Source organism: Macaca mulatta, chromosome X (genome assembly GCF_049350105.2).
Source record: "Macaca mulatta isolate MMU2019108-1 chromosome X, T2T-MMU8v2.0, whole genome shotgun sequence".
Lineage (NCBI taxonomy): Eukaryota > Metazoa > Chordata > Mammalia > Primates > Cercopithecidae > Macaca > Macaca mulatta.
The window spans coordinates 142,019,141-142,125,064 of record NC_133426.1 but is presented as its reverse complement, the minus strand read 5'-3'; the positions used below and the strand labels follow the sequence as shown (position 1 = coordinate 142,125,064).

General features: G+C 40.5%; 1 protein-coding gene, 1 long non-coding RNA gene and 2 pseudogenes across 13 annotated transcripts; 2 read left to right on the top strand and 2 right to left on the bottom strand.

Annotated features, from left to right (window-relative positions):
- The first annotated feature begins 13,066 nt into the window (after positions 1-13,066).
- LOC712121 (uncharacterized) lies at positions 13,067-21,045 on the top strand (annotated as a pseudogene).
- An 11,847-nt stretch (positions 21,046-32,892) lies between these two features.
- LOC100423897 (protein C-ets-2 pseudogene) lies at positions 32,893-34,963 on the top strand (annotated as a pseudogene).
- A 1,138-nt stretch (positions 34,964-36,101) lies between these two features.
- On the bottom strand, positions 36,102-98,908 carry INTS6L (integrator complex subunit 6 like). 12 transcript variants are annotated; one of them, XR_013412575.1, is made up of 20 exons: positions 98,513-98,763; positions 98,298-98,375; positions 73,402-73,551; positions 72,503-72,592; positions 72,089-72,272; positions 71,701-71,829; positions 69,185-69,348; positions 66,628-66,780; positions 62,506-62,638; positions 49,154-49,248; positions 49,002-49,035; positions 48,033-48,143; positions 45,582-45,800; positions 44,557-44,680; positions 43,400-43,542; positions 41,179-41,413; positions 38,446-38,820; positions 37,463-37,556; positions 37,042-37,078; positions 36,102-36,370 (listed from the first exon to the last, which is right to left on the bottom strand). XR_013412575.1 is itself a non-coding variant. In XM_077987881.1 (19 exons), exons 1-19 carry the CDS (start codon positions 98,621-98,623, stop codon positions 36,311-36,313), a joined length of 2,685 nt encoding a protein of 894 aa, XP_077844007.1. In that variant the 5' UTR covers positions 98,624-98,763; the 3' UTR covers positions 36,102-36,310.
- LOC144338730 (uncharacterized) lies at positions 76,284-78,208 on the bottom strand. The gene is made up of 2 exons (XR_013413058.1): positions 78,158-78,208; positions 76,284-76,562 (listed from the first exon to the last, which is right to left on the bottom strand). It is a non-coding gene; the product is annotated as an uncharacterized LOC144338730 (long non-coding RNA).
- Positions 98,909-105,924: the final 7,016 nt, after the last annotated feature.

Genomic DNA, 105,924 nt, shown 5'->3' with positions numbered 1-105,924 from the left:
CCTATGAGCTAACCTAGACCATGAAGTGGTACAGGGCACTCACTTGAATCCCCATGAGACCGGGGCCCTAGGAGGTCACTGGTGTTTGCCATGCACCATCCTAGATCTCACCAGTACTGGACGTCTCCAGGCTCAACCGAGGTGCCCCCGCTGCCAGCTGGGGGCCCAGATGTCTCACTGACAAGACTTTCCCTACCTCACCTAGAATACCTGGATGTATTCCCTGCGCCCGGACATCTACGTGACTACACATCTTTTTTTCTTCTGGATAGAAAGTTTGCTGAAGGGCAATCTGAAGGATTATGAAAATGAATAAAGCCTGGAGCAATAGGGACTCTTAATGTGCCCTAAACAGAAAGTTTTGTCAACAGAAATCCAGATTAGAAAATAAATCACAATAGCCACTAAGCGGCAGTCAAGTATTGCCAGAGGGACAACAAACACTGAGAGTCTGAAATGTGGCCAGAAGGATGCAACACTAAGCAGCAAAATAGCCTGAATATTGAATATTGAGACCCACTCACAGGGTTAGTATAATTATGAATAGTGAATACTTCAGAAGTCGCAGCCGAAAGGAGAGCAGCACATATATTCACATAAAGAATATAAGTGACTTAAAATTTTTTTCCCCAGAATTTCACTGAAACAGCACATTACCATGCCAATTGAGCTACCCATCCTAACCAGCGTGTTTTCTGAACCCCCAAATCATAGTGATGTGTAGGTACAGAAGTACCCCATTATCAAATTGAAGGGATACATAAAGATCACACTCAGGTCCTGAAACGATAAGTACTTTGCAAGAGAAAGTGGCCCAAAACTCATGGCTTCAACTCTTGCTATGTTTAGCTTTTCCCTCTTTCTTCGGAAGAATTCCGAGATGGTCCCCATGACCTTTACCCTCTGGTGTTACTCTCATGATTACATTACAGGAAAAAATAATTTTGTATATATAATTAAGCTCACTATTCACTTGATCTTCCTATAAGGAGATTCTCCAAGTGGGACTGACTTACACACAGGAGCCCTTTAAAAGCAGAGCATTCAATATCATTGATCATTAGAGAAACACAAATTGCAAATGGAAACCACAATGAGATACCATTTCACACCAGTCAATGTGGCTATTACTAAAAAGTCAAGAAATAACAGAGGGCTGGTGACGTTGTGGAGAATAGCGAACACGTAATACACTGTTGGTGGGAGCGTAAATTATTAGGTTGGTGCAAAAGTAATTGCAGTTTTGACATTACAATTAATGGCAAAATCAGGAATTACTTTTGCACCAACCTAATAGTTCAACCATTGTGCAAAGCAGTATGGTGATTCCTCAAAGAGTTGAAAGCAGAACTAACATTTGACCCAGCAATGCCATTACTGGGCATATGCCCTGAGGAATAGAACTCATTCTACCATAAAGACATATGCACGCAAATGTTCACTGCAACACTATTCACAATAGCAAAGACATGGAATCAACCTAAGTGATCATCAATGGCAGACTGAATAAAGAAAATGTGGTACATATACACCATGGAATACAATGGAGCCATAAAAAAGAATAAGATCATGTCCTTTGCAGAAACATGGATGAAGCTGAAGTCCATTATCCTAACACAGGAACAGAAAACCAAATACTGCATGTTCTTACTCATAAGTGGGAGCTAAATGATGAGAACACACGGACACAAATATGGGAGCAACAGACAATGGAACCTACCTGGGGATGGAGGATGAGAGGAGGGAAAGTATCAGGAAAAATAATGGGAACTAGGTTTAACACCTGGGTGATGAAATAATCTGTACAACAAACTCCCGTGACACAAGTTTACCTGTGTAACCAACCTGTACTTGTACCCTTGAACTTAAAATAAAAGTTTTTTAGAAAGTCTGGCACTCATCCAATCAAATTCCCCCACTTTTCTGATGAGGAAGTATGAATTGCCAAGGTCCTTTGAGGGGTCAGGGGCAGGACCAGAGCTAAATGTGAGCTCACGTGAAGCTCAGCATTTTTTACCACATACCACCTTCTACATATTCATGTATCCTGTAATTTTAATGCAAATAGCAATGTGTTTGGATTAAAATATCAAATATCAAAAAAGAAAGAAAGATGAAGAAGTTATATTGATATCAGATAAAGGAGACCAATAAATTCATTATTTGAGCATAAATAGTCCCTATGTAATGGTCAAAATTCATTTCTCCAGAAACATTTAACAATTGTACAGTTGTATGCAGGTAATAAAATAGTCTCGAAAATGTGTAAAGCAATAATAAGTAGAACTATTGAGAGAAATTGAAAACCCCACCATTATTGTGGAAGATTTTAAATGCAATTACCTCAATTACTGTTAAGTTGAACAGAAAAAAACAAGAAACACATAAATGTGAACAATACAATAAACAAAGTTAACTTGTGGCCATTTATAGAAACCTGTACCCAGCAATCGAAATATAAACTATTCTCAAGCATACATGCAAAAACGGGCCACGGTCTCAACAATGTTCAAATACCTGGTTTCAAACATACTCTTTAAACAAAACAAAATTGAACTAGAAGTCAATAGCAACAACAACAAAATGTATTCAGAAATTTTAAAACTCTTCTAATAAGTACTTAGATATGAATGATAAGGAATATATTGCATACGAAAACCTTTAGGATGCAGTGAAAGTAGACCTTAGAGGAAATAGTCTTATGTGCTTACATTAGAAAAGGAAAAAAAGCCTGAAAATTGAGTTCTAACATAAGAAACTGGATGAAGAACAGTAGAATATACTCAAAGAAAGTAGAAAGAAGGTGCTAATAAACATAAAGCAGAAATTAATGAAATAGAAAAGAAATTGCAATAGAGAAAATAAATCCAAAAGTTGGTCCTTTGAAAACTAATAGCATAGACAAACCTTTGGGAAGATTGATAAAGAAAAAAATAATCCACAAATACATAACATTAGGAATCAAAAGTGGCATAACTATGGATGCAGCAAAAATTCTGAAAAGGGAAGGGAAACTCCTATGAGCAACTTTATATTAAATTCGAAAACTTAAATGAAATACACATTTACTTCTCAAAAGAAGATATACATGCGGCCAAGAAACATATGAAAAAAAGCTCAACATCACCGATTATTAGAGAAATGCAAATTGAAACCACGATAAGATACCATCTCATGCCAGTCAGGGGCTGAGGAAGGAGAATCACTTGAACCCGGGAGATGAAGGTTGCAGTGAGCTGAGATCGCTCCACTGAACTCCAGGCCATGTGACAGGAGCAAGACTCCATCTAAAAAAAAACAACAAATGCTGCTGACGTTGCAGAGAAAAAGGACTGCTCTTACACTATTGGTGGGAGTGTAAATTACTTCAACCATTGTGGAAGACAGCATGGTGATTCCTCAAAGATCAAGAGGCAGAAATACCATTTGATCCAGCAATCCCATTACTAGGCATATACCCAAAGGAATATAAGGCATTCACTTATATATATACATGCACTCGTATGTTCATTGCAGCACTATTCACAACAGCAAAGACATGGAATCAACCTAAATGCCCATCAATAATAGACTGGATAAAGAAAATGTGGTACATACACACCATGGAATACTATGCAACCATAAAAGGAAATTAGATCATGTCCTTTGGAGGGATATAGATGGAGTTGGAAGTCGTTATCCTCAGCAAACTAACACAGGAACAGAAAACCAAACACTGCATGTTCTCACTTACAAGTGGGAGCCGAATGATGAGTACACAGAGACACATTGGCGGGTGGGGGAACAGCACACACTGGGACCTGTCAGAGGTAGTGTGGGGGAAGGGAGAGCATAGGGAGAATAGGTAATTGACCCTGGGCTTAGTATCTAGCTTATCGGATGCTCTGTGTGGCAAATCACCAAGGCACACGTTTACCTACGTAACAAGCCTGCACATCCATATCCTGCACATGTACCCCTGAACATAAAATAAAAGTTGAGGGACACAGGGGAAGGATTTATAGGAGCTTCCTGCTATCTCTGAGAAACTCTTTGGTAAATGTGAAATTTCTTCAATATATAAAGTGTTTTAAAAAATAAAACCACCACCTCACTGTGACTGATCTAGGAAAATCCTCCCTCTTTTTGAAACAACATTTAGAACACTTTCTGATCCTGCCCAGCTGGGGACATAGAATTGTGTCCGGAATTGGTGGGTTCTTGGTCTCACTGACTTCAAGAATGAAGCCGTGGACCCTCGCGGTGAGTGTTACAGTTCTTAAACATTGTGTGTCCATGGTTTGTTCCTTCAGACTTCAGATGTGTCTGGAGCTTCTTCCTTCTGGTGGGTTCGAGGTCTCGCTGTCAGGAGTGAAGCTGCAGACCTTCGCGGTGAGTGTTACAGCTCTTAAAAGCAGTGTGCAACCAGAGAGTGAGCACTAGCAAGATTTATTGTAAAGAGCAAAAGAATAAATCTCCACAGCGCTGAAGGAGACCTCACCACGTTGCCGGTGGCTGGCTAAGGCAGCCTGCTTTTATTCCCTTATCTGGCCCCACCCACATCCTGCTGATTGGTCCATCTTACAGAGAGCTGATTGCTCCATTTTACAGAGAGCCGATTGGACCGTTCTGACAGGGTGCTGATTGGTGTCTTTACAATCCCTGAGCTAGACACAGAGTGCTAGACAGAAAAGTTCTCCAAGTCCCCACTAGGTTAGCTAGATACAGAGTACTGATTGGTGTATTTACAAACCCTGAGCTAGACATAGAGTGCTGATTTGTGCATTTACAATCCTTGAGCTAGACACAGAGTGCTAGAGGGAAAAGCTCTCCAAGTCCCCACTAGGTTAGCTAGATACAGAGTACCAATCGGTGTATTTACAAACCTTGAGCTAGACACAGAGTACTAATTGGTGTATTTACAAACCCTGAGCTAGACACAGAGAGCTGATTGGTGTGTTGATGATCCCTAAGCTAGGCACAGAGTGCTGACTGGTGCGTTTAGGATCCCTTAGCTAGACATAAAAGTTCTCCAAGTACTCACTAGATTCAGGAGCTCAGCTGGCTCCACCTAGTGGATCCTGTGCCGGGGCTGCAGGCAGAGCTGCCCGCCAGTCCCAAGCCGTGCCTGTGGACTTCTATTCTTTCATCCCTCTGTGGGACGGAGCACTGAGGAGCAGAGGGAGTGCTCCTCCGGGGGTAGTGCTCCTCCGGGAGGCTCGGGCTGCGAGGGAGCCCACCGCGGGGGGCCAGCAGGCCAACACTGCTGGGGGACCTGGCGCACCCACTGCAGCTTCTGGCCTGGGTGCTAAGCCCCTCACTGCCCTGGGCTGGCGGCGCCGGCCGGCCGCTCCGAGTGTGGGGCCCGCCGAGCCCGTGCCCAGGCCTGCCGGAACTCGCACTGGCCTGTGAGCGGCCGCGCACAGTCCCGGTTCCCGCCCTCGCCCCTCCCTCCACACCTCCCCACAAGCAGAGAGTCGGCTCCGGCCTCGGCCAGCCCAGAAAGGGGCTCCCACAGTGCAGTGGCGGGCTGAAGGGCTCCTCAAGTGCCACCAGACTGGACGCCCAGGCTGAGGAGGCGCTGAGAGTGAGGGCTGCTAGCACATTATCACCTCTCAGAATGAACACATATTAATCAACCAGAAGCTGTCATAGTTCCTGTTTGATTCGTGTGTAGAATGAGGGCTCCAGCCACGGTGGCACCTGGTGCCCTGGGATGGGAAGCAAACTGTGCCTTGGGTGGTGAGTCCCACATAGCCGTGCAGGGGAGGCTGCTGTCTCCACCTTTCTGTGGATTTCCCCCTTCTCCTTTAAAGTTCGTGACTCAGGCCTCAGGTTTGGAGGTGAATTCTTCTATTCTTTCATCCCTCCCAGGGGCCCAGGTCTGTGCATGAAGGAAACCAGGCCCTCTGCACATAGTCTAAGACTGGCAGGGGCTTCTCAACAGCTGCAGCAGTTTATTTAAAACAAACAACACTAACAAAAAAAAAGAAATTTCTGTTGTTCACAGAGGAATTGATACATGCCCGTGTCTCGCTGGGTGTTTTCCTCACATTATCTCAGTTAATCTGTGCTGCTCCCAGTAGCTCTCAGTCCTGGAGCTTTCTCTCCTCTTCCTCCTTCCCCAAACCACCATCATCTCTTCCCCAGAAGGGGATAGTGGACTCTGTGCTGGCTACTGCCTCCGGTTTGTGCACTGCAACTTGCAGTTGCTTTCCGGGTGCACATGCTTTCCAAGTCTGTCCATCAGCCTCCAGCTCCCTTAGCCTGACTTACAGGACTTACTGATTCCTGACTGTTGACAGTGATGACAGACAATGATGATGATGATGATAACGGTATTAGGGTCTGGATCCAATCTGCATGGCTGCCCATCGGAGAGAGAAGAATGCACCTGTACCTGGAAACTCACAGGACACAGACCAGACCCATGCTAGTTCCATTCCAGGGAAGCCTAATTTATTTTTTAACACTGGACCTCAGAGAGCCAGGGCTTGGCAGAGGCAGAAAGGCATCATAACCGAGAGGTAAAAAGAAAGTGGTCATTTCCCCTGGCTTTCCCTTATACTTGGAAACTTGGCCAGTCAATGGCAATGACTCTAGGGCCTCCTGCAGAGAAGATGCCTGGACCTGGTTTGGGGATGGTCTTCACATTTCTGTTCCATGGAGCATTGTGACCACTCCACAGCAAATAAAAAGGGGAAAGATTTAAAAAGTTGAAAAAAATTTTTAAAAAGTAAAAAAAGAAATACACATTTACAGAAAAATAACTGCATGTCTGGTGGAAATGAGTCTTTTAAATAAGTCCACTAAGTAAACACAGGGGAAAAATGAACCTTGACATTTACCTCATTACATATACCAAAATTCATTTGAGATGTGTCAGAAATCTAGAAGAAAACTTGAGACATCATCTTCATGCCTTTGGGGTTGGCAAGGTTTTCAAGGGCATAAAAAAGAAAGATTAATTGGAATTAATTAAATTAAGAACTTCTAATCATCAAAAGATACTATTAAGAGAATGAAAAGGCAAACAAGAGATTCATAGAAGATATTCATTTTATATATACATATTATATATTATATCTGAAAAAGGAGTTGAATTTGGAGCTCCTACAAATCACTAAGAAAAAGATAACCAAATAAAATATGGGCAAAAGGGCCTGAAAAGTTACTTCATAAGGACATATACAAATGGCTGGCTACTAAATATATTAATAGTTGCTCCAACTCATTCACATCAGAGAACGGCAAATGAAAGCCATATGAGATACGGCTAAACATCCAGCAGAATAGCTAAAACTAACGGTAGTCTATACCATGTTTTGTGTAAATATGGTGCAACCGCAACTCCTATGCGGTTGGAACCAGATTGATACCCTGGCTCCAGAATGCCAGAATGATACACTGGCTCCCCAGCACTTCAGTTGGTGCTTCATCACAATCATTCATGGTGGTAGCTTCACAATTTGTGAAGTCTATGCATGCCATGGATTATACTTTCGTATCATTTCCCTTTGGCAAGAAGCAGGGCGCTGTGTTTTAGCCCAAAGGCACGACCAGATAAATTCCCTAATCTCAGCTAAAGGGTCTAGCCCAGGACTATCCACAGTACTCATTATGTTTCAGATTTCATCAAATCAAGAGAGAGAAACCACACAGTAATTCAAACAGTGAAAGTTGAATATTGAGAATTATTAACGATAACAGGGGAACAGAGTAACAAGAAATTGACTAGTAAGAAATAAAGAGAACTCTAAATACAGAAAGAGCAGATATAAGACGTGGTCAGTATCCCCAACTGAGATAGTGCACCCAAAGAAGTCCTCCCCACTCCACCCCCCACCTCCCCGACATTGCTGAGATAGAACAGTTAAGAAAAAGCCAACCCACCTCCTTGGCTGAGTGAAAGCACCTGAGGCAGAATCGCCCAAGGATTGAGTTTGATCCCATAAGGAAGATTTTCCTGCTCAAAGCTGAGAAGGCGCACCCAAGGACAAATCCTGCCTAGGCTGAGATAGAGCATCCAAGACCAAGTCCCTCCCCTTCCCATGCCCCCGCAACATGGCAGAGCTGAGCTAGAGCTCCTGGGAAGAGTCTTCCCCACAGGGCTGAGTCAGAGGCCCACCGAAGAGTCCTCTCCATAGATGAATTAGAGAACCTAAAAAAGACCTTAGCCCTCTCATAGGAGTGATAGAGCACCCAAAATACAAGTACTCTCCCTCCCCTAGAGTGGAAACAGAGCACACAAGTACGAACTTCTTGGTGGTGGAGTTAAAATACCACAAAGAATAACTCCCCAACTAAAGGATAGAGCTCGCAAGGGAAAGTTCTACTCCCCAAAGTTAAGAAAAATTCCAGCAATGGTGAGTTAGAACATTAAGGATGCATCACTGTAGGCTTGAGATAGAGCATCCAAGGAAAAACCTCAACCCCAGAGCTGATATACAGCACCCGAGGACGAGATCGAATATCAAAGGAAAGTGCCACACACACACGCACAGCTATGATGAGCATATAAGGAAGAGTCCCCTGCAGGTCTGAGATATAGCATCCAAGGGATGGTCCTCTCCTACCTGAGGTGGGAAACAGAGTATCCAAGGAAGCTGCTTCACTTCATGGCTGACATAGAGCAACCAAGGAAGGCATCCCCTAACATAATTATGATGAGAACCCAGGGAAGAGCCTTCCAACTGCAGTTATGAAACAACCAAGGAAAAGTCTCCTTCCCAAGGGCTGAGAGAGAGCCCCTAAGAGTCACCCCTCTGGACTGAGATAGAGCATTATGGAAAATCCTTTCCGGGCCTAAGATACAGCACCTCCGAAACAGCCCCATCCAAAAGGGATGAGACAGAGCCCACAAGGAAACATTCACGTAGGGTTGAGGTAGGTCACCCAGGGAAGCTAAGAGCTTTCTCCCAGAAGTAAGTTAAAGCCCAGAGGAAGATTCATCACCTCCATGCTGAGATAGAAGAACCCATGACAGTCCTCTGTAGGGCTTGAAGACAGCATATGAGGAAACACTCACACCACCACCACCACAACCAAGGGTTGAAGCCCACAAATGGGATAGACCCAGCTGTTACTCAATGTACGCCAGAGAACTTGTTGGGGTGCCACACTGGCAGAAGTCATTGGAAATCTACCTTCGGGAATTTGAGGTGTAGTATCCAGGGAAGGATCCCTTTAACCCAGAGCTTAGATAGATTACCTTCCAAAAAGTTTATCCTGAAACACTGCTGAGATACAGTGCCTTGGAAAGAGCTCTCCACTACAGATCTTAAATGGAATACTCAAATAACCTCCCCCAACCCCCCAATGTTGAAATTCCATCCCATTCATCTTATCGCCAATATTGATATTTTGACCTTGCTGGGCGTGGTTGCTCACGCCTATAATGCCAGCACTTTGGAAGGCTGAGGCAGGCGGATTGCTTAAGCCCAGGAGTTTGAGACCAGCCTGGGCAACATAGTGAGACCCCATCTTTACAAAAAAATACGTATGGTGGTGCATGCCTGTGGTCCCAGTTACTCTGGAGGCTGAGGTGGGAGGATTGCTTGAGCCCAGGAGGTGGAAGCTGCAGTGAGCCCTGTTCACCACCACTGCACTCCAGCCTGAGAGACAAAGCAAGACTCTGTCTCAAACATAAAAAATAAATAAATAATAAAAAATTTTAAAATCCTGATCTTGCCAGAGGAGTGTGGCAGCACCCCACAAAATGGCAATAAAGTTGTTATGGTGCCTCACCACTGCTGAAACTTTCTAGAAACCTGCACTCTGGGAGTTGTGGGAAATGTACTCCCCAGGGCGCCTGGGAGTGATGCACATGGGGAGGCGTCTCACCACAAGCACGGATCACATACGGTCCAAGGGCGATGGAAGGAAGGGAAGCCGCAGGCCACTGCGTACCCTACTCCAACAGAACACTGGGACCTGTGTGGGGCGCCAGAGTCCGTAGGAGAAGCCTGTCGCTCAGCGGGTGCCAGCCTAGAGAACCAGGAAGCGCAGCCCTCCCCTTCGCTGACTCTGGCGCCCTCTAAAGGCGGCCTTCGGTAACAACTGTACAGTGGACGTAGGCAGAGGAACACAGAACCTTCTCACACAGCGGGATAAAAGGGTGAATTTGGAGCTGACAGGCAAATATATCTTGTGATATATTTGTCTGGCTTTGATAGCGGAGTAATATTGGCTTCATAGAATGAAGTAGTGTTTCTTCCTCCGTTATTTTTTTGAAGATATTGCTAAGCATTGGTATTATTTCTTCATTAAATGTTTACAGAATTTGCACGCAAAGCCACCATGGCTTGGTTTGTATTTGTGGAGAGATTTTAATTTACTAATTAAATCCTTTTTCTTTCTTTAGTCCTATTTCAATTTTCTGTATCTTCTTGAGTCAGTAATTTGTCTTCTAGAAATTTTTCTGTTTTATCTAAGTTGTTTATTTTGTTGGCATAAAGTTGTTCATAATATATTCCTTTTAATTTCTATAAGGTCCGTATTAATAACCCCCCCTTTCATTCTTGATTTTGATAATCTGTGTAGTCCTTTCTTTTTTTCTTGGTCAGTCAAGCTAAAAGATTGTTAGGTTTATTTCACTTTTTCAGTAAACCAACTTTGGATTTCATTGATTTTTCTGGTTTTCTTTTATTTTATTGATTTTCTTCTACTCTAATTTCCATCATTCCTCTCCTTCTGCTTGCCTGTATTAAATACATCAATTTAAAACTTCAGGAATAACAAATTACTTGTTTCATAAAGGAGGACTTAGACATATAGAAATGCTTATGATATTGCAAGTAGCAGTCATTTAGACAAGTTAACTAGTAGGAAATTTGGTCTGCTGAAACCAGACAAGTTTTTTGTCTTGGCCTTTGTTGATTTTGAAACTATCAAGTCTAGTTTGTAGGAAGGTGTTTATTGCACGAGTAGTTTATCTTTGAATATTTTAATATTTAGAATGCCCACTTTCACTGAATCCCACAAGTTTACTTTTTTTCAAGCTTAAAGGAAAGTATATATTAACCAGCACATACACTATCCTCTTTGTGCTTTATCTCTGGTAATCCTTATAAGAGTGCCATGAGTTAGATACTGTTTTATGCCCATTTTATGGAAATAGAATCGTGGAGTGCACATTTAAGCAGCTCTCAGAGGTTTAACCAATTGGAAAAGTGACAGAACCTAGGTCTGTGAGATTTCAGAGATTGCACACACAAATACTATATGACACTGCTTACCGCTGTGAGTTCAGCAGAGAATTCCTTGTTAATATGGAAATAACAAAGCTGACAGTGTCCAGGATAATTGACATCCGTCCACAAACCCTCTGTACCCATTTTGGTGATTTTAAGTGGGGTCATCTGTCCACTAAATTAATCAGATCTTAGGCTGGTCACACTTCTGAAATTGTACACCAAGTTTGTGTGTAAGGGTACTTTTCGAACAGGGAAAAATATCTATAGATTTCAGCAAGTTATCTTTGGATTTCTAGATATAGGGTCATGTCATCTGCAAACAAAGATAATTTGACATCCTCTCTCCCTATTCGAATACTCTATTTCTCTGTCTTGCCTGATTGCCGTGGCCAGAACATCTGATACTATGTTAAATAGGAATGGTGAGGGAGGGCTCCTTGCCTTGTGGAAGTTTTATGGGGCATACTTCCAGCTTTTTCCCATTCAGCATGATATTGGCTGTGGGTTTGTCATATATGGTTCTTATTATTTTGAGGTATTTTTTTCAGTACCTGGTTTATTAAGAGCTTTTAATATAAGGGGATGTTGAATTTTATCAAAGGCCTTTACTGCATCTATTGAGATAATCATGTGGTTTTTATCATTAGTTCTGTTTATGTGATGAATTACATTCATTGATTTGCCTATTCTGAAATGACCCTGCATCCTGGGGATGAAGCCAACTTGATCATGGTGAATAAGCTTTTTGATGTGCTGCTGGATTCAGTTTTCCAGTATTTTATTGAGGATATTTGCATCGATGTTCATGAGGAATACTGGCGTGAAGTTTTCTTTTTTTTGTTGTATCTCTGCCAGATTTGGGTATCAAGATGATGCTAGCCTCGTAAAATGAGTTAGGTAGGAGTCCCTCTTTTTCAATTTTTTGGAATACTTTCAGTAGAAGTAGTACCAGCTCTTCTTGGTACCTCTGGTAGTCAGGAGCATATTCTTGGGTTATCCTTTGATGAAAACAGCTTTTAGTTAACCTACAATACCCTTGAATTTCATGTTTTATCTACCATCAACATTGCAAAGCATGCCCTACCCCTGCCTGACTCCAAGATCAACATGTTGGAAAAAAAGATTTATCATCACTCAACATACATGATGCTCTCAGAAAAGGCAAGTTGATTTTAATCTAGTCTCAGTGAAACGAAGGAAGGTAAAATACAAGGTGTTATCCAAAGTCACACATGGCACACTCATGATTAATCAGAATGCTTGGGGAATTAAGCATATAGATAAATATAGACAGTGATGCATATAGATATAATGACATCTGTATATATCTATATGATATACCTAATGATACATATAGATAGTGAAGGGTAAGATAGATTGAAAAGGTAAATGTTCCCACCATGTCTGGGAACACCATGTGTGGGGACATTTACCTTTTCAATCTATCCTACCCTTCACTATCTATACGTATCATCTAATAAAGTATTAATCAGTATTTGTTAATACGTAGCTTTAAAGCACTGAAGGATAAGAAAGACTTTTTTTTTTGTCCCCTAACAAGGGCTGAGACAAAATGATGCATACTTCATTAGAGAGATAATCATGTGTTTATTCCTTTAGTTGATGAAAACCACTCATTCCCCAAGCATTCTATTAATCATGACTGTACCATGTTTGACTTTGGATAACAACTTGTATTTTACCTTCCCTTGTTTCACTGAGACTAGATTAAAATTAGCTTGCCTCTTCTGAGAGCATCACGTGTGTTGAGTGATGATAAATCTTTGACCTGTGACTAAAACTTTATATTAACTATATAAATGGATGTCTGTGTATGCATATGAAGACTGTGACTTTGCAATGGTTGGATTTGACCTTAATGGAATATTTTCACTGATGTTTTTCAGTAAATGAGGGGTGATGAAGTAAATCAAGTTGCAACAGGGCTTCAAAGCAAAAAGAAACATTCCAGAAAATCCAAGAGACACTCTTCATCTAAGAGAAGGAAGAGTATGTCCCTGTGACTAGACAAACAGGAAGGTGTAGGGGAATGCAATCTCTGGGCCTCAACCATGTCAAAGGACATTTGTAGTCATGTCCTTGAGGGATGAACAGATATGAGCACATTTGCAAGTGGAAGGGCAAGGTTCTAATTAGGTGCAACAATTTGGAGTTGCTGCGTTAGATGAATGAAGCAGGTTCCTGGGGCAGAAGGGGATGGTGGGCTCAACAAGAGGATGTGTCTGCTCACTTTCTGCCTGTCCTCACACTCCGCTCTAACCCAGTGCAGTCTGGCTTCTTAGTGTACTCCATGAAACTACTATCATCAAGGTCACCAGTGTTTGCTGCATTTTGGCATTAATGTCTCAACAACATGTGACACAGTTGTTTACTTCCTCCCGCACGGAAAGCTTCTTGGGTCCCGAGACACCTGGATTTCTTACCGTGTTACTTGAGACTCGTTTTCCTTCTCCTTTTTGTTTTTCTCCTCTGCCTTCCCACTTCTAAATATTTCACATATTTAGCATGATCCTAGGCCTTCTTCCCTTCAATATACTATCTCCTTAGGTGATGCCATGCTGTCTTAGAATTTTAAATGATTCACACTAAAAAAACTCTCACCATTATACTTCTAGACTACAACTTGCTCCTGAAATCCAGATTCAAATGCAGCTACACACGTGGTATCTCTACTAGCTGTCTAATAGGCATCTAAAATTCAACTGGCCCTACATGTTCAAATTTCTGACCTCCCTCTCTCCAAAAATACTCTACTTTTAGTCTTCACGATTTCAGTTAAAGATACTGTCCATTAAGTGAAACATCCACAAGAGTGTAACAACCAGATGTTCACAGGTATGGGGGATTTAGAAGTCCTGGTTTTTAGAGTTTGCAGCTATCCATAGTGCATATAATCCCACCATGGCCTAGTTCAAACTCTCAACATAAGGTCACTGAAGCAGATTCAGGAAGAGTTGGCAGCACTCGGCTCTCATAGTCAGTTCCCTAACACCTCCTGAACACCCCTGATGTACTTTTACTTAGTAGTTCAAGTCAAAATACTTAAAGTCACTTATGAGTTATCTTATGATTCTTTTATTACTCTCTCATTTCCCATCTCTTAGCAAGTCCAGCAGTCAGTGCCCAGTATAAATTCTGCATCCAGCCATTTCTCTCTATCCCTCCAGTGCACACTGCCATGATCTCTCTCCAAGCTAGTAGAATACCTTCTTAGTTCTGTTTTTCTAATCTTCACTCATTTATCACATACTCTCTAACCATGTGGCTAGATAATTATGTCAGTTATCACATAACTGTGTAAATCACATCATGCCATGTCCCTCCTGAAAACCCATCCTCAACTCTCCTAAGCACTCAGAACAGATCCTGAACTGACTTTGGTCTGCAAGCCTCTCTGCACGGCCTGGCATCTATTACCCTCTCCTAACACAGGTCCCATCCATTTCCTCCTGGCTCTCTCTGCCTCTGTCCTTCAGCTCTGTAGTGCCTGGTCCATCCCCACTCCATCCCCTACCTTTGGCCTCACCGCAGCCTGGAATTCTCCCTCTGCCTCTGCACAGGAGGCTCTGCTTCTTCTCCAAGGCCTGCCCAGTGGCACCTCTTCAGAAGACACTGTCAAACCAGCAGTCTCCCCTGAGGCTCCCTCTGCTGCTGTCTCCCATAGGCCTGTGGACTGCTTCCCCAACACCAGCCCAGTGCTGCTTGCTTCATTTGCTCATTGTGCATGTACTGTCTGACTGCCCCATGAGGATGTGAGCTCCACAAGGGCAGGCAACGTTGCTCTCTGGGCTGTTTACTGCTGATCCCCAGCTCCTGGCATGCTGCCTATCACAGATGATGAATAAATGAAAGAGATGTCAGACCTGGAGTGAAAAGAAAGTCACTTTTTCTAGACAAAAGGGAAGGATCTGTAGAATCATATAAAAACACAGATGTGTGATGATTGAGTGGAGATAAGAGTGTTCAACTCCAATAGCCACCTCTATTTTCTCAGAATATTTGAGGTAGAAAGGAGGCAAGTTAAGGAGGGCTCACTTAGTCTGGCTTCCTGCTGCACACAGCATGGCATTTATAGGTGAACTGTACAAATAATATCAAATGAGAAATGTAAAGGACAGCAAGATGACACAAAATGATGAGTACAAAAACCTGTGAATGTTTATTCTGCTGTCGCACTTCTTTACCGCACGTGTTCATTATGCCAAGAGGTAAGAAGCTAGTTTTATTGTATTACCTACCTGATCTCTATTTGCAAGATCTGAGATTTCCACGTGGTAAATCCTTCTGTTTCATGAAATAAATAATTCCCTAGAAACTGATGAATACATAGCTGTCCCTCTGGGGGAGGATGGGACAAAACACACATCTTGCAGCTCAACCTCTTCATTTGGTTTCCAGATGCTAGCGTCACTCACAATGTCCATGAAGAGAAGATAAAAAATGGCCAACTAGCACCTGGTAATGTCGCGACAACAGTCCCACCAGCGTTTATTAATATGGCAACAGCTGATATTTCCTACATGAGTGTCAGGGATCAGTGTAATTTTGCTCTCATGTTATACTGTTCTACTTGGTTTCCACTATGCACTATATACATAGTGTCATGAGGGAAGAAGGTAATTTTGTTGTTTTATCTTTTCTGGCCTCAATTTTAGGGTTCTCAGATTGCTAACTGGTGTATCCTCTTTCTTCATGAGATGATTTCCTAGATACTGAGCATCAGGGGGGTATGCCTGTGCAGCTGACATAATGCACTTACCTCACAGCTCAACCACCTCATTTGGTTTCCAGATGCTGCAGTCACTCACAACATCTGTGAAGAGAAGATAAATAACAGTCAACCAGCACCTGATAATGCCTTGCCGACTGCTCCACCATGGCTTGGTAATATGGCAGCAGCTGGAGTTTCATCCACGAGCACGAGAGATCTGTGTATGTCTGCTTATTATTTGGACTTATCCTACTTGGTTTCCATAAGCAGGCATATTTTCATGAACGGTGGTAGGTGGTTTTGTAGTATATTCTTTCCTAGCCTCAATTTGAGGGGTATCAGATGGCCACCTGGCATATCCTTCCCTGCTTTTTTAGATAATTTCCTAGAAACTGGGCATCAGACAGATAGGCCTGTGGAGCTGACATAATGCACTTACCTTACAGCTCAACCTCTTCACTTGGTTTCCGCATGCTACCGTCAATCCCAATGTCCATGAAGAGAGGAAGGAAAATGGTCAACTGCAAACGGAAAACATCTTGTCAAATGTTCTATCAGGGCTGATTAATATGGCAGAAGCTGGTATTCCAGCGACGAGTACCAGGGATCTGTGTATGTTTGTTTATTAATTGTAGTGTCCTTGGCTTCCACATGCAAGTGTAGTGTCATGAAGGGAAGAAGGTTGTTTTGTTGAATTATTTTTCCTGGCCCCAATTTTAGGGGACTCAGATCATTACATGATGTATTCTCCTGCTTTATTGGATAATTTCCTAGAAACTGAGCATCAGTGGGATATACCGGTGAGGTTTTCATAATGCACTTACCTCACAGCTCAACCTGTTCCATTGGTTTCCAGATGTTACCATCACTCACAATGTACGTGAAGAGAGGATGGAAAACTACCAACCCCAAACTGATAATGTCTTGTCAACTGTTCCACCACAGCTTGGTCATATGGCTGCAGCTCCATCCACGAGTATCAGGGATCTGTGTACGTCTGCTAATTAGTTGTACTGTCATACTTGTTTTCGATAAGCATGCATATTTTCGTGAAGGGTAGAAGTCAGTTTTGTTGTATATTCTTTCCTATCCTCAATTTGAGAGGTCTCAGATGGTCACCTGGCATATCCTCCCCTGCTTTTCTTGATAATTTCCTAGAAACTGAGCATCAGAAGGATATATCTGTGGGACTGATAATGCGCTTACCTTACAGCTCAACCTCTTCGTTTGGTTTCCAGATTGTACTGAGGGGAAGAAGGTGGTATTGTTGTATATTCTTTACTAGTCTCAATTTGATGGGTCTCAGATGGCCACCTGACATATCCTCCCTGCTTTCTTAGATAATTTCCTAGAAACTGAACATCAGAAGGATATACGTGAGTGGTTACCATAATACACGTACCTCACAGCTCAACCTCTTCATTTGGTTTCCAGATGCTACAGTCACCTTCACTGTCCCTGAAGAGAAGATGGAAAATGGCCAACCCCAATCTGATAATGTCTTGTCAACTGCTCCAACAGGGCTTATTAATATGGCAGGAGCTGTTATTCCAGCCATGAGTACCAGTGATCTGGGTATGTTCACTTATAAATTGGATTGTCCTACTTGGTTTCCATATGCATGCATATTGTCATGAAGAGGAGATGGAGGTTTTGTTGTATTATCTTTCGTGCGCTCAATTTGAGGGATGTCAGATCACCAACTGTGATGTCCTCTGGCTTTATGCAATAATTTCTTAGAAGCTGAGCATCATAGGGGTATACCTGTGGGGTTGACATAATGCACTTCCTCACAGCTCACTCTCTTCATTTGTTTTCCAGATTCCACTGTCACTCACAATGTCCATGAAGAGAAGATGTAAAATGACCAACCCCAACCTAATAACATGTTGTCAACTGTTCAACCAGTGGTTATTACTTGGCAGCAGCTGGTATTCTGGGCATGAGTACCAGGGATCAGTGTATGTTTGTTTACTAGTTGTAGTGTCCTACTTGGTTTCCATATTCATGCATATTGTCATCAAGGGAAGAAGGTGGTATTGTCGTATTATGTTTTCTGGCCTCAATTTGAGGGTTCTCAGAGGGCTCCCTAGTATATCCTAGTTCTTTATGAGATAAATTCCTAGATATTCAGCATCAGAGGGGTATCCCTGTGGGATTGACGTACTGCACTTACCTCAGAGCTCATCCACTACGTTTGTTTTCCAGAAGCTAGCGTCACTCACAATGTCCGTGAAGAGAAGATAAATAACAGCCAACCAGTCCCGATAACGTCTTGTCAACTCTTACACCAGGGCTTATTAATTTGGCAGGAGCTGGTATTCCACCCCTGAGTGCCAGGGATCAGTGTATGTTTGTTTACTAGTTGTACTATCCTACTTCTTTTCCATATGCATGCAGTGTCATAAATGGAAGAATGTAGTTTTATTGTATTGTCTTTCATGAGCTGAATTTGTGGGGTCTCAGATCACCACCTGGTATATCCTCCTGCTTTATGTGATAATTTCCTAGAAACTGAGCCTCAGAGGTATATACCTGTCGGGTTGGCAAAATGCACTTACCTTACAACTCGACCTCTTCATTTGGTTTTCAGTTGCCACCATCAATCACGATGTCCATGGAGAGAGGATCCAAAATAGCCAACTGCAACAGGATAATGTCTTGTCAAATGTTCTATCTGGGCTTATTAATATGGCAGGAACTGGTATTCCTGCAGTGAGTAACAGGGATCTGTGTAGGTATGTTTTCTTCTTGCACTGTCCTTCTTGGTTTCCATATGCATGCATAGTGTCATGAAGGGAAGAAGGTTGTTTTGTGAATTATCTTTCCTGACCTCAACTTGAGGGGCCTCGAATCATCATATGTTGTATTATCCTGCTTTATGGGATAATTTTCTAGAAACTGATCATCAATGGGATATACCAGTGGGATTGACATAATGCACTTACATCACAGCTTGACCTCTTCCTTTTGTTTCCAGATGCTACTATCACACACAATGTCCATGAAGAGACGATGGAAAATGGCCAATGCCAAACTGATAATGTCGAGTCAACTGTTCCACTGCAGCTTGTTCATATGGCAGCAGCTGGTATTCCATCCATGGGTAGCAGGGATCTGTGTATGTCTATTAATTAGTTGTACTGTCACACTTGATTTCCATATGCATACATATTTTCATGAAGGGTAGAAGGTGGTTTTGTAGTATATTCGTTCCTAGCCTCCATTTGAGGGGTCTCAGTTGGCCACCTGGCATAGCCTCCCCTGCTTTCTTAGATAACTTCCTAGAAACTGAGCATCAGAGGTATATACCTGTAGGGCTGACAAAATGCACTTACCTCACAGCTCAACCTCTTCATGTGGTTTCCAGATTTTACCATCACTCACAATGTCTGTGGAGAAAAAACAAAAATTGACCAAACAGCACCTGATACATTCTTGTCAACTGTTACATCAGGGCTTATGAATTTCACAGGAGCTGGCATTCCATCCAAGAGTACCAGGGATCAGTGCATGTTTGTTTAGTAGTTGTACTGTCCTACTTGGTTTCCATACACATGCAGTGTCATGCAGGGAAGATGGTGATTTTGTCATATTATCTTTTCTAGCCTAAATTTGAAGGGTCTCAGATCACCACCTGTGTTATGGAACAATTTCTTAGAAACTGAGTCTCAGAGGGATATACCTGTGGCGTTGACATAATGCAGTTACTTCACATCTCGACCTCTTCCTTTGGCTTTCAGATGCTACCGTCACTCAAAATGTCCATGAAGAGAGGATGGAAAATAACCATTACCTAATAACGTCTTGTCAACTCTTCTACCAGGACTTACTTATTTGGCAACAGCTGGTATTCCACCCATGAGTACCAGGGATCAGTGTATGTTTGCTTATTCAGTTGTACTGTCCTACTTGGTTTTCTCAGATTGCTAACTGATATATCCTCCTTCTTTGTGAGATAATTTCCTAGATACTGAGCATCAGAGGGGTATGCCTCTTTGGTTGATATAATGCACTTACCTCACAGCTCAACCACTTCATTTGGTTTCCAGCTCAACCACTTCATTTGGTTTCCAGATGTTGCAGTCATTCACAACGTCTGTGAAGAGAAGATAAATAACGATCAACCAGTCCCTGATAACGTCCCATCAACTGCTCCACCATGGCTTGGTAATATGGCAGCAGCTGGAATTTCATCCATGAGTACCAGGGATCTGTGTATGTCTGCTTATTAGTTGTACTGTCCTATTTGGTTTCTCTAAGCAGGCATATTTTCATGAATGGTAGAAGGTAATTTTTTTGTATATTCTTTCCTAGCCTCAATTTGAGGGGTATCAGATGGCCACCTGGCTTATCCTCCCCTGCTTTCTTTGATAATTTCCCAGAAATTGAGCATCAGATGAGTATATCTGTGGGGCTGACATAATGCACTTACTTCACAGCTCAACCTCTGCATTTGGTTTCCAGATGCTATCGCCAATCCCAATGTCCATGAAGAGAGGATGGAAAATAGCCAACCGCAACCAGATAACGTCTTGTCAAATGTTCTATCAGGGCTTACTAATATGGCAGGAGCTGGTATTCCGGCCATGAGTACCAGAGATCTGTGTATGTTCAGTTTTTAATTGAATTTTCCTACTTGGTTTCCATATGCATGCATAGTGTCATGAAGGGGAGAAGGTGGTTTTGTTGTATCATATTTCTTAAGCTCTATTTGAGGGGTCTCAGAATACCACCTGTCATGTCCTCTTGCTCTATGCAATAATTTCTTAGAAGCTGAGCGTCAGTGGGATATACCTGTGGGTTGAAATAAGGCACTTACTTCACAGCCGGCCCTAAATCATACTTCATGCTATTTCCACAGGCATTTAAGTTGGTATTATCTTATTCTCACACTTTCTTCCAATGCCATGGAGCCTTCCAAATTTATCATAATCTGGGAGTGGATGTGGGCCCTCAGTTGACTCACTTTGTATTTTTCTAGTTTGTATCTTTCCATGAGGATGCATTTTCTATTTGCATGTAGATGGTAAATTCTGTTTTGTATCCACTACTACCTCTTACATCTCATAGATGCTGTAGATATCCTCTGGTTAATGGAATACCTCTTTCATTTCAGGTTTTAAAAAGTTGTCTTAATTCAACAACTCGAGAAGGCACTTAAAGAAATAGATTCCCACTGCCATCTCAGAAAAGTTAAGCATATGAGAAAAAAATAATTGTGTTAGTGCAAAACCCAAGGAGATGCTGTAGGATGGAATAGGTTATTGCTGAAGCTTCCTATAATTTTGAATTGAAGAGAATTCCCTTCCAAAAGCTAAGAAAAAAGGAGGGAGCTTTTTATATTTAATAAATCTCTGTTAATAAAAGCCACGCTTTTGTTTGTTTGTTTGTTCTTCTGCCTGAGGAGGGGCATGAGTTAATAACTCACCAAGGTATTTAGTATTACAGTCCTGATTTCTGCAGCAGCTCACATTGTTGTAGCTGGAATTTCTCTCCATTTCTCATTCCCTTTGCCCTGAGATAGCATGTCAGCTGGTCATGATGCTTGGTCTGGCAGGATGGCTCAAACCTTCATTACTGAACAGTCTGGATCATTAGATATCCTGCCTGGATTGGGTTGCTGTAATTTCCCGTTAAGTGTAATAAACATGGGAGCACTAAGAAGCTCTCTAGATGTATCAGACGTACTCTTTTTTAGCCCCTGGTGTAGTGCAATTAATCCCCCTTTGGTCATCAGGTTTATCACCCCAGCCAGTAGATGACCCCCTCCTTTGCCTCTAGATGGAAGATGCTGAAGAGACCAAAATGGCCAGGTGGCAGCATCAATCTGTTTTCAATGGAGTCACTGTTGTGTCCCTTGTTGAAAGCATTTCTTCCTTTGGAACTAAGACTTCTAGTTCAGGAGAGCCTAAAGTAGGAAGGACAGGAAGCATGTATTCTAGTGGATCACTGAGGTGAATAGTGAGTAGGGACACTCCCAGTTATACCCCTTCATTCTAAGACTAATGAATCCTGACAACTGGAGAAAAAGCAGGCTATGTTGGATGCAGATATACAGCAAACACTGCTTCCTAAAAGTAATTTATTAGACCTGCAAGGTATTGCCACCTAGTTAGCAGTGTAACTGAGTTGTACAAGGTCATTCCACGTTTCTGTTTATCCAATCACTTTAACATAATGGGGGACACTTTGGGAGGCTGATTTGGAATAAAAAAACTATGAGACCAAGGCAGTATCGTGTCTTTAAAAAGATGATGGGGGATAGGGAGATATAAATAATAAGACCAGTGATTTCTCATGAGCATGGGGCCATAACTGCACTTTATTTTCTGGAAAGTGAGTGCCTTTTTTGGAGGTGATGCTGTGTGGGATACCATGATGGTAAATAAAGCATTTTCTAAGTGCACAAATGTTTATTTTCTGAAATTACTGTGGATGGGAAGGAAGATCCATATTCAGAATAAGTGTCTATTTGAGCAAGAACACAGTCCTGTCCCTTCCATAGTATAAGTGGTCCAGTGTAATCACCCGCCATCCGGTAACTGGCTAATCACACTGGAGACAGGTGCCATATAAGAGACTCAGTGTTGCCCTCCGTTCTAGAAGATTGTACTCTCAGCAATGACTATGTTGCAGAATTTTGCTTCTTAGTTCAACTAAAACTGAGTTCTTGTCACACGAACAGGAAAGATTAGGTTCGGGGACACATTGAAGGGTGAGGAGCTGAATTTATTGGTTGAAAAGGAAAAATAGGAAGGAAAAAAAAAACTCTCAGCAAAGCGAGAGGGAGTCCTGCTAACAGGCCCCCACCTCACAGATTGATTCTGGACCGCCACACGGGAACCAAAGAGACCAGGCTCCCCACCACCACCCCTGCACAAGACGCAAACTTCCCTTGGCCCCACACCCTTCTCCCAGTACACATGTCGCCATTATGAAGAAAGAATCAGCTGGGAAAAGGCTAGCAAACAGTGCCAGTTCTTCTTCTGGGTGTGGGTTTCATTCGGGAGCAGCAGTCGAGTTTCTCAACTTTCAGGCCGTTTTAGGCTTGAAGAAGGGGTTTCACCCAGGACCCTTGGCTGTCTCATGTCTCTATCAACTGTAGCCAGGTTGGCCTTGGTGAATGGAAGTCCATGCTACTGAAGCATAATCTCTATACCTGTCACCTTGGCCACTTTGTGAGCTCATGGGCTTATGACACCAGTGTTGGGGAAAGAGGCTGATTAATATCTAGATAATAGGTACTTTATCCTTCAGATTATTAAAATTCTGCTCTACTGAGGTTACCCTTTGCCGAGAACTCTCATGAGACCTAAGTATCTTCACATTGTATATCCATTTGGACTAGTCTGTCCACATATTTTTTCCCAGACCTCGTTGTCACAAATTTCCAATCACGTGTCCACAAAGTCCTTGAACATACAGCCAATAAAGGAGACACCGCCTATACATGGATACATACTGATAGGTCTGGCCATCTCTCCTCCACACAGGGGCACTGCTCAAACATCTTCCCTCTGGGAGGATTTCCCTTCCCCACTGTCCTTCAGAGCTGTCCCAGTTGGGCCTGTCGTAATGAAGCTGTCCACTTCTGGCTTTTGTGGTAGGCAGGCATTATGAACAGACTGAGTATTTGTGTCCTCTGAGAATTCATATGATGAAACCCTAACTCCCAATGGGACGATATTTGGAGGTGGAGCCTTTCGGAGGTAATTAGCTTTAGATGTGATCATGATGTTTGGGTCCCTATGATGAGATTAGTGCCCTTATAATTAGAGAAAAGGGAATTTGTTCTTCCACGCTTCTTCAAAATGTGAGGATGCAGCAAGGTGGCTGACTGCAAGCCAGGAAGAGGAACCTCACCAGAATTTGAGCATGCCGGCACCCTGATCTTGGACTTCTAGCCTCCAGATCCATGAGAAAGAAATGTCTGGTGATGAAGCCATTCAGTCTGTGGTATTCTGTGATAGCAGCTCGAGCTGAGACAGCTGTAGTCTGATTCCCCAGACTCCCCTCTCCTGTATACTCGATCAAGCACTAATCCAAGTACTGCTATGGTTGGATTTTGCTGGATAATTAATGTCTCAAGTCAGTTGACCCTGAGACATGAATGTGGTGCGGTTGGGCCAGACCTGGCAGGGTAATCCTTGAGAAGTACAGCATTTTCCTTACCAAGGAGCAGAAGAAGAGGTAAGAGAGTCAAAGCACAAGAAGGATGTGACACAGCAGGCCTGCTTTGAGGGTAAAGCCATGCTCCCAAGAAGGTATAGAGTGGCCCTAGGTGTTTAGTGCAGTTTCTGGATGACCGCCAGCAAAGAAATGGGAGCCACATTCCTACCACCTTAAGAAACTAGATCTAAATGAGCTATAACATGAATAAGCTTAGAAGTGGATTACTCTGCAGTCTCCACATCAGCATCCAACCGGCCTGACATTTTGAGTTGGCCTTGGGAGACACCCAGCAGAGACGCCGGTTGAGCCTTCCTGGTCTTGACTTGCAGAAGTGTGGATAATAAATATGCGTTGTTTTAGGCTGCCCAATTTGAGGTAATTTGTTATGTGGCAATAGAAAACTAATACACGTGCTGCCAGCCCATTATAAAGAAAGAATAGTAAGTAAGCCAGGCCTAGGGATTTTTTTATTGTTTGCTTTTGAGACAACTCTGTTCATAAGGGACCTCCCTTGGAGCCATCGGAGTGGGTTCAGAGCACTTTTTCTTTTTCTAGGTCAAACTCAGAAGTAGCAGATTTTCCAGTCATTAGCAGGTAAGTCACAGCAGCACACCTCAATGAGGTACATGTTACCATAATCAGAACCTAAGGAGGCCCACTATTTTGCCTGTCCCCTTTGAGTGGCAGGAAGGGTGAGATGTACCAACTTGCCATTCACCTGATAAATACTATGCTGACATGCCTCTGAGCACTTGACCACTAAATATTTTACTAAGTAAAAGGCCCCTGATTTTTTTTTGTGTGCAAATTGATACTTTGATTGTCATGTCAGTATGTATCAGTGTGTCTAGAGTAGTTGCTAGGTCCTGCCCAATCAACATAATGTCATCAATGCAAAGTAATGGTGTCACATGGTGGGAAGGAAAGGAGATCAAGATCCCTAAGGACTAGTTTGGGACATAAGTTTATGATGCAGGATGCTTTCCTGACTCCTTCACAGGACTCATGACAGGGGTGCCCAGCCACTTTGGCACCAGCAGGAGCAAACACCTTTTCCTTGGGTCCGCTGCACCCCATCCCTCATGGGAGGCAGCACATAGGCAAGTGAGTGTGGTAACCGGCCAGTTGCTTTGGCACTGGCAGGAGCAAACTCCGTGCAGGCACTATGGCACCATCCGGGTAGGACTGCCTGCAACCCCAAGGCCTGAGAGTGCGTGTTACAATGCTCTCTTAGCTCCGCCATCCACGGACAGCAGTGTATTATCAGCTTAGTGGGACCTTTGCCTCATTGCGGGGGTGGCTGCAAAGGCAAAGGGCCAGTGTGACAGCCTTTTTGGGTACCAATACTCGGTGGGTCCCAAATTCTTGTCTGGTACCCAAGAAGAATGAGGTCACGCAGACTAATCGAAGGATGGTGAGTGCAGAGAATTTTATTGTGCGATGAAAGTAGCTCTCAGCAGAGAAGGCAGCTGAAAAGGGGAGGGGAAGGGCAGGTTGCTCTCCCCTGAAGTCAAATCGCCTCTCTGCCTCTCTCCTCTGAAGTCAAGTTGCTTCTCCCCGACGTCTAGCCGTCAAGTCAGAAGTCAAGTCACCTCTCCCTGATGTCCAGCTGCTTCTCCTCTCTACTGGATGAATCTGGGGTCTTCACAAACATGGGACAATGGGCAGGGTGGGCCGTAGGTAGTTTTGGAAAAGGCAACATTCAATTGGTAAAAAGACATTATTCAGAAAGAACCAATTGGCAGGACGTGGCCAAGATAGGATGGAAGTTTTCACTTCAGGCTTTTCAGCTTGAGGGTGGGTTTCACCAAGGACCCACCCTTGTCTGCCTGGAGTTTCTCTGCCTCCTACCTGTATCACTTAGAGAGTTGATATAAGACTGAGGTAGGAAGGAAAAGGGTTTTCCTGGCCTTGCCAGCTGAAAGCAAACAGTTCCTCATGATCTTTAAAAAACATGTATAGAGAAAAAGGCATTCACATGACGTCACACACGCACACACACACACACAAACTTCTGTGTGAGTATAAATGCATATATAATGTTAAATATCTATCTAATGTTAAACATCTATCTGTCTACACAAAAGGGAGTTGTTATGTAAAATTGGCCTGATATAGTATTTTTACAGGACTATGCTGTCTGTATAAGGTTGTTATCTCGGTATAATACTGGACAAGGGGGAAAACATTTCTGGACTTGCTGAACCGTATTTTGTGCTAGAAGAATAGAGTGGAAGCACCTGGTGAGGGTGCGTTTGCCGAAATACTTCCCTCAGTAAGCAGAGAGGCTCTCACCCCAAATACTTGAGGCTCCTGGGTCTGGCCAAGGAGCAGCCCTATGCAGCAGGCAGGCTGGACATTTGGCTTCTTAGACTCTGTTCCAGCCCTAGCTGCCTATGACCTGGGATGTGTCTTTCCCTTCTTGGGGCCTCATTTGTAATATCTCTGGAAAATGGCAATCCTGGGATAACTGATGTCTGACGTTCCTTGTGGCCTTGACAGTCGTGTCTGGGTAGATTGCTTTCCCTGGCCACAAGAGTGGTGTGTTTCTGTAATTCCTTTATTCTAAAGACTTTTGAAAGCCACTTTGTTGGAACACCAGTCATTTCCCATCAGGAGCTTAAAGCAGTCCTCAGACACTCGTTATGATGTTTCCCTCATTCAACAAATGTTCCTTGAGGGTTTTCTAGTGCTGGTTCTCTCCTAGACGTTGGGGAGATGATGGTGAAAAGGTCACATGATTGGCATTTCACCATCTTATGCATCAGGGTGCCTCTGGTTGCAATGAGCAGAGAATCTGCCTGCCTGTGGGAGTGGCCCAGGGCGTCACACAGTGAGAAGCCTGCAGGGAAGCAGGCAGGGTAGGGCCAGGACTAGTTTCAGACGAATGAGGTAAAATTTTAGGGGAAAACAAGGCACTTGGTAATCAAGATGAGTAGTAGTTTGCCATAATTTTTCAAAAATCAAAATTAATACAAAACATCCATGATGACCGATATATCTAAATTTAAAATAAAGGCAGGATTTGACCTTGCACCTGCAGAGCCCTGAGCGTCGTGCACGTGGAGGGGACACATGGGTGCCACAGGCCTATTACTTAAAAACGTCTCATTTGCAATTTTCTGAGAAGGCCACTGCTTCCTTCTGAGGGAAGCTGGCAATTGTTCCCTTTCTATGCTCATGCAATCTGTAGTGCCACAGGGTGGAAAAAAAATAGTTTGATTTAATTACAAACATGTCTGTGCAATTTTTGACAATATTCTAAAGAACATTCAAGTGGGTCATGCAAATTTTATTCATTAAAATATTTGACTTTTCAGAAATGGAATTTCATCAAATATCAAACATTTTCTAAAAAAGTGTTCTTTCCTAGGAAAATAGCAATTATCAAGAAACTTTTGTACTTTATTCACTGAAGGCAGTTATGAAAATTACACTGGTGTTCACTTCATTTTTAAACAATTAATTTTCAAGAGTTTTTAAAAGTCAGGTTTGTTCAGAAGCCTGGTGTGAAACTTTTTTACTCTTTATAACTATTTATTTTTTATCTTTATATAAATTTTTATGTACATCGGTGTAATAAATAAATATTTTAAATCACACAAGTATCCATAATTAATATAAATTACTTGATTGTGTGTGAAAGAGCACATTTACTCTACACGGACTATATCATTTAAAAGTAAATATTTTTGTAAATTATGCTAAAATTATTTAGACAGTTAAGGCATCAAAGGTAAGTGGTATAATGTTCAATAATGAAGTACAATGCATGTGGAAATTCATCAAAATTACAGGAGTCACTCAGTTATGAGTTGACTAGAAGAAAGTATTGCAGCTAATGAAAATAAATGTTTTCCTATCATTGACATTATTAGAATATAGTTCCCCTCAAATCCACTGAAAACTAAGGAAACTTTTTGAAATTGTGAGAAGAAATTGAAGAGGAGTGTTAGATATTTCAGAAACACGTGGACTTGAGATTGAGCTAATGAAACAAAAGGGGTTTACTAGAAAAAATATGGAGAAGACCAAGAACAACATGCAGATTCTAATGTATTCATATAATGACTGGAGAATTTTTAAAAGACAGGTGTGTGGCCGGGCACGGTGTCTCACACCTGTAATCCCAGCACTTTGGGGAGCTGAGGCGGGAGGATCACTTGAGCCCAGGAGTATGAGACCAGCCTGGACACCATGGCGAGACCACATCTCTGCAAAACATACAAAAATTAGCTGGGTGTGGTGATGCACACCTGTAGTCCCAGCTACTCAGGAGGCAGAGGTAGGAGGATTGTTTGAGCTCAAGAGATCGAGGCTGCAGTGAGCTGTGATCCCAAAAGTGCACTCCAGACTGGGCAACAAGCGAGGCCCTGTCTAAAAAAAAAAAAAAAAAAAAAGTTTATTCCAAATAATATATGTCTTTATCTGGTTCTCTGTAAATAATTTTTAGCAGTAATGTGAGAGAATCTGATGTATGAAACTCAAAAAAGGGGGTTCACAGGTTGGAAGAATTGAAATAGAATTTGGAAATATGAGAATTTCCTGTTCCAGCATAATGCTTTTCCAAAATGGAGGTGTATTATGGTATGTATATGCAGACTCATAGCTTAATAGATGATGGTTTGCAGAAGGTGATGAAATCAGCAAAAGTGGTAGAATATTTTGGGGTGTTGTTGACGGCTGTTCTGAGACATTGGTTCTTGCTTTCTTAGTTTAAATGAATTTAAACAAGAGGCACACAGGAAAGGAGATGTAGCATATTGTAATTTATTGCAAAGAAAAAAGAATATTTTGAAAGTTAGCTGCAGAATACACCCTGAGAGTGACAAAGAGGATTCAGGGCTGGCTGCTCGTAAGGATGAGACAGCGTTGACTATTACTGGGGAAACTCCCCTTATGGGAGTCTTACATGATTATTCATAAGGAGGTGGGAAGATGTGTTACTAGTAAACATGTTCTGGGTGGTCCTCTGGGTGCACATGCCCATCCATGCTTGGTCATACATCACATGTCTCATTAGCATTTTAAATCTCCACCCAGGGGTGTGTTTTTTACTATTTACAATGAGCAAAGGGTCAGTTTGAGGATGGGTAAAATCAAAGTGCGCATCTCTCTACAGAGGAAATTCTCTACTGAAGATAGCTTTGCTTGAATGAGCTTAACTGCAATGTGAATGCTGAGGCTTATTGTGTTGGCTGTACGGTCCCTACGGTTGCTGCGTGCCAAGGCCATGGTCACTTCCTTGACTGCCTACCCTGCCTCAATTCCCCTCTAAGAGATCTTAGGGCCTATAATCATATGGGAGGTGGAGGGGCTAGGTCATTTCTTCTGAAGCTGCTTCCTGCTGAGTGGGGCGTTGTCCCTACCTAGCCTGGGCCCTAAAGTCTCTTCCTGCCTGATCTAACGCGGTGTGAACCATGTAGTTCACGGGACTGGTGGGCAAGAAGTGAGGTAGCTCATTAGGAGACCAAGGTTGAAAGCCTTTCAAAACCACCATGTGGACCTGAAATTGCTGTAAGGAAGAGAGTAAGAAATCAGCATTTTAAACAAAATCGGACCAAAAGTTAAAGCTTAAAATATGTTAATGACTGGCATTTTTAAAGGGAGCAAAGCAGACAATAGCTAATGCTTCCAGATTCCCATGGAAGTTAATAATGTGTATTGACTGTTGGGCCTGATATCCCCATTCTGTGGGCCAATGAGTTTGTCCCTGGAGATGTGCTAGGATGCCAGGCCAGTCTTATAACGGCCCACATCTGGCATATCCCCAAATTTTGGTATTTATGCAAAGTCAACAAGGTTAAGTTTTTGTTTGTTCGTTTGTTTTTGTTTTGAGACGGTGTTTCACTCTCGTAGCCTAGGCTGGAGTGCAATGGCACAAACTCAGCGCACTGCAACCTCCACCTCCTGGGTTCAAGCAATTCTCCTGCCTCAGCCTCCCAAGTAGCTGGGATTACAGGCATGTGCCACCACGCTCCACTAATTTTGTATTTTTAGTAGAGATGAGGTTTTCCCATGTTGGTCCGGCTGGTGTTGAACTCCTGACCTCAAAAGACCCGCTCGCTTCGGCCTCCCAAAGTGTTGGGATTACAGGTGGGAGCCATGGCGCCCAGGCCTGAGTTAAGTTTAGTAGTCTAACAGTATGGTTAATTACTTCCCCAGCAGACATGCCAGTGTCTCTAAAAGCCCTTAGTGTATGGCAGGCAAGTACCAAGAAAATGCAGATGTTACTTTTCTTTCAGATTGGCTTTATGTGGAATTGTGTTTTTAAATAGAAATTTTAGAGTCTCTATGGGTTGGCAGGTGTAATTAGTAGCTACTCTGGTTCCTGTAAAGATTTATTGCATAGTTAAATTCTGGTCATATGAGCCGGACTTGCTATTTCTTGAAACTTGACAGCCATTGCGGTGGTTGGTAGTACTTGCTAAGACCCTTCCATTTAGGAAGAAGTCGATTGCCCAGGGGACCTTCCTTCCAAGTTATTGATAGGAGCCAATCTCCAGGGAGGACTTGCGGGATGTTTTTCGTTTGTCCAGGTGAGGGCAGCACTGTATTGCTGTATTCCTGGATAGCCTGATGTACTGGGCTTAGATTTTTTATTTTTGTTATTTATTTATTTATTTATTTATTTATTTATTTATTTATTTGGATAGCAGAGTGTCACTCTATCTCCCAGGAAAGAGTGCAGTGGTGCAATCTTGGCTCACTGCAATCTCCGCCTCCCAGGTTCAAGAGATTCTCCCGCCTCAGCCACCTGAGTAGCTGCGATTACAGGCCCACCACCTCGCCTGGCTCATTTTTGTATTTCAGGGGTTTCACCATGCGGTCTCGATTTCCTGACCTCAAGTGATCCGCCCCCTGCAGTCTCCCAAAGTGATGACAGTACAGCCATGAATCACCACACCTGGTCCCTGGCTTAGATTTTGATTATACTGTATAGTAGATTGGGTTTCCAGTTTGATAAACAGGTCTAAGGTAAGGAAGGGTCTCCCAGAAGTTATTGCCAAAGGACTAAGTTCTGTCTTTTCTTTGGATGCCACTCGTATTCTCATGAGGGCTATAGGCAACAGAGAGTACCACGACTCAGAAGTTTCCTGGCACAGTTTTGCCAGGGTCTGCCTTAAAGTTTGATTAGTCCTATTAACCTTGCTGGTGGATTGTGGCCTCCATGAGGAGTGGAGATGATATTTAATTTCCGAAGCTTGGGCTATCTATTGGGTTGTAGTTGCAGGAAAACAGGGTCCTTTGTCGCTTTGCAAGGAGCAGGGGAGGTCAAATCCTGCTATGACCACTTTTGGCAGTGCATTGGCCACTTCTGTAGCTTTCTCTGTTCTGGTGGGGAAAGCTTCTACCCATTCGAGAATGGTGTCTACAAAAACTAAAAGATATTTAAAAACCTGAAAGTGGGTATTTGGGTGCACCGAATTTGCCAGTACTCATCATCATTGTTTGTTTGTTTCTTTTTCCAGAGATGGAGTTTCACTCTGTCACCCGGGCTGGAGTGCAATGGCGTGAGCTCAGCTCACTGCAACCTCCGCCTCCCCGGGTTCAAGCTATTCTCGTGCCTCAGCTTCCCGAGTAGCTGGGATTACAGGCATGCGCCACCATGCCCCGCTAACTTTTGTATTTTTAGTAGAGACAGAGTTTCACCATGTTGGCCAGGCTGGTCTCAAACTCCTGACCTCATGATCCTCCCGCCTCGGACTCCCAAAGTGCTGGGATTACAGGCGTGAGCCACTTCGCCCGGCCCTTGTTTTTTTGGTTGTTGTTGTTCGTTTTCCCCCAAGGTAATTTTGAGAGCAAAGTTCACAGGCCAGAGTGACCTTTTTTATTGTGGCTGTCAGGCCTGTACCTGTAAAGTTATGGTATATCCAGGTGGTTGTAGCATCCTGCCCATATGGATGGAATTATGTAAATTTTTGACAATTTGCCACTATGGGACTAAGGAAGCAAGAGCTTTTGGCCTACGAGCCACCAACCCTCAAGTGTTAGGCTCCTCTGATTTTCTTTAGCCCATGCTATTTCTTAGTGTAGTATAGTATAGGATGAATTTATACCAAAAGAATGGGATGGGCATGCTGCCTCATGCCTGTTATCCAGCATTTTGGGGTGCCAAGGCGGGCAGATCAATTGAGGCCAGGAGTTCGAGATCAGCCTGGATGCAAACCCCTTCTTTATTGAAAGTACAAAAATTAGCAGCATGATAGCATGTGACTGTAGTCCCAGCTACTCGTGTGGCTGAGGCAGAAGAATTACTTGAGCCCAGGAGGGTGCAGTGAGTCGAAATCAGGCCACTGCAGATCAGCCTGGGTGACAGAGTGAGACTCCGTCTCAAAAAAATAAAAAGTAAAATAAAATGAAGAGAATGGGCAGAGAGGAATAAGGCCAGCTGGGCTACAGCTTCCATAGTTACCATCCTATCTTCCCTGCCAGCCCTTGCATTGTCCAATGAGACTAGGAGTTTCCTTTTTGATGTCTCTGATCGTTTTTCCTTTTTGATGTCTTGATCCTCTTGCTTAAGATCATGCACAGCCTCTAAAAGATGCAGTATTTCTGTTCCATGTTCAATGGGGGAATCCCTTGCATTTAAAGACCCCATTCTTTACAGAAAGCAGCATTTTCTCCTGGTAACACTTTAAATATGTAATTACATGGCCTTCTGGCTTTCATTGCTTCTAATGAGAAATTGGTTGTTAATCTCAGTAAGGATCTTTTCTGACAGGTAATTTCTCTCTCACTGCTTTCAAGATTCTCTTTGTCTTTGAACAGTTTGATATAATGCTTTTCAGTGTGGATCTGTTTATCTCCCTTAGAATTCCTTGAGCTTGTGGCATGTGTAGATTCATGTCTATTATTAAATTTGGGAGTTTGGGGCCAATGTTTCTTTAAATATTCTTTATGCTACTTTGCTTCCTCTCCTTCTGGGTATCCTATTGTATATATGTTGTTAGGCTTGATGATGTCCCATAAGTCTCTTAAGTTACGTTCATTCTTCTTAATTCTCCTTTCTTTCTACTCCTCAGACTGGATAATTTCAATCAACTTATCTTCAAGTTCACTGACTGTTTATTTTGCCTGATCAAAGTTGCTATTGGCCCCTCCTCCTGCCTTCCTCCCTTCTTCTCTTCTCTCTCTCCTCCCCTCTTCCTTCCTCTCCCCCCTTCCGTTTTCCCTCAGCCATCCATCCTCCCTCCTTCCCCCACTGCTGAAGAGCATGCCACATGGGGGACGGGCTAGTTACTTGCTCCAGTGGCGGATGAGCATGGTGTCACCCCAGCCCTGAGTGCTGGGAGCCATCTGGCCTGCATCCAGCCTCCCTGATTGTCTCTTGTCCAGCCCCATGCCTGCACCTGTGTGCTCTAACACATTGCACACCGAGCAGCCATGGGCCCTGAGCAGCCACCACCCCGGTCATGCACCGGACTTGCCTGCAGTAGCACAATGAATGATTTTAGAATCAAGAATATGGACCACATAGCCCCTGTGGCTAACAGTTACGGAGGGACACTGAGGCACCAGCCAGGTTTTGACACTTTTTATGGGTCTCTGTTTGCTGTTTTTCACTCTCTAAATAAAAAGCAAACACTGTAAGAAGTGCCAACAGGCTTGGACTCAATTTCTCATGACTTGCCAACTGTACATTGCCCTTGTTAACTCTGTATAGCAAGGCTGTGATGAATCAAGCTTTAAAAGCTACCTTCAGTGGCTTCAAAAAGGAGAAAAAGTGCTTTGGCATTCCAAAGAAACCCTGGCTGTGGAGTGAGCAGCAAGTATGCCGGTGGCTTCTCTGCACTACCAACAAGTTCAGTCTGGTGAACGTGAATCTCCAGAGGCTTAACATGAGTGGCCAGGTATTGTATAACCTTGGCAAGGAGTACTTTCTGGAGCTGGTATTTGACTTTGTGGATGACATTTTCTGGGAACATCTGGACCAGATGACCGAAGAAAACCAAGAAAAGACAAAAGATCAATATAAAGAAAATTCATGCCTGAACTCAATTCCTCATTGGTTTAACAATACGTTAGGTTTTGGCATAAAGCAGGTACCCTATGGTATGCAAACACACAATTACCCCGAAGGCAGCCTCCTGGATGGCATGTGTCCAGCTTCTGCAACCAGCATGCCCAGCTCTGAACAGGAGTTTCAGATGTTCTCCAAGTCTCAGCTCAGCTCTGTCAGCCTCAAATATGCTCCATCAGTCAGGACTTTTTAGGCAACTTGAATTTGCTCACCAACAATTCTGGGAAGCCTAAAGACCACAAATCCCCTGAGAATGGTGCAGACATTTAAAGCTGTCTGCTTTTTTTAAACGTTTAAATCACGAAGCAGACAGCTTTGAGAGCTCAGGCACCTGGAACAGCCAGTCATCCTTACTGGATGCGCAGCAGGTTCCTTTTTTCGAGAGCTTCAAAGAAAACTGCAGCCAGTCTCTCTGCCTCAAAAAATTGACTGTGCATTTCAAGGATTACATCCAAGAGAGGAGCAACCCGGTGGAGCAAGGCAAACCAGTTATACCTGTGGCTGTGCTGTCCGGCTTCACAGAAAGTGGACCTGTTCACCTGCGGCAGTTTCTCCTGGAATTTTTGTTAAGACAGTCTTGCCAGTCATTTCATCAGCTGGAATAGGGACAGGTAGGAGTTTAAACTTGCCAACCCTGACAATGTTTCCTGCCAGTGGGGAATCAGGAAAAATAAGCCCAAGATGAACTACTAGAAGCTAAGCCTGGGTTTACACTACTATTAGGACAAGAACATCCTCCATAAGATGTCAGGAAACTGCTATATGTGCTGCTTTTTGTGTGACCTCCAAAACTTGCTGGGGTTCATGCCGGAGGAACTGTACACCATTCTGGGCTTCCAGCCCAACACAGAGGGCTGAGGTCTCTGGGACCACCATGAATCAGGCCAAGGCCCGTCGACTGAGTGGAAGTCCATCCTGACCAACTACTCCAAGGACCCAGGAAAGACACGAATGAATATGTCCAGGAACGTCTCCAAGAAGCAGTGGACTTATTGCATCCAAAACCACACCTCTTGACCAGGCTTTCTCTCTTGTGGCAGAGAAGGCAAAGCTAATACTACTCACAGTGCTTTTAAATGAAAATGGTCAAGAAACAGGCACTGGGAAGCCATCCTGGCTCCTAGCAGGCTATGGGAAGGGATGGTGCTGGCTGTTTGAGAGTCTCAAAGGAGCAAGCATATCATAAATGCACACAAATTATTTTTCCATTTTCTTTTGTGTTTTGCAACCAGGAACAGAAAATGCAAAAACTCCCTCTTTGTTTGAGATGGGTAGGAAGGTGGGAAGTAAACAGCCATGCCATTTCAGAGGTCAGTCTGTATATATTATTATTATTATTTGAGACAGGGTCTTGCTCTGTTGCCCAGGCTGGAGTTCAATGGTGTGATCATAGCTCACTGCAGCCTCCACCTTCTGAGCTCAAACAGCCCTCCCACCTCAGCCTCCTGAGTAGCTGGGACCACAGTTGCATATAACCATGTCCAGCTAATTAAAAATACATATATTTGGAGAGATGGGGTCTCACCATGTTGCCCAAGCTGGTCTTGAACTCCTGGGCTCAAGTGGTCCTCCCACCTTGGCTTCCAAAAGTGCTGGGATTACAGATGTGGGCCACTGCACCTGGCCTCAAATTTCTTTTGTACTCGGCCATTCCAAGGGTGGGTCGAAATGCCAAAAAGCAATCCTACCATGTTTCAATGACTTCTCTCCTAATTCAGGATTGACTTGGTTGCTGTAAACCTTTTACTGTATTCTACAGTTCCAATAAAACTTGATTCTGACAGGGTTTTTTTTCCAGTGTTTTCCATGTTTCTTGAAAGTGACTAGTCCCCAGGGTACTCTACTCTGCCATTTTCACTAACATCACTCAATTCTGTGAGTGATGTTTTGAAGTTTAAATCCTTATGTTAACATCTTGTTTAACAGCATACGCTCTTTTTCTGAAAGGAATAACAAATCACAAGAAACATATAACTAGAAATTTATCCAGCATTAATGAACTTGTGAAAATCAATAAAATGATTTATTTTATATATGCAAAGTCAAAATCTCTTTGTACACTTTAATTTTTGCAAATTCATACAAACATAACAATACTGCTCCATATAAACTTTGTATAAACATTAAAGGAAATATACACTTTTTTTGTTCTTCTTGTGCTTCCAAAGCACAGAATGTATAAGTCCATCTGAAGACTTTCTATCATCACATGCAAGAACAAATGTCAGAGGTTGGGGGCAGCCTCAAGTGCACTTTGTAATGTCTCTAGACAAAAGAGAAGAGAGTTGGAGGTAGATTGTTTGGTGACTCTCCCTGCCCCTTCCCACAGAGAAATAAGTTACCCGAATAGCAGCTTCTTACTTCTTTGATTCAAACTATCCTGAATATTGCATGGTTTAAAAGGCACAACTAGGCATTGTTGAAAACTTTGTTCAGCACACATAAGATTGCCATTTCTTTTCTGTACACCTATTCTTTCTGAAGGACACAGTAAGAGCACTAAGTTGCGCTCCACTTGCAGGTGGCCCCTAGCCACTCTGAGAATGCCTGGAATGGCAAAGTTCAAAAGAGTGACCTCTCATTACCTGCGGTAGGGGCAGCGGTGTTTACTGAATTTAGCCTGCTGAATTAATAACATCACCTTCCTCAATTGAGAAAAACAAAACAATTCATACTTAAAAAAATTATTAAGGCAAAAGCCCAGCTTTCACTGCCAGATAATCATAAAATTCAAAAGCCCCACTGCTCTTCTTAGCATCTGGAAGGCAATTCCCTTGACTCAAACATTTCTGGAGGCTTCAACAATATCCCATTCCATCCTACAGCACAGAAAACTTGTCATTTTTTTCTCATTGGTCTTTGCACTAACATGACGATCTGTTGTTGATGTGATTAATGTTGCTGAGAAGGTGGTGGGAATCTATTTTTTCTAGTACCTTCTCGAGGTACTGAATTAGGACTCGTCTTTTAAACCTGAGAATAAAGAGAAATTTTATTAACCAAAAGATACTTAAAGTACTCATGATGTTCAAGGCACTGTGTGGGATACAAAGTGAAGCTTACAATCTACATAGGAATATAAAGATTGTCCTCATGGAAAGATACAGTTTAGAGCAAGTACCAATAGTGGCAATTGAGGGCCCAAGCCTACCTGAGACTACGATAAAACTAGAAGGATGAATGAGTTGAGTTCAGGTAACATAAACCCAAATACTTCTGGAGACAACCTTAACTATGAGTGAGGGCCAGGGTTTGAGAAAAAAGCAAGGCAGAGCCTATTCCTCTCTTTGTCCTGCACTGGGCCCTACTGCTCTAAAAACAAAAATGAAAAACTGAAGAGTTCCTGTTTTTACCCACCTTGCAGCTTCCTTGATGGTAAATTCAACAAACTGTTTCTTCATCTCCAGAGGTCCTTGCACTTCTTCAAGCAAAATGAAAATTCTTTCATATTCTGAAGATATTTAAAAAACTTCAGTATTTTTATAAAGATGAAGGGGAAATAAAATTTAACTATTGTACATCCTTAGTAATTGTTCTTTGTAAGTGGAAAGTTAGATGTAGTTTGTATTTTAAACATTCGGATCAAAATATCTGCATGCATCTACTAGGGCAACTCTTGTTAACACTAACCAAACGTAGCAGGCTGAATAGCAGCTGCTTAAAATTGTCCACATTTTAATCCCTGGAACCTGTGAATATGTTACCTTATATGGCAAAAAAGACTTTACTTTGCTGGTGTAATTAAGTTAAGGATCTTGAGATGGGGAGATTATCCAAGTTTATGCATGTGGGCCCAATGTAAGCACAAGTGTCCTTATAAGATGAAACAGTAGAGTTAAGGTCAGAGAGAAAACATGTAAAGACAGGAGCAGAGGTCAGAGAGGAGAAAAAGTGCTAAGGGTGTTTTCATGAAAATGGAGGGAAGGGGCCATGGGCCAAAGAATACAGATGGCCCTTAGAAGCTCGAAAAGGCAAAGAAAGAAATCCTCTCTAGAACTAGCAGAAGGAATGCTGGTCTGCCAACACTATTTTGGCCCAGCAAAAATAATTTCAGAATTCTGACTTCCAGAACTGTAAGATAATAATTTGTATTGTTTTAAGCTAGGAATCTTTTGGTAACATGTTATGGCAGCAAAAGGAAACATTACAAGAAATAAGGGGAAAAAACAGGAAAATATATACTGTACCTTTTTAGCTAAAGCAAGAGGAATTGCCTTAAACTATGTGAAAGCCCAATATTGCCCCCAGTGTACCTCAAGGGGTAGTTTGAATCTATAGTGAATCATAGAATGAGAGAGACCTCCTGGTGCATTATTGATAGACGTTCTTTCACTACTTACTTCGTCCAAACTTTCGAACTTCCTTCATTAATTGATGTTTTATATCAGCATTGATTCCTTGTGCCATAGCAGGAGTGATTTGTAATGTATTTGGCATAGTTCCCAAAGTAGATGCTACTGGGTCTTTTTGGTCATCAACAGAGAGACTGCAGTTTTTGGCTCCTCCTACAAATGCGTTAATACCAGGTTTTTGAATCAGCTCATCTCTGCTGAGACTTGTGAAGTCATCAGATAGAGAATCCAATTGGTTGGGTGGCATAAGATCTCCTGTCATATTTATAAGCTCTGATGGAGCAGATTTTGACAGGAAGCCATCAGGTGTGATCTGACCATTTTCCATCTTCTCCTCATGGCCATCGTGAATGACAGTAGCATCTGGAAACCAAATGAAGAGGTTGAGCTGTGAGGTAAGTGTATTATGTCAGCCCCACAGGTATATCCCTCTGATGCTCGATTTCTAGGAAATTATCTCATAAAGCAGGAGGATATACCAGGTGGCGATCTGAGACCCCTCAAATTGAGGCCAGGACACATAATACAATAAAACCACCTCTTATTTTCTGGCCCTATGAATACATATGGAAACCAAGTAAGACAGTACAACTCTAAACACACATTCACAGATCCCTGGTACTCATGCGTTAGTGTCAGCTTGTTATGCTTTACAAGTTGAAAACAGCAAGTCTCACTTTATTTCATGACTTCTCAAATTCACATACAACCTGCCATGCTTTACTGAGCTGGAAGCCAGACAACTTGGATACACCACAAGCTGCCTCCTCTTTACATCAAATACATTCTGAGAAAATAGAGGCGGCCATTAGTGCTGAAAGTTCTATAACACACTCCATCACCAAAAATCCCTTTTAGTGTATTATCTTTCTAATTCTTCTTTTCTGTGTCAGAAAAGTGACTTTCTTTTCACTCCAGATGTGACACCTCTTTCATTTATTCATCGTCTGTGGCAGGCAGTGTGTCGGGAGCTGGGGATCAGCAGTAAACAGCCCGAAAGCAACGTTCCCTTGCCCTTGTGGAGCTCACATCCTCATGGGGCAGTCAGACAGTACATGCAGAATGAGCAAATGAAAGAAGCAGCATTGGGCTGGTGTTGGGGAAGCCATCTACAGGCCTTTGGGAGACAGCAGCAGAGGGAGCCCCAGGGGCTCCCGTGTTAGGAGAAGATGACAGAGGCCAGGCTGTGCAGTCTTGCAGACTAAAGCTGGTTCAGGGTCCTTTCTGAGTGCTTAGGAGAGTTGAGAATGGGTTTTCAGGAGCAACATGGCATGATGTGATATACATGTGGACATAATTATCTGGCCACAGGGTTAGAGAGTATATGATAGATGGGGGCTAGTTTAGAAACATGAAGCTGAGATAAGAAGGTATTGTACTAGCATGGTGAGAGGTCACAGCAGTGTGCACTGGAGGGATAGAGAGAAATAGTGGGATTTAGGGATGTTGAACATCAAGTTTCCTGAACTTGTGAAAGGTATCAAAGAGAGGGAAGAATAAGAGAAAAATCATGATGACTCTACGGTTTGTCACCTGAACCACTGGGTAAATAGTGCTGAAGTGTGGCAGGAGTCAGGGCACAACTGCCCTCCAGAGCATTCTTCCTGACTCTGGTTCAATGATCTCAGGTTGATCGCTTGACATTGATAAATATTAGCATTATTTACATAAAGGAAATCTGCAAACACTACAATCTAGAGCTTTTCTATGCTCCTCAACCCTGACAGATGTTAAAGCTTTACTGGCACATATCTGGATGGTGCCATTATCTGCAATGTGGAAGGCTATAAGTAGAGCTGTTTTGGAGAGGGGCAAGTTCAAGAGTTCAGTTGAAACTCATGAAACTTACTGAGTTTTATTTGTCTATTAGACACCTAAGTGGAGATGTATGTCCACAAGTAAGTCTGATTCTGAAATTGAGGAGCAAGTAATATTCTAGAGATATAAATATCAGAGTTGTTGAAACATAGATCAAATTTAGAGCCCCAAGACTGCATGGGGTCACCTAGGAAGAGAGTGCAGTGAAGAATAGGAGAGGTCCCAGGATTGAGCTTTGAGGCCCTATGATATTTAGAGGTGGAAAGAAAAGGCAAAACCAGAAAAAGAGGATGAAAGGGAGTTGCTATTAGAGGGAAAAGAAAGCTATGAGCTTATGGTGTCTGAGAACCCAACGTACCCATGGAGGAGGGAGTGAATAACTGTGTCAAATGCTGCAGAGAAGGAATGGCAATGTGCTGCAGACACTAGTGACCTTGATGAGAATGTTTCAGTGGGGTCAAGGAGGCAGATACCAGACTGCACTGGGTTAGAGCATGCATAGGTGGTGATAACACAAAGAGCAAGTGCAGATCCACTCTTGCCCCTACTGCCAGGGAAACCTGCTTTACCCTCCTCACCCTTGCAGCCACTACAAAAGGTCGCAGCAAACATGCTCACCTCTTTCCATTTCTCCATTAATTACTGTGATATTTACTTGCTAAGCAATGTATTCATCACTGTTAATTACTATATAATTTTTTCACCTTATGTAGATTGAGATCCTTGAAACAGGTTCTCTGCTCTCTGTGGGGATTATTGTACCTACCACATAGATGATTTAGTAATGGCTTACTTAATGAACACAAACTGAACATAAAGGAAGGAATACAGAAAGGAAAATAAAATTGTTTAGCGTTTTAGTCCTCTAGGAGCCATAAGGAAATCACAACCACTACTCTATACCTGTATGTACAAGGGTGGGTTTTATGAGGTTTGGATAAGATGGGAACCACGAGGCTGAGGGTGGTCCCTTTCCGCCCACATGGTTAGTTACAGTAGGTGGTGTTTGTGGTTTCCTCAACAGCAGGGACATACTCCGCCTTCTCTTAGATGACATAGGACTGCTGGGTTCCCCTGGACGTTTCACTTTGTTTTGTGGCCCTGCTACAAACTCATCTGCTTCATCAATCATCATTCCCTAAAAAACACATAAATGAACGTATTTCATTAAAGACCAAAATGCAACTATTATAAAACTGCAAGCACTCTTAATATGCATACATAATCAATCTTACATTGTATCACTGTCTTTTTTTCTTTCATTTTTTTAAATCCCATGCCAGATTAATATAATATAAATATTAATCATGGGCCGAAGATTTACCTTACCCCACCCCAACTTTGTTCTTAGAGAAATGCAACTCAATTTTAATCCAATTTAAATGGAACAAGGAGGAAACTAACATGCAGGATGTTGTTCCAAGCAAAACATACTACAATAATGATAAAACAGAAAGTATGCAAATAAGCAGCATTATTCAATCAAAATGAGAGAAGTACAAACCACTTTGCATCAACCCTTCATAAGGGAAATACTTTCCTTTTTTGTGCTTCAAACTCATATCATTAAACAACACTGATTATCACTGTACAGTATGCTACGTGTAGATGTTGAAAGGCAGGCAGGTGGAAAATGTAACTCCCCCGTCTGCAGCCTCACAGGGATTCAAATATGCCCACTTTGATGCTGGGCAGGCAGTGAGGAGGCTTTTCACTCTTGGGGGTAGATAAAAGATGAGAGGCAGCAGTGTAGAAGTCTAGCCAAGAGCTGTTCTTGTCCAAAGACAATCCAAGAACATGTGCCCTTATTATTTGAATAAAATCATATTAAATGACTTTTCCAAAGGATTTTTTACTCATAAACAATACAGAAAGGGTAAAACATTTTCACTGAGAATTTACTATATGCCTGTTCATGTTGTAAACAGTGTACATGTACTCATTTAATATCATGCAGAGTTCTATTAGTTAAGTGTAATTTTTATTTTTTATTTTTTATTTTTTTGAGATGGAGTCTCACTCTGTCGCCGAGGCTGGAATGCAATGGTACGATCTTGGTTCACTGCAATCTCCGCCTCCCGGGTTCAAGTGATTTGCCTGTCTAAGCCTTCTACAGTAGCTGGGATTACAGGCACCCACCAGCATGCCTGGCTAATTTTTGTATTTTTAGTAGAGACAGGGTTTCGCCATGTTGGCCAGGCTGGTCTCGAACTCCCGACCTCAAGTGATCTACCTGCCTCGGCCTCCCCAAGTGCTGGGATTACAGGCGTGAGCCACCTCGTCCAGCCTAGTTAGGTGTAATTATTATCCCCAGTGCTACAAAATGAGGAAAGCGAAGCACAGAAAGATAAACTGAGGATTTAGGTGAGGTGGACTACCATTTAATTGAGGATTGAGGTGAGGTGGAATACCTCTGAATCTAGTCTTGTCACAAAAGAGATTATTGTGTGGTCTGGGCCTTAATACCAATGGTCTCCTCCATGAGTGCAGCTATAATCCCATCTGTCTTCATGCTTTAATAGGTAAGTCAGTATATCTCTCTCACACTCACATACACACACACACATCCCACATTTAGATTTTTAGTAGGACCATTCAAGTAAAACAACATCACTTAGTATTTCATATTTCAAGGGACGCATTCATCGTTTTCTAGATCAAGCACTACAAATATGAACCATGGGAACAGGAAATAAACTGTGATTTCGATATTAAAGAAATTAGTGTGTGGTGGGATGAATATATACTCTGGAGTGAGAAAGACGTGGATTCTAATCCTTGCTCTTATGTGCTGTGTCACAGGTAAGGCATTTGACCACTGCAGCCCTTGATTTCTCCCTTTTAAGGGGCAAACAATAGCATTCGTCTTACAGAACAGTTGTGAGCATTAAATGAGATCATTTAAAACACCAGCTCCTACTAGTACCCAATACATGGCAGCTCTGACTTTATTCAACCAAAACACTGTTGCATCAGGAGGCTCCCACTAAGAGCCTAGGTGTCATATTTTATTGTTTAAACAAACAAATGGAGAACCTCTGATTTGTATTCATCTTGCCAAAAAGAAAATAATTATATAGCAAGAATATCCCAATTTAGGCAGACATAGGCATAGGTATCCTACCTTCTTATCTTGTTTAAATGGATTGCCAAAAGTATGCAGTCTTTTGGGTTGGTCTGGATCAATCTCTCGTAGCGGAGAAGCCAATGTCTTCAGATATTCCTGATAGTTACCCATTTGTGCAACTGGAACACTATGAAGGGAATCTGCAAAATCACAGGAAAAGGAATTGATGCTTATAGCTGAAGCGTATGGTCCTTTTGAGAAGACATCATAGTTTGGTTTAGCAGTGTGTCTTGGCATCAAATAGTATTTAAAGTCTCGAATCTAGCATTCTAGGATCTAGAATCATCTCTCTTCACCCCAATCATAACTTAGTCTTACCATTACTACTGCCTACAGGCTCACATCGCTAGGATTAGAACAACTCCCTTGCCTTCAAACCAGGTTTGAGAATGGGCTGACCCTACACCACCATCCCAACTCAAATCACCACATATTTTCTGCATTTCAAAGAGTCTAGGCTCTATAGCATTCTCTTATCATCCAGAGAATCTTGGTTAGTAGGTCTTACTCACTGAGAATTTGATTAAATCTGTAGGTTCTCTTCCTAGAAAAGCCCTCTTACACACAAAACTTTGTGTATAATTTCAGGGAATTGGCCGGAATAAGATTTGCTCATTTTAGTAAACAGGTGAGCCTTTTTAAAATAAACAAAATGGAGTAAATGGAATTTGTAAATAGTCACAATTATCCTCGATACCATTAGGTTGATTACTTTCATTTAAATGAGGTATTCTCTACTGAGTTTATCACAGTAGGCTGGGTGTTATAGTGTTTGGGTGTGCAGATTGGGAAATCTCATAGATCTAGGTTCTGCCGCTTTCCAACTGGCTAAACTTGGGCAAACTACTAAAATGCTCACTCTCAGTTTCCATGTCCATGAAGTGGACATAAAAACAGTATCTATTTCCTGGGGTTGTTTGAAGCTTACAATAGCTAAAGCATGGCAAGTGGAGTGTACGTGCTGATTAATGCACACTTGCCCTTAAACTTGAAAAAAAAAAAATGTGCCTGGTAAACAGACATAGGGATTCAGTGAAAACAGGTATTTTATACATTAAAATACTATAAAATAACCTACTCATTATGCAATAAACACCTTCCTGTAAGTCATGCCTGGCATTTTCCAAAAAAAAAGTATTTCACAGTTATTTTACCTTCATCTTGTCCAACAATAAACTTGTGCGTTTTCAGCAGATTGGATCTCATTCTGGTCAGCTGGTCTAAAAGACCTCTACGGGGAATATCATAAGCATTTCTGTATGTCTGAGGTTTCAAATCCTATTTGAAATGAAACAAATAATTTCAGCTATTCCTGAGGCTTTTAATATAGAAATATAATACTTATCTCTCTTAAAATGTTATTGAAGAGCATTATATCAATACAACTGACTACAGCAGAATTTTCCCAGTGGCAAAATTCCACTTGCTAGCCTTGTTCTGCGTTGTAACACACCTACAGGGTATTAAAGCCACAGGACTATCCCTTTTCAAATATTTCATTTAAAACACCAAATCCCCAGATTGATACCTGTGGCCGCCTTGCAGGACCACTGCTTGTACTCTAGATGTATTCATCTGGCAGCCATGGAGGGGAGGTAAGCTGCTGGGATCTCCCCTCAGGAAAGCAATGGCTGATCCTGCAAGGAATGCAGTTAGCAGAGAGCCTCCCGCTGCTGTGGTACCATAGGGTGCTGCAGCACTGAGCTGAGGCCATGCCCTTCCCAGGCTGCCCATGGCCAGTAACAGAGAATGGCAGGGTGTTAGGGCCTGGCCAGCTCTGCCCAGCGTGGTCCTCCTCTATGGGAAATCTTGGTGCTAGAGGTCCCCAGTGGGCTGGCCAAGACTTTCTCCAAGCTACACCAATGTCTGAGCTTCTTCACAGCTAATTCTTCTTCATTTCTCATTCCTCTCATAGGTGATGGGTCAGCTTTGTGGCTTGGAAGCTCTCCCTGCCTACTCCAGCTTCATCTCCCCTTTATCTTTCATGGGTGTTATCCACAAAATAAATCTTATCCATTTAATTCCATATTGATATCTGCTGACAATTCCTAAACTGGTCCATTATTAACTACTAACTCCAAAATAGGATTGTCCATTATTTCAAAATTAAAGGAATATGAAAGACATAAATGTATCAGACAAGTTCAAACAAATACAAACTATTTATGTCACAATTTACCTTGTTTAAGAGCCCAATTTGGAAGCCAGCAAATTCTTTGGTGTTCAATTCTGTCAGCCTAAGCGCAGTTTCCCCTGTGATTTCTTTCAATAGTTTTCTAAAATTTTTATTGTGAGTCAAGGACATGCCACCTCCAGAATGATTTTTCACTTTAATTCCAATTTCCTGGGGAGGTTTCTTCCCCACTGATGCTAGTATTCGTTCTGACTCTAGTTTGGTCTAAAATGAAAGTACACAATGTGTTATAAAAAATCTACATTACCACTGCCATTTTTACTACTTAAGAAAGATAATACTTTCAGAACCCCACAGAACAATTTTCAGTTACAAATCACAGAAAAATGGATAATTAAACATTTTCCTGTGCTTCTCTGCACTACCACAGCAAACAGATAGGGGGCGGGAAAGACAAATAATATGGCTTTTTGTTGTTTGTTTTTGTTTTTTTCTTTCTCGTCTAGTGTCAAAATTATAATAAAATCATGGAGAGAATAAAAACCATGAATAAGAATTTCATTCATAGACATTTAAAAGCACATTTTGTTATGATAAAATCTAGTCTAAGTGAACAGGTTCATTTCAGACTCAGACATAAAGGTTTAAGACTCTGTATTTATATATGTAAACTAGTGCTAAAATTCATCGATTGGCATTATATCTGAAAAAATTGAACTATTTATCTCTAATATTGGACTATCCAAAAAAGGTCTTAGAAGATAATGCTTAATTTAACAGATATTACCAAGTAAATAATTTGTAAAAAGCCTCTTAATAGGCATTGTGATACCATATTGATTAATATTGGGTGAGTGTATTCTAGCAATATATATTTGGCATATTTTGTGTTTTACATAAATCTGAAATGGCTCAAGAAACACCGGTGACCTAGTTATTAAATTAGTAATTTGAGCTATTATAAATTAGCTATGATCTTCTCTTTTTCTCAGAAAGATGGAATTCCACCAATGTTTGGTAAACCTAAAATAATTTTGGATTTCTTGTGGTTTGGTCAGAGATATTTATTAATTTTCCCTAATTATTGGAATTAAGTCTATGCTTATTATCGCTAAAAAATTCTTAAGTCATGAAATATGAGATAAGAGAAAATGAAGCGTCCGTTTCCTTAAATGGTCTTGAAAGCTCATGCATAAAATGATACATGTGCCCCAAAAGGTCCCAGAACTTGCATTAATTAAAATATCTGTACACTATTCTTCCTTGTGGCCATACCTTGGTGACACAGCCTTAAAGGCTTAGGTAAACATCAAATCTTTAAAAAATCGATAGATCAATAGATAAATAAATAAATAACCAAACCAAAACATTTACAACAACCACAAAAAAATCTATTAGCAGAGAGGTAAGGAGGTTAGGGGGATACTTGGTAGATTAGAAATCTGGGGTTGCCCTTACTTTCTTTTGCACTTATAAGCACACTGGACTGGTAGGAGCTGGTAAGCTCCAGACCATACTTAAGTTGTCAGTTCCTAGCAAGGTGTGTCGGCATCCCAATTGTGGAGTCACTTTGGTTCTTTGGTGAAATCTGATGTTTTTCTCACTACTCTCCATTTCCTAAAGGCCAAACTTCCAAACACATCCACCTTGAAGCATTATCACCACTGCGAATGCTACTATTGTCCCCTACCTGGGAATACCTTTGTGCATAAGGTAAGTAAAACTGCTACATTAGTTTGTCATATAACGTAACACATTCATATGGAAGTAAAGCTCTAACTCAGTAGTTCTCAAATATTTCCATCCTACAAGAATGGGCTAAGTAGAGGTGAGAAGTATGATAAGGAACGGTGAGTGGAGGATGAGGTACTAATAGAGAGGGGCAGGCAAGGGACAAGGTGAATAATGGCAAATGAGGAACAGGTGGAGGGTGAGAAGAGAGGAAACTGAGCTCCACTCTTCAGCTCCCCTTGGGGTCTATCACCCTCCAGTGTGAGGAACACTGGTCTCATCTCCCCACTCTCCAGGGGAAAGCATATAGTTCTTTATCCAAGGGCTAGCATGTGAGTATAAGTCCTTCACATGCCTGAAAACTAATCTCAGACGAGTCATTCAATCACACCATGCCTCAGTGTGCTGATCTAAACAGGAGGGATGCTGTAGCCCAGAGTGATCTGAGGAGGAACTAGGTTGAAGATAGACAAAATGTGACCCATGAGAGAAGTCTATTAAGCCTCTGCCCCATATCAACCAGCTTGTGGGTAGGACAAACTGGCAGGCAAAAGGAGAAATGGCACAGCATCAAATGATACTGACAGACCCTTAACTGCAGCTTAATGGTGAAGCTAGAAGCCATAGAGAATCACATTATTACTAATCCATAAAGTGTAGAGATATATACACATTTAATTTGAAAAATTACAGTTACACTAAAGAATAAGGAAATGCACTTCTGAGGGCAAAGGATTTTTGTTTGTTTGTTTTTACCAATACTACCTGTTGGCTGAGTTTTTTAAGGTAAGAGATAACACTGTAACTAAGTCCACAATCTAAATTATCTGATATCAGATTTGGAGCTCCCATCATCCTTAGTGCTTTCTTTAATGGCTATAAGGAAACAAAATACACAACAGTAAGAATAGAATAAATCTTAAAATACTCAAAGTTCAGTTATAAGGGGCAAAGGGACATGATTCATTTCTTAGAAGTCAAGGTGCTGCACATAAAACCAAACATGGAACATTAAAAAGTGGCAATGAAAATAGCAGAGAAGTCAGGAGCAGAAAGTAAAAAAAATCAGAAGAGAGTGGGATAAGAAGAGCAAGTAACAGCAAATTCAAACAAGTAAATTGCATTCAATCTTATTTCCCAAATCATCAAATCATTTCACATTGCATTTTATTGTTTGCCCCATTACTGCCATGGTAAACAGTAACACACCCCAATTTCTCCTCCCAGTGACACCAATGGTACCATTTAAGATTCTGCCTTTTCACCTCTAGAAACTTGGCTTAAAGTTTGTCACATCAACCTCTGAAATGATTTTGGTAATCTTCATTTAGGTTATATCACCAGTTCAAAATCATGAATACTTCACATTATAAAAACCAAAATGAGGTCAAGTCATTTCTTAATCTGTTTAGATTTCACCTCCCACCACCAGTTCCCCAACTTCATGCTGTGTCTAGGACACATTTAAGAGGCAATAGGCAACTGTAATGTCTTCAGATTTTCTTTTTCCAGAGGGAAACCCCATACTGAGAATTTCTAGAGTTAAAAAGGGAAGTTGATGTAATATATGAATCCGGATCTATTTATTCTTAAATTCCAATATTATAATTTCATAAGGTTACTTTTAATAAGAGAAACATAGATGTGTTTTATAAAAATAACCATGGCAGTTAAAGGAATAAAATAGAGAAAACAGTTCTCTTTTGTGCCGCCATGACATCTCCAAACTCTTACACATGATTTGAGAAGACAGTGACAACACAAATATCTGTAAAATAAAAAGATATCTCTCTTATTGCAACAGTAAAAGCTTTTGATCACTAACATTTTTTGTGACAAGAATCATCATTGATACAGTTAATACATATATACACACAAATACATACTAATAGGTAGTACGGAGGCAGAGTTTTTAAGTAGCTGTCAAAAGCCTGTCGCCACTTCAAATTTGGCTTAAGCTTGTGAACTTTAAACAAGTCATCTGTAATAGAAAAATAAAATATTACATCATTCTAGTACTGAGCTCTAAGATATAATCAAGCAACCCACATCTAGAAACTTCAGCTTTTAATGTAGATGAAAATTTCACTGGCGTTTATTTGATTATCTTTTTTAGTGGTTGTATTATTTACCAAAATTATATATAGTATTTTTTCTAAAAAATGAAATAAATTCCTAAGTTACATATTCCTCTTTCATCTGCAATGCTACATGAAATACAATACTAAAACAATGATTTTGATCCACTTGAAATATTTTCCCAACCTCTTACATATTGGTAACTCTAGTAATTTTCACCTCAGGGGCAATCCATGGTCACTGGTTGATGGAATAACATTTATTTCATCTAAACATAGAGGGTGTTATACATTTTGCTGAAAGGTCAAGGTAAGAGACTTTACAAAGTATATATGAACAAAAGCTAAGCCTATAATTTCTAGGCAGTGATGAGCAAGCTCTAAAACTATATTTTGGGCCAGGCGTAGTGGCTCACACCTGTAATTCTAACACTTTGAGAGGCTCAGGTGGATGAATCACTTGAGCCCAGAAGTTTGAGACCAGCCTGGGCAACACAATGAGACCCCCATCTCTATAAAAAAAACAAACGAAAATTAGCCAGGTCTGGTGGCATATGCCTGTAGCTGGGGAGGTTGAGGCAGGAGGATTGCTTGAGCCTAGGAGGTTGAGGCTGCAGTAAGCTGTGATCGTACCATTGCACTCCAGCCTGGGTGACAGAGCAAGATCCTGTCTCAAAAAACATAATAAAATAAAATAAAATAATAAAATAAAAATTTTAATCAGTCTATGCTTTGTTTAGCCATATTTCCCTGCCTCTTCATTTTATTTTTTAATTTCCATGATCACACATTTTGAGCCAAACTTTAGGCCACTCACTGACCTAAAGTCATTGGGTGATACTAAAAGCACTATTAAAAGTAAGTACAGATGTTAGGTTGAAGTTTAAAATTCTGTACAACAACTAAACATATTTCTTGAATACCATGTACTAAAAGTATTTGAACTAAAAATATTTACCTAAGTAGACATTCCCTATCTTTTCACACTTAAATTTAATTATTTTAATAATCTAAATACATTTTTATATACTGCATGAAAATTTCCTTCACATCTCATTATTTCCAAGTGTAAGAAAAAAATATTTTTTCTAATATAATAAAAATATAAAAATTGGAATCCCCAGACATCAACATGAATCTGCCACATATACTATAGGTACCAAAGACACTATAAATTCATGCTTTATTTTGTGTCTTAAGGTTTTATTACTATTTTTTTTTAAAAAATGCTTTACTTACAGAGACAAAACCATCCCTATCCCACATGCATAATTTACTTACAAATAGGGCTATTCTTTGAAATTCTGAATTACTTTAGTTAAGAAAAGTGACATATTTCCTTCCTTTTACAGCTATAATAAATTATTCACTCCTGCTGAAACAAATTTAAATAAATTTACAAAGTCATAAAACATAGGTCTTTTGTTAAAGATTTGAAGATATTTCTGGTTCATTGCAGCAAGTGGAGCCTTTAACGACCATTCATATCCTGACAGAAAGGAATGAGAGACCATGGGTATATCCTGTTATACCATGTCTTTATGTGGAGTCTGTTGGGAATTAGGCAGATTTTGGAAACTAACAGACAAACATAAATACTGGAGAAATTTTTAGATATATAATACTCTTTGTATTTCTAACAATGCCAAGTGCAATGATTCCACCAAGGAGATCGTTTAGGCTAATTATTTTCTGCCAGAGTTTTAAAATGGGGGTCAGGAGAAGAAAGATAATCTTCTGCAGTCTAGATTAAGAGTAGAGAGCTTCTAGTGTGACACTGCCTTAGTCACTACCTCTGTAGCTCAGCAAATTATTTCCATAGGATTAAATACCCATTCACATGGACTCCCTAGGATGGTACAGTAAAGGTGTCATATGAACAATTAGCTGATCAACATTTGAAAGAAGAGGTGATGAGAGTGTAGAATGAATGAAAGTAAAATGATACTGCTAACACCTCAAAAATGACTGGTATTTTCTCTTCCAGTTCCTTTCTCCCCATTTCTTTCTTCAAAGAGAGGGAAGACCTGGGTTTGAGTTCAAGCTCAGCCACATCCTTAGCTCAGTGAGTTTGGAGAAATCGCCTTTGTAAGCCTCCATTTCATCTATAAAATGGGTCAGATGATAATTGCCTTACCACAAGACTATTCTAAGGAACTACATAATATATGTGTGAAAGCCCCATACAAAATGAAAAACAAACAAACCAGTGTAAGCTGTTAAGCACCAGATACATAGTGACTGATACACATCAAAGTATCCTGCTTCTATTCTCTATCCTCCTACCTCTCCCTTTCTTCCTCCTGATCATAACTGGTTTTAATATGGAACTACATTTTATTTTTTACACAAGCCCTCAGTTCTGAATTTAAAAGAACAGGTTGATTGAATGTGGTATATTTAAGAAAAGGAAAAAAAACTTGTTACAAATGCTCTAATTTCTGCAGTTATTAGGTCTCAATAGAAAAATTAATTTCCTAATTGGGAAAGAGTCCTTGCTAACTACAACAATCTGGTGACCTCCTTAATGACATGATTCTGGTAGCTTATTGATACAATTAAGCCTCATTTATCTATTCCAGAAAATGAGATGTTTTATATTTTCTAGTAAGTTTTAGTGCATAAGTAATTAAACTTTCATGACCTTAATTTGATTGAAATCTGGTATTAATAAAAAGAAAACAAGGGACACTATTATGAACAATTACTGTACTATGCAGTAATATAGTGATGCTTCTGGACTTATGAAGTCTGTGTAACTTAACTTGCCCTTTTACTAACTGTCCCTCTCCACTAAAACTGTAAAATTATACAATAACCGTACAGTATATTCTTAGTATAAGAAAGCAGTGCCTTCGAGAGCTACTAAGATAATGTAGATATTAATAACGAAAATAATAACAACATTTATTGAGCACTTATTATTTGCCAGGCAAGTTCTAAACAATTTAACTGTATTAACTCATTTAATTCCAACTAAATCCCTTTGAGGTAAGTAGTATCATCATCCCCATTTCACTAATGAGGAAACTGAGGCATAGAGAGGTTAAGTATCTTGCCCAAGGTCATGAAACTAGCAAGTAGCAGAGCCAGATTCATACCTGGGCAGCTATGACCTCTAGCCCAAACTCTTAACCACTATAGATGTTAAACTACCCAGAGAATTAAGTAATTATGGAAATGTTGAGTTTTTGTTTATTTCAGAAACTCACAAGGAATCCCAAGTTTGGACTTCAGGAGCTCAAGGACCTCCAGCCTCAAAGGGTGTTAAAAACCCTATACTCCTCAGAAAACACAGGTTACAGAAAGGCCTGGAGATGGATATTTGAAGCCAGGGGGCAGAATGGGAACTGAGTCAAGATCGGCATGGACCCTAGCTGAATGTATGGGATTAGGGAACAAGGGAAGAGTCAAAGATGCCTCCAGAGTTTCTGGTGTGGGATGTCTGCATAGACATGGTGATGCCACTAACTAAACTGTGGAGAGAGGAGGAAGAGCATGGTAAGGTAAGAGTTCAGCTTGGCTTGAAGACACTCTTGAAACATCCAGAAGGCTGTTGGGCAACCGAAATAATTTAGGTCATCATGCTCTAGGCAAGGTTGGAGTCTCAGTGTTATAGGCTAAGGAAGACCAGGCACAGATGCCACACATATCTTACTGGTGACAGAAGACACTTCAAACAGAAGAAACACTTGACATTTGAGGAATAGAGTGATACAAACTAAAAGGTGGCCAGGAAGACAGTGTCAGGATTTGACTTGGCAGAGTGCTGAGGAGTTTGGGGATGGGCACCACGTGGCAACTTAAGCAAAGAAGGTTTTAGGCAAAAAAGAACTGAATGCTTGATCACACTATAATCATTCCTCTTAACCATTATGTCATGCCTTCATCTGACCTCTATTACCTGAAAGACGAGCAAAGGCAAAGATGAGAGGATGGGTCTTGCTATTGTAAAGTGCTCTATATCCTGATAGCTACTGGAAGACCAGCTACTCTAGTTAAAGGAATTTTCAGGGAATAATCTAGAAGGCAGGCTGGATTTAGACGAAAGATGGGACCCTATAGCTCAGCCCATAATAGTTGCATAGGACTTTCACCACTGCTCAGTAGTAATGAGGTCACCGCTACCCCTATGGTGTCAGTAGAGGTCAAATGTGGAAGACAATGAAGCATTCCTACCTCTTCCAGCCAGGAAGGTATCATTCTAGGGAGGATCCAGAACTCCCACCCGCACACAACAATAACAAGGAGACCCCTCCCTTTTGGTGTCAATGAAGACCAAGTGGTGAGCCTGAACTTCTACCTGGCATGAATGAGGCAACACCTCCCAATTTCTCCAAAAGAGTGTGAGAGGAAGTAAGTTAAAACAGAAGGTTTAAGTAAGATCCAGAGATTCATAAGAAAATACTGAAAATGTATAGGAAAAAAAAAATCACTTATACCAAGAACCAGGAAGATCTCAAACTTATTATTGTTATTATTATTTTTGAGACAGAGTAGCACTCCATCACCCAGGCTGGAGTGCAGTGGCGTGATTTGGGCTTACTACAACCTCTGCCTCCCAAATGCAAATGAGTGTCGTGCCTCAGACCCCTGAGTAGTGGGAATTACAGGTGTGTACCACCATGCCCGGCTAATTTTTGTATTTTTAGTAAGGACGGGGTTGTACCATGTTGGCCAGGCTAGTCTGGTCTGGAACTCCTAACCTCAAGTGATCCACCTGCCTTGGCCTCCCAAAGTGCTGTGATTAAGGTGTGAGCCACCGCACCTGGCCTCAAAATTAATTTAAAAAGACAATTAAGGGATGTTGACACCAAGATAATAGAGATGTTAAAAATATCCAATTTAAAGCAGCCATCATAAAACATGTTTCAAAAAATAATATGAGCAGGCTCGAAACAAATGAAAACACATGCAAAGAAATAGAAAATAAGAATAGAAGATATAAAGAATAACTAAATGGAAATTTTAGAATTAAAAAAATACAATAACCAAAACAAAAAGCTCAGTAGATAGGCTCAACAACAGAATGCAGGGGACAGAGCAAATAATCAATGAACTAGAAAATAGAACAATGTAAATTACCCAATCTGAATAACAGAGAAAATAGAATGAAAACAATGAACGGAGCCTAACGAACCTATGAAACTACAAGAAAGGATCTAACATTCATGTCAACAGAATCCTGGAAGGAGAAGAGAAAGAAAGTGGGGCTGAGAAAGTACTCAAGGTAATAATGGCTGAAAAGTGGCCAAATTTGGAAGAAGAAATAAACCTACAGATTCAAGAAGCTCAGTGAACCTCAAACAAAATAATCTCAGAGAAATGCATGCCAAGACACATCATAATCAAACTTCCGAAAACTAAAGGCAGAAATAAATCTTGAAAGCAAAGAAAAACAATACCTCACTTACAGAGGAAAAACAATTCGAATTAAAGTAGATTTCTTATTAGAAACCAAAAGAACAGAAGGCAGTTACACAGCATTTTTCTAGTGCTGAAATAACAGTACTGTCAACCAAGAATTCTATACCTAGCAAAAAAAAAATATATATATATATATATACACACACACATATATATATACACACACACACAAATATATATATATTTCAGGAATGAAGGGAAAATCAAGATATTCTCAGATGAAGAGAAACTAAGAGAATTTGTCACTAGCAGACCTATCCTTAAAAAACAGCTAAAGATGTTCTTTAAACAGAAATTAAATATAAAAGAACAAATCTTGAATTATCAGGAAGAAAGAACAGGATATGCCAAAATATGGTTTAAAACAATAGACTTTCATCCTGAGTTTTCTAAATTATGTTTGACAGTTGAAGCGAAAGTTATAACAAGGCCGCATGTGTTTCTAATTGTACATAAAATAGTTCAGATAATTTTAGTATAAATGGAGGAGGGTAAGGGAATATAATGAGAGATAAAGTTTCTATATTCCACTCAAATTAGTAAAATAATGAGAACGAGTAGACTTTGGTAAGTTATGCATATATAACACCTGGAGCAATCACTAAAAAAGCTATCCAAACAAATATACTTGAAAGTACTATAGGTAAAAGAAAATAGAATTCTAAAAAACGTTTAAATAACCCAAAAGATGCCAGTAAAATGAAAACAGAGAAAAGAAAAATAGAACAAAGAGAAAACAATACTATAAGATGGCATACTTAAGCCCTAACATAACAATAATCACATTAAATGCAGATATCTAAATACATCAATTAGAAAACAAAGATTGGCAGAGTGGATTAAAAAACATGACCCAAAAATGTGCTGTCCATAAGAAACTCACTTAAACAAAATAGTTACAGGCAAGTTCAAAGTAAAATGATGGAAAAAGATATATAATGCAAACGTCAAAGAAAAACATTAGTAGCAGATAAAGCAGACTTAAGAGCAAAGAAAATTAGCAAAGATACATTACATAATGATCCATCAAGGAAGAATACACCATGATTCTAAATGTATATGAACCAAGTAAAAGCTGCAAAATAGTTGAAGCAAAAATTGATGGAACTGAAAAAGAAATAGACAAATCCACAATTATAGTTGGAGACTTCAATACCCCTCTCTCAAAAACTGATAGAGCAAATAGACAGAAAATCAACAAGGATATAGCAGAACACCATCAACCAACAGGAATAATTTAACCCTTCTAGAATATCCTACCAAACAACATGAGACCGTACATTATTCTCAAGCACCGCTGGAATATATATTAAGACAGAAAATATCATTTGCCATAAAGCAAATGGCAACATATTTATGAGTAGATATCAAATACAGATGTGTCCTCTGACCATGATGGAATTCAAGCTAGAAACTAGTAACAAAAAGATAATAGGTAAATTTCAAAACACTTGGAAATTGAACAATACACTTCTAAATAATCTATGGGTCAAATAAGTCTCAGGAGAAATCAAAAGACAAAGTAAAGTGAATGAAAATGAAGGACAACATGTAAAATTTGTGGAAATCAGCTAAATTAGTTCTGAGAGAAATTAAAGGCTAAGTACTACTTACAACAGAAAAGAGGAAAAGTATCAAACCAATAATCTAAGATCCCATACCAAGAATCAAAAAAGAAAAGCAAAACAAACTTAAAGGAGAAGAAAGGAAATAAAGAAATCAATGAAATTTTAAAAAGAAAAAAATTGATAAGATTAATGAAACAGCTGGTTCTTTGATGAGATGAATAAAAGTAACAAACATCTAGCAAGGCTAACAAAGACAAAGAAGACATAAGATCCATGTTATCAATACCAAGAATAATATAGGTGATATCACTAAAGACTCTGTACACATCAAAAGGACAATAAGGGATTGCCAAGAATGACTCTACACACACAAATTTCACAACTTAGATGAAATGGACAAATGGACTGATTCCTCAAAAGGACACATAACCACATTTCACTCAATTAAGTACATAATTTGAATAACCCTATAACTATGAAATAAATTGAATTTTAAAATTAATAATTTTAAAACTCCCAACAGGAATGTTTAGAACTAGATAGTTTCACTCAGGAATTCTATCAAATTTACAGAATGATTAATACCAATTATACACAATCTTTCCCAGAAAACAGAATAGGAGAAGCACTTCCCAATTCATTTTATGAAGAGCTTGTATTACCTTGATACTAAAACCAAAGACAACAACAAAAAAGACAACTACAGGCCAATATCTTTCATGAATATAGACACAAAATTACTCAACAAAATATTAGCACATAGAACTCAGTAATATATATGAAAAGAATTATATGCCATGACCAAGTGAGATTTATTTCAGGGATAGAAAGCTGGTTCAATATTTGAAAATTAGTGTAATCCATCATACTTACAGACTAAAGAAGAAAAGTCATATGGTCATATCAAATGATGCAGAAAGAACATTTGAGGCCGGGCCCAGTGGCTCGCGCCTGTAATCTCAGCACTCTGGGAGGCCAAGGCAGATGGATCACCTGAGGTCAGGAGTTCAAGACCATCTTGCCCAATGTGGTGAAACCCCATCTCTGACTGAAATTATAAAAATTAGCAAATCATGGTGGTATACGCCTGTAATCCAGCTACTTGGGAGGCTGAGGCAGGAGAACTGCCTGAACCCAGGAGGTGGAGGTTGCAGTGAACTGAGATCATGCCATTGCACCCCAGCCTGGGCAACACAGCAAGATTCCATCTTAAAAAAAAAAAAAAGAGGCCGGGCGCGGTGGCTCGCGCCTGTAATCCCAGCACTTTGGGAGGCTGAGGCGGGTGGATCAGGAGGTCAGGACATCGAGACCATCCTGGCTAACATGGTGAAACCCCGTCTCTACTAAAAATACAAAAAATTAGCCAGGCGTGGCGGTGGACGCCTGTAGTCCCAGCTACTTGGAAGGCTGAGGCAGGAGAATGGCGTGAACCTAGAAGGTGGAGCTCGCAGTGAGCCGAGATCGAGCCACTGCACTCCAGCCTGGGAAACTGAGCTAGACTCCATTTCAAAAAAAAAAGAAAGAGTGAGCATTTGAGAAGCTCTAACACCTATTTATGATTTTTAAAAACTCGGAAAAATACAAATAGAAGGGGAACTCTTTAACCTTTTTTTTTTTGTGAGATGGAGTTTTGCACTGTCTCCCAGGCTGGAGAGCAGTGGCGTGATCTTGGCTGATTGCAACCTCCACCTCCCGGGTTCGAGCAATTCTCCCGCCTCAGCCTCCCAAGTAGTTGGGACTACAGGTGTGTGCCACCATGCCCAGCTAATTTTTGTAATTTTTAGTAGAGATGAGGTTTTGCCATATTGGTCAGGCTGGTCTTGAACTCCTGATCTCAGGTGATCGGACTGCCTTGGCTTCCCAAAGTGCTGAGATTACAGGCGTGAGCCACCGCACCCAGCCAGAACTCTTCAATTTGATAAAGAAAATCTACAAAAGCATTATGCTTAATTGAAGAATGAATAGTGCATAGTCAAGCACTGATGGAACATACATCTTACCACTGCCATTCAACACAGTGCTGGAAGTTCTCTACAGTACAGTAAGGCAAGAAAAGAAAAGAAAAAGCATAAAGATAAGAATAGAAAAGGTAAAACTGTCTCTATTTGCAGGTGACATAATTGTCTACATTGAAAATTTCAGGGAATCTATAAAACTCTCCTACAACTAATAAGTGAGCTCAGTAAAGTTGCAGGATACAATATTAACATAAAAATCAACCGTATTTGTATATACTAGCAGTGAACATGTAGATACCAACATCAAAAATATAATACCATTTGCAATTACTCAAAAAATGAAGTAGGTATAAATATAACAAAATATGCACTGTATTTGTATGTGGAAAACTGCATAACACCAATGAAAGATCAGAAAAGATCTAAATAAGTATTTGCAAGTCACCTATCTGTCAGAGGGCTAGTATCTACAATATATAAAGAACTTCCAAAACTCAACAGTAACAAAAGCAAACAATCTAATTAAAATATAGGGAAAAGTCAGTTCACCGAAGAACATATACAATGGCACATGAGCACATAGAAAGATGGTCAATATTGTTAGCCATTAGGGAAATACAAATTAAAACCACAGTGCTGTATCAGTATACACCTATCAAAATGGCTAAAATTTAAAAAATACTAACACCACCAAAGGCTGATGAAGATGCAGAGAAACTGGTTCACTCATACACTAATGGTGGGAATGTAAAATAGTATAGCTACTCTGGAAAACACTTAAGCTGTTTCTCAAATAACTAAACATGCAACTACCATAGGATCTAGCAATTTCACTCCTGGGCATTTATCTCAGAGAAGTGAAGACTTATGTTCAAACCTGGAAGCAAAGGTTTACAGTAGCTTTATTCACAATAGCCAAAAAGCATAAACAACACAGATGTCCTTCAACAGGTGAACAGGTGGAGAATCTGTGGTATATTCATGTCATAGTTTGTAAACTCAGCAGTGAAGAGGAACAAACTATTGATACTTGCAACAACCTGAAGGAATCTCTAGAGAATTACACTGAGTGAAAAAAGCCAATCCCAAAAGGTTACATACTGAATGGTTCCATTTATATAACATTCTTGATATAATTAAATTATAGACATGTAGAACAGATTAGTGGTTGGCAGTGGTTAAGGAGGGGATGGGTACAGGAGGCAGGTAGATGTGGCTATAATAGGGCCTCATAAGGGATCTTTATGGTGATGAAAATGTTCTGTATCTTCACTGCATCAATGTTAATATCACAATTGTGATACTGTACTGTAGTTTTGCAAGATTTCCATTTGAGAAAACTGAGTAAAGAGTATATAGGATCTTTCTGTGTTATTTCTTTTTAAAAAATGTTATTAAAAATTGTGTTTAGGCTGGGTGCAGACTCATGCCTGCAATCCCAGCACTTTGGGAGGCCGAGGTGGGCCAATCACTTGAGGTCAGGAGTTTAAGACCAGCCTGGAAAACATGGTGAAACCTCGTCTCTGCTAAAAATACAAAAAGTAGCTGGGCGTGGTGGTGTGCGCCTGTAAACCCAGCTACTTGGGAGGCTGAGGCAGGATAATCACTTGAACCCAGGAGGCAGAGGTTGCAGTGAGCCAAGATCATGCCCTTACACTCTGGCTTGGGTGACAGAGACAGACTCTATCTCAAAAAAAAAAAAAAAAAGAAAACAGAAAAGAAAAGAAAAAGAAAAAGAAAGAAATTGTGATTAAAAACACGTAATACTTACCATCTTAACCATTTTCAACTGTACAGTCCAATAGTGTTAACTGTATGCATATTGCTGTGCCACAGATCTCTAGAGGTTTTTCACCTTACAAAACTGAAACTCAGTTACACACTGAAGAACAAGTCCCCATTTCCCCCTCACCCAGCCTCTGTGTCTATGAGTTTGACTACTTTTAATACCTCATATAAGTGGAATCATACAATATTTGTCATTTGGCTTATTTCACTTAGCATAAGTCCACTAGGTTCATCCATATTGTAGCATGTCACAAAATTTCCTTCTTAAGGCTAAATAATATTCCATTGCATGTATATATACCACATTTTCTTTATTCATTTATCCAACAGTGGCATTTTTTTTTTTTTTTTTGGCTATTGTAAATAATGCTGCAGTGAACATGGGTGTGCAAATATATCTTCAAGATTCTGGATTCAATTCTTTTGGATATATACTCAGAAATGGGATTGCTGGATCATATGGTTAATTCTATTTTTAATTTTCTGAGGTACTTCTGTTTTCCATATTGGTTGCACCATTTTACATTCCCAAGAGTGCACAAGAATTCCAATTTCTCCACATCTTTACCAACACTTCTCATTTTCTGTTTTTGTGATAGTGACCATCCTGAGGGGTGTAATGTAATGCCTTACTGTAGTTTTGATTTGCATTTCTGTAATGATTAGTGATGTTGAGCATCTTTTGATATGCTTGTTGACAATTTGTACCTCTTCCTTGGAGAAATATCTATTCAAGTCCTTTGTCCATTTTTTAAGCAGGCTATTTAGGGTTTTGTTTTTGTTTTGCTATTGAAATGTAAGACCTCCTTATATTTTTTGGAATTTAAGCCCTTATAAGATATATGGTTCGCAAATATTTTCTCCTATTCCACAGGTTGCCTTTTCACTCTGTTGATCATGTTCCTTGATACACAAGCTTTTAAGTTTGATACAGTCCCATGTATCTAGTTTTGTTTTTGTAGCCTGTGCTTTTGAGGTCATCTCTTTTTATATTATTTCTTACAACTGCATGTGAATCTACAATTATCTCAAAATAAAAAGTGTGTAAGTGGTATGCAGTATCTGTTCTTCTGTGTCTGGCTTATTTCACTCAGCATAATGTTTTCTAGCATAGTACCTACAGTTAACAGTACGGATTGTGTACTTGAAAGATCAGTAAGAGGGTAGATCTTATCAGGGCAGGAGGAAACTCTTGGAGGTGACTGATAGGTTTATGACATAGATTGAGGTGATGGTTTAATGGGTATATACTTATCTCCAAACCCATCAAGTTGTATACATCAAGTATGTACAGCTTTTTGTATGTCAATAGATCAAGTAGATCAAAAAAATGTACTTAAAAATAGAAAAATAATACCATTAACAGTGTAAGTGAAGATTACATAGTCTAATCTCTTCACTTTATAGTTGTGGAAACTGAAGTCATAAAGACATATTTAAGAAAAGGGATAAATAAATCTGCAAAATACAGATACTTTTTTACTGGCAGTCTTATTAATCTGAAAGCTATAACTTATATTATATGTTAATGATAATCAGCTCTTAGAAAGAGAACATCCCTCTTAGGTTGGACTAAGAAATAAAGTAGATAGGTTATATAAAATAATCATGCTAATACATTTATAATGACTCATTCTTAAACTTCTTAACTCAACATTTGAAAAGTATTGCAATTTCAGTATATTCAATGTATGTTGTATTTATAGCACTAAAAGTCTCATAGTTTTAGTGATCATATGAAAACTTAGTAAAGATTTGACCATTTTTGCAAAAATTAAGAAACTCCATGAAATAAAAACATTTACAACTTTACAACTAGAAGGATACTGTGCAGTAAGTACTACATTACTCTAAACAGATGTGGCTCTTCAAATAAGGGGAAAATATCTCCACTCCATTTTCATTAGTATCTGAGTAACAGCTTCTTGAATTGTTCCTTTTAGAATCTTGCTATGGAAACCACAGCTTCTACAATCACAGTCATTGCAGAATTTGCTCTGGTACCTATTTCCTTAACTTGCTACTCTGCCTAAAACAGATGCCTCAAGAGCATTTATCTTCTGAGGAGAAACAAGCATAAGCCATTACTCCCACCCCATGGTAGCTTTGTTTTGGTATTTTTTGGCCCAAACTATACAAAAAAGCCAAGTGCACTTCAAACTGGGGACTGGGGGTGGGGCGTGCATTGGAAGTTGCAACCTGAAGAACAGCATAAGAATCACACACTGAAGGTCAAGCTTCTCTTCTGTTTGATGTAAAAACAACAAAAAGAAGACAAACAAAACAGAAAACAGTATGCAAATTCTATCCTTTCAAATCAGTTTTTTACTGTCATCTACATTTAAAATGCTTAGTCCATTATGGATTTTTCATTTCCGATGTATTTTAAAGATGATTCAATGGCACATGTTTTACTTACCTAAAAGAGGAAGTAAAACTGGGTAGTTGTAAGGCATCACAAAGAGGTTTACACAAGTTAAAGTCGTACTGGCTTTTAAATAACCAAATGGATATCCAAGTTCATTGTACTTTCCACTGCTAGTAACAAATACCTGAGAAGAACATGAAGTAATGCACAGTGATGACAATAAGGATTTTATGTCAAACCAAACCCACAGTAACATTCCATAGCAGCATCTATGGCACAATTTGATTGTAATTTTAAAATAGCAGTAGTGTTTTTAGCCTATGGTTATGTCAAAATATATTATACTAGGCCAGACTCATGTACTAGGATTACAGGTGGCTCACACTTACAATCCTGGCACTTTGAGAGACTGAGGTGGAAAGACTGCTTGAGGCCACGAGTTTAAAACCAGCCTGGGTGACAAAGGGAGACCTCATCTCTATAACAAATTTAAAAAATTAGCCGAGTATGGTGGCACGAGCCTATGGTCCCAGACCCTTGGGAGGCTGAGGCAGGAGGATGGCTTGAGCCCAGGAGCTTGAGGCTGCAATGAGTCATGACTGTGCCACTGAACTCCACCCTGGGTGACAGAGCGAGACCCTGTCTCAAAAAAATCATACTAAATATGAATGTTCAGATTGCAATTCTTCTATAAATTATATTAAGAAATGAAACTATACTATGCAACAACCATTCAGAGACCACAGGCCACATCAACGGTACCCACATATTTACTTACTTAGCAAAATGAAAAATAAAGCTGAAATACTGCTAAGAGGAAACGAGCCACTAAAACAAATTAACTTCTCAAAAGAACAAGTGGTAACCAATGCAGACTGCAAGGAAAATAGAACATAGTCCCATGCCTGAAGCATGAAATTACAAAAACAAAGCCTACTTAAAGGATTATGTAAACAGTCTTCATTGTACTATTATTGCTCTATGCTCTTTGCTGCCTCCTTCCCCTACCCATTTATTCATTTTTCTTTCAATAAATATTTACGGAGTAACGTATTATAATAAGCCAGGCACGGGTGCTAATTATTTTGAGGCAGCAAAGAGATACTTTGGGTCAACCTGGAAGGCATTTCTCTTATAAATTATGCTGGTAGTGGCCAAGTGCGGTGGCTCACGCCTGTAATCCTAGTACTTCGGGAGGGCGAGGTGGGTGGATCACCTGAGGTCAGGAGTTCCAGACCAGCCTGGCCAACATGGCAAAACCCCATCTCTACTAAAAATTGCAAAAATTAGCCAGGCGTGGTGGCGCGCTTGTAATCCCAGCTACTCGGGAGGCTGGGCAGGAGAATCACTTGAACCCGGGAGGTGGAGGTTGCAGTGAGCTGAGATTGTGCCACTGCACTCCAGCCTGGGCAACACAGCAGGACTCCGTCTCAAAAAAAAAAAAAAAGTTACACTGGTAAACATTCAGTGAAGATTAAAACATTGATCTTCATTCCATGTGACTATTTTCTTACTCCTTATTGATTTCCTGATGTGATTCCTGTATCATCAGCCCCCATACAGTTGATATGTTGTGCTGGGGTCCCCTAGCTGCCATGTTTTCTCTGTTCCATGTTCAGTCTTTGGTCCAAACCACCAATATATACTTTTGGAGACCTGGACCTTTACTTTTCCAAAGTCCTTTGGCAGAATCGTTTACAACAAAAGTCAAACCCTGACATTTAACAGAATCCATTTACCTTGCTAGTTCTCGCTACCACCAATATCACCTACCAATTCACTACCTTCTTATAATATTAAGTTATCACTAAGAATAAGTTGTTATAATTTATGTAATGTAATTTATGTAATTTATGACCCCACAGAACATGAGTTGTACTAAAACATGAGTCTACTAGATTTTGTGTCATAATTTGAATGATAATAGAAACAGATAACTGCAATAAACCATGTTGGATTTTATTTCCTAAGTGTATATATTAGAAGAGAGGAAAAATTCATCAAAGAAAGATTTAAAAAATCACATGCACAAGGCAATCAAGGGTCAGCTCTATGATTCCCATGAAAGGAAAAGCACTGTATTTTGTTTCTTTCTCTCTTTCTCTTTCCTACCTTCCTTGGCCCCTTGAGTTTTTCCAAATTCCTCATCAGCCACAGATTCATAGATTTTTAGGGTTCCAAAGGATCTTTAGAGCTAGTTCAGACAAAATAAGTGCCTCGTGCAAGGCCACATAGTTGGTGACAGAGCTAGGGTTAGGCTCTGGTCTCCTTTGTGGTTTTGCCAAATTTCCTGGCTACCGGTTCATTTTATTCTTTTTCACTACTGCTAATTCATCACGTTAAGAATACTCTAAAAGAAAGTAACATAAAGTACAGGAAAGAGGCAAATGACATATTTAAGGGGTTGTGCAGGAGCAAGGACAGTATTTCTTAAGTTTCTTGGAAGAAGGTTTCCAAGAAATGTGCTATATAGAAAAGAGGGGTTATTTTAGGGAAAAGCTATAATTTGTAATTTTATTTGCTTTCATTGTAAAAATGTTTTTCAACCCATAAATTCAAAGGTCTTATCTTTATTTTAAATTAGCAATCTATTATCCATATCTCTACATTTCTAGCACTTTTGGGGGTAAACTGTAAGTATATAGCTCAATGAATGCTCACTAAGTGAAAGTACATGTGTAAACAGCACACGAGTCAAAAAACAGAACATGGCCAGGCACAATGGTTGATACCATCATCCCAGCACTCTGGGAAGCCGAGGTGGGAGGATTGCTTGAGCCCAGGAGTTTGAGACCAGCCTGGGCGACACAGTGAGACTCCGTCTCTATTTAAAAAAAAATTTAAAAATTAGCCAGGAATTGTGGTGTATGCCTGTAGTCCTAGCTCCTTTGCGGGGGGCTGAGGTGGGAGGATCACTTTGTTTGAGCCAAGGAGGTCGAGACTACAGTGAGCCACGATTGTGTTACTGCACTCCACCCTGGGCAACAGGCTGGACGCTTCTCAAAACAAAACAAAAAACAAAAAAGAAAAGAATGAAAGAAAGAAACAGAACAAAACCAGACATCTCCTTGTGTCGTCTTCTATCCACTACCTTGCATCCCCCCAAGAGAAACCACTATCCCGACTTCTAACAGAGTAAGTTAGTTTTACCTCTCTCTGAAAGTATATAATACAGAATCACACAATATGTAATCTTTTCTGTCTAGCTTCTTTGCTCAGTATTATGTTTGTGAGATTATTCTGTTTCTTGTGCTTTTACATTCTTGCTTTAAGCCTGCTCCTTTTTTTCTAACTAGTTGTAGCATCTTGAGAGAATTTAAGTAGCTTACAGACAACTTGTAGCAATAATCTCACATTTTTAAGATAAAACAGATGGCAGTCTGAAAGTGTTCCTTGCATAAATAGAGCCTAACAGTTACTGATTGCTATAGAGTCCTATATATTAATAGAAGTAGAACATATATCTTTACAGTTTAGAAATAGAACATACATCTTTACAGTGTAGGGCTTTTTTGTTGTATCCACATAAAAAGGCTGTGACTGCCATCTCTGAATTTTTACAAATTAAATTCCATAGGTGACTCTATTAACCAATTAGCAAATCCTTCTGGCTTAAGTGTAACACTTGGAAGAGCCAGTGTATTATATCTCTATGCATTTGTCTCATCCAAGTTGCAAAATCCACACTACACACATTAGTGTGATTTGTACTACAGGATGAAGACTTTTATTATATTACACTAATATAGAAATTAGTTTCAGGGCTTATGGTTCTCTGCCTAATCTATCCTGTACTCCCAATCTGTCAAGTTCAAGGTAAGGGCTACACACCTTGTTTCAGCTGCAGATGCCGTACCTGAAGTGAATTACATCCTTTAGATTAGGGATTCTTAAGCTGGGGTCCATGGGTAGACTTCAAGGGGTCCCCCAAATTCTCAAATATACATGTTTCATCAGACTCTATTGCTTTAAATGGCAATGTACAGTAGACTAACGGTTCATATTAGTCTGAAATTATTTGCCTGGCCCTGTTGCTTATTTGACAGCATTCGTGAGAAACATTATTAACAGAGTCAGTCCAATTATTTTGAGATTAACCTTTGAAGCTTCTTAAAACAATTCCCAGATCCTAGAGTGGTTACAGACATTCGGCTAATAGGTAAGGATAAGTACCTGCCAGCAGGTATGGGGAGACTTTCGTTCCAAGATATACTGGGTTAAGGGCGAAGGTTCAAGTTCATATTTGTCAAAAGGAAGTTTGTCTATTACCATTGGCTCACAATCTATACAGGAGAACCTCACAACAGGATGAGATGTTCGTGGAGGCTAAAACAATTTTTAAAAAAAAAGCAGAAAAAATGGTTAGGTCTCAAAACAAGCTTATACTTCTGACAATTCTGCAAGTCCTTTTATATTTTGTTACATTATCACTGAGATACAGACTACCATTTTGAGAAAGAAGATTACTAGATCTCTAAGAACCACCAATGGCTTCCACGGGAGGGCTCAGATTCTTTACTATCTACTTGACATTAGGAAGAGGAAAGGTAAATTACAACACTCATAACTAAAATTTCAGTGAGTTGAAAAAAAACTGTTTTGAATGTTTAAGAAGTTATTATGAGTCGTAGGATGAATGTTGAATTTCAGATCTATTTTATGACCTCCAAGAATTCCCTGCCCTTCATTCCTTTGTACCATGAGGTTACAGATAGTCCAGATACGTTGGGAATGAAGAAATCCATGCAACTTTCTAATAAGGTAATGAGAGGGCTAAAGCCATGAACAAGCAAGATGAAAAACAGTAGAGGGATGGAAAGGGCAAGATAGAGACTGATAAAGAGTCAGTCACAACGCCAGGGCCCAGATGAATTTTTGCAGCATTGCTAACACCAATGTGTTTGCCTTGAATAGCTGGAGCTGGGGATGCTTTGTGCTAGGCTTCGAAGGCCTCTGTACCTGGGGTACTGGAGCAGATTAATGGAGAAGCCATTTAAGTAACAGGTTTAGCTTGTGTGATTGGAGAGCACCAGAGAAATAAAGGCGAACAGCAAGGGCAACATGGAGAGAGAGGGACACAGGACAAGTCCCAGAGACAAAGTAAGAAGTGGGTCAGCCTATTCTTATTGAGAAATCTGTAAGGCTAATATGAATACGATAAAATATCTCTGCTTCCTTTATAAAAAGAAAAACATATGCATTTGCCTTTATAATTTACAATTTTAAGATGTTTGGGGGTTGAGAAAAATAGCTCTTAAATGAACTTTTAAAGATGGAGGACAATGTATTACAGTTTAAATGTGGTGTATTTTGTGTGTATATCTATCCATAGAATGGTTGATACAAACAAACCAACAGATCTAGTGTGCTTCACAATTTACTGGCGTGTTTGTGTTTTGCCTCTTCATGTTGATTATCCTTAAGGTAATAGAAGAGAATATGACTGATTAAACTTATCAGAAAAAATAAACAAAATTTAAAAAGAAAAAAAAAAGATGGAGGAATGGTAACATGAGCTATGTGTGAATTACTTGTAATGTCTTTTATTCTATTTTGTTTTTTCCCGACTTAGTTTTAATTAACCTCGTGAAAGGTTTCTGACTCCTTAGATTTGAACAGGTAAAAATGTAATAAAGACAAGAGTGATGACTTGTTGCTAAGAAAAATGAAGTAAATTTGCCATAAAACCTATACTCTGGAGTTTGGAAGAGCTGACGTTTCGCAGGCGTAACACCTTGAAGCCCTGAGGAGAGGAGTGGGACATTTACCCTCACCCACAGCAGGGGCCGAAAGGATTCTTCAGTCTTACATTCAGGTCTTTCATGGCCACTTCTGAAAAAAGCGCAGAAGCCTAAAAGCAGTAATCCAGGAGAAAATGCAATTCACTGTCAGAAATTTCTAAAACTGAGACAGAATATAGATTAACTGAACTAGGAAGATGTTAAATAGAAGAAGTAGTGATTTGTTTGTGTCCCCTCCTGAGCCCACACTAGGGAGATTACTCAGGCCTTCTTACAATTTGGGGAAGGGGAAAGAAGAGAAAAGAGAGAGTGGGTTTCATACCATCTCCCTTATTACTAGACACTGCCCTCCCTCCAAAAGAAAGGCCAATTGATTTGGCACTAGGAGCAACTATAATAGCAAAGTCTCTCCTACCAAATGCAGTGACCAAAAAGACAAGTTCTTGCTTAGAGATTATTTTTTAAATATTGTTTAATTACCCATCATTGAAAGGTATATTGCTACAAAAGTCCATTGATGACAAAAAGATGACAAGTAGGAAGAAGTAGAATTTTGAATATGCTTTTAATATGTTCCCAGAACCTATCCAAGGTATAAACTATGTTCAAACTTCCTGAGGCTGTGCATGAAAACCAAGGCCAGTACATTTTAGACATTGTGTTTGCCACATAAATCAAGTCAGCTGCTCTGAAATGAAAACCAAGTAACAGATTATAACAGCATCAAAAACAGCAATGTTTTAACATCAAAAAGGGCAGCTCAAGTGGCAAAGGCAACTGAAGAATGACAAGTATCAGAAAATAAAGGAACTCCTCCTTTGATTTTACGCACAAAGCTAGACTTCCAGTAAGAGATAGAAGGCAAAGGAGGGAAGACTTACTTGTCTGTGGCATGGCATAAAGGCCTCAAAGCTATTTAAAAAAGTTCACTGTAATCAGAAAATTGAAAATCCAGAATGATGTTTACCTTTTTGTTTTATGACACTTACTAGTGAAGGTAAATTCTGATCTGGCCAAAAAGATTCTGGAATTGGCCAATGTCCAACAGGAACACCAGTTTTAGAGTTAGGTCGTACATAAATGAGTTTATGACAACTATGCCATGGCTGAGCAGCAAATGAATTGCTTGGCCTAGATGAATCCATAAGTCCATCTAAAAGTTAAACAAAAGACAAACTAAGGTGTGAATTTCCTTTTACAGCTGCTGATCTTCTTGTACAAATTTTCCAGCTGAAAGCAAAGTCCCAAATAAAACAAGAACAATGATTCATGAAAAATGAAAGAAAAAAAAAAAGTAACTCTACTAGGATTTCTAAATGTTCTCTCTAGCAACTCTTTTCATCTAATCTGTCTCTTCTAACCCAACACCCCGCCCCCCACCATTCTTAACCTAGTAAGAGAATATGCAGTTATGCAGAAAACTATGGTAAAACTGGTTTTAAATTTTCTGAGACTCGTACACATAAATTAAAAACATCAGAACACTACAGTTATTTTTCAAGAATTCAATTACTAAATTAGGCAAATGAAATTGTTCACTCCCTGGTATAGCTTTCACATTTCTGGAATTGACACAAATAGATCATAAATTCCATTTATATATTCTTTCTATTTCCAAATACATGAAAAAAAGTGTTCTTTGCCAAACAATTAGACCCAATGACCACAAAGGCAAAATAAAAACTAGCCAAATTCACTTAAAGATATAAGAAATGCAGACAATGTGTACATAGTTGAGGGGAGCACAAAGCAAACACATCAAGTTTATCATGGGCTAATTCACTATGGTTTCTCCATCCACCATCAAAATTCCATGGACAATAGGTGCTGCATAATGCTGAATAATGTATCCTGAATGCATTTTAATGATTTAAACCAGCATATTTCATTTCCTTCCTCCTTCTCCCCCCCACCCCAAATCAGGGCAAGGCAGACTTACATAACCTTTCAATGATAATATTTGTAAAAGATATGTTTTAATGATTTCAGTCTCATTTTTCTTAAACTACCAGTCATTTGAATAACTTATTTAAGCATTACTTTAAACAAGTAATTTCTTTAGACTAGAAGATTTAATGGGTCTACTGTGCACTAGGGAAAAAGACATGTAATGGCTTTGGAGGACCCCCCTTAGGCTGAGTTCACAATTCTGACAATGTGTATTTTTCTGAGGAAAGGGTTCTTCACTTTCCTCAGAACCTGAAAGGTTAAGAACTCTGGACAAAGGAGAACTGGAGCTAGAAAAAAAATCTGAGCCATTTACATGACACCAGATCCCACTAGGACTTCAATATGTAAGTTCCCAGTTTATGCTAAGATAGTGAGCACGAAATTTTGGATTGCTAGCAGTATAACATGCCCTTCCTACACAGCTAATTTAAAATAGGCTGTGGAGCCTCAGTCTTTTATGGCAGATGTTCTTAACTTGGAGGTCCAAAAAATCCCTGAGATTATATACAAAATTGTGGATGTGTTACTTATGTCTGTATTTATAGGGAAAGGGGTCTATATTTTTTCCAACAGCTTCTCAAAAGGATGAGGAACTAAAGAGCAAAACAACAACAGTGACAACAACAACAAAAGATCAGGAGCCACAGGATCCACTGCTTCAGACAGAAATGTATAGATTTCTGCCCTTATGCATTTGACCCCTTTGTTCTTGGTCAAGGCAATTAAAACATATAAATCAGGCTAGACAAGCACTGTGGTAGTAATAATGGAAAATACACACACACACACACACACACACACACATACATACACATGGACTTCCTAGGAGCTCTGTTCGTGCAATGCATTACCATGGAAGTCTTGCAATGCATTACCATGGTGCTTGTTTAGTTCCCTGATCCCTCTGAAATCCATCTGCATTCAAGTGATCACAAACATCCATTCACAAACTATCTGGAGATTCACTACAATTTAACTTCCCCTATGCAAAAGTCACCCTACTTTCATCAATTTTTGGATGTCAAACTTTCTGTGAAATCTCATTTGGAGAAAAGGTTGCTCAACCCTTAACTTCAAAGTGAAAAATTGACCGGGAAAATACTAGTGTAGGATCTTAGAGAAGATGAGCAGTTCCTGGATAAACATTCATAATTTCTTGCTGAGGTGCAGAAACTAACACATATTTCATAAAGATGGCTTAGCATATTTGGCACTCACAAAACAAAAACCAGATTATTATTTAAGTACATACCATAGTGAATCTCCAGACATTTTGTGAATAGAGAAGTGAATGAGTCAGTGCAATCCAAAGACTGGGACCAGAGAATATAAAATGCACCAGGAAAAGGAAACACATTCTTAGGAACATCCAACATGAAATTAAAGTTGTTAGAATTTGGCTACCTGACACATATACATAGGTAGTTGTTTGGATGGATGTTTGTAACCACTCAAATGCATGTGGATAGTGAAGACTGTGTCTATAATAATTGATTTAATGTCTTCTCATTCTCCTATATAACACTTTAGGGTTAAAAAAGTTTATCTACTATACCTTCTCCAATAGGAAGTGGATCTGGTCCTGTTTTTTCAAAATTAATAACTACACCACTCTGAACTTTTTGAACTAGAGATTCTAAACATTGATTCAACATTCTTTGTGTTCTCACACAGTAGGAGCGACCTATCCCAGAAGGAAAAATAAACAGCACAAGTTTGATCAAATAAAATATAATTTCATAATATAAGCATTTTAAAATCCTAAAATATAGCTTGAAATAATCATAACTACATTGGCAGCAAGTATCATACCAATGATGACTTTAAGCAACAGAGTTAAAAGGCTTTGAAGGAAAACAAGTAAAGATTGGATATGGCATTTAATGAAAAATATACTCTATGCTCTGAATTTTTCCTTCAGAAACGTTAAATATTGCCAATACCTCCTGTGACTTCACACATCTGTGTGATGGCAGATTCATCAGTTGGTACGCTCCCTAGTTGCTCTGGTTCGGTAGAAGCCACTCCAGGCAAACGCAACACCAGGGCAAATAACCTTTGATCCCAACGAAAAGGTTCTTTGGTTAGTTCACTTCCAGGCAGAGGGGAATTCAAAGGAAGATGGAGCTGATAAGGCAAAAATGTGAAAAGGTTCATCATAACAACCCATATAAAAATGAAGAAAGAATTAAAGGGTTGACTTTTTCTTTCATATAACTCAATAAAATTAAGCCATCTTTCAAGGATTACCAAGATGGGTGATTTGACCAAACTTATTCTTAACTGGAAATGCCTCCCACAGAAATAGCTACATGTTCCCTGCCATTTAAACAAAATTAAAAAAAAAAAAATCTCACCTCTTCTTGAACACCAGCAGTACTTGTTAACTTGTTTCCATCTGTGATGGTAATTAAAATAGATGGTTCTAAAAAAAATGGATTTCTCCCCTAAAATACATTTAAAAAGCATTAGAGCCATGTAAAGTAATAGAAGTGTATTTAAACTTTTACATTTGCCTTGCCAATGATCTCTCAAGAATATGATAAAATTTGTCTGGATAAATACGGAAGAAATTATCAGGGAACGAAATAGGTGGGAATCAAAATAACAACCCCTGAAGAGGTAATATTCAGTATAAACTGAGAAATTCTTATAATTCAGTAACTCCCCAAACCATTAACATTTAAATACCTCTCTCACTCTGCTTTCCAAGTAATCATAAAATAATATTACAAGATTATACTGGCATTATCATCCACCCTCATGAATCATTCACTTGAGTCAAAATCCTGGCACAGATAGGACACTAGTGACTTACGTGCTGCAACCTGGAGAGTGACTCTGGTTACTGTGAGCACAGACTTTAGAGGAGGAAAGGACAATGGGAGCAACAGCAAATTCTACTCTGCCTTCTTATCCTAGAGCTTTTTCATCAAATTGGGAGGGGCAGAGGAGTTAAGGACACTGAAAGTTTCTTTCCAATTGTCTTGTTCCGATATTTCTCAGCCGTTTATTCGCATCATTCTCAAACATCTGATTATCTCATAGTAGACAATTTTAGCTATTCTATTATCAAGCCATATACAAGAACCAAAAGAAGAGGGGTTTTTTAAAAGTATATATTTAAAAGGTAATATGAATCTCATTTTTGGAGGTTATGAAAAGTAGCAGAAAACTCAGTAACCATGCCCAATTTTAAATTCTTACCCCAAGCCACCAAAATAAATTAGCTGTACTCACTCAAAATTTTTTTTACCTGTCCATAATTGTCTATTCCAGATATTAATCTATTGAGATTTAACAAATCAAATGAGGATCTTAGAGCCTGACCAAGAGTAGTCAGTCCAGAAGCCTGAAGATTTTTTAGTTCGCTCATGAATGTTGCATGATTTTCCTTCCAACCAGCCTGCAAACCAAACATTTACAAAGAATTTCTCAATTACACAATGAACAATATATAAAGTACAAACATAAACAGCAAGTATCAAAACTCCAAGAAATTTACCACTCCTTAACCTAATTCTATTCTATATCTTCACTGATCAGGTAGAACTAAAGCAAGCAGTTTCGGAAAGACCTGCTAGCTCTAACGATCAACTGCAAAGAACTGAAGTCAAAAATACTTCGTCCATTATGGCTGAAGGACTGTGGCTCAAGAGGTCCAGTTTTTTGTTCAGGCTCAACCAAACCTGCCAACACACGTTACCCTAGCTTGACATTGATGGTAAGCATGGAGTAAGGGGCAGAGGAAGGAGTAGTTATTTTTTAAATGCATTGTCCTTGGTAGAAACAAACAATTTGTTATACTGACTGTCTGAGCTACATTAATTCTTCTAACCAAGATTCTTCCACCCAAGCAATATTTTCACTTTTAAGCAAGAGTAAAGAGGGAATAATAGGAATAGAGCCACACTTATTCGGATATAACCCTTCTGGCATCTTCAAGCATTCAGAAAGCCCAAGATCTAGAATAAGAGGAGAAAGAAAAAGAAACAAAAAGTTTTGGCAAAGAAGCAGCGTCCCCTAGCCACGCCCAGCAGCTATGAACAGCAGCAAACAACCAAAGATCCAAGGTCAACAGCCAACATGCTGTGATTGATTGCTCTGTAGAATAGAAGGAAGGAAAGGATCGTGCTGACTGGTCTGAGATGGGTATAGAAACAAAGCAGCAAAAAAATGCTGAGAAGAGAAGCTAAAAGAAGAAGGTGGCAGCTAACAGGAAGTCACAGAGGAATGGGCCAGCAAGAAAGAGAGAAGACAGCACAGCTTGGCAACAGAGTGGAACAGCCACTTGAGCCTCGGAGAGCCTGAGAGGAGCAGTGTGATATGCTAAATGCTGAAGTTATGCCAACCAGGCCAGTACAGCGGGAGGTGGAAAACAAGAGCAAATGGTACCGAGATAAACCAAACCATTTGAATTTCACATTTAGCTGAAGGCATATAGTCCATTATCCATGCAACTACATCAAACACTCTTTTCTGGTTTCATGGTCTTCCAGAGCAATTTGGATTAGTAGAATGACTGAGAAGTAAGAAAGGGGTCAGGTTATTGGCTATGAACCCTGTTATGAAATACCTGTGTGACCTTGAGCAAACCAGTTGGCTTATTAGGACCTAAGTTGAAAAGGAGGATGATCTGATAAGCAGGGACACTGTGTAAGGCTGAGAATACCACCTCACAGAGTCATTCACATCGTAATCTGTGAGAGTGGCGCCCCCTAGGGTTAAACAGAACACAACCTGCATAACCCTACAAGGTGAAGGTGATCTTGGTTAAGATTCACTCCAGGTCCAATAGCTGGCGATTCTTGTGAAATTAAAGATGTGCTTAGCTTGTTGTCTTTTATTTTAATATTCCTAACATATCCTATAGGTCGAAGCATTTAAAGGTTAAAACTTTCCAGGTGCTCTTTTGGTCAAATTGTATATATATGACTTTTAGCACTGGGAATATAGGGAATGAGAATAACTCTTTATGGCCCAAGGAAAATCTTATTGGACTAGATAAACTAAACTTTAGTGAAAAGGAAGCATTATGGTTTAAAGTGTCCTTTCAAATACCTGGAACTATCAGTAGTTGATTATAAATCATACAGAATTAGGAAGTTAGATTTCTTCTTTGGGGTAGAAGAGAAAGGTGTACATCTGGGTGCAGGAGAGGATCAATTCTTTCTTGTATTTATTCAACAATTTTTTTACTGACAAACTATGCTATACTTGGCAGAATGCTACGTGCTGGGGATATAGAGAGGAATGAGCTCTTGAGGGGTTCCTGCCACAAAGGAATAAGAGATGCATTTATGGAGACTGAAAGAACAAGTGACCAGAGAGTGAGGGAAGGCTTCTCACTGAAAATGGGACATTTGAGAAAGCCTGATGGGATGAAGTGAAGATCATGAGACTCACTGATGTGAGGGGTGGAGGAGACTGTGCAAGAGAAGAGAACAGATAAAAGGATAGGACTTACTTGAGAACCACCAGTAATCTGATTATCATTGCTCTGGGCACATGGCAGGAGGCAAGGCTGATTAAGATAATTTGGGTTCTGACTATAAAGTGCTTTGTACACCATGCTCAGCAGACTGGATTTTATCTGCTGGCCCTGGGAAGAACTCAAGGTTTTAAATCCGGGGAGTGGTATGATCAGATCTGTATTTCACTAAGATCTCTGCTGGTAGTTGGAGAATAAATTGTGGGGTGGAAGGGAGGCTGAAGCTTGAGGCAGGGAAACTGGTTTGGAGACTGCTGAAAGAGCTTATGAGAAAAGTGATGAAAGCCTGAGTTAGGGCAGTGGGGATGGAGAGGATGTTGCAGATTAAAGAAGTATTTCAGAGGAGGAGTCCTAAGGATTTAGTAGCTAATTAGAGGGACAGGTGAGAGAGAAAGGGTCATGCATTATGTTGAAGTTTCTGGCTTTCGCAAACTTGTAATGGTGGGCAGGGGTCCTTTACCCTGAAGCCATTATATAAAATTGATTCTTGTTTTTGGAGTTACTTCGTTTAGCAATCTTATTTCCACACTGGAAACAATGGTTATATACCAAATTTGAACTCCTGAAGGGCCATGTGGTAGTTCAAGGTATAATTTTAAAAAACTAGTGGACTGTTTGGTTTGGTAAAGGGCTAGGATAAGATTTGGGTACCACTTTATGACTCATCATGATTTAAAATAATGTGTCCTGATTGTTAGTGGTGTTATTCATCAATCTGTCTTCAAATTTTCCTTTAGAATATGGAATGAAAGCATTTTACAAATATTAATAGTTTTCTTCCTTCCCTCCTTCCTTCCCCTCCCTCCCTTCTCTCCTTCTCTCTCACTCTCTCTCTCTCTCTTTTTCTTTCCTTTTTTTTTTTGAGATGGAGTCTCACTCTGTAGCCCAAGCTGGGGTGCAGTGGCACGATCTCGGCTCACTGCAACCTCCACCTCCCAGGCTCAAGCGATTCTTGTATCTCAGCCTCCTGAGTAGCTGGTACTACAGGCGTGTGCCACCATGCCTGGCTAACTTTTTGTATTTTAGTATATTCAGGTTTTCACCATGTTGCCCAGGGTAGTCTTGAACTCCTGAGCTCAGGTGATCCACTTGCCTTGGCCTCCTATAGTGCTATGATTACAGGAGTGAGCCACTGTGCCCGGCCCAGATATTAATAGTTTCTGTATCTAAATCTCTGACATTGTTTTTAGGTTAATTCCTATTCTTTGCAATGAATTGGATGATATGGGAAATTTTTAATGCCACTCCTACCTCAGTACTACAAAGTACGTAGGCTACATTTACTACCAAGAGCAATTAACTCGTTGGTAGGGGTCCAGCTCCCTATATCAAGAGAAGAACCAAATGTCCCTACGACCATTGTTCAACATGCTGAAGGAAAAAAGGCCCACAGATTTATTGAAGTATTTAGAGAATCTTATTAATGTGATAAATTTCTTCCAAAAAGATAATTATAAAGAGATAGTGAGTATACATTTATACTCTCCGTTCATTGCTTAATTTTTTTTCACAAATGAATTCAGGACAGCTAATTTGCCTCCTTAATATGGTTTTTTCTTTTAAATTACTTTACTCCAAAGATATTGTATTCTTATGTTAGTAAAAACCTTCACTCCTGATAATAACTTCCATACATTCTTACAGAACTTTACCAAGTACTTTCACACTTCACATTGGCTTAGGACAACCCTATAAAATAGGCATGGCATTAACATCCCTATTTTAACAGACAAGGAAGAAGTGAAACATAGTTGTCTTGTTTATGTAGTGACAAGTCACATTCTACAGCTGCACTATCTGATACAGTAGCTTTTAGCTACATGTGGTTATTTAACACTTGATGTATGGTTAGTTTGGATCAAGATGTGATGTAAGTATAGAATGCATTTGGCATTTTGAAGATGCAGAACAAGAAATGCCAAAATCTCATTATTTTTGTACTGATTACATGTTGAAATAATAATGTCCTAGATATTTTTGGTTACATAAAATATTTTAGTAAAATTAATTTTACCTGTTTTTACTCTTTACTGTGGCTAGTAGAATTTTTTAAATTATGTGTATGACTGGCATTGTATTTCTATTGGACACTGATGTTCCTAAAAGACCTGAAGTTGAGGTATGAGAGCCTGGCCTTAAAAGCAGCAGACAGTAGACACACTACAGAATCCAAGGCGGGGTAAACAGGAAAATCAGTCTGATAGTTACATACAGGACAGCCTGGAGGAAGGTGAAGCTGTAGTCAGAAGAAGCTAGGAGGTTTGAGGCCAGGCGCGATGGCTCACACCTGTAATCCCAACACTTTGGGAGGCAGAGGCTGGCAGATTGCTTAAGCTCAGGAGTTCGAGACCAGCCTGGGCAACATGACAAGGCCCTGTCTCTTCCAAAAATACACACACAAAAATATAGCCGGGTATGGCGGTGCGCACCTGTGGTCCCAGCTACTCAGAAAGCTGAGGCGGGAGGATCACTTGATCCCAGGAGGTGGAGGCTGCAGTGTGCCATGATCATGCCACTGCACTCCAGCCTGGGTGACAGAACCAGGGCCTGTCTCAAAAAAAAAAAAAAAAAAGGAGGGGGAAGATGAGGGGGGCAGGAGGAGGAGGAGGAGGAGGAGCAGCAGCTAAGAGGCGTGAATAGTAAGTCACACCTAGGGAATCAAGACCTGAATTCGTATGGAAATACAGATGAAAGAGTTAAATGAGAAACATGTGAAACAAATAGGACAGGACTTGGTGACAGAGCATGGGGCCAACGGACAGACAGTAAAAGATGATTACAAGAGGCCTAAAGAATGGAGGTTTAGGACAAAGGAGTAACTTGGGATGGGTAAAATCCTAAGCTAAGGGTTTATTATCTTCACAGGTCAAATTTTAAAAGTCTCTCCGAGGTAAAATAATCATGATGATGACTAAGGATAGCTAATATTTATCAGTGCTTATATGCTAGGAACTCACTTATACTAAGCATAGCATGTAATATACATCCTTCTTACATGAACCTCACAGCCACCCTCTGGGTAGGTGCTGTTATTATCTCCACTTTATACATGAGGATACTGAGGCTTGGGAAAGCGAAGCAACTTGTCGAGGCCAAACAACTAGGAAATGGCACAGCCAAGATTTGAATCCAGATAGCCTAACTTCAGAGCCTACCAATTTAAACCACTCTTCCACACATTATGGATATCGGCATACCTCATTTTACTGTGTTTTGCTTTATGGCACCTCACAGATACTGCATTTTTTACAAATTGAATGTTTGTGGCAGCCCTGTATTATCAGTGCCATTTTTCCAACAGCATGTGCTCACTTTGTGTTTCTCTGTTACATTTTGGTAATTTTTGCAATATTTCTAACTTTTTCACTATTATTATATCTTTTATGGTGATCTATGATCAGTGAGCTTTGATGTTACTATTGTAATTATTTTGGGGCACCATGAACCATACCCATATAAGATGGCAGTGAACTTAATCGATAAATGTTGTATGTGTCCTAACTGCTCCACTGACCAGCTGTTCCCTATCTGTTTCCCTCTCCTCAGGCCTCCCTATTCCTTGAGACACAACAATATTGAAATCAGGCCAATTAGTAACCCTACAATGGACTCTTAAGTGTTCGAGTGAAAGGAACAGTTGCACTTCTCTCACTTTAAATCGAAAGCTAGAAATGATTAAACTTAGTGAGGAAGGCATGTCGAAAGCTGAGATAGGAAGGCATCTTGCACCAAACAGCCATGTTGTTAATACAAAGGAAGCTCTTGAAGAAAATTTAAAATGCCACTTCAGGAAACACAGGAGTAAGAAGAAGAATAGCCACATTGATGATATGGAGAAAGTTTTAGTGGTCTGCAGAGAAGATCAAACCAGCTACAACATTCCCTTAAACCAAAGCCTAATCCAGAGCAAGGCTCTAACTCTTCCTAGAGTTGACAGAATGAATCTTCAACTCTATGAAGGCTGAGAGAGGTAAGAAAGCTGCAGAAGAAAACTTTGAAGCTAGAAGAAGCAGCCACTTCCATGTCACAAAAGTGCAAGGTGAAGCAGCAGGTGTTGATATAGAAGCTGTAGCAAGTTATCCAGAAGATCTAGCTAAGATCACTGATGAGAGCGGCTACACTGAAGAACAGATTTTCAATGTAGATGAAACGGACTTCTATAGGAAAAAGACACAATCTAGGACTTCCATAACTTGAAAGGAGAAGTCAATGCCTGACTTCAAAGCCTCAAAGGACAGGCTGACTTTTTGTTAGGGGCTAATGCAGCTGGCAACTTTAAGCTGAAGCCAACATTCATTTGCCATCCTGAAAATCCAAGGGCCCTTAAGAATTATGCTACATCTACTTTGCCTGTGCTTTAGCAATGGAACAACAAAACCTGGATGACAGCATATCTGTTTACAGCATGGTTTACTGAATATTTTAAGCCCACTCTTGAGACCTAATGCTCAGAAAAAAAGATTCCTTTCAAAATACTATTGATCATCGACAATGCACCTGGCCACCCAAGAGCCCTGATGTAGATGTACAAGGAGATCAACGTTGTTGTCATGCCTGCTAACACAGCATCCATTCTGCAGCCCATGGGTGAAGGAGTCATTTTGACTTTCAAGTCTTATTATTTAAAAAATACATTTTGTAAGGCTATTAAGAAGTACATTTTGTAGGACTACAGCTGCCACAGATAGTGATCCCTGTGATGCATCTGGGCAAAGTTGAAAACCTTCTGGGAAGGATTCAACATTCTAGATGACATTAAGAACATTCGTGATTCGTGGGAGGAGGTCAAAAGATCAACATTAGCAGGAGTTTGGAAGAAGGTGATTCCAAACTTCATGGATGACTTTAAGGAGTTCAGAAGTCCAGTTGAGGAAGTAACTGCATAAGTGGTAGAAAGAGCATGAGAACTAGATTTAGAAGTGAAGCCTAAGGATGTGACTGAATTGCTTCAATCTCATAATAAAACTTTAATGATTGAGTTGTTTTCTATGAATAAGTAAGAAAGTGGTTTCCTGAGATGGAATCTACTCATGGTGAAGATGTTGTGAACATTGTTGAAATGACAACAAAGGATTTACAATATTATATAAACTGAGTTTATACATCAGTGGCAGAGTTTGAGAGGACAGACTCCAATAAAAGAAAATAGAAAGAAGTTCTACTGTGGATAAAATGTTATCAAAAAGCACTGCATGCTTCAGAGAAAACTTTCCTGAAAGGAAGCGTCCACCAATGCGGCAAAATTCGTAGTTGTCTTATTTTAAGAAATTGCCACAGCCACCCCATCCTTCAGCAACAACTACCCTGATCACTCGGCAGCCATCAACATCGAGGCAAGAGTCCCCACCAGCAAAAAGATTATGACTGGCTGAAGGCTCAGGTGATCATTAACAATTTTTTTTTTTTTTTTTGAGATGGAGTCTCGCTCTGTCGCCCAGGCTGGAGTGCAGTGGCCGGATCTCAGCTCACTGCAAGCTCCGCCTCCCGGGTTTACGCCATTCTCCTGCCTCAGCCTCCCCAGTAGCTGGGACTACAGGCGCCCACCACCTCGCCCGGCTAGTTTTTTGTATTTTTTTTAGTAGAGACGGGGTTTCACCGGGTTAGCCAGGATGGTCTCGATCTCCTGACCTCGTGATCCGCCCGTCTCGGCCTCCCAAAGTGCTGGGATTACAGGCTTGAGCCACCGCGCCCGGCCCATTAACAATTTTTTTTTAGCAATAAAGTATTTCAATTAAGGTGCATACATTGTTTTTTAGACATAATGCTATTGCACACTTAATAGACTACAGTATCGTGTAAACAACTTTTCTATGAACTGGGAAAGCAAAAAGTTCTTGTGACTCACTTCAATGTGGTGGTCTGGGAATTGAACCTGCACTATCTTCATGGTAAGCCTATATTCACTTCACAGATATGTCTTGTTAGATTAGTTTATACATTTAATAAAATTTTAAAATTTCACTTTAAGCCTACTTTCCCTGACATCTAAGTACAGAACAATTAGGTGTCGGGAACAGTGAATCAAGAATTAGAAGGGTCTGGTCTATTCCTAGCTGTCTCAAACTCGCTTGGCAAGTGGTCCAGAGTAAGTCAGAGTAAGTCAGAGTAAGTCCTGGGGCTGTTTCCTCACCCAAGGAATGAAAGAGCTGAAAAACCAACTCTAAGGTCCCTTACAGTTTTTATATCCTATAATCCTATACCTTCCTTTAATATAAATCAGACTTATGTATCTTATAATTCTACACCCTGTAACAATCCTTTATGTAAATCTGACTTACAGAAAGAGAACACCTCCTGTCTCAGTAAATATGTTAATTCAGGTTGGGTTTAAGTTTCCATAGTCAACTAAAAATGTCTTTTCATACCAACAGAAAAACATGGGCCTTTCTGCCACTGACAGAAAGTGACCTGGGTTCTTGTCCCAGCTTGATCTGACTAGCCACTAGCTATTTATTCTCCACTTACATCACCACAGGAAGGAGAGATTTTGCACTTTTCTCCTCAGAACGGCAAAGCCTAAAAGCAATATTTTCTTTTTTATTACCCTCTGCACCCACATTTCCACCTTCTCATCTGACTGGTTGGTTTGCAAACAGGAAACTAGCATGCTCTCTGCAGGCCTGTTGCTGAAGCTCTTTTGAATATTCTGGTATGTTCTCTGACATGTGGTGCTTAAGGGGTAGGTTCCACCCCTACAACAGACCCATAGGGTAGGTCTGTCAATATGTGAACTACTTGGAAGTTTTTCACGAATACACATGTAGGCTATATCCTTTCCTCCAGCTTTGATCAGGAATAAAGCTGTAATCTGGAACTCTGGTTGGCTTCTGGGTCTTATTTCTCAATAGATTTCAAGTGGAGGAGGGAAATGAAGGAGTGTTATTTAGCGGCTCCCCTAAACTTCAGTATCCCTCAGTATCCTAATACTTGTCCTTCCTGAACTTCATCCCATTTTAGCCAGGCTACTTCTCTGATTCATTGATTTTCATTGATTTTTATTTTTTTTAAATAGAGAAGCCTTTTCCTCCATTGAAATCTTGCCAGGAACTAAGAACAAGTAAAAGAGATAAAAGCAGATCAACTGTCCTCGAAGGGGATGTGGGAGTGGTGTCAGAGGCCTTTCTGAAAACTTCTGTTCTATCTCTAAAGGTCACTTGTAATCCTTTTCCAAAATGTTAGCGACCTTACTAACATTTGGAAAATGGTATAATGTTATAACACAGTATAATGTACAAGTTCAATAAACATGCTGTTAATTTCCCCAGCCAAGGTAACTGATAAAGATATTTAGGGCAGCTGTACCTAAATTTCCACAAGAAAAGTAACCCTTATGAATGGTATATGAATTGACTATTTATAAACCAAAAAAAGAGTTGAATGATTAATATTCTCTAGGATGGTAGTTATTTAAAGGGACTGGCAGTGAATCTTTCCAAACAGTAAAAAGAATCCTTGTACATTATGAATTTTCACAAGCCAGGCTCCTTCACACAGCAGTGACAGAACTTCTTGCTGGGAGGCTCCACTTGTTGTGTCCCCCTGACTTGGTGCTGAGCCACTGCACTGACTTGTTTTAGGCACATACATCCCACAGCCTATCTGGACATTCCCCTGAGCAGTGCAGTCCAGTCCAAATCTTCCTAGCTTGTTAGCAAGCCCTTCACAATGAATGAATGAAAACCTTGTTGACATCCAGAAAGCCAATGCATGTTGCTTTCCTCTCCTTGACAAGACTTTTTATCTTTTATTAAAGGAAATTAAATCAGCCTGGTAATATCTGCCATTCGTAAGCCCATGTTAGAGGTCTATCCTGGACATTGGGCTCTTCTAGGTGGTTATACAAACTAAATGATTAACAGATTTGAGTATTTTCCCAGATGTCACAAGTTAAAGCCAAAGAGTCTAAATTTAGCAGGGCCATCATTTCTCTTGTTGAAAGATAAACTATTTTCCTTTTTCCATCTGCTCTCCATAAGTTTGGGGAAAACTTGCTCTGAAACAACCCAGAAAATTTGCATAAATCAATTCCAACAGTATTTTTCAACCAACTTACTTTCTTCTTCAATTTAGCATTCTGTCATCTTTGTCATCACAAACTGTTCCTGCATTGGTAAACTCACCAGTGAGATGGAATGACATGAAAAATAAGAAGCCCTGCTTTTCCAATCATCTCTGTCTCCCGAGGAGACAAATGACTTTTCTCTTGGTCTTTGCCCTGAATATCTGGGCAAGTTAAAACTTCTCAACTTCGAGAATTTTCTTCTCACAATTACAATGGACTCCAATTCTGATAACAAACACAAGGTTTACTTGCTCTCTTAGGTAACAGAACACTGTGACAGCTGAATCACTTTAAACTGTTTAAAACATCTTTGTAAAATGATTTTTACAGCTAGCACACCTATAAAGGAGGTTGTTACAATTATGAAGTACACACTAAGAATACACGATATCATTACAAGAATAGAACTGTCTTCCTTCTTGTACCTCCCCTAAAAGCTTCCTTCTTGCTTATATTTTCTGACCCTGACACAACTTTTTCCCTGATACTCTAGCAATTTGGCTGGATTTCACTTTTTTGTGCTTTACTCACTTGACTCAAGGTACTAATATACTTCAACGCTCAAAGGAGGTATTTTACTGTTGTGTGTTTTAAATGTATAGTGTAGCTTTAAAATTACTTTTTAAAGAATATCCAAGGCTGGGTGCAGTGGCTCACGCCTGTAATCCCAACACACTTTGGGAGGCTGAGGAGAGAGGATCACTTGAGCCCACGAGTTCAAGGTCAGCCTGGGCAACATAGCGAGACCCCTCTCTCTACAAAAAATTAACATACAAATTAGCCAACCATAGTGGCATGTGTTTGTAGTCCCAAGTGGTAATCGCTTGAACCCAGGAGTTTGAGGCTACAGTGAACTATGATAACACCACTACACCCCAGCCTGGGTGTCAGAGCAAGACCTTATCTTTAAAAAAAAAAAAAAGAAAGAAAAAAAAAAGAATAACCCGTTCTCTTGGATTCAGTTTTATAAAAGTTACTTCCCCAAGGGCTTTTCTTAGTGTCCTGAACTTGCCAAAATGTGCAAAGTTCATTTTATTTGATTAAATCAGTTCTCTCCCTGAGAACTCTGAGTGCTATCATTCTGTGTTTTGATCTACCAATTTTCCTCCACACACTTCAGGAGATACTACCAACCAAGACTACATATATGAAATCTAGCTTACTTGTGTCTTCTACTTTTTAACAAAGATATTAAGAAATTTACCTCCCCCAGTATATTGCAGAAATATATTTAACAGTCTGTGGCCTGCTGCACTGATCTTCAGCAGACAGTTAAAGACTCACGTGATCACATATTTTAATGAAACTGGGCAAAGAAATGATTCACAGTTTGGTTCCACTGACACATAGTTCACCATTTTGTGTTAGTGACATCTTTAAAGTAATACTTAGTATGAAGTTTTTTAAGCATATAAACAATCATAAGGATCTAGAAAATTTACAAAATACGTTTATGAAGTTTTCAATTCTTACCCCAGGGAATTACGATAAAATCGTGAAGCAGCACACTTCTCAAAGTTTACTGGAAAACATGATAATATCAAAAGAATCTGACCTTCACCAGTGGACAGTAACATGTAGAAACCAATAATTTTAGAAGCTTTTCTCCTCCCTCCAAAAGTCAATTGCACTGCCACTGAAGCAGAAATATCTTAGAACTTACTAAACTTGGTCATATGTAAATGTGAAAAGTTTCCTTTCCCAGTCTCAGACCACTTCGACTGCAGCTATCAACTAATACCTATTATCAGGAAAAAAAAAAAAAAACTACTATTGTGCGTATCACACGTTCAGTTGGTTACATTTTGGCTCATTTTATGGACAGATACACAAAATAATAAAAATATTTGGCCTTGGAAAAAACATACATGGACAGGAGTGAGACTAAGCCACCTAAGCATTGCAGAAAGTGTTGAACATATGAGATAGCAGAATGGCCATTTATTACTTTCTGAAGATTACACAGCACCTCTTTCCCCAGGACTAATTCTTTTAGGAAAAATTCTTCCATGAGAACACATGGACACATGGGAGGAACCACAAACACTGGGTGGGGCCTGTGAAGGGGGGCTGGGGAAGGGAAAGCATCAGGAAGAATAGCTAATGGATGCTGGGCTTAACACCTAGGTAATGGGATGATCTATGCAGCAAACCACCATGGCACATGTTAACAAACCTGCACATCTTGCACATGTACCCTAGAACTTAAAAGTTGATGAAAATAAATAATTTCAAAAAATTATTATGAGCTACTTTTTACATGGTAAAAGTAATATGCATTCATTGCTAAAAATCCCAACAAAATACAAAGTTAGTTAGTCTGTCTGTTCACCAAACCCTCACTCTCACTCTTCCAAAGTATTGATAGGACTCTGTCATGAACATTATTAAATTGTTTACAGCAAACAGAATTGACATCAATAAGATTGAGTGGCATTTACCAATTTAACCACTAAGTGTGTGATATAGCACATTAAACACCTCCAGGACCTCTTTTCTAAAATTTAAAGTTTGTTGTTGTTGTTGTTTGTTTGTTTTTTTGAGACAGGATCTCACTTTGTGGCACAGGCTGGAGTGCACTGGTGTGAACATAGCTAACTGCAGTCTTGTAATCCTGGGCTCAAGTGATCTTCCCACCTCAGCCTCCTGAGTAGCTGGGACTGCAGGCATGTGCCACTATACCAGGCTAATTTTCTTTTTTTTAATTATTTTTTGTAGAGACAGGGTCTTGCCACGTTTCCTAGGCTGTCTCAAACTCCTGGGCTCAAGTGGTCCTCCCACCTCAGCTTTCCAAAGTGCTGCGATTACAGGTGTGAGCCACCATGTCCGGCCTAAAGTAATTTTTAAGTCACCCTGAATTCCAAGCCTCAATTATTCCACTTCCTGCCTTTCAGTTATACAACTCTCTCCTGTACTTTTTCGGAAGGAGCCCTGGAAATAATCTAGTCTAATCCCTTCAGTTAATAGATGAGGAAACTGACACCATGAAAGGTTAAGTGACTTGCCTGGGGTCATGTGTGTAATTAGTAACAGACTCAGGCTAAGAACATGGATCTCTTGCCTTCCAGTCCAGCACTCTTGACAGAGCTATTGAAGTGAAAAGGACAGTTTGCCATACTACATGACAGTAGATGGTATGATCTACTAGACAGGATGTACTATGTCCACTTTTTAAAATCTGATTTTATAAAAGTACCTAGCTATTGCCTAAATCTACCTCTAACACACAACTCAAAGGCATCACTATGAAATGGAGTTTACAAACCCATATAAGCTATTAAGAAAAGTGGAGAGCTTTGCTCTGCTTATCGTCAACATCCTCCTTCAAGAAATAAAACAGGAGGGGGTCTCCACTTTCCAATGTCATGGCTATATTAAAGGGTAGATATTCTCCCTGGAATCCTGTTGTCCCCTGTCTAGTTTTGTGGGCTATCTTTGGCAGAGGGACTGGCCCTTCTGATTAAACAGCAGTGCCTCCGGGCAACTTCAGGCCAATTTAAATTAAACCATCTTGGTCTAGAGTTCAGGCTAATCAAACCCTAAAGGTCATACTCCAGCTCCCACCCTCCTTCCTTCTGCAACTTCTCATCATTATAATAGCATTTTAAAGCATGTTCTGTCATGTCCTCACCCTCAAGTCACACCCTTAATGGAATGCTTTCAGTTTACTTCCTCTTCTCCCCTAGGCCTTCAGCTCTCCTGGCTCTGTATCTCTTCTTCCTTTGATTAACTGATGCTCTAAGGGCTGGCATCAGGAATGGGGAGATACACTCAGAGAGTAGAAGAGACAGTGCAGGGCTTCTGTGGGAAATGATGGGAAATAAGTTTTTAACGACACGTGGAACAGATACTAGAGAGCTCAGAATGGCATGCTGGGGAATTTAGACTTGACCCCATAGGCATGGGGAGACTGAAGGCTGGTGGGGAGGGTGATATGATAAAACCAACTTTTTTCGAAAGTTAGCAGTTGATGTAAGTCAAGACAGGAATTTTGGAGGCACTTGGGAGTCCAGTTAGAAGGTTGGTACAGTGGTCAAAGCATAAAAACATGAGAACCTAGATTAAAGTGATGGCAACAGAAATTGAGTCGAAGGAACACAAAAGAAATTTCAAAGGGATGGCAGATAGGCCAGAGTAGATGGAAGGCAAAACAAACAAACAAAACAGATGAATAATGACAGAGGTCTGACTGTGAGCTGATAGCAGGACAGACAGTCAGGGGAGATGTGTGGAGATGTAACGCAGTCAGTTGAGATGCCTGAGTGAAAGCTGAAGATGGTGAAGCATCAGTGTGTGTCGAAATATTTGGAACCACGAATGAAGCAGGATACATTCCCCAAGGGAAAGACTTTGGCAGATAGAGAAATAATTATCAGAGAGAGAAGTGGAGAAACAGAATATAGGAAGTAATAAGTTGTGGAAGGGAGAAGTAGTTAGTTTCAAATGTAGTCAAGGACAAAGAGGATGAATATTAGTAATTTTGCCCAAGTAGCTTGACAATAAATCTTAGGACCTTAATAAATCATATTTACTTTTCTTAACAGTACTGTTTTTCAGTTGCACAAACAAAAATGTTTCAAGACTTTTTGTTCAATTGCATTTAAATCCTGTGTTTGGCTCCTGATACTAACTTCACTGAACTATTTGAGCTACAGGGCAGGATATAGATAATGAAAGAGCAACTGACATTAATGAGTAGTATAACCAGGGGGAAATGGTTTAAGATACAGAATTCTACTTTTTCTATAAACATCTGGCACACCACCCAAAAGTCTTCATGCAATGTTTCTCTGGTTAAGACCCCACTGACTGACATCTCTATTTCTCCTCTAAAATCCCTCTTCTACCCCAGGCCATCTAACTAGACAGGAGGGAAGAAAACCAACAATCTGACTATGATGGGGTGTGGCTTGAGGAAAATGGGAGAAGTGGTTGAAATGAGGACCACACCAGCAGATAAGGCTCAGGCTGATACACAAAACTCTGCAAAGGCATGATGGTAATCCAAACCTTTTTAAAAACCATATCTACCTCCTCCAGAGGCTATGGATTAGAAAAAACAAATGGCTAATGTGGAGTACACTGAATATCTTTCTTTTCCTCATAAGAAAAGCATTTATCAGGAGATTGGTAAAGTGAAGAAGGCATATCAGTTTCTAGTGGCTATTATGAATAGATAGCCAAGGACTACCCTGCTGCTTTTACAAAACTACCACTATTCCTATAGGGCCTACTCAGGCTAGGCCACCAGTTCACATCCTCCAGTCCTCAACTATCTCATACTCCATCAACTGAGAGTCTCAACAACTCTGTATCTGTCATCAGTAGGGGCATAACTGTGGGACATCAAAGGCAAAAATGTTTTACAAACAAATGTACCACAATACTCACCCAGCAAGTCAGAGAAATATTTTTTTTTTTTTTTTTTTTTTTTTTTTTTGAGACGGAGTCTCGCTCTGTTGCCCAGGCTGGAGTGCAGTGGCCGGATCTCGGCTCACTGCAAGCTCCGCCTCCTGGGTTCACGCCATTCTCCTGCCTCAGCCTCCCGAGTAGCTGGGACTACAGGCGCCCACAACCGCGCCCGGCTAATTTTTTGTATTTTTAGTAGAGACGGGGTTTCACCGTGGTCTCGATCTCCTGACCTTGTGATCCGCCTGCCTCGGCCTCCCAAAGTGCTGGGATTACAGGCGTGAGCCACCGCGCCCGGCCAAGTCAGAGAAATATTAAAAATAATAACACTAGCAGTAATAATTTTCATTCACTGAGTGCTTGCTACAATACCAAGCACTATTACATTAAAAGCAGCTATAAATAACAGCATGATAATTATGTTTAAAAAATGATGGCTCTAGGACATGCATCATAATGAGAAAATACCAGTGAGAAGTTATCAAAAGGAATGTTGTGTCACAATTCATAGGAAAAGTGAAGAGGTTAATCACTGAATAGACTGGAATAGAGACAGACCTGGGTTACTACTGGCTGTGTTACTTAACCTCTCTGGGCCCTGGTTCCCTCATCTATAAAATGAGGATAATAATAGTACCTAGTAATACCAGTACACAGGCTGACTAGGAAGAGAAACTAAATAAACATTTTACATTCATTGGCACATTGCCCTGTACCTAAGCATTACTCAATAAATGTCAGCTGCTATTATTTGAAAGCTATTTTGTGATTGTTCATTATTACAAGGAAGCAAAATAAATCAAATCATATCTGAAATACAGGGATACGCTATACAAGCTAGATAACACCTTCGACCATAAGATGGGATTTAGGAGGATCCAAAATTAGGGATATAAAGTGGTCCTACCTCTTATAGATGCTATTCATCAGCATATCTATACATCCACCCAGCCTCAGAATTAGACATTGGCGCTTCTTCCTTAAATGGGAGCCATTACAGTTACCAAAAAATAACAATCACTCCTGTGACCTCCACTAGGAGGATTAAGTTTTGAAAAAGTTAACGACTGTCAGAAGTAAGAATCCTAGGAGCCCTCCAGTCATGTGGCCTCTCCCTCATTTTAACGCTACTGATGACTTGCCATGATATAAGACAAGGGCTCCGCTGGGGAACATCAATAAAGTTTTCAAAAACCGCAGTGATACAAATTCCCCTCTGTTAAGTTTTACACTATGCCAAACTAGAGTATTTATTCTTTATCCTCTAAACTTTATCCTCTAAACTTCCTAAAGAATGCTGCTCCTGAGAATTATTGGGCAAAGTAGCTATGTAAATCGAACAAGGGACATGTTACATATTTCTAATAACACTGAAAGCATGAAACATTCAGTACTACTGGTGAGCACATATTATAAATGGAATTCTGAATTACTGCAGTTACATTCATTCACATACATATTCCATTATACTTAGCCCAGGAAAAGACTTCTAACCCAACCAGTTGGATCACCAACTGCATCCAAAAGACTAAGCAACCAAACTGGCTTTCAATACAAATAAGAATGGGATGCTTTCATATTTTGCTCCGTGAGCAAGGGTTATCAAGCCATCAACTCTGAACTATATGATAACCTTTCATGCACAAATGAGTCTTTTATCACGGGGTGGGGGGCGGTGTTCATTTTAAACGGAACTTCCAGAGAAAGGATCCTCCTTCAGAAACAATTCCTAGGATATGAACATCATAAAATATCTTAAGAAAGAATATAGACGAACACTGCTGTCTAATAGAAATATAGTGCAAGCCACATATGGAATTTCAAATTTTCAACTCGCCACATTAAAACAGTAAAAAGAAACAAGTTAGATTAATAATGTACTTAACTCAATATATCCAAAATATTATATTTTACACTGTTTGTTGCAGCACCCACTGACAGACTAGCTACCTTTCAAGTGCTCAATAACCATACGTGGCTAAGTGGATGCTGTGCTGAACCCTGTAAGTGTAGCCAATCTATGAATAGGAGTAACTGGCGTATGTGAAGAGCCACGCCTACCACCACTGCCACTTCAGCCCCTCACCCTCTCTGCTGGAACCTTTACAGTGTTCCCACCCCTCATGGAACCACAGTCCACACCGAGTTGTGAGGAAGAAGAGAGAAGGAATATGTTTTCCACAAATCAAGTTGGAAACTTAAACCCATTTCCCATTAGAAACAATGATAAACACAATAGGTCTATGGCTAAATGACATTAAGAGTTAAAAAGGCTTTCCTGGGAGGAAGGTCTGGGAAGGTAATCACCACTTCCAACATTGTATCCAGGAGATAATGTGTTCCAAGTTCCCAATACACAGTTACAAAGGGACTGCCTGGGTCTCTCATTTACACTCTTTTGGTAAAAGGCAACTGGGAGGAGGCCATGTTTACAGAGTTTTTCATTTAAGGACTTAAATGAAACATGTAGTTTCCATTCTTCACTGCCCTTCTCACTCCCATAAGGAGGGTCCTTCAATCCTATCCTTCTCTAGAAAACACATTTCTTCCTGAGATGTGGAACCACTGCCATATTTTTTCACTCTGTGAAACTGAGAATCCTGTGTTCTAAATTATAATTATCTTCCCAAAGCAAAGGCAAACTGAAAAGAAAAGATGATCTGCCCTTTCCTTACCTGTGCCCTGCACTTCACCATCTCTCTACTCCCACCCCAATCCCAACCATAAGGCCAAAAGCTCTCAAGCAACAAGCACTAATACAACTACAACTTCTGGGTCTCCCTAGCCTTTTATTCTCCCCTCCCTTTAGCTCACTTAAAAGGTAATTATAAGCAAACAAGCATACAGACAACAAGTTTTGTCCTATTTCTCTTCAGTTCTACCTAAGAGCTCTGCATCCCAGAAGAAATGTACAAACTCTAGCTTGTAGGTTTCAAAGCCTTTCTGTGGTCTAGTCTTAACTAGTTATAGTCTTGAGACACATCAGATTCTCCCAGTCCTGTGCATCCTCCTCCCTCATCTCCAATTCTCTGGTTAAGAGTCCACTGCTCTTGACATTTCCCATATCCTAAGCAACCTTCTCCAGTCAGCTTTTTCCAGTGACTATCCTCAAGACCTTTAATGACTAGGACCATGTCTTTTACTATTCTGGTCCCTCCTTAGGCCAGATCTTTCTGATTTCACCTTAGGCCCCTATAACAGAGCCTGGTGCAGAGGAGATGCTCGAGAAGTATATGGCAAATGAATGCCTAGATTGCTGTAGTGTTGATCTACTGTTAGACTTGTCTTTTGGAAACACCATTTTGATCATATCACTACAATGGTGATAAAAGTCAGAACAGTAATTACATGCAGGGGAGAGATGGATTGCAGAAAGATGCAAGAGGCATTTTCCTGGTTGATGGAAATGTTATATATCTTGGCCTGGGATGGTGGTTACATGAATGTATAAATATGAAAATGCATCAAGTCATCATGATTCATGTATTTTCTGTATATAAATTATACTTCGATAAAAAAGGAAAAAAGGGAAATATATACAATTATCTTGTAAAAAATACAATAAGGTTCTACCATATTATAAACTTGAACCTATATGAAAATGCTAGCTGTAATAAACATTAAATATATCAAATTGTTAACAGTGATTACTCTATGGGGAAGAGTTCCAAGAATGAGGTAAGCTTTGACATGAGAGAAATGAGTAGCTTTGACACTTACATATTGCTTGAAACCTTTTTTCCATTTGTTGAGTACATATTAAAATCTACATGCCCCCTTAGGTATTAGGGATACAAATACCTAGAAGTTCAAATATTTGCCCTTAAAGAGCTCACATTAGGGAAGTCAACATGAACACTAATAGTCCCCATATAACATGCTAAATGCTGTATAGTTAAGGTGTGGACAACACATTAAAGGATCACAGAGGAAATGGTTACACTGCTTGGAGTAGGGAAAAGGCAGATGGACAAAATGACTTTCAAGAACATAGAATAAAGAACTGAGGTATGTCAGGCCAACCAATGTGTCCCAGGCAGAGGGAATAACATTTACAATGGCACAGAAGCAACTGGCATAGTGTGTTTGGAGAGGACCTAATTTTTCATTGTGAGTGAAGCCTGAGGTCCATGAGAAGAGAAGAGAGGGCAGAGACATGGTAAGATAGGGCCAAATCATGAAGGGCCATGGAGGCCAGGCCAAGAAATTTACTATTATTGGGAAATGTAATGGAGTGCCACTGAAGGATTTTTTTTTTCATAGGGAAATGACTTTATTTAAAGAATGATCAATCTGAGGGCAATGAGGGGAAGGAATCAGTGGAAAGCAAGACTGGAAGTAGGGAGAACAATTGAGTGACTGCTTGCAAGTGAGAAATGATGAAGGTTGAAATGAGGAGCAAATAAGAATGAATGGATACAAGAGAGGTTGGGGATACAGAACAGACAGGCCTCCACAATTTTGTCAGGCATATTCCCTAGTCATCTTCCAGCTGGTCCCTAGTCTGAAGATTGTATTGCCCAGAGGTCTCATCTTCTACTATTGACTCTCCCCTTTTCTTATTTCAAAATAATTATTGCTGCATGCCATAAATGGCCAGTAAAGGAAGGTAGATAAGAAAGCAAGATCATGGGAGAGGCAATTCATTGTAAAAGTCAATGCACTGCCTGTGTGGCATTTTGAGTTTTGAAAGCATCTTTCATTGTCCAAGATTGCTCTCACAGGCCATGTTGCTACTATTTCACTGACAAGCTCTTCCATAGCTTCTTAACCACAATTAAAGGCTCCCGTAAAAGTCACTCCTTTTGCAAATAAGGTCTATAAAATATATTCATGGGCATATGAAAAAGTTATGTCTTAGTTAAAATTCTTAAAAATGCCTGTGACATATATCATTTTAAAAGCTTAGATTACTTCCTAAATCTGTAAGCCAAAATTTTGCTATTTTCTGATACATGTTGTCAAAGGCATGCAGACACCAGTAAGCAAAGCTAGCTACAGGATGTGAAAAGGCAACACTCGGAAAATTTTACTTTTTCAAATGTATGTTTTCAAATTACAGACTTAGAATATGTCTTTGAAACATTATCATTTCCTATTTATAAAAATCTTCTGGCCAGTATTTTATACATATGTTTCAACTATTTCTAGAAAAGTAACTCCATTTTATGTTTTAAAAAAATAATTTCCTTCAACGAAAAAGAAATAATTTTAAGAAAGTAGCTTCCAACATAAAACTATTTTGAATACCTTTGTTAGTATACACCCTACTCTAATAGCTTACTTTCTTTCAAAGTAATAGTAGTGACAAGCCTACCTCTTCTATTCACTGAATAAAAGGAAATTATTATTCATAGCAAAACAAAACATACAAGACAGCAGAACCTCAGCCAAGACTAAAAAGAACAATTATACCAAAACATCCCAAAACATAACACTTTTTAAAACCACATATTAGTTTTACAAGGATACATTAGACATTTTTAAATGTTAAACAGGGTTTCATGCTAGCTGTGTACACTGAAGATACCACGGTATAAAGGTGGGGTTAACACTTGTAACACTATGCATAAAACTTGTCTAGAAAGCAACATAACAGACGTAGCACATGATGCTTACATTTCATATACTTTTTATATGGTACTTAAGTCAAACTTAATTCCATCCATGCAAACCTGGACTGCAAGTAACAGGTATGACTAATTTTAAAAGAGCACACAGCTATATAGTAAGGAGTACGCGGTAAAAAGGTCCGAAGTCTTTGGTGAAATACTATATTCACATATTCAACGTTATACGTTAGTGAAAATTTTCAGTCACAGTAACTTTTCACAAGATTTATTGTCGGAGCTTGTAAGTGGATATACTGGGAAGAGTTGCACGCCTATTAAGAAAAAAAATCTTCCAACCAAACGCACAACTCATGTCTGCTATAACACCAATAGAAACAAACCTTCGAGCAGAAAACAAAGTTCATTTTACAGTGTTTAGACTTGGATACAACCAAGACCTAAGAAATAAGCAGTTACTGTGAAAAAAGAGAAACAATGGTCCTCAAACCTTAGAGAAATTTTAAAAAATACACTCATATTCTGCAAAAGAATAAGCTACCAATAAAATCCTAGCCAACATCACTTTGCTGAAAAGACCTTATGAGAGTGAAGTTTTTAAGTAGGAACTAAGGTGCCCGCTGACAATCAAAGAAAGACCTATTTGATAATCAGTGTGACAGAAAACAGACATTTATGGCTCCCAGCTATTAGCAAGTGAGACTAGACTAAATTTTAAGAAAAAAAAATCACCAGATGTTCTAAAATTTCAGACCTTCCAAGCTGGTTAGATCCTAAAAGCAAAGAACAAATAGTTACCACATGCTGAGAGGAGGGTTGGAGGCAGGCTGGCAAGAGAGTGATTGAAAAGAGACTCAGAAAAAGAAAATGCTACCAAAATATGGCATATTATTAATTCAGGTATAGAGAGCAAAATGACAAGAACATCGTTAAGATCATTAACCTTTCCTAGAACATGTAGTTATCACCTAAAATGAAAAACTTTGGAAAGATAGACTAAGAAGAAGATAACCAACGATTAATAATTAAACATATTACAAAAAGTATCTTCCCATATATCTGACCTACGTAACGAAAAAAAAAATCAAACTCAACTTGGAAACGTGCTTTTTGCTTTAGGAAAAAAATGGCAGGATAAAAAGAACTATCTGATGAAATTTCCACTAAAAACAAAATCCAACTTTTCCTGTCTGTTCTATAGGATTATCTGGAGCCTTTAAAATAGCATGAATGAATTACACAGCCATTAAAAATTTTAAGTATGAAGGCTATGTGGCGACCTGGAATAATTCATGGGATAAAAATCGTGGAAAAAGCAGAATACAAAGTAATATGTGCACTGTAATCACAATGCTAGGTTAAAAGATGTAATGATGGTTATTAAGAATGAGGTTTATTTCCTTTCCCAAGTTTCTGTAACTACTGTTTTGTTAAGTTTTATAGATGGAAAACTATCTTTAAACAATCCTTCCTGGCATATGGAAAAATGATAAATAAGTTGTTCCTTTTTTTTTTTTTTTTTTTTTTTTGACGACAGAGTTTCACTTTGTTGCCCGGGCTGGAGTGCAGTGGCATGGTCTCGGCTCACTGCAACCTCCACCTCCCGGGTTCAAGCAATTCTCATGCCTCAGTCTCCAGCGTAGCTGGGATTACAGGCGCCCACCACCACACCCGGCAGATATTTTTTTTTTTTTTTTTTTTTTTGGTATTTTAGTAAAGACGGGGTTTTACCATGTTGCCCAGGCTGGTCTCAAACTCCTGAGCTCAGGCAATCCGCCCATCTCGACCTCCCAAAGTGCTAGGATTACAGGCGTGAGCCACCGCACCCGGCCAATAAGTTGTTCCTTTAAGGAAAAGAAGGCACACTGCTTTGTGGTTTATCTTTTTTACTACTTCCAATTAAGGAGCATGTCTTCAAATGGTCACACTACAAATGGTCGGTTCTTATCTATATTAGTAGTCAAAGGGTGTAGATATTCAGACCTAGGATGTATAAACATCTCCTTTTCTATGTGGAAAAAAATGATCACATCCTTTTGGGAAAACAGACATTTTTAAAAAGCTTAAGGCATTTTGAAAGATGTCTACTTGTTCCACTTTTCTAAATGGATAGAATCACAAACTGAAAACAAAGTATCGAAAAAAAGAACAGTTTTAAGGGGAACCTACTAATTAAACTGTTAACCGAAGCTACGAGTTACAAAATTAGTTTCTCTTTGGTTTCCCTATGCTTGAAGGAACACTCTTTGGCCAACTATTCAGCTTGGTAGGTTCCATTCATTAAAACACCTCATTCTACAGAAACGGATCACAACACATCCAGACTGCGTCTCCCTACCACTATTAACGATTATTCTGAGGAAAAAAGAAAAAGCCTAACAAAAAACGTCAAGGATTGTGGTAGTATTTTTAAATTTTCAATATGCAAGCAGGACTCCTATGCAGGTTGGTTTAACAGTTTAAATTCCATTTTATCTGGCCACTGCAGGCAAAGCAGCAGTTCTTTATCTCCTCACCATAGGAACATCAATTACTCCCCAGAGGCCGTCCTCCCTACTTTTCTCCTGTAGGTCAGAATCAAATCATCGAACTTGACTATTACAAATGCTCACATTTGAGTCCTCCCCTTCCTTTCTTTCTTGTCCCTGGATTAATTCCTACGTGGCTGGCACAAACCTAATTTATGATGTAAATAGGTAGAGCGGGTCCCTAAAAAGCTCTCCCCTGTGGGTTCGCACTCGGCACGTCCCCCTCCGTGTCGTTGCTTCGCTGGAATTTCCAATGAAACAGTAACAGTAGCTAAGGTAACTGAGAGCGGGGCTGAACCTGGCCAGTTCCGGAGGAGAAAGGCAATGACTTTCTCCGGGTCTGGGGGTGGGGAGGCTGGCATCGCGGACAGATTTCCGATTGGGCGGGGGTGGTGAGAGGCCAACGAGTGCAAAGGCGGTTGTCTGGTCTTTGAAGGCCGGCGGCTGGCTCTGCCACGCTCTCAGCAGGAAGGGGAGGGGAGCGGGAGGAAGCGGGGGAGAAGGAGGAGAAGCGGCGAAGAGCCCTAGGAGGGGGGAGGAAGACCGGGGGAGGAAGGAGGGGCCGGAGGAGGAGCCCACGCTCAGGGAAAGCCCGCGCGCCCAGCCCGCAGGACCTCGGGGCGGAGTCGCAGGCTCCGCCCGGCCCCCCGGCCGCGGCCGCACCCTCGCGCGGTGCGCCTCGAAGGGGCGGGACCGCCTCGCAGCCTCCCTCCGGGTTTCTGGCCCTCCTTCCCCGCTCCTCCCTCCCCTCCCTCCTTTCCATCTCAGCAGCGCCCTCAGTCTCCCTCTCGCAGGCTCATACAAAAGCAAAATGTCCGCCATGTTCCGAGGCAGCTGCGGTTGTCGCGCCACGAGCTCGGCCCTCCTGCGGTTTCTCCCTGGGGCTGCTCCTCCCTGGTCCCCTCTCCCCGACCCCAGGTGCGACAGCTACTCCGAAGCCGCCGACGGCACCACTCCGCCCGCCCTCTGCGCCCCCCCGCCGCCCGCCCCGCCGGGCGACGCAGGACCGCCTCGGGCGGGGGCAGGGGGATAAGCAGCCCCCGCCGACTTGCTCCCGCTTCCCGCCTGTCCCCCCACCCGTAGCCCCTTTACCTTGATGCAGTACGGGGGTTCGTCGTAGGTGACCAGCATGTACCTGTCTCCGCGGCTGGCCGGGTCCCGGGCGCGCAGCTGCGGGGCGAGGGATGACGGAGGGGGTCGCGTAGGAAAGTAGGGGGGAGGGCGATACAAACGTTACAGAAGCACCTCAATCCACACCCCGAAATCCCTCGGGAGCTCTCCCCATCTCTCCCCTCCCCTCCCTTTACCTTCAAGAATAACTCCACAGCGCCTTTGGCAATGTCCAAATAGGAGGTGCCCAGGTCAGTGCGCTGGTTCATAGAGGCGGACGTGTCTATGAGGAACAGCAAGATGGGCATCTTCTCCCGCACTCCTGCCTCCGCTCCCCACTCTCCTGGCCCTCTTGCCCTCACTGCCGCGTACGGCCACCCGAACCCTCAACTCTCGCAGAGCCGGGGGGCAAGGAGCAAGAGAAAGAGGGGTAGACGGGACGGGACGGATGGGACCGCTCCTGGCCTCCTCTTTCTGCAGCCCCACCTCCTCTCCCTCCAAGGGAACTTGAAAGTGTGAGCGTGTGTAGCCCTCGGGGCCCTCCCCCTTCCTCTCTTCTGCTGCCACCACTACTGCCGCTGCCAGGACTACTGCCTAAGCATCCGTCCGCGCTCACTAGAGCGCTCGCCCCAGACTGAGCGCCGTCTCTGTTCACTGACAACTTCTGTCTGCTCACCTACCATCGGCACCATGTGACCAGAACCCAAGCCATTGGCTGCCAATTATGTGGTATTTGCATATTCATTAGATGACAGGACTGGGGGAGGGACTTGGGCGAACCCTGGGAGTTGAAGTTTGAACCCAGGCAGAGGGTAAGGGGAAGTGTTAAGGACCCTCGCTAGGATTCTCCTTTAAAGGACTTGGAAGCAGTTCAAATGATTAGTTCGGGTGGTTTAGATGGATTTTTCTGTCGGTCTTCAAAGATGGTGATTCGAAAGGAAGAGTGAATTTGAGCAACAGTTGCACAGAAGTACAGAAGCAGATGCTTGGACAGTCTGCACAGAAAACGCTTTGCTAACTGCAATCGATCAATCCTGCCAGTGGCGAAGACGAAAATATTTCAGAAGCAGCAAACTTCTTTCCTGGCAGGACGTACTCACATTCCTTTAGATCCCTCCCCCGTCTTGATCAGTATTTGTGAGTCGGTTGCTGGCCTTGCATTCCACATATATCTATGTGGAAAAGGAAACTAAAGCTTAAACACAGTTACCTAAACTGGCCTTTTGTATGCACAAGCTTCTTCAGTTTCACTAAGCTCTTTGAAACATTGGCCTGCCTGTGATAATTCCACCACTGTTCTCTCTGCGCAGCCTTTACACAAGGAGGTTTGCAAACCTAGATTGTGATTCAACTCACACATTTATTTATTTATTTATATAAATAAATAAAGAAGATCTCGCTTGATCGCCCAGGATGGAGTGCAGTGGCCCCATCATAGCAGTCTGCACCGTCCGGCTCCTGGGCTCAAGCGATTCTCCCATCTCAGCCTCCCAAGTAGCTGGGACCACAGGGGCGGGCTCTCAACTCACATTTATTGAGCACCTATGAAGAGCCAGGCACCCACGGTAGCCTTGTTTAGTCTTTGAATTAATTATGGCAGATGGCATTATATTCATTTCAGTAAAGGAAAATGCAGATCCCTGAGGTTAGGGTAACAATGTCGGATACTCTCAGGTCTGGCTCTGTGAAGAGCCAACCACACTTGATTGACTACTTCATATGACACAGTTTTAAAATTTGGACTTGTGTATTCCTGGCAATTACTATGCACAATGTGGAATCCAGGGCTCCAATGAGTTTGCAATTTCATTGAGGAGAAATGATGACATACACATATATAATATTTTATATCTTTTGGTCGGGCGCGGTGGCTTATGCCTGTAATCCAGCACTTTGGGAGGCCAAGGTGAGTGGATCATTTGAGGGCAGGAGTTTGAGACCAGCCTGGCCAACATGGTGAAACTCCCGTTACTAAAAATACAAAAATTAGCCGGCCATGGTAGCAGGCGCCTGTAGTCCCAGCTACTTGGGAGGCTGAGGCAGGAGAATCACTTGAATGCAGGAGACGGAGGTTGCAGTGAACTGAGATCACGACACTGTACTCCAGCCTGGGTGACAGAATGAGATTCCGTCTCAAAAAAAATAAAAAGTCTTTTATATATTCTATGTACACATTATATATATATATTCAGTGTATTATATATTTTTATATATTATATGTATACATTCAATACATTCTCAGAGAAATACGATTTTAAAATAAGTCATATGGCAGTATATGAATCAGGGACAAACAAGGATGCAAATTAAAAAGTACTATGGAAACAATCGTCCAGTGGTCTACAAATTCAGAGGATTTCATGAACAAGGCACAAAGGTGGAAGAGAGGGAATCTGGTTGGAAGGAATGGTATGAACAAAAACTCAGCCAAAGATAGTACTATGTATGGTGCATTTCAGGCCATTCTGGTGGAATGTAGGGAATTAATGAAGAAATAAGTATGAAAAAGATACTAGAAGCCACCATTTCCATCCCAATACAAATGTTAATGTAGAAGGGCAATGCCTACATGGGCTAGGGTACAAAAAATATAGGACTGTTGGGGGCAGTGTGTTAGTTTTCTACCACTGTGTAACAAATTATCACAAATTTGGTGGCTTCAAACAACACAAGCATTTACTATCTCACAGTTTACATGAGTCAGGGGTCTGAGTTTACCTGGGTTCTCTACTTAGTCTCATAAGTCTGCAAAGTGTCAGCCAGGCTGTTTTCATCTGGAGGTTCAACTGGGAAAGAATTGGCTTCCAGGCTCCATCAGATTTCTGGCAGAATTCATTTCCTTGGGGCTGTATGCTGGTGACCAGAGACTACCTTCAGGTCCACCTTCTGTTGCAGGTCTGTGCCATATGGCTTTCTCCATTGGCTGTTCACAACATAGCTGCTACTTCAAGGCCAGCAGAGAAATCTGTCACTCCAAGATGGAGCCTTATATAATGTAGATAATCTCGAGAGTGACCTCCATCACTTTTGCCATATTCTATTGACTAGAAGCAAGCCACAGGTCCCACCCACACTCAAGGGAAGAATATTATACAGATGTAACACCAAGGGTTGGAGATCATGGGGTCACCTAAGAATTCTGCCTAACATTAGATAGGGATGGGATTATTAAGATGGGGATGTGATTATTTCCTGGAAAGCAACTTTGCCTAGTTCACAGTTTTTGTGAGATCGAGTCGTGCTCTGTCGCCCAGACTGCAGTACAGTGGCGTGATCTCGGCTCACTGCAACCTCTGCCTCCCAGCTTAAAGTGATTCTCCTGCCTCAGCCTCCTGAGTAGCTGGTACTAGAGGCATGTGCTACCACGCTCAGCTAAGTTTTGTATTTTGAGTAGAGATGAAGTTTCACCATGTCGGCCAGGCTGGTCTCAAACTCCTGACTTCAAGTGATCCAACCACCTCGGCCTCCCAAATTGCTGGGTGTGAGCCATCGTGCCCAGCCTGTTAAAGTCAATTTTGAGTAATACTATACAAACTTTCAGCCCACCAAATAAATGCTTTGGGTTGATTTGTTGCTTAGACTACCCTTTGGTTGAAGAATCGTAAGATTTCCCATAAGGAGTTTATATTTTATTTTGTGAATATCTATATATGTATGTGTGTATGAGAGAGGAGAATAAGGACTGCTGAGCCATGATATACCCCAGTTTACAAATGGTATTTTAAGATGACATTAAAAATCTCCTTTATACTTTCCTCCCAACTTTTCAATGAGTGTGCCTTACTTTTATAATCAGAAAAAGGGCTATGTTAAAAATTACATTAGAAGTATTGTAAAAGTTATTCCAATGTGAATATTACTGAGACAATTTTCAAAAATGACTTACCAGCATTAGTGAAGCGAAAATACTCTCAGTCACACAATGCTCCTGTGGTCGAGCATATGCATGGTCCCACAGAGTGACCTTCTAGGGACAAGATATTCTCCCCATGCAGGTGAATGCCTTTTAACGTATTTATTTTTTTCTAACAAGACATGTTATTGATTCTTTCTGGCATAAATGCAAATGGAATTGAAATGATGTAAACATAGAATTGAAAAATATTTGCGTCTCAGTATAAACTACAAAAATGGCAATATACAAAAAAATAACCATGTAATGGATTTATGGGCTTATTCAGATTAAACCAGACCCCAAGCTATCACCAAGAACCTTCTCTTCATCACTTCCTGGAGGAAAGTAAGCTCTGTATTATGCTGGAAAGTGTGTAGACTTCTCCACTGTGTTTCTTTGGCATACATCAACACTAGCCCATACAAAGCCCTTTCTACATCTTTCTCTACTACAGAACATCAGCCTCTTCGTGTTGTAAGTTCTTTCTGCCTTGGGTTTGTTTCTTGTACTAGAATGTAAACTCCTTGAGAGCAGCTAGAGCCTATAACCAATGCCTGGCGCAAAGTACTTGCTCCATACATGGTTATTGAAAGAAATTGTCAAATGTGCTGTGGTTTTCATTCTTTCATCATATTTCCAGGGGCTTGGGGTATTATCCTATAGCTCCTTTCCTAGGGTTACCCAGCCCTCCCATGTTGCCTCCTGCCTGCCATCTCTCATGGAAGCAGGGTGGTAGACCCAGCTCCCCTGTCCCTGAGGATCCAGGGCCATTTGGATTTGGGCTCCAGAAGGCCCCTTCAGGCCAAGGCATTGAACTGACAGTCCTCACTGCTTACCCAGAACCCTGGCAACTTCCCTTTTGTTCTACTCATGCTTCCTTATGAAATGGCTCTTTCTGGGGCCACTGCTCACTGTTTGTCTCCTTCAGTCAAATCCTCTTCCAACTGCTCCCAAATATCAGGCTGTATGACCTGCATTAACCATCCTGTCTTCTTTTCGATTTTCTCACTTTTTTGAAATTGTGAGCTCTTGAAAAGAGTTTCCTCTTTCCTCTTCAAGTCCTTGCTCTTCATATACTGCTCTCCTGGTCTTCATTCCCTTCACACAAATGTTCACAGACTTTGCCCCATGTTTACATTTTATGTTGTGGTGTGATCCGCCACCATACAGCTGATGCTTTGTTTTGGTGAGAGTCAGTTTGATTTTTCACTCTCCCAAGATTTGTCACCTCTTGTTTTTAAGCAGTCCCTAATCACTATATTTTTATTTTTATTTTTATTTTTGAGACAGGGTCACACTCTGTCACCCAGGCTGGAGTACAGTGGTGTGCCCACAACTTACTAGAGCCTCAACCTCCCTGGCTCAAGTGATCCTTCCACCTCAGCCTCCTGAGTAGTTGGGACTACAGGTGCTTGCCACGATGCCTGGTTAATGTTTATTTTTTTTTATAGAGATGGGGTCTCACTATGTCGCCCAGACTGCTCTTGAACTCCTGGATGCAACCGATCGTCCCAACTCAGCCTCCCAAAGTGCTGGGATTATAGACATAAGCCACCAGGCCCGGCCCTAATCACTACATCTTGACAAAAAGACCTTACTTAACCTGGTGACTACCCCCTCCCAAAGCCCGCCTTTCTTGGTTTAGAGGGGAGTAAAATCTCCCTGTCTGGTTTCTCCAGCACCCTCTGTCTCCTCAAGCCCATGCAATCTGGTTATTTTCCCTGCACTCCATGGAAACGGCTCAGAGGTCCCCAGTGGCCTACTTCTGGCCAAGTCCAATGGTGTGTTCTGTATTTCCTTTGTTGATTGCAGAGCTACTTGTTACATGCCTTCCTGAGCTCCGACTCCCAACTACCTTGTTTTTCATCTCCTGCAATTTCACCTGGGGTCTTCCTACACCTTGGACCATTTGTTTTCACCTTCACTGACTGTTAATCTTTGTCTCACTCCATGGCTACCTCTTTTCCTCTCACTGTCTCCACAAAGGACTGTTATTTCCACAATCTTTATTCACTTAGTCATTCTTTCTTTCTTTTATTCAAATACTGCTTGGGTGGACCTTCTATATGACGGGCAATGAGTATGCATGTGGGAAAAAGGGAAACAGCATATTGTAGTGGTTAAGAGCTTGGATTTGGGGGTTCAAATTCCAGCTCTGCCATTTACCAGCTATGTGACCTGGGACAAGTTTACTTAACCTCTTTCTGCCTCAACTTCATCATCTGTATAACGGTAATAATAATAATATTTCTTTGGATTGTAATGATGATTAAATGAATGAATACTTATTTATTTTTTTTTTTTTTTAGAGACATGGTCTTGCTATGTTGCCCAGGCTGGTCTCAAACTCCTGGGCTCAACCATTCCTCCCACTTCAGCCTCCCAAATGTTGGGATTACAAGTGTGAGCCACCGTGCCCAGCCCATGAAGAGCTTAGAGACATGCTAAGCACAGAGTAAGCTCTATTTGTGTTAAATAAAAGCAAGAATAGATATAGTTCTGGCCCTTGTAGAGCTTACATTCTAGTGGGGAAAATAGTCAAAATAATAGATGTGATATTATATTGAGTGCTATAAGAGAGGAAATACAGGGTGTTATGGAAGCACCAAGAAGGAAAGTATATTCTAGAGGGGGTGGAGATGTCAGGGGGGCATACAGAGAAGGTTTCTTACAGGATCTGACTTTGCTTAGGAATTATCCTGGTGAAGGAGGCTGGTGGGGGGTGAGGAATGACACACCGAAGGAGGAAGAGTGTCCCAGGCAGGAAATGGGGAATGTGGATGAGATGGTGAGAGAGACTGACAGAGACCCCTTGGAAAAAAAAGGAAGTTCTGTATGACTGTAATGCAAAGGAGCTGGAGTAGGGGAATAGGAAGAGGGGAGAAATGGATAGAAATGAGTTTGAAGAGGTTAGCAGGAGCCAGATCATGCAGGGCCTAGTCGGCCCTGTAAGGAGTTGAATTTTATTGTGGAGACAACGAGGAACCATTGAATGATTCTCAACAGATCAGGTTTCGGTGATATTCTTCTATCTTCAGCACAGAGCATGGGTTAGATGAGGACAAAAATGGAATCCAGAAGACAAGCGAGGAGTCTATTTCTATAATTTAGGTGGGCTGAATTGTAGTGGTGACAAGAGGGTGGAGAGAAGTGTATGGGTGCCAGGTACATTTAGACGGTAGGGTAGTCAGGTCCTAGCCATTGACTGAACATGGGGTGTAGGAAAAGGGAGGAGTCAAGGGTGATCAGCATTCTGGCTTGGGCAATAGGGAAATTGTGGGGCTACTCACTGAAACAGAAGACAAAGGAAGAGATGCATTTTGGGGCAGGTGGAGGTTATTCAACAAATATTTTGTAAGCAGTGCCAGGTATTGTTCCAAGATCTAGATACATAGGCCAAGATTCCCTGTCTTGGCACATTTATAATAAATAAACAAGTAAATATCTAGTATGTCAGATGGTGATAACTACCATGGAAGAAATAAAGTCAGGTAAAAAGTTAATCTTTGTGCAGAGGGCAAGGTGAGTTTGACTTGTCTGTGGGCCACCCATGTAAAAATTACTAGGAAGCTGACTGAGCAAAGTATAAAAATAAGCCTCGAGGAGGGGAGAAGCTTCCCAAACAGATTTTGGGGGAATACACTACAGTTGTGAGTGCTGCTTTTTTTAAGCACTAACTATGTATAAGGTAAAGGCCTTGGCACTTTGCACATC

Bases quoted from the DNA above. Each gene is read 5' to 3' on its own strand.
- INTS6L (XM_015128223.3), bottom strand. From the start codon at position 98,623: ATGCCCATCTTGCTGTTCCTCATAGACACGTCCGCCTCTATGAACCAG. The intron at 48,144-49,153 runs GTATGTATTTGT...GTTTCCTTATAG, and splicing joins TGCCTCCGTACTACCTATTA to CCATTAAAGAAAGCACTAAG. The intron at 44,681-45,581 runs GTAAATTGTGAC...CATTTCAAATAG, and splicing joins AAATTGGGCTCTTAAACAAG to GATTTGAAACCTCAGACATA.